General features: G+C 41.9%; 1 protein-coding gene across 4 annotated transcripts; it reads left to right on the forward strand.

Moving 5' to 3' along the window:
• Nucleotides 1–47,948: 47,948 nt before the first annotated feature.
• Nucleotides 47,949–101,667, forward strand: LOC147426812 (gibberellic acid methyltransferase 1-like). Of its 4 annotated transcripts, XR_015186187.1 has the most exons (6): nt 47,950–48,414; nt 48,599–48,708; nt 48,838–49,122; nt 49,221–49,609; nt 49,788–49,939; nt 101,449–101,667. XR_015186187.1 is itself a non-coding variant. In XM_086498431.1 (5 exons), exons 1-4 carry the CDS (start codon nt 47,991–47,993, stop codon nt 49,590–49,592), a joined length of 1,191 nt encoding a protein of 396 aa, XP_086354557.1. In that variant the 5' UTR covers nt 47,950–47,990; the 3' UTR covers nt 49,593–49,609; nt 101,453–101,667. The 4 variants fall into 4 exon arrangements, 3 of the variants coding, with proteins under 3 accessions (XP_086354558.1, XP_086354557.1, XP_086354556.1); XM_086498431.1 differs by lacking the exon at nt 49,788–49,939 and having other exon boundaries at nt 101,453–101,667; XM_086498430.1 differs by lacking the exon at nt 49,788–49,939 and having other exon boundaries at nt 47,951–48,414.
• Nucleotides 101,668–144,179: the final 42,512 nt, after the last annotated feature.

The following is a 144,179-nucleotide window of genomic DNA, read 5'->3' on the forward strand; positions in this document are numbered from 1 at the left end:
TTCCCTACGCAACAACAACCTCACCAATACCATAGACCCTTAGCCATACCTAGTGTCATCCAAGAAGAAAGTGACTTAAAGTCATGGGAAAGTGGGCGTACTCACTTCTTGATGGAAAGAATATTTACAGAGGGACTACTTGATCCTATCGAAGAAATGGAGATCCCATCTTCCCCACGTCAAGGGACTCAAGGCCAAAAGGTGCCGTTAAACATTGCCAAATTGATGGATTTCATGTCTTCAGAAGTTAGAACCACCATCATGTCCAAACTATATAAAGACCCTGAGCTAGTCTCAACTCTTCGAGCCTTTCTCAATGGAGAACTGGAGTTTGGGCTACCACAATTTGCGCAGATGGATGGAGCTGGTGAGATGCCAATAGAGGAGGAACACTTAGATGCACAACCCAACCTAGATGAGAACCTTGTTATAGAAATACCTGTTAACAAGTTGGGACAATACTTTGAGGGTGATGAATCCAATGCGACCATACAATCACTACTAAGGGATTTACTGTTTAGGGAATCCTTGATGGTGGTGTTGGGGTTATCATTGTGACTAAAAATTGATGGGAAACTATGGGAAGACCTCACCTTGCGACCACAACCATAGTAGTGAAGATGGCCAATGGGTCTATTGTTAAACCTATTGGGATGCTAGAAGATCTCAAGATCAAGGTCTTTCGACATAAAATAAGGATTACCTTCATTGTTATGGATTCCTCCAAGCACACTATGGCATCGGAGATGATCTTAGGACGTCCTTTTATGAGAGAAGCAAAAATGGTGCATGACTGGTCTAAAAACCATGTCTACTTGCAGTTCCAAGATTCTGTCATTCGAGTGGATCTTGTGACTGGTTGAGCACATCCTCTAGGAAACAAGTTTATAATTGATCATAGATTTGACACCACATTTCACTCGGCCCCATTGCAGTATTGTTACACGTGTAAAGCGGACACTGATGTTGGGGAAGATTCTCTTTATATGGATGTACTACCTGGGATGACTGAGTCGGACAATGTGGATTGGGTCCACCTAGCAGCAACCATAGACACTTGGGGGAACAGGGGGACGACATGGGTAACACCTGAGGGGGATGAAATGCCAGCACTCGTACCCTTAAATATGCTACAAGCAATGCATATAGCTTCTGACAAGACTAATCCTCATATAACAAAAAGAACATACAAGTGGGTCCCTAAAGCTTCTCCAATGGGTCTATTGTTAAACCTATTGGGATGCTAGAAGATCTCAAGATCAAGGTCTTTCGACATAAAATAAGGATTACCTTCATTGTTATGGATTCCTCCAAGCACACTATGGCATCGGAGATGATCTTAGGACGTCCTTTTATGAGAGAAGCAAAAATGGTGCATGACTGGTCTAAAAACCATGTCTACTTGCAGTTCCAAGATTCTGTCATTCGAGTGGATCTTGTGACTGGTTGAGCACATCCTCTAGGAAACAAGTTTATAATTGATCATAGATTTGACACCACATTTCACTCGGCCCCATTGCAGTATTGTTACACGTGTAAAGCGGACACTGATGTTGGGGAAGATTCTCTTTATATGGATGTACTACCTGGGATGACTGAGTCGGACAATGTGGATTGGGTCCACCTAGCAGCAACCATAGACACTTGGGGGAACAGGGGGACGACATGGGTAACACCTGAGGGGGATGAAATGCCAGCACTCGTACCCTTAAATATGCTACAAGCAATGCATATAGCTTCTGACAAGACTAATCCTCATATAACAAAAAGAACATACAAGTGGGTCCCTAAAGCTTCTCCAATGGGTCTATTGTTAAACCTATTGGGATGCTAGAAGATCTCAAGATCAAGGTCTTTCGACATAAAATAAGGATTACCTTCATTGTTATGGATTCCTCCAAGCACACTATGGCATCGGAGATGATCTTAGGACGTCCTTTTATGAGAGAAGCAAAAATGGTGCATGACTGGTCTAAAAACCATGTCTACTTGCAGTTCCAAGATTCTGTCATTCGAGTGGATCTTGTGACTGGTTGAGCACATCCTCTAGGAAACAAGTTTATAATTGATCATAGATTTGACACCACATTTCACTCGGCCCCATTGCAGTATTGTTACACGTGTAAAGCGGACACTGATGTTGGGGAAGATTCTCTTTATATGGATGTACTACCTGGGACGACTGAGTCGGACAATGTGGATTGGGTCCACCTAGCAGCAACCATAAACACTTGGGGGAATAGGGGGACGACATGGGTAACACCTGAGGGGGATGAAATGCCAGCACTCGTACCCTTAAATATGCTACAAGCAATGCATATAGCTTCTGACAAGACTAATCCTCATATAACAAAAAGAACATACAAGTGGGTCCCTAAAGCTTCTTTAGCGACCATAGCTAATGCTAAAATACAAAAGCCTTGTAAGAAACGTCCCACTCGCTCCAAAAAATGTAAGGAAACGTGGCGGTGGATTCCTTAAAAACTATTGGAATCCCAAGGCTACTATGAAGGAAATGATCAAATCTGGGTGCCAAAATGTAAATTGTGCTCTGACTTGTCATTGGGCCCATGTGAGCTCAATCCTGTGGCTCCAAAATGAATTAAAGATCGCGGAAAGGAAAAAATCACAAAATGTTACACACCCACTCTAGAGCTAGTTTGGGTACCAAAGAAAGAACGATTTGTTCCACCTAGCTCAGGAACAGGGAAATCAAATGAAGCTTCTTGCTCTTCATGTAGTTCCTATACGGAAATAGAAGCTTCGTCACAACCTCCACCTACCATTGTACATATCCATACAAGCAAGAAAGAGTTTGCACCTCCCGTTGTAAGTTCACTACCTACAACAATGTTGCAAATAAAATCATGGGAGAGTACCTTACTACCCTTGCAACTAGATGAAACGCATAGGGTGGTCGAAAACTATTGGTCAAAGCCTTCACCTATTACCAAACTGGAACAATAGGTTTCAGAGGGTGACAAGTGCATTTCAGACTGTATGATCTACCCAAGGAAGGGGGGAGTGTTTGCTAACAATCATCATTCACTTGCTTCCCTCTCAACCATCCTCCCTGACCTCTCAATCTCCAATCTTAGGAAATGTATATATAAAGTCTTATACTCACAAAAAAAAAAAAAAAAAAAGAACGAGAGCAATTAGCAAACGAGTATGCACAATAAAAGTCAAAACATTGACCAGACCTACACATTCACATGCGGTACACTGAAACAGAAACCTATGTCATAAAACACCTTTGATCCTCATCACTCAAGTGATGGAGGGTAGGTAGAATTAGTACGAGAGGAGTGTTTCTGTTTTAGAGTTGAGTGATTAGCAAAGTTCCTTTTTCCCACTGATGTGCCTCCTAGAGGTATTCTTGTGTTTCATAGTGTGTACTGGAACGTGTTGCTTTGGTTAGGATTTGGACCTTCATGAATCTTTATCTCGACTCACTCTTCAAATCAAGCGCGACCATCAACACAAACAGGTGTTTCTTGTCCATTAGCATTGCCCTTTATCTTTTTTTGCATCCATGTTTGTCTACTTTAATTGTGATTGGTAGCATAATATTCAACACATTTGCTTAGTATCAAACATTAAATTCAATGTAATTTTTTGTCATAATCACTTGTCTAGGTTTGAAAATCAAGCATTCCGACTAAGCTAGTTGACCAAGCTAGGTGTTAGAGATCTTCTCTTAATACCATGGGAAATGTCTTCCTAATAATTAATGGTTACTTAGGTTCTTAATCCGATTTAGGCAGCATTGTGTGAAATGTACTAGGGCTTTCTAATGGGCTTAGTCCCTATTGACCTTTAGCTTACATATTATAAAGGAAGTTTACTAGTGTGATGAGCCTAGGGAGGTGTAACAATGTTATATGACCCCCCAAAGTTACAAAATTAAAATGTTGAAAACAAACAAACAAAAAATCAAAGTGCCACAATGTAAAATCTGAAGGTGGAAGAGAAATCTCAGCTTGATTTGGTACTTCACTCACATGTATCGCCTATGGTACTAGATCCCTAGAGGTTCCCAGTGTGGGCGCTTTTCCTTGAAAAGCAAAAAATCCAAGGCATACGAAATAAGCACACACATAAAATTTGAATCACTGTGAAAAGACTTTGGGGGGTCAAAGAAAAAGTAATCAGTCAGGCGATGATTTCATGAGAAATTCCTTTTATCGTAGCTTAACTACAAGGTCTTCTAGGTATAGCCTCTAGTCAGCCCTCGGACATGAAATACTTGGCTCTCGCGATTAAACAACTTAACTGACCAAAGAAAATCAAGAAGCTTACCCATGGTATTAATAGTCGATCTTTAGTGCCTTTCAACCGTTGAACTAGCGACCCCGAACTTGTTTAGTTTTTTACCTTCCCAACTGTTTATGCGTTTGATTATATTGCAATTTAATGTTTATTGCTGACAAATGGTTTAGAATTATGCTACCAATCAATTTGTCTGCCTAAAACTGCATATGATTTTTAATTGCTTATGAGAATGCAATTACTGTGCCAATGTTGTTTGATTTTGCATTCATCTCAAAGGCTCTTCCACCTCGACGAACGAGCTTCAACTCAATAGCTTCCGAGGACAGAATCTACATCAAGAAGGGGGGCATGTTAACCCTCACGGCTCACGGCGGACACCCTATCACCTACGACAGACATTGTAACCTACGACGGACGTTGTATTATTTACTTGGTAGAGTCAAGTACCGGGCTTGTCGGTCTAATAGCAAAAGGGTAAGAGTGATCACCGATGAGAGGCGCACTCTAACTGGAACATTCAAGGAATTAGTTGGCTAAGCATGGGCGTCCAGGTGTGAATGGGGTGAGCTCATATAAAAGTCAACTAAACCTAAAATTCACTCATTCTCTCATTTGTGCAATTGAAGAGTGCTCTTGCTCCATCTCCATCTTCTTCTTCTTCATCTCCTTGTGTGTGTGTGTATGCGTGAGAGAGAGAGAGAGTGTGTGTGTGTGCGATCGAGCATTGCGGCAGCACGACGACAATGAGGCGGTTGAACGCGGCATAGCGGCGTCTCCCTCTTCTTCGCAACAAGGAATCCTCCACGAAGCAAGCGTAGAGCGGTGAGTGACACACCATCATCATATTTGAGCTTGCTAGTTTAGGCTTGTTGTGTGCTTGGAGCCATTTGTGGCTCGCATGCGGTGTATCGGCAAGTTCCTTGCATTGACACGTGCGACATATGCGCACACGCACCGACGTGGCATGTTTAAAGACAGCGTGCGACAAGAGTTGCATTGTCTAAATTATATGTTTTTCTGGTTTTTTTTTATCAATGGGATCGTGGCATAAACAGTCCCGCACCGATGCAGCATGTGTTAGGGCTGTGTCTGGCTTTCTTTCATAATTAACCCTAGGAAAGGTTGTTGTCCATGCCAAGAGTTGTTTGCAAGTGTTTTGAGGAGTCTCCATTGGTTGACTGCAAGGAGCTTTAAACATTTCAAAGGGTTTTCTACTATTGGGATAGGGGCACTCATCGCGTTATTCTGTGTATCCATAGGGGCCCTGAGGCCACTGCCTTGCTGATCCTTGTAGCGACCGTCAGTGAGGGGAGCTCTAACAGCAAGAGACTACTTGGTTGTTTCATATAAGAGTTGGTAGCATTGGGAGCCTTTAACACATTGTTTTGTTGATCCAGGATCGTGGCATAACTAGTACTGCACTGATGCGGCATGTTTTAGGACCGTGTCCGAGCATGTTTTAGGAATGTCTCCGTGCATTTTTGCCTGACTGTCTCCGGGCGTCTGTCTCCGGGCGTACGTTTGTATGACCTTTAGTTATCAAACATGAATTTTTTATTGAAATGTACAAATGTCTTTATTATTAGGTATGTTTAATAGAAAGTTTGTTAGTATTATTTTTGAAAGTATTGTTTTTTTTATGAATGTACTCCCTCTACTGCTAGGGGAGGTTCAAGAAGACGCGGTAGGCATGCATCAGTTTCAAAACCTGTTTGTAGTGATTAAGTTAGCTCAGTGTGGCCGAGACGGAGTTGCCAGATGAGAGCGAAAATCATGATATTGGTTTGGGTTCTTTGCATGAAGTGGACCAAGAGATAGCTACAGCTGAAGCTGCTATGCAAATAGTGCCATATGAATGAGACCTGAAATACGTCCAAGTGTTGCAGATGAGGATGATAGCACATTGCACTTGGACCAAGGAGAGGACATTCTAAGTAAAACAAGAGTTTTTAGTTGCTTTGAATGTCCTCCCATACCTCTTTGTAGACTTATACCTCATGCTAAAGTTCGTGGTTTAAGGTAAGATGTAAGTGGCTTGCGGTCTTGCGGTCTGCATTTGCTAGAGAAGGGTACATTAAAGAGAAGGGTGCATTTATAGTTTCATTGTCTACATGTCAATTGGAAGAAACTCTAGTCACAGGTATGCTCTCTAAATTTTTACCTTTGTTCACTTCTTTTAATGATCATAAGCAAAAGTATGTCTTTTTTTTTGTAAGATGTTGTTATTGATGGATGGGATCCAATATGGAAACAAGTCAATGTAGAATTTGAAGAAAGGTGGTTGCACATCCACAATTTGAATCCCTTGCTCAAAAAGTGTTCTATGTGTGGGAAGGGAATCATCGAACAATTGCTTGGTGAGAAGCCATTAATGAAATGTACTCTACTAACAAAGAGAGACATTGTAGAGTTTTATGTACAATAATTGTTACTACAAAGGTGTCAGAGATTGCATTGTTGACTAGTCTTCAAAGAATAAACTTGTAAGTAAAATGCTAAATCAAGTGCATTGTTTGATATATCTACATTATTTTGGTACTTCTTTAAAAAAAGAATTATTCATTTATGTAGCATGAACACACATGCTTTGTTTACCTCTCACTTGAGAGATGAACTTGTCAATTGCTCAAACATTTGTGCGGCCGATCATGAAGATTATCTCCATTCAATACCAAAGGCAGATCAAAAACTCGTTGACACTCTCCGAAAAAGAGGAACGAAAGGGAAAGAGCCTTGGCATCCTCTTACACGGAGATATCTTGCTCGTCTGTTATTTGATGTAAGTGCACTACATTCTTAAAGTTAAATCTGATTGCTTTGTTTTTTTATATTTTTTATTGAATACTTATTGAAAGGTTCAAATGTCAAAGGAGCTCCAAAGTAAGATAGAGAGCAAGAAAGATACTCTATCACCACAGGATTTGAAAAAAGAAGAGAAGCACATAATCCAAGAATTGTACACTAAATATGGAGAAGCACATAATCCAAGAATTGTACACTAAATATGGGGATCGTGTTGGAAAGGTATGGTTCTTTTGGCTAGGTTGTATTGTTTGTCTTTAGGTGCTTTTTTTTATGAAAGTTATGTGGCAAATTTTGAATATTGTTGATCCTCGACATGGTAAAGAGTGGTTTGATAAAGTAATGAGTTTGAAATGGGGCCAAGAGAGCTGGGCGACATTAGAGAAGCTTAATTTAATCGCTCTTCACGATGCAAAAATGAAAAATAAGATCTTATGGTTATCATTGTTGGAGTCTAGCAAGATTACAGAGCAGCTTACGGATTGACTCGAGGTGACCATAGATTCCGTAGGTAGGTAACAAGAGTTTGGATTTCTGTCTTTAGTTGCTTCTTTTATAATTTATCTTTTGTTATAATTGGTGCTTGATGGTGCTGAGATACTTTTGCTTGACTATGTGGATGTGCCGGATGGAATCACAATTCCTCTAGCAGCTACATTGGAGCTCTACTATGGAGAGATGATAGTAGATTCATGTTTCCATTAGAGGTGTCTTTGGAGGGCAGAAATAGTGATGCTGAGTTGCAGGCTCTTAAGAAGATCGACTACTATTGAATGGCTTCACAAATACTTCTATATAGGTAGTGGTTACTAAAATGTAAATTTATTTTGTATTTTGTGAGTTTCATTGTGATAATCTAAAAGTTTGCTATAATATTTTTTGTTAGATACTTCTATCATTTGTTGGGGAAACAACACATTCTAGTCACTCCTTTGCTTGCTCGATCATGGGTCCGTGTTGATAGTGAGGATATCATGTATCCTCCCACTATGCATCATCGATCACAATGGGAGCTGGATCATTGTCCTTGGTGGATAGACATGGATCAAAATTATGTGTTGGGTCGTGAGAGAGAGATCCACGATGCATAGAGGACATCAAATTCCTCTACAGTTGTTGACACATCTTATGCAGATGCAAGGAGGGAGACCATACATGATAATAGATCCGTTCATGCATGTGAGTCTCTTTAATGACTTTGTATGACTTTGTATATGTTTTGTGAGATACAACACAGTTTTTGTTAAATTTTGTGCATTGCTACTGTGCATGATTAATGTATTCTTGACAGCTTCGCTCCCTTGAGTTAAAGGGAAGAAACATGAGACAATTGTTGATAGGTGTGAGCATAAAAGAAAAGGTTCACTAATCTTATGACATGTGTGAGCATGTAGTTTTATTGATCTCTTTGCTATGGCTCACTAATCTCTTCGCTTGGTTGTGTTCCTTGATAGCTTCTCTACCAAAACATAAGGGGAAGCAACACGACATAGAGGAGGAGCTTGACATGAGAGGTGTGTCCATAAAAAATATAGTTTGCTTAACTCACAAAGGATTTCTAATCTTGCAATTTTTTTTATATTGCACTATGGTATAAAAATGCACCCATGGTTTTGTGATCTCATTGTTTATTATTGACAGATGCTATTGGTACACAGAGCTTGCATCGTTCGATGCAATTTGTTTTCCCTAGAGAGCAATATGTTCTACAGGCACCAAGAGATCATAGATGTTTAGCTATATCAGGGGATTATATTACCATTGCACGTGAGTTTCGTTCTGGTGTGCAATCACCGATATGGATGCCTCTACACGTGCATATGGTCAGAGTTCGGTCTACATATGCTGGTGGATAAAGGAGAGATGGTAGGCTCGTTCCATGGGCTGCTGATTTTGTGTTTCTTGACTTGCCTTTTGGAGGTGTCCTACATTCTACACCCTCACAACCTCCATGGGATACTTGCACCGAGGAGCATGTGAGAGCCGCCATTCATTTGACGCACAATACATGGGGAGATTTTGGATGTCTTGTTGTTTTGGGATCTATTGCACGTATCAATATCTTCTACACTAAGCAAACCTTATCGTTGCTTTATTTTCATTTGTTTAAAATTAGATTTCTATATGGTAGGCGATATTCTTCATTGGATTGAGAAGATGAGTAGAGCATCTAACATGGTTATTCATCATCGAGTGATTGTTATTCATCATTCATCTTACTGCTTTGTGGATGTGGGTGGAGATCATCAAGAGGTTGATTTTTTTTTTTTCTAGTGCCTAGTGTATGTGATGATTAAACGACAACATTCTAAGTGTTTGTCATGTTTCTTTGCAGTGTGATAGTTCAATGCTATTCTTCATTCATAGGAAAGATGCACCACCTCCGGTTTACCTTGATGAGAGTATGTCATTATTTCGTGCAATGGGCATGACTCCTACAGATACTATCATGTGACACTACTTGCTAGAGTCCGCTTAACAGTCATGGATTCTGGGCTTGCATGGCGAGGATGCATGCAACGTAGCTCTTGCTTCATTGCTAGTCTTGTTGAGCTCTTATGTAGGCCGAAGGGCCTTTGTTTGGAGTTTGGTTCTGGGGACTGCTCCTGTTCTCAAAGCATGTCTCTCTTCAAGACGTGCTTGTCCAACATTGGATAGTGATGACGCTTTGATCTCAACATATGTGTCACCTCTTCTTCATCCCCAATCCAGAGGGCAAGACAAACCAGAGGCCTCAACTTCTGCAGATGTGGTGGATGAGGAGAATAGACCTCCCGTGAGAACCCATTTGATCATTTGTGAGCATTCCATTTCTTTTGGTCACGGACATTTTATTTTTTGAGTGCCTCTCCTTACTTAGATTTTGCTATTTATGCTCATGGCAATATTTGACAATAGTTAGCTGTCTATTGATGCGGTTTTAAATGATTTTGCAAAATATTCTTTTGCACTATTCAAAGTCCATTTATTTGCTTTGATGTGTTGATTTTTGCTTAATTGAAGTGCCTTGCCAATGTAGATTGAGGCTGAGGCTAAAAGGGTGGTGCAAGATCCACGATACAATGTTCAAACCTGCAACAAGCCACATAAAAGACATACCTTAATCGATGATGAGTGTGATTCATGCTAAAGTATCATATTTTGTACTTGATGAAACCAAATGTTATAATTTGTTGTTCAAAAATGATATAAGTGTTCATTAAAGTATTGCTGATGACTTGAGAATGGTAACAAATAATTCCTTCTCTTGTGATATCATGATGAGTAATTCATGCAAAAGTATCATGTTTTGTATTAAATTTGATGAAACAAAATGTGATAATTACTTTGCTGTTCATAAATGATGTTAGTGTCGCCAAAGTTTTACTCGTTGTGCTCTCTCTCTCTCTCTCTCTCTCTCTCTCTCTCTCTCTCTCTCTCTCTCTCTCTCTCTCTCTCTCTCTCTCTCTCTCTCTCTCTCTCTCTCTCGTCTGGATATCGCTCGATTTTTTTGTTTGCTCGATAAAGTTCGCTCGGTGCTTGGTAAAACTCGTGGTTGTCAAATTTGATTGGAATGGTTGAGGAACTAGACAAACTTATAATGAAGGTTGAGTGAGAGGAAAGAGGTAGTTGAGCCTAAAAAGTCCATCGTACAATGTCGCAATGAGGTAGAAACTAGTGAACAAGTAGCAGGAGCAAAATTAATACGAGATAAATGTGAAGAAACACTAGCTAGTGTCATGCCTATTCTTGAAGAAGCCTCAACTTTGGATACCCTTCTTTCCAATGATATTATGATTGGCTCAAGCGCACTGTTTGTTACCCCCAAAAGGCAAAAACTCAATTGAGAGCCAAGCAAGAAGAATTAAAACTTATCCTTAAGAAATTGGCTAAGTTGGAAGTAAAACTTGAGGCTGTCATGCTGAAGAAAGAGAATATAAGCATGATGTGAACATGTTCACTATAGACCTGGAAAGAGTAGAGCAACTCATCAAAGGGCTTGGTCAACAGAGCAACTCATCAAAGGGCTTCGTGGTGAGAGAAACTTGTTGGGGATAACTATAGCTAAAGTGTTGGGATATCAATATGGAAACCTGATTGGTGCCATTTTGATAGTTGTTTGAAAAATAGCTTATCTCGCTGCATTCCCTACTAAAAAACATGGGGTTCGAGAGGATGTAAGCAAGCACGTTGAGCACCACTCTCTCATAGTGTTTTTAATTGTTGTCAAGGCATGTTGGCGAACGTGGAAACATTGTTATTAGGGATGAGTGTAGCTTTTGGTTAGAAGAGTCTACATTTCCCATTCAAGCATACCAACTCCACAAGCAACTCACAGAGTATCTTGATTTGAAAATCTTTGAGCTTGGGTGTCTCCACTAGAGTCTGAGCCCCGAAGCGAGGAGTGTCGACTAGAGTGACCCCCAGAGGAGTAGCAAGTGGTGTGTAGCCAGGAATGGCCGATAGTCGTGCAAAACCTGGAGTAGAGGGCGATGTCATGGCTGGTGTGAGGGTTGGCAAAGAAGGGGAAGGTAAGGAGCCTTGTCGACTACAAGGTGGTGTCGAAGCATCAGCAGCGGCATCTCCACACAGCAACCGCCACCACCACCACTAGAGCGTCGGTGCCTAGAAGAGTGTGTAGGTCGTCTAGTCGACATCGAACTCTCGGAGCATGCTGATCGCTCCGAAACAGAGGGAGATGCTAAAGGAGTGGAACGATGCGACGGTGCTCTAGAGAAATGACGCTCCTCGTACCACCTCCTCTGCTCGGGGTCCAAGAAAGAAAGAAACTGGTCATCATCCATACCTGCATTAAATACACGAACATTAAATCTTAATGATGAATGGAGAAGAAAATCTGAACAAGTTAAAATTTAATTAATCACAATTTAAATTTCACAAGTATAGCATATAGACAAGAATGGACAAAACTCCACGTGCATACAATATATATTATAAAAAGGAGCAAAATTGCTCAGATATAATGTTTATGGCTTTAAGAGAGCTCTCTCTCATTCTCGCATAGCTCAGCATAACTCCCTATGTCTATATAGAGCTTTCCGTTTAAGCAGATGTCCTCCATTTCATTTTGTAGGTCCTTGCATGCAACCCATAGAGAGTAGCAGCGTCAGGCTCGTCGAGCACCACCTCAACGGCTTTCGAATCAGCATCCTCTCTGATCTGCTCCACTAATGCAACTATGATTGGCACATGTTAGCCCTCATACATCCGTGCACTACGAGGGGCTGCCTCTATGACATACCACCAGTTTGGTGGAGACTTTGCAGGATGAAATACCACCTGCAAGAGCCACATAACTTACATGAGTGCTTCGAGACCACCAGTCCTCTAAAATTGGATGTTAAATATTTACAGACTTACTTGTTCACAATGCTCGCGTAGTATGAAAGTGTCTTGAAGGTCGGTCCATTTTTTGGTTAAATCCACGTCAAGGAAATCTGACTCTCCTCTGCGCACAGTAGCGTTGTAAGCCTCCATGTTTATCTTGGACCATTGCACGTCGAACAAATCCACAAAAAATCCTATATAATCGATCCTCAAAATCTCTTGTAGCGTGCCGAGGTAAGTGAGTTCCACCACCATAGGATCTGCATCAGAGGACTGTCGTCGACTAGATTGTTTGAATTTTGCCATGATTCCACAATCTTGTGTAAAACATTTTTTGTCGATCCGTTCCACCCTAAAATGTCAACCTTTACACCATGCTTTTGTGTATGACTTATACTACAACCAACAAAGATTATGAGTGGCCATCCAAACAGCTAGAAAGCCACAAGTCGTACATTGCAAACTTACCTTGGTTGCGCAACCCGGAGAGTACTCCCACTCCTCCTCAGTCACTTGTTCGCCGCACTGTTGTGCGCTTTTCAATTGGTTGTGCCACCATCTTAAGCTCATAAATGTTGGTAGGCTCTCAAGACCCGCCGGATAATGCATCGATGGTCGTCTTCCCCATCTCCACTTGATTCGTGCCCTTTGTTGCTCTTGCTTTGCATCGTTGTATTGTGAAATCCACTTTTGCATCACTAGATTGTGAAGCATGCAAAATTGATTGATTTTAGCGTCTAGATCTTTCGTCGTTTTTCTCTCAACATCGAGATTGCACATGACAATCCCAGATATGTGCTCATCATCTACGGTTTGCCATAGCATGTCTCGGGCACGATCAAACCGTCTAGCCACTCTCCAATGTAAACTAGGGACTCTGATACCAGCCAACCTTCTGTCATGCTACCCTCCGAACGTGCCTTCTGACGCACATATCCCTTGAGCGTTTTCATGAAACGTTCTAAAAAGAACATCCATCTGGAATGCATTGTGCCAGCTATTTCCACCTCATCAACTATGTGAACAAGAAGATACACTTGAATGGTTAGCATGCTAGTAGGAAAGTGTTTCTCAAACATGCAAACAACCTCCACAGCGTTTAGTTTGGCGGATGGTATGGAATCTATATGGATCTTCTTTTGGGAGATCCATTGCACCAACTTTGCAAGTTTGTAGATTGTGGTACGGACATCAGGAGACAAACATCCCTCAATGGCCACGGGTAAGATAAACTACAAAACACGTTTAGCAATGATATTAAAGTCCACACACGGGATATGCTATACAACTCCCACTATGATATATTCCACTTCAAACATACCTTACACGTTTTATGCTAGTCATGTGACTTCAAACCAGTAAGCTTCCTTTCTTTAGTGAAACATGTTCGGAGAGTGTGCATTATGCCAGTGGGCGTGCGCATGGATCAAATGATCACTTTTACTTTGCGTTCTTGGCCTCATGTCAAAATCCATGGTGCTTTAGGGAGTTTTATCGATCCACCAGGTGCTGTTTGCAACCAATATTGCTCCATATGATCCATATTTCTAAGGTCAATTCTAGCCCCCAAAGTATCTTTCTTGCCAATGAGATGGTCCCACAGCAAATTACCCACATTTTTGAATATTTACATTGGATCGAGCAAATGATTGATCATGAGTCTGGGCCAATATAGTAACTCGTACCATAGAGAGAATATCTTCATCCCTAGGAGCAAACCGTCATCACACATCTCCTTTTGCTCTAACCATGCTCAAGCAAACATCCTCGGTGGCTCTCTTCCCAAAAAACCATTGCGTAACTCGTGATTCTTTGGAAGATACGCTTGATGACCTTCATAGATTTCCTTCGTTAGTGAGGGCGCTCGATGTGCATTAAGTCTAGGTCCACATGTGACATGTGCTCTGTATCCGCTTGTTTGAAGCCCTGCATATATACAATAGATAAGCTTGAGAAAAACAAAGATTTATAGTGTTTGAGGTTGAGTATATATCACATGAGCATTCTAGTAGTCCGGGATAGTCATGCATGATCCACATTAGAATGCCTTTGATCAAAGCATTGCGTTGACCTGTGTGTCGGCTCATATCCACCACTTCTATGCCAGTCCACAATTGTTGTAGCTCTTCCAATAGTGGATGAAATACATATCTATATTCTTCACTTTATACCACCCCAGCACAATTAAGCTTAGAAACATGTGCCCCTTCTTGGTAGTCAACCACAGTGGAATGTTGTAGTTGATGATGACAACTGGCCATACACTGTAAGATGTTGACCTTTGACCAAATTGATTTAGTCATCCATAGCTAGGCCGAGGCGCAAATTTTGAGCTTCCTTGGCGAAATCCGGCCATGCGTCATCTATATGCTTCCAAGCCGTGCAATCTACAAGAATGCAGCACACCATCCGACGAAGATCTATTCTCCTCGTGCAATGATGCTAGGGCAGCCATGGACTTACATTTGAAGAAATGTTTGATGCGAGGCAGCACAAGAAAGTGTCGCAAAACCTTTGTGGAATTTTTTGTCCGTGGAGATCCTCGATATCTCTCGGAATTACATTTCGGACACTTCTCCATCTCGATGTATTCCCCTCTGAAAAGAATGCAGTCGTTAGGACAAGCGTGAATAGAATTGTAATTCATCCTCACGTTTTGCAAGATCTTTCTTGCTTCCTCTCTGGAATCTAGCATCACATTATCAACTGGTAATATGTGCTCTTTGAGCAATCTACAAAGCGAAAAAAATGCGGTACACTTGTGTAAGTAATCTATCGGATCATCATACATTTAGAGTTTTTTATTAAAGTAAACACATTGAAATAGATCACCTGAAAAGTGTTGTGACGCTAGTGTCACTCCATCCAAACTTTTCCTGCATGTTGAGAAGAACCAGGAGCGCCTTCAATCTAGACACAAGTGTTCCACCATACAATATAACTTCCCTAAAGTAGGCATTTCTTAAAAACAATTTTTTTTGAAACAATCCTCTCACTCTACAAGAATTTTCCATAATGTTGTATTGAGAAACCCCCCCCCCCCCCCAAAAAAACAAATCGCATGCGCGTACACACACATACACACACACATACTTGCCCAAGCGTCTACTATGGCTTTACTATCTATGACCATTAGTCATGCTTCTGAGGAGGGAGCATAACCTTGGATAATCAAGGAGTTAATATAAGAGTGTACGATAGAAGTTTCCTTGAATAATGCTAGAGGAGGACATTGAAAGATAGATTATATTTTATTTGATGTTTAATGTTTCCTTTTATGATTTAAGTTTTATATGTGTCTTATTGGGTTTTGCTCGTTTTTATGATTGCTCGGAAAGGTTTGCTCAGAATTTGAAATTCCCCCCCTGCTAAGAGTCTCTTCTTGACATAGTGACAATACACCTCAATGTGCTTTGTGAGAATCATGAAAAATTGAATTCCTCGTAACTACCAATGCGCTCTAATTGTCACTGTAGATAGTGTTGGCAGTGTCCTGTCCAACACCCAAATCATTCATAAGGTGTTTAAGCCATACACACTCAACCGGAGTTGGGAAGATTGCCCTGTACTTAGTCTCACAACTGGAAGTGACCATAGTAGGTTGCTTCTTCCTCAACCATGAGATGCATGAGCTTTTGAGCATGAAACAAAAACCACTTATGGACACTCATGTGTCAAAACAACCAGCCCAATTTGAGTCCAAAAAAGAATGTAAATCTAGTGACAATGATCCCCCCTAAAACAAGCCAAGATGTAAAGTGCCACTCAAGTAGCACAAAATCCTATTGAGAGCTTGCCAATGGGGTTAGACCTTCGACTATGTATAAAGATTTTGACCTGTGAGACTACAAACTAAACATAGAGCCTTGTATTGCATACATAAATAAGGCATCCAACATCAATTTGACAAAGAGTGACATTGGCCACAAGATCACCAGCATCATGAAGAGTACTCAATTTCAAACCTGTTTACATGGGGGTAGAAATAGGTATGCAATCCTCAAGTCCAAACTTACATTGCAATGTCTTTCTGTAACTTGTCTAACACAAGGAAATACCACCATCACACTGCTTAAACTTTATGCCCAAGTAATGATGTGATAGCCCCAAATCTTACATGTTGCAAGTAGCATTCAAATCAGCCTTAAATTTAGCAATATGTGCCTCATTTGGACTAGTAATCAACAAATCATCCACATATAGAACAACAACAACAAGAAGTACATTGCCCTCATGATTTGCATACAATGTGCTTTCTGTTGGAATGTTATGAAAGCCTTGTTTGATCAAATCAGTGTCAGATTTCTCATACCAAGCACGAGAAGATTGTTTCAACCCATACAACGTTTTCTTGCATTTTACACACTTTATCTTCCCGCCCTTTAATGACAAAACCACAAGGCTGCATTACATACACTTTCTCAAAAATGTCACCATATTTCAAGAAAGCAGTAACAATGTGTGATTGATGTACATCCCAACCAAAATGAGCTGCCAATGCACATAGAAAATGCAAAGTAGTCATACGACAAGTGGGAGAAAAAGTCTCTTCATAATCAAGCCGTATAGTGATCAATTTCACCATCTGGCTTACGCCTCAACTTGTAGACCCACTTTGTACCATTGACCTTTTTGAGAGGAGGCAAATTACATCAAGTCTATGTATCATTCTCTATGAGTGCATCATATTCTGAGTGCATGGCATCCATCCAATTTTTTCAATTCTGTGCTTCATCAAAAGACAGAGGCTCCTCAACATCACATAAACTAGAAACATCCAAAGCATAACAATATTATACATAAGATGCATGTCAAAAACCTAAATGAGTGCACCTAGACATAGATGCATCCATTCTACTATCACACAAAGTATGCACCATCCATTTTGGCATACCTCTAGCTTGCTCATTCTTAGCCCTTTCCTCATCAAGTATAACATGTACATCTTCATAAAAAATGGCTGATCTATAAAAATTTTAGAAACCCGATAGGTTGTACATTTGCCTTATTGTAACATACATGCAAACTTCTACCATTGAAAAGAGGCAATAAACTGTCATAAACGTCCTTTGAGCTCACATTAATGTCTCTAATACATGATAGCAAAGGCTAAACAAAATCTTCCACAAACACAACATCTTGTAAGTCCAAGATATTCTTCTTTTGTGGATGGTCTAATCTATAACCTTTGCTTTCAAAACTATAACCAACAAAAATGCATTTGATAGCCTTATCATCCAATTTTCTACACTACTGCATTTGAGGCACCAATGCATAAGCCAATTAACAACCAAAAATGCACATGTGCTCAATAGAAGGCTTTCTATCATGCCATGCTTCATATGGAGTCATAGACTGCAAAGCTTTGTAGGAGACCTGTACATAGGTGGCACACATGATAGCCTCAAGCCAAAACAAATGTGGCAAAGATTTACTTTTGACCATACATTGTGCCATTTCCATAAGTGACCTGTTTCTCCTCTCAACAACACCATTTTTTTCAGGTGTATACAAAATTGTACATTGGTGTTTTATCCCACGACTAGCCAAAAATGCATTGAATTAATGAGACACATACTTCCTCCCTCGATCTGAATGGAGGGTGTCCATAATACATTTCAAGAAATTTTCAGCCATAGACAAAAAAACTTTGAAGCATGTAAACACTTTGGACTTTTCTTTAAGCGGATACAACCGTGCATGCCTAGAGTAATCCATCAATGAAAGTCACGAAGTAAAGGTAATTGCCCAAGAAGGGAGTTTGCAAGAGTCCACGAACATCACTATGCATAAGATACAAACTACTTTCAGCCCTAACTAAACCATCCTTTGGAAACTTCAAATGATGTATCTTACCCAAAATATAGCCTCCACACACAGGCTTAACAAGTGCTTCAAGAGGCAGCAAAGAAGCAACCATATCAAATTTCTACAAACGCAGCAGGCAAAATTCATATGCCCAAAATGTGCATCCCAAAGTTTTGCATTTGAAATAGCCTTAGAATCCACAACTGCATTTGAAAAATTCTATCCACACTTGTCATACAAAGTGATCTTATAGAGCCCATGGCATAAAATTTCAAATGCATCAATTTTATCAAACAAAAAAATGAGATCATGTATTGTACATCTATCACCCACAAATTTGACTACAAGACCATGTCTAGGAAGTGCAAATATAGACAAAAGATTCATTTCGATCACAGGTACATACATTGCATCAGAAATTATAAAAGAGCTACCATTTGCAATAGTCAACACAATCTTTGCAACTCCCTTGATTGGAAAAGAGGCATTGCTGGCACAAGTGATTGAATTCCCATGAGGGACATCCTCAAGAGAGGTTAAAATGTCATGATGAGAGGGAATGTGATTTGTAGCACCACTATCAAAGTACCACACATGAGCATCTACAACAACTGACATACATGTACCATCAAAAGGATCATAAGTGCACTCTACTACTTCACCTTGACAATTTAATGTGTACAAGATCAACTATTTAAAAAAGTTACAAATAAAATGAAAATAGTTGTATATCCATTGTGCCACATTGGGACTTTATGAAAGTTTGGACAAATATTTTTCTATCTAATCCTCTTCCTCCTCCTCCTCGTCCACAGGCACGTATGTTTGATCACCTTGACTCTACAAAAATCCAAACCATATTAAACAAATATCGACAGCTCAAAACAATTGATATAAAATTATTTGTTTGAACTTACCGCTTGTAGTAGTCTAGCCGATGCGTTGAATTGCTCACAAGAGATGTGGTTGTTCTTGAACAACCATCACCATGTATCAAATTCTGCATGGCACTCCAAAACTTGACCATCTCTCTCGTTGGTCAACCAAGAGTGATATTTTCCTAAGTTAGCAATAACAATAACAAATCATCAACTATCAACTATAATCTTTATAATCATTGATTTTTAGGTTGTAATTCTATCAATCTTACATATTTGTCCTTCCATGCTGCTTTGCCTCCCGAGCTACAGTGCGTGGGAGTTTGTCTGGTGCGAGCTTCGTGTTGTTGTCTCTAGAATGAGCTCGTTGTAGCCTGATCACTCTTTTCTTGCATTGCTCACTCCCACTCCGCATCTGCCATGTTGCCACCATGATAGCTCATGTCTGGATCTCTAACTTGGCGGGACGCTACGCCATACAGTGGTGGATGATCGAGCAGTTGGTCTTTAAACTCTACAAAAAAATTCTTATACGTCGAATGAATAATAGTCTGAAGATGGCGTTGAAACGCCGTGCCCTGTGCTATATCGAAGTCCAACTCCCCGCAATATTTTACCCTATAGTAGTGCCCATGCATGTCTAGTATAGGTGCATCAATATTTTACCCTATAGTAGCACCCATGCGTGTCTAGAATAGGTGCATCAATATCCTTGTCCTTTGCGTCAAGGGCGGCATGCTCTGAAATAGGGGATTCTTTTTTCCCAAGTGAAACCACAAAGTCCCCCGCCGCTTTGTCTCTCTCGGTGCTCTTTGCCTTGAGACGAGCATCGATGAGCACCGCTAGAAGAAGTGCCTTGACAATGTATTGATGAAGCAGGAGTGGCATTGTGGGATGGGTTTCTAACCTCACTCCTATCTTATTGCAGACATCGCAAGAACCACAAACATAATTGTCAATCCATGGGACTAAGATGACTCGACTAGTGCATAGAGGCTACAAGAGGGTGTCAATCTCTTGGAAAACAATAAACAACTCGCATCTAACACAAGCTACACTCAAATGACCTAAGTCATCAAAAGCTAGTCGCTAATCAACAAAAAATCATAACCATTACAACATCAAACGACATTCAAATGTTATGAAACTTCTAGGAAAAGTATATAAGACCTAAGCACACATGCTTATGGTCTCAAATCTCACTTTTGATGAAGTGCAAAAATCACAATTATTAACAGCAATGAGTTTTTGACCTAGTCGTTTTTTACCCCGAATGCATCTAAATGCTTAGCAATGATACCCAATACCTCACCTATGCTTACTTTGTGAGTTCCTAGATTAAAGTCCTACTTATGATGAACTTAGGCTGCAGATTGGTGACACCATAAGCTACAATTTACCATGACATATTTATGTCAATGCGTAGAGCTCTTACATGCAGTTGCAACACAACAGACGTCGCTACAATGTGACAACTGACACGGGAGTAGGAAGCGTGAGAAGGAGATAAGTGAGCGTCGTTAGTTCACACTGTGTTTCTATTATCCAAAACTTGAAAATAACTTACAAAAATTGGCTTTTATACCTTAGCCAAGGTTTCTTTGATCAAAAACTAATAATTTGGGGGCTCTAACTAAGTATAAGTTGATACAATTTGGAAGATTATAGCCTCGGCTCATTGATTACAATATCCACCTGGAAAATAGGAGTTACAATATTCTCGATTTATCAAAAGAATAAGTGTTTTTACAATAAAACTCCCAAAAAATGTTACATGGGTTAGCTTGCTGCTAACATTTCCCCCCTCCTGAACTGTGTCGTCCCTTGACATAGTTTCATGGGTTGAAATAGTCTTTGGGTTGATGACTGGCGAGGCGAACTTTAAGTGCGTGTAGAGCTTTCTCATATCTGGCGCATCTTTCTTTGTCAGGGACTTGCAAAAATTGAATAGTGACTTTGTTTTTAAGTTCAATGGCAGAATAGCCAACAAACCTTGATGTCAAATTGTTGATCACTGGCCCAAAAATCTTTGTCTACCATGTGAAGAATCCAATATAAAAAGCCTCTTTGACTGCCAACATATTGCTTGATGACAGGAACATCATCTTGCGTAGAAGCCGTGGAGGACTTCTTCTGAAGGCTCTCCGCTCAAATCATAGCACAAGCCTTTGTTACCTTCTAAGAAAGACATCCATGGGGATCCTGTTTGATAGGCTCATGAAAAACTTGAATGCATGTAAGCAGCATTCCACAAATTTTATAGCATTGCCCATGAGAGGTCAGGGAGGATCTTAGAGAAGTTCATGGCCCCCGTTAGGGTTTTCACCATGTATTCCTTTGTTGCTGGTCCCTACTCTAGAGCTGGCTGTCTTGGGTAGTTGAGCCAAGTTGGACTCTTCTTCCTCAATGCTTCATGCACTGGCCATGCCCTTATCCTTGGTACATGACAAAGTGTAGGGTCTCTCTATATTGCTACAGATGCTCTTGTAAACAGAATGAGATATCTTGAGTTCTTGTTGAGCCAGTTCTTTCTCCATTTGGGGAAAGAACTTGAGTTCTTGTTGAGCCAGTTCTTTCTCCATTTGGGGAAAGAACTTGAGTTCTTGTTGAGCCAGTTCTTTCTCCATTTGGGGTGGAGAGCATCTGAACCTTCTTCTTGCATATCCTTGTCAAGTCTTTCTTTGATTGGCAGTAGCTCCACCTTTATCAAAGGGTAAGGTAGTGATTGTTGATGCCATAGAGCATTGATTTGGTTGGGAGTGAGCTGGGTTACATTGACTGAGTGGAGAACTCTCAACTCTCAATCCATTGTTGCTTTCCATTCAACATCTACCTCGTGGACAATCTGTTCTTTTAGTGCATCTTCTTTAGCTTTACAAAGTTGGACCATTGGCACTTGATCTTCTTCAATGATTGGCACCTGGAATTCTCCAGTCTGCCCATTTTGTCGGTTGTGCTTCCATATCCTCAAGGAGAGTGATGGTATGCCTATAATTAGTTGTTTAGAGGTTCCTGGCTCCTCTTGAGCTTCCATATGTCCCTCTATCAACAACTGGTTGGCTCTCTTTAAATCCTCTATTTCCTTGAGCAAATGCTCTTCTCTTTATACCTGCATTAAGGTGAGGTCTCGTCTTTGTGTCTGTTCACGCTTCACGCTTCAACTCAAGTTCCAGGTCCTTGTTTCTCTTCTCCAAAGTCTTGTAGACTTCATTTGTCCCCTTGAGTGAAGCTACAGCTGGGTTTTCCCTGATTTGCCTTAGGAATGGTGCTTAGTCATTGATTCTTTGCTCGGAGTATTGCAATGAGGCATTGGATGCATCTAATTGTACTTGGAGCTTTTGGAATGACTAAATAATGATTAAAAGTTCGTTGGTCACTTTTGTTAGCTGTTGGTCCTTGCTTTTGCATGCATCTACCAGTTTTGTGAGGAGCTCCTTTAAATTCTCCATCTCTTTTTGCTGCCTTTCCTTGATAGCTTGGTATTGTTTTGTTTCATTTTTTAGTTCTTTGATCTGTCCTTGAAAATCTTTCAATAATATTCATCCTGTCCTTGAGCTCACCTTGTAGAGCATCTATTACGTGTTCTAACTCTTTAGCTTTAGCACTACGGCTAAGCGCTGATGTTTGCATCTTTTTTGTCATTAGCTGCATCTACTTTGCATACTCATTAACTTGGATGATCACTTCATTTGACATTTTCCATTCTTCAGGTTCTACCTAAGGGTGCTTAGAAGTTTGAGCAGATTTGGCTTGCGGCTCTTTCGATGCTGCAACAGATTCTGCTTGTGGCTTCATAGATGCTTCAACCGATTCTTCTTAAGGTCTTGTAGCTGCTTCATTTGATTCTGGTTCTGGATCTTTTGGGACTTTCTTTGTAGGGTTCTTGTTTCTTGGACCCTTGATCTCCCTCAGACTCCATGATTCTAGGTTTTCCCCTTTTGTAACTCTACCTAGTGTCCATCTTCACTCTTGAACCTAATGGTGAAGACTGTAGTGTTGTTTTCTTCAAGCTATTCTTTGGATAGGTAGATTTCCTTTGCCATTTTTACAAAGCTTGGCTCCAACTCATACGGTGGAAATTCTTGCAGCTTCTTCTTCTGAGTCATCCTCTCTTATTTCCTTTTTCAATCGCTTGCATTGCACCTAATAAGAGAATAGAGTGTCAAAAAGTTAGAAAATTCCACGGATTCTGCTTTGAAATGCCCCGAGTCTCAATTGCTAGCAAATGATGTCCATTTTGCTTTTTAAATCAAATTTGGACCATGCATAGATGCATAAAAACATGTGAGGATCAAAGCCATGCAATCCAGGCAAAATTTACAACCACAGTTTACAGCTGGAATTTTTTTCCAATTTTTTGCACTTTTGACATAATAGGCTTGAAACATATGTGATTTAGATACTTTGAGTGCACACAATGAAAATTGTGCTAGATTTAGGCTTTAGATTTTGAAACAGTAGATATAAAGGGATTCTGGGTTTTTGTGATCCAAATGTGATCAAACTTGGTTGGTAGGCTTGGAACATCATGTACTTTGGTCCCATAAGGTCAAAATCAAAATTTGAACTCATTGTGGTGAAAAACTAAATAATCATGATTATTAACTTTTTCAACAATTTAGACATTTTTTGTTGCAAGCTGGTTCTAGAGAGGATACAGAGCCTCTGTGTGTGATATGGGGTGATTTGGATTAGAAAATGTGACAGTTAACTCAAAATTTGAACAGAAGAGCCTTTAGCGTGTGTTTGACAAAATCTAAGATTTTCTTGATCTTTTGGGCTTATACTTGACATATGGCATGTGATAGACGTGTACAAGTGATAGGTGAAGTGACAAGATAATTTTCAAGCCAAATGTGCACAAAAGTAAATAATCACGATTATTTATAGCAGTCACTTTTTTTGCATGAAAAGATAAGTTGATGACCTAAACATCTTTAATACATCTAAAAAAAGTCCTCAAATATATTTGGTAAGGTTTGGTCATGTTGGCATCACTTTATGCTTTTGTCGACTTTGAAATCATCGATTTTTGTTACTACGTGGTGTATAGAGTTGTTTGGTCACTTTTGAACCCATGGACTTGTCCGCTACATAGTCCTGATGTTGCTCCTCCAGTTCGGGCTCATTCCGAATCAGTTTGACTTCATATGTCAAATTTGACACTTTGTAGTCTTCAAGATGTTTCCTTCTGTTTGAGAGCTTACCTTGACTGTTTTCTTGAGACCATCTAGATACATTGTGTATAGACCTTGTCTATAAGCTGCCCGTGGAGTCAGAATCCAATTTTGGCATGTGGCAAAAACCTAGATTATCTACTTGTGACCCCCTCGACCCCTTCCAAATGGTCATGTAATGATATGGAGGTGTTCCAATCTAGGGGCATGCTACATTTCAAGTCTCATCCAATTTGGTTGAGCTAACAAGCCGCTATGGTCATTTTTGTGTCGTAGGAGTTCATGCACAACTAGGATTCTAGGGTTTTTTCCTGGGCCTAGACTTGTTATCCGATCGTATAGAAATGTTATTTGATAAGTTTAGAACTTGCCCTTCATGTGTCATGTGAGACGGCACTGAAAATGGGTGACTGGACTCCAAAAATCACGTGCGAAGAAGGTAGAGAGCTCTTTTCTCCAATAGTGACTAGTGGAAGTGAGGTGATTTTAGGCTACCTTGGATATCTATACTCGGACTTCCCAAAATATTTTTTCCCAAATTCCCTTGTTAGTCCTACTACGCCGTGAAATCTACGTTGCTCTTTATATATGACCATCACTTGACCTAGAATGGACATGTGGCCAATCTAGGCAGCACATATGCACACGTAACAACATATGACCATCACCTGACCTAGAATGGACAAGTGGCTAATCTAGCAACACATATGCACATGTAATATTTATGAGCATTACCTAACCTAGAATGGACAGATGGCCAATCTAGGCAACACATGTGACTATTAAAGAACATACATTCACATATAACCATCAATTGAACTAGAATAGACAGGTGGCCAATCTCAAGTGCACATATGCAGAACAAAGTAAGTAGACATTCATGACATAATTTGTCTCAGGATCCTCTACCTTGCTCACAATTGTATTGGAAGTATAACTCCTCTTGTTTCTTGCACACAACCATCCCACTAACCATGGAGCTATTGTGCCTTCTAATTAGAAGCATTGAAGTTGTTCAGGTGTTTGTCTCCAAAATTTTGGAAACATGAGATAAGTTCCTGGCATATTCCACATCACTGTCATAAAAAACTAATGTGTTGCTAGCATGTAGATCCTCAAACATCTGCCAAACCGAAGTCAAATTCTTATGATAAACTCTTTTATATCCAATCATGATATTTGGATTTTGACAACTCTTATTGCTCATAAACATCTTGAACTTTGAACAATGCATAGGAAAGCACATCTCAAGTATATGTTGAGCTTTGGTTAGGCTATAGCAACTCCATATCCAAGGTTCAAAATAATCAAAACAAAGTCCAACAAAGCTTCAGCATCACGGCCCACCACATGATAAACTTCATCTTTGTCAGGGTTATAATCTCGTTTTTATTTGTCAATGCCTATATTTGTGGGTACGAGAAATCTACACACCCACGTCTACATGATGACAATGCATGTAGTGGACAAAACCCCCTTTGCCTCTTATTCAGTTGTAGCAATTCACAGCAGCTTAACATCTCTTCACATCAGCTCCTTGTTCGAGGGATTATTGTGCACATTACATGTCTGACTCCATTCTAAGTATCATGTCGTTGAAAGATTTCCAACTTAATGCCCCATCCGTGGAGAGGAAGAGAGGGATCACCATAAACCTATCTCTTTATTAAAATTGTAATCCTGAAGGTAAACTTTAATATAAAAACTAAATCCAAAATCTAACTAACCTAATCTCTCTCTCTCTCTCTCTCTCTCTCTCTCTCTCTCTCTCTCTCTCTCTCTCTCTCTCAAACATGCATGCACATATACAGAACAAAAAAATGCAGAATTTGCAAATGAAAACTGATCTTGCTATGGCATCCGCTTCAGCAACTCTAATTTCTACCCAGCACCACGAGTGCTCCAGCTCTCTCTCTCTCTCTCTCTCTCTCTCTCTCTCTCTCTCTCTCTCTCTCTCTCTCTCTCTCTCACACACACACACACACACACACACACACAAGCCAACTTGATATGTTGTAAAAGTCCTAAGTTATCCACTTTCATTTTCCATCACTCAAGCTCAACAGATGGAGAACGCTTTCAGCAACTAGTGTTATTGCCTACCCTTTGAACATTCCAAAGCTAACTAGCTTCAAACACCTTTAAGCTCTACAAAAAAGAGAGAGATGGTTGGGCCTCTTCTTCAGCTCTAAACCTTAAATCTTGAGTTAAATCTTAAACCTAACCAAAAAGCTCTAATATTAAATTTAAACATAAACTAACTCTTAAACCTATGTCGACTCTCTCTCTCTCTCTCTCTCTCTCTCTCTCTCTCTCTCTCTATATATATATATATATATATATATATATATATATATATATATATATATATATATATATGTCATTGTACGTCTATTTACAAAGATAGACATTGACGAAGCTCTTCACCGACCAATGCACTATTCTCTTGGACAACGCAGACAATATATTCGATCCACAAGAAGTTTATCAAATTGGTCTCATAAATCATTTTGAAATTTTGAAGACGTTTAATATAACATTTCATTTCATATTTTCTCTCCTTTTCTCTATTTTTTTATGTATCTCTCTCTCTCTCTCTCTCTCTCTCTCTCTCTCTCATACACAATGTGTGTGTGTATGTGTGTGGGAGAGAGGGAGAGAGAGAGGGGAAGGGAACATGAGAGGAAGGAGAGAGAGAGAGCAATAGAGCGGGGAGAACTACTAGCCGATGGAGAGCATGAGCCTCTACCTACCAGAAACATGGATAGGTACGGCCCACTATTATTAGCCTCTCTTTCCCTATAAAAACTACCCACATTGTTTTTGCCATGCATCGGCGGAGAACCACCCACTGCCTTCCTCACGCAGCCATTCAACAATCATGTTGCCTACCCTCCTCAACCAACCACTACCTCTCCCGGTGCACGAAAGGGGCTCTCACTTTTTTTTTCTCACGCACTTGCACTATTACAACCACAGTAATAGTCCCTTAAGTTTTTTGACAACTGCCTTCTGCAACAACTCGAAGGACTGCATGCAGCCATTATGCAAAGGAAGCAAAAACGGGTGGAACCTTTTTTGCATAACCAACTATGGTGTAGGCACAGGGCACCCTCATATTCACACAAAGTGAGAGCAACTACTTACCTTTTTGCTCTTGCCCACCACCCATGCTCGCATGTAGCCGCACCCACCCAACCAACTCTCTCTCTCTCTCTCTCTCTCTCTCTCTCTCTCTCTCTCTCTCTCTCTCTCTCTCTCTCTCTCTCTCTCTCTCTCTCTCTCTCTCTCTCCTCCCCCCCCCCCCCCCCCCCCCTTTTTTTGTTCCATCTTGATATATTTGGACCTACCCCATGTTGGCGTTTGTGTTTGCCCAAGCTTTACACAGAATGCTAACATCCACGGTCTCTTTTTGCTCAGCTTTACCTCTTGAATGTGATGTTGAGTGATGATTCCACTATCCCTTCTTTGTAGCACACGATCACCTCGGAGCCATGCCAACCATCTTCAGGCTTACCCCTTGTTTATCTAAGACAAAAACCATCAGCCTTGCTTCTAATAGCCAAAAGTTGTACATTAGGGATTAAATAGCTTCGTTCAAGCTCCAAAAATAGAATATGAGAAGCTTTACTACGCAAGGATGGACTATGTTGTCTTGTCGACCGCTTCGTTTTCTTTTTCTCTCCAACAACCCATTGCGCTACTGGTCCTCATCCTTCTTCCAGCGTCGCTACTCTTTCCGCATCCCTCCTTCTTATCAACACGTTGGATTTTTTTAAAGATGCTTATCGTTTTTGTCTTCTAAAATAACTTAAATTGATTTTTTCTTTTTAGCCTCACAAATTAAGGTGCCGTTCACATTGATTTGTATTCAAAGTTACGCTCACTGTGTAAACCTATCTTGGCGTCTTGTGGCATATTGACTTGAAGACCTATGTGTTTCAAATTGCTTGGTGGTTCAAGGCTTATCATTCTTTTTGCATTCTGGAGATAACAATGGTTACAAATCTCTCAATGTGTGTGTGCTACTTGTTGCAATGATCCCTACACATGACATCAATATTTGTTGCAAACTTTATCATCAACGGTGTTGAGTTTAAGAAGTACTTCGTCAATATTTTTAGGGCTTTTAGCGGAGAATGAAAAGTTAAGGAACCAAAAAACATCCGTAGTGTTGATGGTAGATAGCAATAGTCTACATAATTGTAGCCACATAGGCAGAATTCGAATAAGCGATAACAACAGAATCTAGTTAACCATAATCGACGTGAGAGAAGGTATGAAAAGATCCCAAGGCCATAGCTAAGTTGATCCTCACTCTCGGGATAAAGACCATGAGCATCCTCAAAGTGATTGCAATAATTAACATAACAATACACTCTCTCTCTCTTACTAATTGAATTATCAACTATCACGGTGCAAGAGATCCTCTACGTCGCACACTTGATCACATGCCTATGTGGTCCCATCTTCCCGTGAACTTGGATATCCCTAGGCCTCAAGGTCTCCAAGGATCTATTATATATCTTAAGGATTGATCTCAACCTGCAACACGGTACTGACCCATATCACATAGCTATATTTCTTTGCAAGCTATCATTATTGTAATATTTGATTAGCATGTAAGTCCAACTAGCATTATGGCCTTTGTTTTAAAATCTCCAATCTCGCATGAGCTCTTGATCATAACATGGTCAATACTAACCCCACTTACGCTTGAGATTTAGATGTTTTGCACAAATAACCTTGATTATCCAAATCTATAAAATTTAAAGGCATTGGTACAAAATTGTCTGATAAAGAGGATGAAGATGGTGACCATGTTACATTACTTCTCATGGGTCCTACTGGCTCAGGAAAAACATTGTTGGCAACAAAAGAAAATCAAAAAAGCAAAACTTTGACCAAGTTTATGAATGTTCCCTTTATTGTTGTGGATGCATCAACCCTTGCTTAAGTATCTAATGTTGATGTAATCATGTACACACACATACCACACATGAATGAACGAGCCAACACCTATGGATTTTGCAGGACTTATGGGTGCTGTAAATACATTTGTAGGGCTTAAAAATTATGGCGTTTACATATGTGTGAAGATTAAATTGCATGATTTTTCTTCTATTTGAATAACTTGTCCTTACTTTTTTTTTAGTTACTGATTATATTAAAAGTGGTTTGACATCTGTACTTTGGTTTGGTATACAATATTTATTTATTTTAGATAATCCAATCGTCTATCTTGATCGACATTAACCAATGGTAATTTTGTTGTTGATCTTTCTATAGAAGAAACTTGTTTAGCATTTTACAGTTTATTGGCTATTTCTTCAAACTCCCTCCAGGTATGTAATTTCTGAATGTTTTCTAATGCATTTTAATTTTTGCTTATGAGTCAATTCTTAAATGTATCTATTGCTATGATTTGTTTTAAGTTCTCCTCATTATGATCCATCACTCATCTAATTGTACTGTGACACACTCGCTTAATAAACTACTATGGTAATACTTACCCTCTCCACTTCCTTGTAAGTTTTGTAAGTTGTTTTCTTGGTACATATATTTAAGGTCACAAAGTCAAGCAGTTTGCAGCAAGGATAATACATAAGTATGTGAAACTAACCATCCTAAAGTTGTGGCTTGTGCTTACACTGAATGTATTTATTGTTGAAAAGATTTGTCATCAGATGTTATACAGTCACACACAAGAGCTAAGATGCTTTTGTATAGTGAAAAACAAATTGTAAGTATTTTAACACCAAAGAATACTTCAATTTTGTATCAACAAGTAGTAAATATTTTATCTTTTATGCCTTGTCTAGTCCATCGGTCACTTGCACACGGATTCACCGATTTATGCAGTGTCTAAATGCTCATCCTGCTGTAGATTCGTCGATTTAGGCAACACCAGTTATCCGTGCAGATCTATCAATTTAGGCAGCATTAGTGCAGATCCGCCAGTTTAGGCAGCACACCGACAAATTGCAGATTCACAATGGTAAATGCAAATCTGCCGATTTAGACAGCATTAGTGCCGATTTGCCGATTTACGCAACACTTAATATTGGTGTAGACTCGCCAGTTGAGGTAACACCGATCATAAAATCATGTTGCAGTGGCTGGCCACCACTGTCCTTAACATGCTTTTGTTACCTGGGTACATAATGAAAGTGATTTGGATTTGGACTTATAATGTGGAACTAGAATTGGATTGAGATTTGGTATGATGAACTTTTGTCATGACAGTGTTTATGTGATTAAACTTGACATTTATGAGATTGATGATGAGTGTGACCAATGATATTCTGATTCATCAGGGTATGACATATACTACTTCTTCTAGTGGAATGGGACACTAAAATAGGTAGTATGTGGATGACGATAGGCATAAGCAATGTTGTTTAGTTTCAAAAAAAATTATTTTCCTACGTGATATTTTGACACAAAATATTAATGTTTTTGACAAGTATGGTTTGCAGATTCTTATCTTTGCTACTGAGGACAATTGCTTTCAAATGGAGAGGTATGTAATGGAATTGATATTTTATTTTTTAGTCCAGATGACAGATGGAAAAGGCTAAGGGTTATGCGAAAGGATGTTATATGTATATTTGATTATGCAAGTGCTCTTTGGCCATTTATGTCCAGCCGGCTAGTTTGTACTCACTTTGAGCATTCAAAAAATCTATAAATAAATACGTGCAAGAAGAAAATGCTCACTCTTGTACGGGGGGAGATTGCACCCACTGTCTGTGCTACTCTTCTCTCCTCCTCCTCTCCTGTCTTATCGTGCCGACATAGCACTCCGCTCTACGAGGTGCGCTTGCACGTGCTCTCTCGCTCTTTCTGGCTCTATGTCTTTCTCTCTGTTCGTGTATATCATAGATTATGTGCTCGTGGATGTGTCAGGTATGCAACTTTATCGGTTTTATGGCTTGCAACGTGTTCCTTTTGGTATTTTGCAAGGCCACCATGTTCTCCGTTTGTAGCAAAGGTAACCTCGTAGTTTGATCTGCCAGGCATGGTAACCATCACCATTAAATTTTTCAATTCTATTTTCTCTCATAGTGTTGATAGAAAGGTCTTAACACGTGACAATGTGTGTTAACATTTAATGGTCTAGTAACTTGTGTGTAGCGGAAATTAACATAGACATAGTGAACATTTCATTAAGAATAGATTCCTAATGAGCATAGCAAGAGTGCTTGGATGGAGAGAGCAACAAAAGCATAACACCTAATGAGATAGGGATGAAAAATACTTCAAAAAGAGAGAGGTTTACATGGAGCCGGTCCCCCCTCCAAAAGGCTTTGTATTATAGGTTTCCCCCATCAAGGGAGACATTTTACAATACAATGCTTTGTGTCCCTTCTATAACTTGCTAGTGCAATGAAGATGGAAGCTTCAAGCACCAAGCTTACACTTGAAAACACAACATCAATTCCCTTACGGTCTCAGACCCAAGACCTCACACACCTTCGAAGATGGTGAGAGCTAGCAGGGTATGAGAGTAGATCGAGAGGAAGAAGGAGTATTCTTACGAGAAAGAAGTATGCCTCCTCACATAATCACTCTTAATAGCTTAGCATAGCTTAGTAATTAGCATGGTAGAGGAGATGAGCATGCATTGGAGCTTGGATCTTGGTTGGATTTGCATCACAAAGCCAAGAGTTGTTGGTGTAGGCCTCCCTTATCACAAGCTTGGAGTAGATGATGAGCTTTCCATTAAAGCTTGAGAAGGAGATAGTCCTTTACTTCACACATGAGCTTGTGTGAGTGTGTGTGTGTGTGTGATAATGCCTTGCAAAAATCAGCCCCCTCTCTCTTTTGCGACCCCTCTTGCTATTTGCTCATGTTGGCATCCTATTGGCCCCTACAAAGCTTAGCCAATGACAATTCATAAGCATAAGTGATAGCCTTGTGACATGTGTCCCCCTTTCCTGTTTTGTGAGAGATTTAGGTATTTAAATAATACAATTAAACTCTCATTGGACCTCTTAGTTTTCTGGCCAATAGCAATCAACTAAGCCATTGGGCTGCTGAATGCTCATTGGACCCCTTGGGAGACTGTCCAATAGTCTTCGATTCTTTTATCAAGTGTTTTTAAATGAATTAAACTAAATTTACTCTAGCCTAATCCTCATTGGTCCACCTCAATGGCCATCCAGTAAGATTTGAATGCACCTTGGGGGCATTTGGGGTAGGAAGCTGACATGTGTCCATTGTGCCCTTTGTGTAAAGGGAGCTTGGAAGAGTGTGTGTGTGTGTGTGTGTTTCTCTCTCATCCCCTATAAATTGGGCTTGCCCCCTCCTTCCTAGGGATGTGGGAAGACTTTTTAGTCTTCCCCATGACCATCCAAATCCCCCACACTTTGGCCATTAGACATTACCTTTGAATTTTGGAACCTTAGCATTTTGGAAGTCTTAATGGGCTGAACCTTAGCATTTTGGAAGTCTTAATGGGCTGAACCTTAGGGTCTTTGAAGCCCATTGATGCATGTTAACCCTCACGGCTCACGGACATCCTATCACCTACGACGGACTTGTAACCTACGGCGGACATTGTATTATTTATTTGGTAGAGTCAGGTACCAGGCTTGTCGGTCCAATAGGAAAAGGGTAAGAGTGATCGCCGATGAGAGGCGCACTCTAACTGGAACATTCAAGGGACTAGTTGGCTAAGCATGGGCGCCCAAGTGTGAATGGGGTAAGCTCATATAAAAGTCAACTAAACCTAAAATTCACTCATTCTCTCATTTGTGCAATAGAAGAGTGCTCTTGCTCCATCTCCATCTTCTTCTTCTTCATCTCCTTGTGTGTGTGTGTGTGTATGCGTGAGAGAGAGAGGGAGGGAGAGAGAGAGAGAGTCTGTGCGATCGAGCATTGCGACGGCGGCACGACGGCAGCGTCTCCTTCTTCTTCGCAGCGAGGAATCCTCCACGAAGCAAGTGTAGAGCGGTGAGTGACACACCATCGCCTTCTTTGAGCTACTAGTTTAGGCTTGTTGTGTGATTGGAGCCATTTGTGGCTCGCACACAGTGTATCGGCAAGTTCCTTGCATTGACATGTGCGACATAAGCGCACAATGCACATTGCTCTTTTGCAGATGGCCCCCCCTTTGGATCCCTATCTTCCCTCATTTGGATCCCTATTGTGACCGGTCTGCTAGCCTAAACAATATTCTAGCTTTTTCTCCCCTGGTACTTCCCATATCAAATGATTAGTTTAACATGAGAAAATCATTTAGGAGAATTAGATATTAGTTATTGTGACATTACCTCTCTCTTGAAATCATAGTCGTCCTCGACTATGAGGTAGAGAAGATAAAACCTATTCATTACTCCGTTTGCTAGCGGGTAGAGGATCCCTATTTTTACCTACTGGGAGCGTTAGCTGCCGCAAGCATGTATGCACATTAGTCCGTATTAATCTTCCATAGTAGAGTGACAAGCTCTACTTGGTGTTCGGGAGACGTCATCTCCACAAACATGATCCTAAGTGTGCATACTTATTAATATGTGCACACTATAAAGAAAAAGAGAGTCTTATAAGACAAAAACTTTGTTCATTTAAACATTTGTACATTTGCTTACTCTAGGGAAGCATTGTAAGCATTGACAAGGTTTAGGTTATCCTTTAATTGTATGCCTTGCATCCATCTAGCATCTTCAAAATGATAGTTCTTAAACTTAATAAGATACCGTCAGATAATCTTACCGCCTCTCAATACCTTGTCTTCATGTCGGAGAATGGACTCGGGCTGCAGCACCTCTTCTTGGTCCTTGATCTCCAGTGGGTCTTCAATAGTTGGTTCTTGAGGTGGCTCTCCTTTCTAAGGCTAAACTTAAACTTAATAAGATACCGTCAGATAATCTTACCGCCTCTCAATACCTTGTCTTCATGTCGGAGAATGGACTCGGGCTGCAGCACCTCTTCTTGGTCCTTGATCTCCAGTGGGTCTTCAATAGTTGGTTCTTGAGGTGGCTCTCCTTTCTAAGGCTTTAGTAGGCTCACATGGAAAGCATTGTGTATGAGCCAATGACTGGGCAACTTGAGTTCATAGGCCATCTCATTGATTGGTCTAAGAATCTGGAAGGGACCATAGTACCTTTTTGCTGATTTAGCATAGTACTTTTGGTGTCTTGCCCATTGTGTGCCTTAATCGAGCCTTGGGAAATTTAAGTAAGACCCAATCATTTTGTTTAAAGGCTTGAGCTCCTCTGTGCTTATCAGCATTAACCTTTTGCCTTTGCTGTGAAATAGAGATAGCATCCTTAATCTTTTGGAAAGATTCTTTTAGGTCTCGATAATACTCATCTGCAGAAGCAAAGATCTTCCCGTGTACCTTAAGTAGCAGGGGACTTTTAGATCTTCTCTCAATTACCTCAAAAGGTGCTTTTCCGATGGAGGTATGTATAGTGTTATTGTAGACATACTCCACTAACAATAAGTACTTCTCCCATTGGGACCTTTGATCTACTTCTGTTACATAGGCTTTTAGTAGATCAATAATTTTTAGGTTAGCTATTTCACTTTGGCCATCCGTTTGCGGGTGATAGGCCGAAGAGAAGTTTACCCTTGTCCCTAAATTCTCAAAGAGACCCTTCCAAAAATTACTGGTCATTCTAGGATCTCTATCCGACACTATGGACATTGGCAAGCCATGGTACTTGAAGATTTGTGATATGAAGAGGGTTGCCATTTGGTGGGCTTTGAAAGTCTTTTTGACAGGTATAAAATGAGCTTGTGTGCTGAACCTGCCTACTATCGTCCATATTCCCGTATTCACATGGATAGACTTAGGCAATCCAACAATAGAATCCATGGACATGCTCTCCCATGGTGAATCGGGTATTGGCAAAGGTTGAAGCAATCCAGGTTGCTTCCCTCTATCAAACTTCGTTTTTTGGTATATCACACATTTAGAAACATACTCTTGTATGTTTGCTTTCATGGCAGGCCAATAGAAATATGTTTCTATCGCTTTTAGGGTAGACTGAATCCAGCATGAGATTCATACATTACTTTCTCACGTAGTGAGTTAGTAACGCATAGTCTATTTCCATAGGGAAGATAACCATCTTGTAAGGTAAATTATTCTTCTTTCTTCCCTAGTGCAAGGGCTGAAATCACATCTCTAAAATTGGGATCAATAGCATACTCATCTATCATAGAAGATAGATCATTGTGAGTTGCTATGGAAACCACATTCACTCTCAGTTGTCTTGAGAGTGCATCGGCTACTTGATTATGCTTGCCAGCAATGTGAGAAATATGAAAATAAAATTGCGAAAGAAAAATTTCCCACCTCATTTGTTCGTCGGAGAGCTTGGTCTGCGTCATGAAGTACTTAAGACTTTGGTAATCTGTCCGCAGAATGAAAGGAGTCCCCAATAAATAGTGCTTCCATGAGTCTTAAGGCATGTATAGTTGAGAGGAGTTCCTTTTCATATATGCCTAGAGCTTGCCCAAGAGGGTCAAGCCTTCGACTTTCATAGGCTATGGCATGCCCTTCTTGGAGTAAAACAGCTCCAAGGCAATCACCACAAGCATCACATTGGACCTCAAATGGTTTTGAGAGATCCGACAATGTAAGTAAAGGTTGAGAGATAAGCTTTTCGACAGCATTGTTCTCCTTGGTAGACCATGTATACCTAACATTTTTCTTTGTTAGGTCATGTAATGGTCCCACGATTTGTGAGAACTTTTCTATAAAGCGTCTATAGTATGCACGTATACCTATAAAGCTTCTTACTTCATGTAGATTCCTTGGATTAGGCCATCCTTTTATTACCTCTAGCTTTGATGGATCCATTTGGATGCCATCTTGAGAGATAATGTGACCTAGATACTGGATTCTCTTACAAGAAAAACTCACTTTTCTTTTGATTAATATAAAGTTTATTCTCTCTAAGACTTGAAATATTACCTGGAGGTGTTGCTTGTGTTTGTCTAGTGAGTTAGAGTAGATGATTAAATCATTAAAGAACACTCATGTAAAGGTTCAGTGAGGCCTGAATAGCTTCTCCATCAAGCAATTAAATGTGTCTAGTGCATTGGTCAAGCCAAAAGGCATGACAATGTATTTGTAAAGACCAAACATAGTGCAAAATGCGGTCTTTACAATGTCTTGATCAACTATCCTTATTTGATGGTAGCCACTTTCTAGGTCAATCCTACTGAAGTAGGTTGACCCTTGTAGCTTATCAAATAGGTCTTTTACTCGTGGAGCGAGAAACCTATTCTTGATAGGTGATCCTATTTAGTGCTCTATAGTCGACACGCATACGATATGTGTCGTCTTTCTTTTGCACTAGTAACACGGGTGAACAAAATGGAGATGAGCTAGGCCTAACCATGCCCTTCTCAACTAACTCATGCACTTGCCGCATAATCTCCTCTTGTTGAGGTTGGGAAACTCTATAAGGAGGTTTATTAGGCGATGAACTTCCTGGAAGAAGTTCAATTGCATGGTCATCATTGCCTTGTTTAGGAGGTAGTTCACAAGGGATGTTGTCATTAAAAACATCTTGAAATCCCTTGAGAAAATTGGATAACTCTAATTCCTTGTGATTGTTTGTATTTTCTTCTGCTAAAGTATTAGGTTCATTTTGAGAATTTTTAACAAAAATCATGTTTAGGAAATAGAGATCTTTAATGACTTATTGAAAGCTTGCGTATGTACAATGGCTATGGTGTTGCCCAACTCCTTAGCATCTATGTACATATCTTTTTCCCTGAACCTAAATTAGATTTGCCTTTCACGGAATTTAACATTGGCAGCCATGTGATCAAACCATGGTGCCCCTAGGATTACATCCTCGTGCTTGAGAGGAGAGATAAAGAAGTCCTCCTTGTCCACATGGATTTGGATATGGAGCCTCAATTTCCCAATTAAGGGAGTGACTAAAGGCTTCTTGCCCCTTGGAAGCACCATCAGCGGGTAGGACATCTCCCATCTCATAGGCTTGGATGCCTAGCTTGGTGGCCAACTCTGTGGATATAAAATTGTGAGTAGAACCGGGGTCAAACCGGGGTCAAAGAGAATGAAAGCATCATGTTCTCTTACCTTTCCCCAAGCATGGCATAGAGGAGATCCTTTGTGGTGAGTATCCTCTTCTTGGATTTCAACCAAGGTAGCTGTAGGAGGCTCATTTCGTGTATTCTTGTGGGGACAAGCATGATAGGCATGCCCTTGCTCCCCGCACTTGAAAGATCGGTTATCTTTACGATAACGCTCTAGCTCTTCATGAGAGAGTTTATTTTTGCCTTTATAAACTCCCTTCTCCTTAGCTTTGTTATTGTTGGCATTGCCTTTAGGAAACTTTTGGACATTTTCCTTCCCCTTGGGCTCGTTATTACGATCCTTGTTCTCCATGGGCTTAAGATTTCTCTTAGCCCCTTGTTGGAAATTGATTCGTGAAGCCACCATGGTATGGTGTATGACCACATATATGGTGCATGGCCTTTGGGAGTTGACATACTCCGTCATATCTTCAGTTAAACCCACACAAATTGTTGTTTTTGCTCTCCAAAATCCATCTCTTTGAAGACAGTGGCTTTGAGATGTAAGTCCCAAACCTTGTCTACGTATTTGTGAATAGTTTCGTAGGGAGAGAGCTTCAAGCTTCACCATTTGATGAGTACTTTGTCTTTGGCATCAGTAGCCAAAAACTGCTTCATGGTGAAAGCTCTTAAAGCTTTCCATGTTCGTGGAGCTTCATTTTTTTCCCGTAGGCTAGACCACCATTGCCTGGCGGACTTTTGAAAACGCATAGCTACATGGTGTAGCTTAGAGGACTCCGTGAAGCCCTCATCTCCAAACGTCGCATCGAATTGTTGGATGAAGGCCAAGACTTTGTCCATAGCACCAAAGGTGCCATCGTAGGTAAGGAAAGAGACGTTCTTTGCTCCCTCTTTGAACTTTTTGGCTTCAGAAGAGGAAGAGTATGAGGAGGCTGGAGAAGAGGGTGACCTCTTTCTCCCCTTTTTCTTCCCTTGTTCCTCCTTGTCTGCACCATCACTTTTTTCATAAGAGGAAGAGGATGAGGAAGATGGAGAAGAGGGTGACCTCTTTCTTGCCTTTTTCTTCTCATGTTTGCCGTTGTCCCTCTTTGAATTATGGTGTAGAGAAGTGTGCGATGGTCTTCTCCGTTTAGGGGGTGTTGGAGAGCGCTTTTCCCGCCATCTTCATGGCCGAGGTGGTAGGAGACTCACTTCTTTCTCGTTCTTTTGGTGGGGGCTCTACAATTGAAACTTGAGTTCTCCTTTGAAAAGAACATGCATTGTCAAGTAGTAGATTTTTGAGCCCTTTGTAGTACGGATCCTCTTCTTCTTCCCTTATCGGAGAGAGGCCTCTTTTGGAAGTCTCTCTTCTTGGTGGGGAGTTTGAAGAATCCCATGAGCACGTAGATGCTGTTGCACTTCATTTTGGAGGGATGGATTGCCCATGGCTTGTTGAAGCCTAGTACCAAGGTAATTAACAAGCATAGGGGCATCATTAGTAGCACGTTCATTAGCAAAATCAAAGCTATCAACATTAATTTCACTCTCTTTACTCTTGTCACAACTTTTAGGTGTAAAATTTTTAAGTGTACTTTGGCACTTCAAGCCCTAGTTGCTACTCCTCTTAACCCCTTTAGAAAAGCACTCAAGCTCCTGTACCCATGGATCGAATATCATTAATTGCAAGGAATAGAGGAGATGGTCTTTCACCACCAAAATAACACCGGCTCCTATCAAGCTTCTAATAGCTCAATAGTGGTTAAGCCATAGGCACGCCCCATAGGACTCCACTATTAAGACCATAGTTCTCGACGGTGGTGACCCGTTATCTGCACGAAGCAGGCACACTACAAGGCTGAAAAATCCCTATTTTAATTACTCAATTGCAATTAATAATACCAACCTTCTTGAGCAAGAAAAGAGAAACCTTGTGCTCTAATACCAATGTAACATTTAATGGTCTAGTAACTTGTGTGTAGCGGAAAATAACATAGACATAGTGAGCATTTCATTAAGAATAGATTCCTAATGAGCATAGCAAGAGTGCTTGGATGGAGAGAGCAACAAAAGCATAGTTAGATAGGCATGAACAATACTTCAAAAAGAGAGAGAAATTAAGCTATTGGCAACAGTTGAGGACCGGATTTACATGGAGCCGGTCCCTCCTCCAAAAGGCTTTGTATTATAGGTTTTCCACATGGGAGACATTTTACAATACGATCCTTTGTGTTCCTTCAATAGCTTGCCGGTGCAATGAAGATGGAAGCTTCAAGCATCAAGCTTACACTTAAAAACACAACATCAATTCCCTCACGGTCTCAGACCCAAGACCTCACACACCTTCGAAGATGGTGAGAGCTAGCGGGGTATGAGAGTAGATCGAGAGGAAGAAGGAGTATTCTTACGAGAAAGAAGTATGTCTCCTCACATAATCACTCTTAATATCTTAGCATAGCTTAGTAATTAGCATGGTAGAGGAGATGAGCATGCATTGGAGCTTGGCTCTTGGTTGGATAGGCATCACAAAGCCAAGAGTTGTTGGTGTAAGCCTCCCTTCTCACAAGCTTGGGATGTCGAAATCTTGAGGCGGGGTAGGTAAAGGGGGTCACCAAGTTGATGAGGTAATGGGGGTGATGGGGCACCGTGTTATGCATTGGTAGGGCACTTGCAGGGTAGCACCAACACGTGAGATCACGACTTATGTCTTAGACGAGGTTTGATGGTAGGCAAGCTACGGGGTGATATTACAAGAAGCGTGTTGAAGCAAGTAACGTGCCGAAGTAAGGTAGCAAGGAGCATGTTGAATCAGGGCTTAGATAGCTAATACTCACCTTACTAAAGGATAAATTATTAAAAAAAATGTTATTTGCAATAAGAAAAAAGGGGGATTTCAGAGATATGCCAAAAAATGAGAAATGGAAAAACGAGAAAAGGAAGCAGTACCCATCCAATTACTTGAATTTTGATCTTGAGTTATAGTGGAAAGTGAGTGTAGGAGAGGGGTCGTCCTAACATTATAGCAACATCCATGAAGCTTGTTGAAGTGATCAAAAGTCGATAGGTTGATTTTCCTCAATTAAGGGAGAAAATGAGCGCTCTTAATTAACTCCTAATGCCGCTTCTAGTGCTCTATGTAATCACCAAAACTTGTGCAAAAGGGGGTTCTTTGTAATGCTTTTGAGGTTAATAAACTAGAGGTGTTGCCCATTGGCTATGATACCAATTGTTGGAAATTGTGTGTGTGTGTGTGTGTTTAAGGAGGCTTAAAGGTGATGGTGGCCATAACATTCCAAGTTAGAGAGAGAGAGAAAGGGATACACAGCTTTTTCAATAAAGTGAACTTAATTTTCAAAGTAGACTAAGGATATGTACATCATAGCCCTTATTTGTAAGGCTGGAATAGATATCCGGCTAGGATCTTTGGCTTACACATAGCCATATAAAAGTTAAAGGCTTACGTATAGGATAATATCTAGGATAGTATGACACACGTGCACTTATCTTCCACATATGATTCTACAACTAGGAGATATTGTACATCAATAATCTAGGCATAGGACATGCCCACCCAACATCTTGATTTGAAAAGCTTTGAGCATATGCAGATTGGCATTGGCCTTTATGCATTGGGGTGTGCGATTACTTACACAAGGTTGCGTCTATTGAGAAAGATGTAGTGCTGGGTGGTGATTTGGTCGATATGTATGTGAGTGCAGCTTACTCAAGAGAGCAATTAATGAGTTTTCTATTTGGGTGTCGTCTCGTGGAACACATAATTACAAGAGGCTTTTGATTAAAAGTGTGGGTTTCTCATCAGACCACGTCTCTTGGATTGCATTGCTATGAGGACATTCCCAACAAGGGCTTGGCGAGGAAGCTCTTATTTGCGAGATGTAGGTGAGAAACACCATAATCCATGTGGCAAAATCATTTGATCAATGCCATAGATATGGAATGTCCGGATCCACGAGGAGATGCTTGCATGCATAGCAAAGAGTCTCATTAGTTTTGATGATGATAGAAAGGAAAGCTAGAGAGGTAGCAAGAGGGCTGATAAAAACAAATTGGATAGATTAGCAAGATAAACAACAATATAGCTAGGCTTTTGATAATTTTGAAATGGCAACATGGAGTGCGTACAAGAAGGAGTCTATAGTGGGGCATTTGTAGCCATAGGTGGCCTCACAACTAGTGTCTCTATTGGTGTTGAGACCACATATGAGTTGGAGATGAGTGTGCAGGTTGACATGAGAGCTGAGTGGAGCACCAATGAAGGGTGGAAGAGGAAGGTAGACAATGGTGTATGGTGGATCCAGGTTGAATAGGGGTACTGGTGGGCAACAAATGGAATTCGTGAGAGCTACAGACAAGCAAAAAATGCAAGCATGTAAATGCTGATGGTGGGTCCCACAAAGGCAAGATTGGAAAAGGGATGCTGAGAGCTTGAGGCAGAGGTCAGAGGGAGTGGTGATTAGGAGCAAAAAATGCAAGAGGATGCAACCAATTTGCATTAAAAGCATCATGAAACAACTATTTTTGAATACCACTAGAATTTAAAGCCTTGAAAGCTCTTTCTAGACTCTTTAACTGCCACTGGAATCTGAAGCCTTGCAAGCTCTTTGCTATTTATAACGGACCGTGTAAAGGAATCCTTCTAGATGAAGCGACCTATGTGTGCATGTTGTGGTGATGGTATCTCACCTTCTCTAGTAAGAATGGAATTATTGTTCATGGATGTTGCGGTCTATATGTATGCCGATTCTGGATCTCAACAGGTTGAGTACGAATGCAAGTGCATAAGAAGTGTGCTATCTTGTAGAGATGGGGCATGTAAAGCTTGAGCTTATGGATGAGTATGCAAGATAATTGTACAATCTACCATCTAACAAACCCAAATGATTTTCTCATATTAAACTGATCATTTAATGTGGGAGAATAAATGGGAACAAGGATTAGAATATAAACATGTGCTTATGGATCTATCTCAACACGGGGCCCAGGTTAAAGGGTCCAAATGAGAGATGGTATGTCAAAGAGCAAGGCTAGCTAATGTAGTTTAAAGACCTTAGGGTTAGCTTCATTAAAGACCTGAAAAGGTTAGTGCTAAAAATCCTTTGACCTTAGGCAAGCTAGGACTGTGCTTGAGGTGGGAACCCGGCCCAAGCTTGAGGTGCTTGTCGTGCTTGTTGACTAAGGTGCTTGAGGTGCTAATGACTAAGGTGCTAAGGTGCTCCATGACTAAGGTGCTTGAGGGGCTTGAGGAGTTCTAAAAGTCCAAAATGATCCCTACTCAAGGGGGGGCGAGCCCTCATTATAGGATCATGAGAGAGAACACACACCCTCACACAAGGCAAGCTTGGTCTAAAGAAGTAACAAGGACATTTGTCGAGTTCCTATTCATGTTTCCCTCATCGTGTACCTAAAGCCTATTGGTTGGCCTCTCAAGGGGTCCAATGATAAATTAGCTAATTTATTTAATTGATGATGCATTTATCAAGTCCTCTCTCTCAAAGGGGAAAGGGGATACTTGTCCCAAGGCTAGCATGGTTGCTTGATATGCACCCTGTATATGATTGGCTAGGCTTGTAGGGGTCCAATCATATTCCAGCATGACAAGGGGGACCAAGGAAGCTAGGGGCTAGCTTGGGGGGTATACTCCCCCCCCCCCTCCACACTCTCTCTCTCTCTCTCTCTCTCTCTCTCTCTCTCTCTCTAATTGTGTGAGGTGCAAAGTGCAAGAGCTCCATCTCCTTCTCCAAGCTTGTTGAGAAGTTGAGAGCATACACCAACACTCTTGGCTATGGAATGCAAATCCAACCAAGAGACATGCTTCAATGCTTAAGCTTGCCATCTTCTTCATCTTCATTACTATAAGCAAGAAGTGATGATAAGTGAAGAACTATTTCTTTCTCCTATGAATGTTTCTTCTTCCTCTTCCCTACCCTCATTGCCCTGCTAGCTCTCTCCACCTTTGAAGGTGTTTGAGGCCTTGGGACTGAGGCTGGGGATGGTTAATGCTTTTACAAAGTTTATGTTATGCTCGTGATGCATGAAACTTTCCATCTTCATTGCATCACCTAGGTCACAAGGAACACAGAGATTATATGTACTTAGTCTCTCTTGATGGGAGAATCTATAATAAAAAAGCCCATTGGAGGAGGGACCGGCTTCACATAAATCTGGTCCTCAACTCTTATCATGTTCTCTAATTCTCTCTCTTACAAAAGTATTGTTCATGCCAAGTTAATTAAGTATAATGGTTTTGTTGCTAACGCTAAATAAGTTCACCCTCTATGTTCTCAAAGTAGTCTCATGAAAATGCTCACTCTAATTCTCTTAATTCCACTATCCTCGAAGTTCATAGGCCATTTCCATTACATAATGGTGATGTGGGTTGGTTGCATGTACAACTTGAGCTAATGCACAAGTACATAAGATATTGGTCACGTGCGTGTACACGTTGCAAGCATGGTTATGTATGTCCTCATGAGGATGCCATTCTCGTTAGTATAGACAAAAAGCTAGTTTCTGGCTTGTGATAAGATGATTCCCAAAAGGATGCTTGTTCATGGTTGACATGGGTGAGAAAGACATTGAGATGGGTGAGAGAATTCATGACATATTGCTAGTGAGGAGTTATCGCAGAAACATACCTTGCTTAATGGCTCTTTGGTCGATCCTTATACTGAATGTCATGTCCTTAGGAAAGCACAAAAAGTTCTTGATCAGCATCCTCTCTGGGATGTTGTCACTTGGGGCGCGCTAATGGTAGAATATGTCCACTATGGTTGTGGCAACGAATCTCTAGGATATTTTGAGTACAAGGTGAAGACCTTTCTCAAATGAAATCACTATGCATGCAACTAGGAGGCTTATGGCATTACGTCAGCTATTGTACATGGGCGGTTGCCTTCCATCTCAACTGGTTAATGATGAAATCTAGGAATGCTATTGTAGAGGGCTTGCAGAATGACCATGATGGAAGGATGGGAGTGCTGCATAGTATAAAGAAGGGGACTGATTAACAATCTTAGAAGTGGCTACACAAATCGTAGGGAATGGCCAGCATCGATGGCTCCTGCACATAAGCACATGTACAAAGCAACAAAATACAACCTTAGAGAGTATGTCGTACCCATTTCGGAAAAAGACTTAATAACCCGAATCTTTCAAAATCCTATTTTGGAGAGGCAAGATAGCCTGGAAATGGGCAACGAGCTCGGCGATGCGCTGACTGAGTCCTGTTTTGCAGAGGCAATGCAACCTGGAAATGGGCGACGAGCTCGGTGATGTGTTGGTTGAACGAGCAAGGCAGTCACAGACGCCAGGGGACTGTTTCATAAGTTTGTTTTTAAATTTAATTTAGCGTACTCTGTATCATGCAAGCCATTCGCCCGCATGGCTTAGAGCAACGATTGTTGCAGATGCTGGCCGCCTGCGTTTGAGCCCTACAATCATACTCCTTTTACAAGGGGACTTCAGACGAGATGAAGAGGTAAATACCTCGTGTGGAGATGGGAATATTCCTGATCATTGAATAAGTTAAAGAACCTACCATATAGAATGGGTCATACCAACAACGAAAAAAGAAAAAATGAAATACAGATGGACGATTGCTTTGTTGCTTGGTATAGCAAAGAAGGTAGCACAACTAACGGGCTGAGAATGACATGACACTGAGACAAGCTATGCTGGTAGCAACTCACAACAACAAGGAGCTCAAAAAGGTCGGATATGAGAATCGATGGGGACAAAGGGAAGGCATGAAGCAAGTGCAATCACAATACAATACGTGGATGTAGATGGAGGACTATTCATTGTGCATGATAAAGATGTCAAGACAAGCTACCCAAGACACAATATGACTTGAAGGTAATGAATCTTATTTCATGCATTGTAGATCCAAAAGAAAAGTCACCCTTCTCTATTGGGGGAGGAATTAATGTGACCCTTCAACACTCGAAGAGACGAAGAGACGCATATCATAACCCATGACAATAGAAGAGAAAACAAATAGACAAGGGAAGAACATGTTCCTTACGATTTATAATATTTGGGTGACGATGGTGCCACCTCCCCGCCATACTTACGTATGGTTTTTTTCTTTTTTGGAGGCACAAGCATGCCGGCACGTACTGCATTGATCATGATCTTCTTAAACCATGCCTATAATTTTTTTTGTTTCTACCAAGATATGTTGACTTCTACTAAGTGTTCGAAAAAAATCAATTTCACAAACATACAAAATTCCCTTTAGGGTATATTCAAAGAGGAAATTTTGCAAAATAATTGTCAATTTTTTTGCAATTTAACTCAATTTTCTTAAATTTTCCGAGCGAATTTTCTCCTTCTCCCCCTCCCTTCAATCGACTAATTTGGTTTTCCAATCGGCATTAGGCTAAGCTGAGGCACAATTTTGCATGCCTCAATTTTCCTGAACATTGCTTCTACTTTTCCATCCTTAAGAGGTTTGGACGATTCAAAACTTCTACATGCGTTTTGGGATCAATTTTGGACACAATAATAAAGGTACAATTCTACCCTTTCATTGGAGCATATTCGGTGGTGACTTACTTCATGAGCATAAGTTGAATCCAAGTGTTTCCTATGAGGTAATCGTGACACACTACTTCATGGCTAGTACAACATTAGATCAATAAAATGTCCATGAATCGAACTCACACCCTCCTCATCACTCCCACTATTGTACACCAATATGGCCAAGGGTACTTGATGCCATGCGTCTATTAATTATAAAATTTGCTCAGCTTGCAGTCACACGCATGATTTCGACGTGCTCTTCCCTCATCCTCGCATGCAAGTGAAGCTTGCTTTCATCTCACCCTACCTCACCTTCCTTAACCATTGACCTTGCGTACTCACCTGGGAATCCCCAAAGAGCATTTTTGACATACTGCTTGATATCTGAATTTACTGGATAGAATCTCAACATGTCCCAGCCCAACATTTGTGCGTTGTGGTGTCCAGAGGCCAAAATAGACACACCTACAAGAATCAAACCGGGTGCATAACCTGTGGCCAATAGCCACTGCGCTAAACCACCATGCTCTCACTGCTTCCTTGCAGCCTCGGGTGCCCCTTTGCTATAGAAAGAGCTAATCCTTGCCCTGTCCGCACAATTTTTTGGCCTGCTAAAGGCCTTAGTGCACTATGGGCAAAGGTCGTTCAATTTTGTTTGCATAACAAGTGTCCCAAGAGGCTCGATGAAAAGGAATCATGGCCTTTTAAATGCTATTTTCTAAAATATTCATAGGAGTTTGATCCCATGATGCAAAGTCTTGATAAAGAGCTCTTTGATGTAAGGATTTCATAAAGACTTATTTCACTAATTCGTTTTATTATCTTTTATGTTTATTTACAAAATAAAATTCATTACCCTTTAAGATTCCCTTTCTATTCGAGCTCCTTCCCTCATCACCTCGCCTCCCTGCGTGCATGCCCCTATCCCTACACCCGTCCTCTCTCCCATTAAGACCTCCTGCAACAGTCGTGACAAGCAATCTCTATGTGAATTTCGTGGCCCTCATAGGTTCCCTTGCATGTGACAGAGTTTGGGTGAAACCTTGGCTCGCACAGGTTTTTGAATCACCTGCGTCTCGTATTGCCTCCCTCCCCAATCACTTGCGCCTAGCCATCAGCTGCTGCTAACTATGCCCCAATCGCGAGCTTGCACTCAACAGTTCGCAGATGCAGAGATTGCAGGGGCATGCACACACTTCGAGGCATGACATGATGTGTGTGTGTGTGTGTGTGTGTGTGTGTGAGAGAGAGAGAGAGAGAGAGAGAGAGAGAGAGAGAGAGAGAGAGAGAGAGGGGGGGGGGGGGGGGGGGGGGGGGGGGGGAAACAGCGAAACAACGAAACAATGCAGACTGGGGCGGCGAAAAAGAAAGAGAAGAGAGATGGAGACACGTGCTGTCTGCAGGCTGGTGCATACTCTCTCCATACGAGAGAGAGAGAGAGAGAGAGAGAGAGAGAGAGAGAGAGAGAGAGAGAGAGAGAGAGAGAGAGATAATTGTAGTCATCGTCGGCAACCCTAACAGTAAAAAAGTCTTTAACTAAAAAATCTTGTAAGATAATTAAAGAAAATTCTCATTTTTAAACAACTAGTATCCCCTAATAGATAATATAATTTTGTACTAAAACATAATAAAAATTCCATGTGATTGTAGGCACATATTTAAACTCACTATCCCTCATCTCCCCTTACCTTAGCAGGCCTTCGTGCCTCCTCACCTTGTTTAGAATCGTGCGGACATAGGGTAAAAGCACCAAGTTAAGGACAACGAAATTGTGCACGACCGTTGGAGAGCTACGCGAGAGATTTCAAGCTTGGAGTGGTGCAGAAGGTGCGCACATGAGTCCTTTATTTAACAAAATAGGCACTGCGCAAGCTCCCAAGCAAGAAGTGTGCTTCAAACATTAAGGCCACACAAAACGAGACAACCAAAAACGGGGTTTGGACTCTATATTCCTCCAATGGAGATGCTCCACGGCAGACGACGTACATCAACTACCCGAGTCAGCTTGTCCGACTACTGGGGGGGGGGGGGTTTTTGTTTTTAGTGGTCAATTTGGAAAAAATCCGAATTCAGGGGGGTTGGGTATTGGGGCTTTTACCCTACTTGTATTTGGAAGAAAATATGAAATTCCTAAGGAATGTGTTGAGAGAGCTAGGCTCTTCAGCTAGGATTTGAAATGGAGAAGAAAGGGGCGAGCAATATGCTGCATATGAGAGGGGGCACAGGGTCAGGAAGCTACAATGAATTCTCCAAGTCGCTACAGAGCACCGTGAATGGGTTCTTTTGGCCAAAGCTCGCCCTTGCCATTGCCAACACGTGCAAGAAGTTTCAGCCATTTGCAGATGACGGAACCGCTTGCTTCGCCATAGCAGACTTTGGCTGCTCGTGTGCTTTGAACACCATCAATTCCATGAACTTCATTGCCCAGTCTGTAGCAAAGCAAGCCTCGATGCTTGCACTAGGCCAGGCGCCGAAGCTCGATTCGCCTGCCAAGCAGCGTCAATTCCATGTCCAGGCCTTTTTCAATGACCTTCCTTCAAATGACTTCAACACCCTCTTTGCCCTTCTTTCTTATTCTCATGGATCTGCAACAAAAGCTGGTATTTGTTATGTATGTGTGTGCGCTTCTTCCCCCCTCTCATGAATCTGGAACAAAAGCTGGTATTTGTTATGAATGTGTGCGTGCGCGTGTGGAGAGAGAGAGAGAGAGAGAGAGAGAGAGAGAGAGAGAGAGAGAGAGAGATCTTTTGCAGTGTTATTTATCATGTATGTTCTTGCCTGCAGAATTTCATTTCATGCCCTGTGGCCTTCCTGGGTCGTTCTATTCATCCCTCTTCCCTGGTCGCTACCTTCACATTGGTTTATGCACCCTTGCCTTGCACAATCTATCCCAGGCAGGACTTCTAATCATTCGTTGTCTTTGCACGAAGCGCATATTGTGTACATAGCCTCCATGATTAGGAGATCAAGATCGGGAACATCATCTGACCATATCAAAGTTGGTGTTGATTTTGTTGCTGAAGGTGCCAGATGCTGTCCAAGACCCACGCTCCTCAGCTTGGAATGAGAATGGAACATGGATTCTTGAAGGCTGCAAACCGGAGACGGCTGCGGCATACAAGAGGCAATTTGCAAAGGACTTCACTTGCTTTCTGCGACATCGAAGCCAAGAGCTCGTACCAGGAGGTCTTCTCTTCTGTGTCATGATAGCTTCAAGCATAGATGGCACATCGACGTCTTTGCCTAAGAGGGATCACCACCAATTGCAGACAAATCTGCAGATTGCATGGAGGCAGCTTGTGTCGGAGGTACAATCTTAATGGTATTTGATTCATGGATCTTGAGATCACAAATCACTGATGCTTATATATGGATTCCTTAAATATAGATGTGTGTGTAATTGCAGGGCTTGCTAGAGCAGGAATCTTTAGACACGTTTAATATGCCACTCTTCACACCCACAATGGATGAAGTGAAGGAGGTGGTATGTGGCAATGCATTGCAAGCGGAGTTTGAAGTGGTGGAACTGGAATTTGTGGAGATTGAGAGAGCGCCGGCGCATTTGTGGGTGCAGACGGCGGCAGCAGATGCGCAAACATGGGGCAGGACATGCGAAATGATGGTGAGAAACTTTGTGGGCAGCCTCATCCAGCCACACCTTGGGCTTGCAAAGTTTGAGCTGCTGATGGAACGCTTCAGACATTTGGCAGCTGCTGATGACGAAGTGTATCGCAGTAGTCTAATGCGCCTCATTGTGCTGGCTCTGTCAAGGCGATAATCTTACCTGTTACTGTGGTAAGTGCTGATTAGTGCATAGTAAACTTGTTCTGAGTGGAGCTAAGTAGCAATTAGCAGGGCTCAAATGAATATGTGATTATGAGGGTATTTTATGATCTAAATTTCTACTATTCTGTATCAAATATCTCCACCCTATCTATGCATTTGACATTCATATTGTCAAGATTATTTTCAGGTTGGTTGTAGAATGTATATTGATCTAAATGATCAACCTGTAAAGCAGCTCCATTCCTGCACGGTTGTTTGGGACGCCGAATAGATGCATCCCTTGAAACAAGGCGGTTGGAGACAAACGTAGACAATGCCTTTTACTCTGGGTATATATATGTATGTATGTATCTGTGTGTATGTGTGTGTGTGTGTGAGAGAGAGAGAGAGAGAGAGAGAGAGAGAGAGAGAGAGAGAGAGAGAGAGAGAGCCTCACAAACTCTATAGATCAGAAGGGAACAAAATTAAACAAGGTGAAGGTTCACTCACCTTGTCCATGAAAGGTGAGGGTTTACTCACCAAAAGACTGAAAGGATTTATCTTTGACAGCCTTGTCGACATAGAGAGGTCAAAACTGAGGGGAAGCTGCCGGATCCCTAACTCCACGGACACGGACGAGTTTCACATCTATAGGTAGGCATTGTTGTGTTGTTGTCTCAAAGTCGCGGCTTGCTGAGGTGTTTCTGTTTATGCAGCTTGCTTTGTCAATGACAAGAAGCAGATATGGGAAGATCTCTGGTGTATTAACAAGGATTCTATCATTTTGGGTCTTCAACATGGTTGAGTCTCTAGACATGGTCCAACTTAAAATCTCAACCCCACTTGTGGGACATTGGAACTGAAGGGCAATTTGCTGGGCATAACTACTCTAGAGGTAGCCTAGCTTGTAAAGCTAGTCTAGACAGGTGTTATGTTTCCATTCTCTTCGCTAACTCCCACAGGGTGAAGGCTAAACCTAGGTATAACTCTTGCATATCCTGTAATGTGCAGCGGAAGTGAATGATGGTGTATGGCTCAGGATGAGTGATCCGTGAGTGCTCAAGGTTCCTTTTACTTTAGAGGAAGGGAGAGCCTTTCTTGCTTAGGGAGAGAATGCGCAATGACCAAATAAAGAGGGTTGAATGCAAACTGAGAGAGAGAGAGAGAGAGAGAGAGAGAGAGAGAGAGAGAGAGAGAGAGAGAGAGAGAGAGACGACACACCAGATGGGGTCCCAAACCCCCCCGCCAAGGGCCCCCCTCTATATTGCAAGAGAGGTATTTGCTTTAGATTGCACAAAGGTCTGGTACAATGCTTCTAGATGCTATGGTACTGGACGTCGATGACGAGACGACGACGACGACGATGTCAACGACGGCGGTGAAGACAGAGGGCTGAAAATGAAAAACGCTAGGGCTGAGGCTAGCTGAAAACTGATTGCTGTCCTAGAGCTGAATTCTGCTACTGTGCCGGCGACGACGAGGCTATGCAAAAATGTTGGTGGCTGAAATCTGAAAACGCTGGCTGAAACTGATGGCATTAGTGGATTCTGGCGAGGATCTGGTGTGGGAAAATGGGGGCACTGTGAGGCTAAGGCTGATCTGGAAACGCTGATCTTCAGGGCTGAACAACGCTGATCTTGCTGGCGTTTTTCCCAAGGTTGAAAACGCTGATGTTTGCTGGCAAAAACGCCAGGCTTCTACTTCTGGAGAAAACACTGGAGAGCCTGAGGGTGCTCCGCTGCCGGTCTGCTGGGTGCTTGCCCTCCTTGTGTCTCTGCTTCTTCTACTTCTACTGGGCGCCCCCTTCCTTGCTTACATAGCTCCCAAAACCTGGGTCGAGCAGTCATCGTGATGCCCCCATGATTTGGTAGACAAAAAGCCATTCATCAATAAATGACTTATAAGAGGTGGTTTATATGCAATATGGGAAAACTGGGTTTCTATGGTGGAAAATGCTCATGGTGGGTACTGGGTACTGATGCTAATGATAATTGTTTGTGCAATTAGAGAGTATGCAGCTACTCTAAGTGCCTGGACATGCACGGCCTGCGTACAGGCTCACAAGGTTGCCTGAACACTTCCTAGGCTACTTAAACCCTAGAAGTAGGAATAGTTTGTCCACATGCACATAGGGTTAGATGTGCACGTGACATCCCCCCCTTTTTAAGGTGAGGTACCGATACATAGCTGTATAGCGTCCATAGAGTCCGTCAACAACTCTTGGGATCTCGTGAAGTACTCTTTGCCGGACCACTCTGCTGTGTGGGTCGTGCGATACTTGAACTTCAAGAAAGTCTGCAATGCTTGCTTCTTTGGGCTGCACCAAAAGCGACAGAAGAATTTGTTGCAGCTCCATGTCTTCAACTTTGTCTATGATCTCGGGTTCACCTTCTTCAAGAATCAATATCCCTGAAACCACTTCAAACACAAAACCCTAAACATATCCATTTCTTGTCGAGTGACTGGAAAAAGACTATTCTTTCTACTTGATTGTGCATGAAATGCAGATGAACAATGTGACGGAGTGCATAACAACTCACCAAACACATGCCAAAAGTGTTATCGAAACTTGACTTTTCGACCTAAAAAGCTATCGACTGTGGCAAACCACAACGGAAATGCCAATTCTTGATGGACAATCTTGCTCGTGCTTTTGCTGTGACTGTATCATGCTAAGGAATGAATATGCAAACGCGACTGACAAAACGGGCAATCGTGAAACTATCACGATTGTGACTTGTTATTACATCATACACTCTTCTTGATGCATTATGGATGCAGATGTGAAGTGTGACCAGCCTAGGAAGACCCCTGTTCTCGATTGGTCACAACCCTTTGCTCTAAAGTCATGCCTCTTCACCAACAACCACACTCCTTCGACGACTAGTCATGCCCCTTCAACCAATGGTTGCGGCTCTTCATCGAACGGATGTGTCTATTCGTTTAAAGACATGTCTATTCGCCTGAAGGATGTGTCTCTTCTATTCGCCTGAAGGATGTGTCTCTTCGTGAAGGGTTATACCTTTCCATATGAACCTGTTCATCTCCTCTATAAGAAGCCTTTGTATCACAGTTTCAATCAATCAATTAAACACAAAGTCTTCTAAGTCTTATCATCGAGTCAAGTTCAAGTTTCTTAAGTCTTAATCATGAGTTTAAGTACTTAATTAAGGATTAGTTCCTAGAATTTGTATCAGAGCAAATTTTTATCCGAGACCTGAAGGTTGTGAGCCTCTCACCCTCGTCGCTACCATTGGACCAACGTTTTTTAACCTTCACTTCAGCATTTCCTTCTCCCGATCTTGGACAGTCGGAGCCCCGTTCCTTGCCCCTTGGTCTTCTCGCTTGGAAGTGAATAGTTGTGACCTTTGCCGGCGATTTCCCGATCACTTACTTGCAAATTTTCAGCTTGTTTTGGTGCATTTACAGCCCTCACCTACCAACCTCGGCATCCGGTATTCATCACGTGGTGTTTTTGCTCAAACCCCTGCAATCTCGCGGTGTTTCGAGCTCCCTTTTGCTGCAATTTCAGGTTTGGACAGCACCTTGACTTTGCTTCATCGGCATCCCTTCGGGTTTGCCTTGCCTCTATCGTCACGTACCCCCTACTTCGCGGTCTTTTGGCGTTCTATCCGACGTGGTTTTCCGATCCTATCCTCACCTTTGCTTCTAATTTTACACACGACTGCTGATTTGTTGTTTGTATCTATGGAAACACTCCCAGCCATGCCCATCTTTCCTCTTGGCGAAAAGCTTGACGGCTCCAACTTTGTCATTCGGTAGATGAAGATCATGGTGATGCTTATGCAATTTGACCTTTGGGACTAGCTGACCGATCTTGCCAATGCCGTGTGTCCCGCCCTTACTCCTGCTTCTGGTGCTCCTACATCGACATCATCAGCACCACTTTTTCTGTAGTTACATGTGCTGGCTCCTCATCTATTTCTTCTTGTGGTATTGCTTCTGGCCAAGGTGGTAAGGTACGTAAGGTACGGTACGTATTCGGTACGACCTGTACGTAGTACCGAATGGATAGAGTTAGGTACGTAAAATTCGTAGGTTTTTTTTAAAAATGCCAAAAGCCTACAATACAGTATGTACTTGATAAAAAATTCATAAGTATCACTCCAAGGATGTTAGTTCACTATTCTGTAAACCAAGGCAAAGCTTTCATACGAGTTCCTGATCGTGCTTGCCCTCCTATATTCACCACGGCAATGACGTTCGTGTGTGCTCTACAAATGCAAGTTGTGTCGAAATGTCTACAAAACTAGGTGTTGGGATAAGGCTAAAGAAGGGCAAACCAAAAATTCCTGCCACAATAGGGTTTAATTCCACACATACCCACAACACTCCGCCCCCCCCCCCCCCCAAAAAAAAAAAAAAAAAAAGAATCCGTATGGTACGTACCGTACCGTACCGTACAGATCTGTACGTACGTACGGATCCTACCTTACTTCTGGCAGATCAGGCACTGTGGTTACATAGGCTATGGTGAATCACTGGAATCTGAACCATCGCAGAGTTTACTCTTTCTTACTCGTCAACTGTGCGGATAGCGTGTTGACGTCTTTACGTTCTCCGACCACTGCACATGAGATATGGGGTTTCCTTCGCAACATGTACGAGGCGAAGACACCCGGTAGGATCCTCGCTCTAGAAAAGACTTTGATGGACTTACAGGTCTCATCATTTTCGACTATCCAGGACTTCATATCCCGCATGCTTTTGGTCCGTGATGAGCTAGCAGCTGGTGGACACCAGATCTCTTCCGAGGGCATGGCAACTCGGTTCTTGCTCAAGCTTCCCGACACTTATGATTCCTCGTTCTAGTCACTTACTACCTCCACGCGCCCTACACTTATCACTTGGGAGGAGCTCTTACCCGCTGTGCAGTAGATAGCTTCGCGCATTCAGGACAGAGCCACCTTAGACGCCTCTGCGAGTGCTACCGCATTGGTTTCTACATCTAGTAGGGGTGGTAGTGCTCTCGGACAGTCTTGACTTGGTTGTACACCTTCTCACCTCGAGATTACTTGTACCTATCGTGGAAACAAAGGTCATTTTGTAGCAAAATGTTATAAACGACGGCGGGACCGCATGAAGGATTCAAATCCCGAGGATGGGACGACTTCTTGACTGTTAGGTGCAGCGGAATGATTGTTTGCGCTTTGCTCAAGATGAGTGCTCCGAACTGTGCTCAAGGGTCCCTTTGTTCTTGTGGAAGGTAGAGCCTTCCGTTCTTAATGAGAGAATGCTATGATCACAAACAAAGTGAATGGACACTGTGCGTGCAAGTGTATGAGATTGAGAGATAGAGAGAGAAGAGAGATACGACACAGACGTAAAACCCTCCTTCGAAGGCCCCACTCTCGTCGGCGAGAGTGGTCTACTTATGATTGCACAATCTGGTACAAATGGTATGCATGAGACTGATGCAAGTCTAGGCTATGTTGACGACTACAACGGGGATGACGAGGTCGACACTAGGGATGAAATCTGCAATCTTTCTATTGCTGTCCAAAAACGCTATGGGCTGAAATCTACGACTCAGTCAAAAACGCTGATTCGGGGGCTCTTTTTTGTGGGTCTTTGACGCTGAAAATTTGCAGGTTTAAGGCTGAAAACTGAGGTTTTTACCGGGCTGAATCTACTACACTTTAGGTGAATATTGCCGGTCTTAATTTGCTGCTGAAATCCACTAAGTGATTCGGCATGCACGGTCTACGAATAGACTCACAAAAGTGCCATATCACTTCTAATCTAGACTGACTGGACTGACTGAACCCTAATCATGCTGTAGCTTGTCCACAGACACATAGGGTTGGATGTGTCACGTGACGTCCCCTCCTTTTCAAAGTGAGGTTCTGGTACCGAACTGTATGATGTCGAGGGAGATCGCCAATAGCATCCGGAATCCTGGAAGGGACTCTTCGCCAGCCCTCTCTGATGTGTGGGTCGTGCGGTACTTGAACTTCATAAAGGTCTGCAACGCTTGCTTCTTTGGGCCGCGCCGAAAGCGACACAAAGTCTCTTGTGGCTCCTTCGATGCTTCAACTTCGTCTAGAGTCATGCTTCTGTTTCTTCAAGAATCTCCATGGCTGAAAATTCATGAAACCATTTCCAACACAAAACCATGAACATACCCATTCCATGTAAAATGAGTAGAAAAAATATTGTCTTCTCTAAAGACTGTGCATGCAATGTAAATGAACCAAGAGACGGAATGCCAAACCGTTCACCACATACACGCAAACAATGAGATCGAATCTCTCTCTTAAGATCTAGAGCAATCAATTGTGGCAATTCACAACGGAAATGCCCATGCTTGGTGCTCATACTTTCATGTGCTCTTTCTACAAATGTGTCATGCCAAGGAAGAGACAGGGAATGTGACTTCCTTGAATGCATACTTTTCAGCTTTTCATGAACAATCCGCATACATTCGTGCTCATTCATGAGTGAAACGTGCTCAACGTACAATATGTCATGCCTAGGAAAAGGGATCACATAAAGACGCTGACTAAAATACAGGAAATGATCACGAATGAAACACTCGAACAATGCGTGCATATCAATCATGCGAACACATAATACTTCTTGTGAGGGTTCTTTGGACCTAGGCTCGAGAGCCAAGATCGGTTCGTCGGGATCTATCGAATCTTCTTGTGGGGGATCGGTGGACCTCGACTCGAAAGCCAAGATCGATTCTTCGTGATTGATCGAATCTGCAACGAGGTTAGCTTTGCTAGAAAAAGCATCCACTAACACATCATCTTTGTGAACAATCACATCATCTTCATGCAACTCATCATGCTTGTGAGAAATCACATCTTGATCATGCTTGTGAAAAATCACATCTTGATCATGCAAATCATCATGCTCATTATTATCATGCAAATCATCATGCAAATCATTGGCATTCAATTCATCATGCAAATCTTGTGTGTCATGCTTTGGAGAAGAAGAGACTGAGAGAGTCTCCTTTTCCTGATTCTCTTGCATCTGTGCCTGAACTTGAGAAAAGAGTCGCAAGAACTCTTCCATGTGTCGGTCGCTCTGTTCTGGTCTTGCTTTGGCTTCGCGATGTATTGCTGCCACTCTTTCTTCGTGTTCACGCTCTATTTCTGCGTTTCTTTCTACGTGTCTTGCTTCGCGTTCTAACTTCCTTTCCATAAACATGTGCTCCAACTCCTCCATAGGAGTTAGTGCAATCCTTGGCGTAGATGGGGAAGGGGAAGGGTCGGAAAAACCTCTTGGTGGGGAAAATTCTTCTTCGCCTCTCTTATGCTCATCACCTCCAAGCGAAGTATCCAGTCCGCTTCGAGTGATGACCATCCACTGAAGTCTTGGGTTCTTGTGGTCTTGGGTTCTTAAGTTCACAAGGAACTTGGGTTCCTGTGAGTCTTGGGTTCTTAAGTTCACGAGGAACTTGGGTTCTCGTGGGTCTTGGGTTCTTGAGGTTCTTGAGGGTCTTCTTTCGCTTGCAATCTGTGTTCGAGAAGGATCTTCTCTTACTCGAGTTCTACTCCTTTCCGCGGGCGCACCCCTTGGCGGCCTTGTGCTCACACCAAGGTTGCGTTTTCCTACCTCACATCGATTGGCCGGCCGCTAAGTGCATGATCCGCTCTCAATGAGTGAAAAGAGACACAAGGGGAGGCTGGACAAGCCCTTCTTTCTTGGGATTCCTGTCACTCTTCAAAAAACACGATTAGGAATCGACACGCCCAAGCGAACTTGGGTTCGTGCGACCTCAACAAGCAAAAAAATCCTTGTGATTCTTGTGGTTCTTTCCTTGAGTGATACAGAATACTGTCAATGCTCTGATACCAATGTTAGGTGGAGCGGAATGATTGTTTGCGCTTTGCTCAAGATGAGTGCTCCGAACTGTGCTCAAGGTTCCTTTTGTTCTTGTGGAAGGTAGAGCCTTCCGTTCTTAATGAGAGAATGCTATGATCACAAACAAAGTGAATGGACACTGTGCGTGCAACTGTATGAGACTGAGAGATAGAGAGAGAAGAGAGATACGACACCAGAGACGTTGTAAAACTGAAACTAATTTGACTATTTTGTTTCTAATTTCTATTTTCTAGAATTAGGACTTTAATAAGAAATGTGCACAAGTTAACTAATAAGTTAAGGAATCACAGATCTGTAAGAAAAACCATCAGGAAACAGACAACTGTAGTGTGTCATATGATGGGTGACAAGAAGCACCGTGAAGGAGTTGGCCTGTTAGTTCGGTGGGAGAAGACTAGGTAATGGTGGTCCCTGATGAGTCACAAGATGGGTGACAGGTTCATCGGTAAGGGGACACACTAAGGGTCTAAGGAGGAAATCCGAACTGAGTAAGAAAATACGCGTAAGAACGCAAGCACAAGAATAAAGATGGGTTCAATGAAGCTTTTTACGAAAAGCAGGAACAAATCGCGGGAAGGCAGACGCTTTCCCGCGAGGAATCTATGTTTGCATTGCATTCGTGCATGTGGTTGCATCCAGGGACGCCTGGGAAGTGTTGTTAAATGCATTGGTTTTAACTTATAAGGTTTTATTGAGTTTTTGGGCAGGTTCAGACCAATTTTAAAATATGCCGGCCGCCCACTTAATAAGTGGGCAGCCACTTAGAGGATAAAGCAACAAAACGAGCCAGCGAATTCTCTCTCCCTATTTCGGGTAGAACAGCGCAAAGAAAAAAAAAAAAAAAAAAAAAGAAGAAAAAAGAAAAAAAAAAACAGCCGCGATCTCTACGTGAGCAGTTATTCGTGCCGTGGCCAGGGAGCTATAAAAGCACCACATGCCCTCACTCACGGGAGGTACCAACATCAGTAAGAGAAGACTCTGCCGCAAGAGATCGCGAGACTACGAAGCACAGAAGTCGCTTTTCCCGCGCAAGAGCGACAGGTATCTATTGTGGATTCGTCATACGAATTGTTGTCGCGTGTTTGTGTGGTTTGTTTTGCAGGAATCTCCCGTCTTAAGGGAAGGCCCTTCACGGGAAGTACGGCTTCACGCCTAAGTCCCTTACGGGAAAGTACGGCTTCGCGCCTAAGTCCCTTACGGGAAGGAACGGCCTTGTGCCCAAGCCCTTTACGGGAAAGCACGACCTTCGGGTCTAAGATTACAGAACGGAGGGGTTTCCTCGGGTTCTCGTGCTTGTATAAGAATTCTCCCTGAATAAAAGAATACTCTTATCGGGGGGGGGGGGGACCAACCCATCTTCTGGTCCCCAATACTGTGTCGATCTTCTCACTTCTCTGATGTTTTCAAAGAATTATAATTGTCAGATTTTCAAGTGCTCGTGTTCCCTCCCGTTTTGTGACAGTGGTATCAGAGCATGGTCTCCTCTCTTTCTCTGTAAAGGAGGACGACTCTGGGAAGATACGGGAAGAAGCCATGACAAGCCAAGAGAGAAGTAAGCAGGCGGAAACCTAAGTCCTCCAGGAAAAGCTCGCAGAGTTGGAATTTTTTTTTTTCTCTTCAAGAAGGCGATACAAGACTTGGGATTCTTTGAGAAGGCGACAAGAGCATGATGCTCAAGAAACTAGAGAAGCGGAATGCTCAAGATACTTCAGAACCGAGAAGACATCCATGAACATCAATCGAGAACCATAGCCAAGAAATCCCGTCATTTCGGGAAGGATATGAAGAAGGTCTCTAGACCTAGGAACACTCCAGTCAAGCTTGATACTTTTGACGGAAGGGAAGATGTCCTGAAAGCTACTGCTTTTATTCGACAGTTTGGAGTTGCCTTTGCAAACGACAATTTCTGAGAAGTGTCGAAGGTGAAGCATGTGACCAAACACCTCCAGGGGATTGCAAGTACTTGGTGGTATACCAAAGCTTTGCAAGGAACTTACAACAACAATTCAAGGCTGAATTCCGACAAATTTTTTTTCCTCTACGCTTTGAGGAGGGCATTCAAGAAGATTGGGATTGGTTTGCCCAATAGGAACACGAGCGAGTCAAAGCAAGTAGTGGTTCACTTTTGCCAAGGTAGGTCCATTCTTGATCCTCTCTGAGGAAGGAAAGATGAACAAATTTAACGAAGGACTTTTGCCCGAATTTTGTAAACCCATTTGCAAGATACTTTGCAGCAGATGGTGGAGTCAGCAATAAAAGCTGAAAGTGTACACCTTGATGTACATAAAATACAATCCCCGCAGTGGGACGAGAACCATTGAACACAGAAACAACGAATTTTTGTTACCTCTCCTCGAAGGATACATTGCTATCCGGAGAAAGTTCGGAGTACCAGAACTCAATCTAGCTCCTGAATTTTTGACACTCAAACTTTAAGTGAGAGGGCAGATCTTTGATCAAAGTTAAATCTTTGAGGAACTCATAAAATGCGTATTGCTTTTATGCACGACATATGCACGTGTCTAACCAGGACAATCACTCTCGAGTGTTGAGTCAGAACATTGTTTTATACGATGAACTGCTTTGCTTAACCATCCGGAAGGCCCATGATTGATCTGGTATCCGGTAGTTCTCCAACAAATTGCCTGCTAGTGCGGGTAGGAAATTATGAAGGAACCATGCTGAGCTTTCAAGCAAAGAACAACTTTTATCAAGCTTAAGTACCTTACAAACCAACACTCCCTACCCGGTAAGGGAAGACCAATCTTTGCAAGGAAGAGATGCTGCTGCAGATTTCACCCGTAAAGAAGACGTTGCCGGTGATGCCCATGGTTGCCCCCAGTGTACCAGATGTCGTCAAGACCCAGTGCGCGAGTTCCCTCGCGAAGAAGTGCCTACGGAGCGTGTTTTCATCGCAACAAGCTGCTGTTTTTCTCTGTTTTCAGCCCATAAACGTCGTAGACGGGGCTGATTTACGAGAAGGAACCCGAGAACACACCTCTTTTGTGTGTAGGATTGGAAGAGAGGATTTTCTATGCAGAGATCTCTTCCGGGGAATTGCTTTTTCGAGAACCGAGTTGCGTTACGAGCGTCGTGACTTTGAAGGTACGATTTTTATGTTATGATCTCTAAGTATTTGATTGCAGGTGTACTTCCTCTTCGTGAGGGAGTAGGAGCAAAGGAAGGCATGAGCCTCTGCATGATAAAAGTGCTCTGAGGAACTAGAGCCAGATCAGCCCAAGGGTTTCGTACCCAAGTTCGGGAAGCAGATCCACGGATTGAAGAGAGGTAGACTCTCAAGATGTGATCCGGAAGTTGAAATTCCTAAGGAAAGGACTTTGTGTCCAAGAAAGCGGAGTTACTCTGTAGGAACAGGACTCTGGAAACAGAGTCGGAAAAGCGTTGCAGGGATGCCATGCCCTGAGTAGGACGGCAGAAAGGAAGGAACCATTCCGAGATTCCAAGCAAAGAAAAGCTTTCATTAAGCTTGAATACTCTTTAAGCCCACACCCCCTACCCGGTCAGGGAGGACATGGTAGTGCTTTTCGCACAAATGAATGAACACTTTCTTTATGAGAGAAGGAACAAGCGACGACTACGGCCTGTGCTCGAGGAATCCAAAGATTGAAATTCTAGTTATTTAATGAGCGGGTTTTGCTCTAAGATCGAGCCAAGGGATCGTCAAGTTGAGCGTCTTCGCTCTACGGATCTTACGAAGGGAAGGTAATTTCCCAGGTTCACCAAAGCTCTAACACAGCTTAAGAATTATGTACACCTTTGGGTACATGGATAACACACGAAGATGCAGACCTATGCCAAGGAACTGGACGAGAGTTTGTTATACTCTCTTGAGCGCCTTTTTATGCGCAAGGATATTCCGACACGAGAATTAGATGTGTTCGGTAGAAGGATTCTCTAAAGAGAAGAGGTTTTCTGATGGTCGTTGATTATTGAGTACGCCATGTGCTTTTATTATTACAGTAGCAACTTTTGGTTGCGGTATATGTTTCTCCATGAGCAGGTCAAGTAGCATTTACACGCTGCTGGAATAAATTCGAACTATTATGTTCGTAAGAGTAAAATTTGCCAACCATTTTAAAAAATGGTAAGAATTACCTTAACCACATATGGGAGAACATCCTTGAGATCCAAAGCGGGTTCACCCTTAAGTGGGCCAAGTTTGAACTTATGTTCACAGAATGGTATGGCTAGAATTTTATATGCTTAAGATTTTGCGAGGAATCCTAGATGCTTGCAAGGATGGCCTCTGCAAGGAAGAGACGCTAGTAGGTGTCACGAGAACACTGCTTGTGGTAATAACTTACAGGAGGAAAAGATTGGAAGGAAGTGCCGCCGTGCACAAGGAATCTTCGGATTGGAACCGCTCGCCTACATTGAGCGACGGCCCGAAACAAGAACCTTCTTTAAGGTGGTCGAAGACCTTGTTTGTGAAGGAAGATATCGAAATTAATACTCTTATGATTTGGGCATTCCCTATGTGGGAGGACACAAGAGGTTTAATACCCTCTGGACTAACAGCGCAGGATTATGCGCAAGGACAGATGCCTAGATTGATTTCTAGGAGGATTATTCTTCTCGGGATTGAGAAGGTGGAATTGAGTTAACAGATTCTCGGATAAGGAAACTTCCAATCTGTTGGAAAGACGCGAATGACGAGTTCTTACATGGCTCGTAAGTTTGATGAATGGTGAAGGATACACTCGAGGTACTAGAGGAAGGACATGAACCAGTAAGGTAAGTATTGAATTCTTGAATATTATTTAAATTAATTTTTAAGCTCTCTTTTGAGAAAGGACTAGCTCAACTCACCATTGAGTAAGATTTGGAATCTTTTCGGTTTCTCCCCGGCAGTTCAGTTGGACCTCTACAGTTGAGGACAACTGTTTATAAGTGAGAGGGATGAAACTAATTTGACTATTTTGTTTCTAATTTCTATTTTCTAGAATTAGGACTTTAATAAGAAATATGCACAAGTTAACTAATAAGTTAAGGAATCACAGATCTGTAAGAAAAACCATCAGGAAACAGACAACTCTGGTGTGTCATATGATGGGTGACAAGAAGCACCGTGAAGGAGTTGGCCTGTTAGTTCGGTGGGAGAAGACCAGGTAATGGTGGTCCCTGATGAGTCACAAGATGGGTGACATGTTCATCGGTAAGGGGACACACTAAGGGTCTAAGGAGGAAATCCGAACTGAGTAAGAAAATACGCGTAACAACGCAAGCACAAGAATAAAGATGGGTTCAATGAAGCTTTTTACGAAAAGCAGGAACAATCGCGGGAAGGCAGACGCTTTCCCGCGAGGAATCTATGTTTTCATTGCATTCGTGCATGTGGTTGCATCCAGGGACGCCTGGGAAGTGTTGTTAAATGCATTGGTTTTAACTTATAAGGTTTTATTGAGTTTTTGGGCAGGTTCAGACCAATTTTAAAATATGCTGGCCGTCCACTTAATAAGTGGGCAGCCACTTAGAGGATAAAGCAACAAAACGAGCCAGCGAATTCTCTCTCCCTATTTCGGGTAGAATAGCGCAAAGAAAAAAAAGAAAAAAGAAAAAAGAAAAAAAAAACGGCTGCGATCTCTACGCGAGCAGTTATTCGTGTCGTGGCCAGGGAGCTATAAAAGCACCACATGCCCTCACTCACGGGAGGTACCAACATCAGCAAGAGAAGACTCTGCCGCAAGAGATCGCGAGACTACGAAGCACGGAAGTCGCTTTTCCCGCGCAAGAGCGACAGGTATCTATTGTGGATTCGCCATACAAATTGTTGTCGCATGTTTGTGTGGTTTGTTTTGCAGGAATCTCCCGTCTTACGGGAAGGCCCTTCACGGGAAGTACGGCTTCACGCCTAAGTCCCTTACGGGAAAGTACGGCTTCGCGCCTAAGTCCCTTACGGGAAGGAACGGCCTTGTGCCCAGGCCCTTTACGGGAAAGCACGACCTTCGGGTCTAAGATTACAGAACGGAGGGGTTTCCTCGGGTTCTCGTGCTTGTATAAGAATTCTCCCTGAATAAAAGAATACTCTTAACGGGGGGGGACCAGCCCATCTTCTGGTCCCCAATACTGTGTCGATCTTCTCCCTTCTCTCATGTTTCAAAGAATTATAATTTTCAGATTTTCAAGTGCTCGTGTACGCTCCCGTTTTTTGACAAAAACCCTCCTTTGAAGGCCCCACTCTCGTCGGCGAGAGTGGTATGCATGAAACTGATGCAAGTCTAGGCTATGTTGACGACTATGACGGGGATGACGATGTCGACACTTGGGCTGAAATCTGCAATCTTTCTACTGCTGTCCAAAAATGCTATGGGCTGAAATCTGCGACTGAGTCAAAAACGTTGGTTGATTCGGGGGCTCTTTTCCTGTGAGTCTTTGACGCTGAAAATCTGCAGGTTTAAGTTTGAAAACTGAGGTTCTTCATGGCTGAAAACTGAGGTCTTTACCGGGCTGAATCTGCTACACTTTAGGTGAATATTGCTGGTCTTAATCCGCTGCTGAAATCCAAAAACGCCAATGTGTAGGGGGATGCTGTGCAAAAATGCTAGGTGATGCTGGATCTGCAAAACGCTAGATCTCCTTGGGGGGGGGGGGTCTGCTGAGAAGTTGCCTGTTGAGCGCGGAGCTCCTGCTGCCTCTTCTGCCATTGAGTGCTAACTTGGGTTTGCTTATATATTAACTTACCCAATTTGCCCTACTTACTTTTGTTGGAAAGTTACTTAAATTAATAAGTGGAAAATGTCAAAATAGGGAAAATATGCTAAATGCACTGGAAAAATCCCCTAATTGATTCTAATGAATTCTGATGGAAATACTGATGATCATGTTGTGTGCAACCAGAGGATATGCATCTATACTAAGTGACTGGGCATGCACGGTCTACGAATAGACTCACAAAAGTGCCATATCACTTCTAATGTAGACTGACTGGACTGACTGAACCCTGATTATGCTGTAGCTTGTCCACGGATACATAGGGTTGGATGTGTCACGTGACATCGATAGACCTCTGCCACTGCCATCTCTAGCCCTTCACAGGCTAATGGCTTCACCCTCTAGTTTCATCCACCTCCTTCCCTCTTATGATCGAGATCACTTTTTGGCTTGGAGTTTACGGGATTTAACACCTTGGCCTTCTATCTGTTTGTGTCTGAGTGCTGCTTAAGGGGGGGTTCTCTCTCTTCTGTCTCTCTCTCTTCTGCGGACCTCCACCGATGAGCTCCTTGCTCGTCTTTCATCTTTCCCTCATATATATCCTCTTCAGCGACTTGTTCTGTTGTTAGCCTCTCTCCATCAGCTTCCTTGTGCGACTTGATCAGCCTGACCTAGCTTCGGTCATCATCACATTGGTACTGGACGGTTCATCGTTTTTTGTTTGGCTGGCGCTTCTTCTTTTCACACTCCAGATTTGCCAGGCGTGTTACATCTTCTTCCTCAGCGACTCCGCTCCTGTCGTTGAGGGAGGGTGTTAGATTCTTCATCTCCAGATGCTTCACATTTTGCCTACAAGCTTCACACACATCACGTGCACTGGCACTTGTTTGTGGGTTGGCCACCCGTACACCTGTTGGACAGGGATCTTCAGGCACATTTGGGGTTTTGCTCAACACTTTGCCGAGTTGGACCTATGCTGGTCCTTTTTCATTTTTTCCTCATTTATGGGGTTTTTGTGCATTGTCGGTGGGGCTTTTGGTCTGCCCTACCTACTCCCTATTCTCCTATATATAGGAGAGGGGGGAGCACTCTCCCATTCATCTTGCCATCTTGTCTTGTACACATCAGTTTTGCCATCTGGAGTTATTGGGGCTTGCCAACCTTTTCCATCTGTCTCTTGTGTGTCCATCGCCATTGTCTCTCTCTCTCTCTCTCTCTCTCCACCTTCCACTGCTCACTCTGACAATACTGGCTTTACGATTCTGACGTCAAGACCACCACAATTAGCCATTGTCGGGGGAATTTTATGTTCACAAGTTGAGCCGGGTCAGTATCGGGCTGTTCGTTGTGGGAAACGGTGAAAGAAAGTGTAAGGTGCAGTGGAAGTGAATGTTGAACTTTGCTCAAGAGTGCTCCGAATTGTGCTCAAGGGTTCCTTTTACTTACGGAAGGGAGAGCCTTCCGTTCCTTTAGTGGAGAGAGCAATGAACACAAACAAAGTGGATGAACACTGTGAATGAAGGTGCTGAGACTGAGAGATAGAGAGAGAAGAATACGACACTAGAATGTTGTCAAAACCCTCCTCCGAAGGCCCCACTCTCTATGGCGAGAGTCGTCTACTTATGATTGCACAAATCCTTATAATGCTTGGACTTGCCGACGATGTCGACGACGATGAGACCGTGTCACGTGACACATCCAACCCTATGTGTCCGTGGACAAGCTACAACATGATCAGGGTTTAGTCAGTCCAGTCAGTCTAGATTAGAAGTGATCTGGCACTTTTGTGAGTCTGTTCACAGACCGTGCATGCCCAGTCACTTAGTATAGATGCATATCCTGTGGTTGCACACAGCATGATCATAAACATTCCCATTAGAATCCATCAGAATCCTTCAGGGGAATTTTCCAATGCATTTAGCCTATTTTACCTATTTTTGACATTTTTCACTTATTATTTTTAAGTGACTTTTGTTGGAAAGTAGGTAGGGCAATTTTGCAAAGTTTGTATATTAGCAAACCAAGGCTAGCACTAAATGGCAGAAGAGGCAACAAGAGCCAAGCTCAACAAGCAACTTCTCAAGCAAGAACTTGGTGGTCTCCCCTCCAAGTAAGAAGGTGTTGCTAAATTGGCTTTATCTTACAGAAAAATAATTCTAAATGAATTATTGGATTTATAAGTGAGAGGGTTTTCTCACTTGGAACACCAAGGAAAATTCTAAATGAATTATTGGAATTTTAAGTGAGAGGGCTTTTCTCACTGGAGACATCCGCGTCATTCAAAGTAATGACGGGAGTATTTGTAAGGCCACCAAGAACGGGTACTTCTGATGCGTCACATCGGATGGGTGACGGGGAGCATCGGGAAGAAGTAGTCGACCATCCGGGAACGGAAATCTCTGATGCGTCATAGGATGGGTGACATAGAGCATCGCGAAGGAGATTGTACCGTAAGTTCGGTAGGAAAGGACTAGGTGATGGGTATTCTTGATGCGTCACAAGGTTGGTGACGGGTGCATCGGAAAGGGAATATCCATAGTCGGGAGGAAATTCCGAGCTGTGTTAGAATTGTGCGTAAGGAAAAAGCAGGCACTTGAATGAAGATGGGTTCAGAGGAAACTTTGAGGAAAAACAGATGCTTTCTGAGAAAGCGGGATTGCTTTTCGGGAAAGTAAATGCTTTCTCGCGAGGAAGTCTATGTCTGCATTGCAATTGTGCATGTGATTGCATCTAGGGACGCCTGGGAAGTGTTGTGAAAGCATTGTTTTTCACTTATAAGGTTTTATTGAGTTTTTGGGTAGGTTCAGACTATTTTTAAAATACGCCGGCCGCCCACTTAATAAGTGGGCAGCCATCTGATAAATAAGGCAACAGATCAGCCAGCGTTTTCTCTCTCTCTTTTTCTGGCAGAACAACGAAAAAAAAAAAATTTGAAAAAAAAAAAAGGCTGCGATTTGTACGCGAGCAGCGATTCGTGCCCGTGGCTAGGAGCTATAAAAGCATCACATGTCCTCACTCAGAGGGGAGGACCAATCTTTGCAAGGAGGAGATGCTGCTGCAAATTTCAGCCGTAAAGAAGACGTTGCAGGTGATGCCCATGGCTGCCCCAAGTGTACCAGGTGTTGCCAAGACCCAGTGCGCGAGTTCCCTCGCGAAGAAGTGCCTACGGAGCGTGTTTCCATCGCGACAAGCTGCTGTTTTTCTCTGTTTTCAGCCCCTAAACGTCGTAGACGGGGCTGATTTATGAGAAGGAACCGAAGAACACACCTCTTTTGTGTGTAGGATTGGAAGAGAGGATTTTCTATGGAGAGATCTCTTCCGGGGAATTGCTTTTCGAGAACGGAGTTGCGTTTCGAGCGTCGAGACTTTGAAGGTAACAATTTTCATGTTATGCACTCTGAGTATTTGTTTGCAGGTGTACTTCCTCTTCATGAGGGAGTAGGAGCAGAGGAAGGCATGAGCCTCTGCAGGAGAAAGCGCTCTTAAGAACTAGAGCCAGATCAGCCCAAGGGTTTCGTACCCAAGTTTGGGAAGTAGATCCACGGATCGGAGAAAGGTAGTCTCTGGAGTTGTGATCCGGAAGTTGAGATTCCCAAGTAAGGACTTTGCGTTCGGGAAAGCAGAGTTGTTTTGCGGGAAGAGGACTCTGGAAATAGAGTTGGGAAAGAGAGTTGCAGGGATGTCATGCCCTGAGTCTGGAAGGTGAGATCCAGAGGCAAGAACCTTGGTTCTCCAGGATTTGGAATAAGGAACGGGAAGTTCCTTGGAATAGGGTTTTGCCCTAGGAATCGGAAGCTGACGCTTCCGGGAACCATCAAGTCTTATTCTAGAACGAATGTGGTAATACGTTCGGTTCAATTGCTTGTATAGACTTCTCCTCAGTAATAAAGATACTATTACGGGGGGGGGACCAGCCCATCTTCTGGTCCCAGTACTGTGTCGATCTTCTCACTTTATCTTCTCTCTCTCTATCTATTTCTCTCTGTATCCTTTGGGTTCAGTAATATGTGATAAATTCTATTTATCCAAATGTATTTTATATTGTTATGCGCTCCCGTTTGTGGCAGAAGGACTCAGCAAGCCTAGCGTTTTTACCTCCAAGTAACATCGCCAGCAAGTCCCAATCCATAGCGTTTTTTGCAACAAGGCATCATCGCCAAGCAAGTCCAGGCCTAGCGTTTTTGCAAAGTCCCATTGCCAGCAGATTTTCCATGCTAGCGTTTTTGGTCCAAGACAGAGAAGCTTCAGTTTTCAGCTTTTGTGCCATAAGCAGCAGGTGGCTTTCAGCCATAAAAGAATTTCAGTTTTCAGCCTACAGTAGATGCAAGCCATAAAGACCAGCAAAATTAGCATTTTCCTTAGCGTTGTCGGCAACAGCAGATTTCAGCCCATAGCGTTTTTGGACAGCAGATAAAAGAATTCAGATTTCAGCCCTTAGGTCGGTCTTGCCATCCCCGTCGTCATGGCCGACATAGCCTCGAATTGCATCAGTCACATGCATCATCATTGTACCAGTTTGTGCAATCAATAGTAGACCACTCTCGTCGACGAGAGTGGGGCCTTCGGAGGAGGGTTTACCGTCTCTAGTGTCGTATTTCTCTTCTCTCTCTATCTCTCAGTCTCATACACTTTCACGCACAGTGTCCATTCACTTTGTTTGTGTCCATTGCACTTCTCACTAAAGGAACGGAAGGCTCTCCCTTCCGTAAGTAAAAGGAACCTTGAGCACAGTTCGGAGCACTCATCTTGAGCAAAGTTCAAACATCATTCCGTTGCATCTCACAGACGGGCTGAAATCTGAAAAATGCTAAGGGGCTGAAATTTGCAACTTTTTATCTGCTGAATTCTGTCTCTATGTCGATGACAATGTCGATGGCAATGATGCTACGACGATGCGCTGAAAATGCAGATGCTGGAGTCTGCGTTTTTCGGGCTGAAACTGCAAACTGCGTTGGATCTGACCGTGCGGTGAGGATCTGCAGCGGGAAGGTGAGAGCTGCGAGGTTTGGGACTTCTTCTGCGGTGTCTAGGTGCTGAAAACTGAAAATGCTGGCGCTTACTGAGGTTTTGTCGCGATGGATCTACAAAACGCTGATTTGTCTTGCTGATCCAAAAACGCTAGGGCTGAATCTCGTCCTACTGGAGAAATCTGCGAACGCTAGGGTTGATATGCTGTGTTGTTGGGGAATCTGCTAACGTTAGGGCTGATCTGCCATCTTGTTGTTGCCGGGGCTGATCTGCAATGCAAACGCCAGGGCTGATCCGTCATGCAAAAACGTTGGCTTTCAGATGGGCTGAAAAGGCTAGGTCTGTTGCGGGAAGGTGGTCTTGCTGAGAAGGTGCTGTTGAACGCTGTGTTCCTGTTGCCTCTTCTGCTAGATTTGCTAGCGCTAGGTTTTCTTATATACTTCACTTGCTAATTTGCCCTACCTAGTTCCCAACAAAAGTCGTTAAAAAACAATAAGTGAAAAAAATAGGGAAAATAGGTCTATGCAATGTAAAAATGCTCCTGATGGGTTCTGATGGAAACCTGATGATCATGCTGTGTGCAACCAGAGGATATGCATCTAATCTAAGTGTCTGGACATGTACGGTCTGCGAACAGACTCACGAAAGTGCTAGATCACTTTCACGTTGGAACTGCTGACGTGGCCTTCCATACGGACGCCTGAAATTTGCGACGGGAATTGCGGCAGCAGAAAAGCAGATTTTTGCGTGGAGCTTTTGCTTTTAGTAGGCTACGCAATTGGAGAGAGAGAGAGAGAGCTCTTTTGCTTTATTTCCGAAAGAGAGAGAGAGAGAGAGAGAGAGAGAGAGAGAGAGAGAGAGAGAGAGAGAGAGAGAGAGAGAGAGAGAGAGAGAGAGAGAGATTTGACTTGATATTTACGTCCTCGGGGGACCAAAATGACCCATGGGACCCTCGAAAACTCTAAGCAAACTCCCCTTGCGGGTGTGTGTGGTGTGTAGCACCCTTTGCCTTCTCCATGAGTCGTGTGTGATGTTCTAGAATATTGGCTAGGTATATGCCTAGAGCTGTAGGAGATGGGTCGGTTTTAGAGAGCAATTCCTCAAGAGTAGTGCATCCCCTTGTAAGCTGCTGAAAATCAGCGCGTATGTCGGTGTATGCGGGGCATTCTAGAGTCACATGTGTCTCATCCTCAATCTTTTGTAAACTGCATTGGGTGCATTCTCTTCGGCTTGCATTAATTTTCAGCCATCCTCCTGTCTCTACTTTCAGCCTGTGAGCTCTCATACGCATCATAGTGATGGCTCTTCTTGCTCGGTGACACATAGGAGTTCTTATGTGAACTTGTGTTTTTGACATTTTGTATGCCTCCCAATACGTTGTGTGTACATGTTTGCAGTAGTATTCAAATTTAGATCTGTGTGTAGCCGTCTTCCATTTGTTGTGGAGACTGTCTAGCGCTGTCAGCTCAAAATTCAGCATATAATCTCCTTCTTTTCCTTCTTCGATAGGCATGTCTACATATGCTTCCACATTCCATCTTGCAAACCATCTCTTGATGTCTTGTACCAGACTTGAGGAGAGGATTTTGCTCTTGTTGGTTTTTTGTGGTGCACAACCGACTCCCCATGCCACTTGTGGTATTCTATTGGGAGACATCTTCTTCACTTTCATAATGTATTTGTACATTCTCTGCAATGCTTTCATTTCTAATGGCCTGTTGCCTGTTTCCAACATCATCACGGAGTATGGTGTCGTCGTTTTGACCCCAAGATGTCTACATAAGAACTTCTTTTGTATCTTTTCTATTTCGTTCCATGTACTGGCCAATATGCTAGCACCCCAAACTTCCACCCCGTATAGTATGGTCTGTACTACGCATGTTTCAAATACCATTGCTTTGATCTCCCATCTTCGGATATTGCTTTGTGTACACATATTCTCAAATTGGTAGTATTTGGCCTTGCCCGCATCAAGTCTGCTTCTTACACAACTTCCCCATGCATGATTGGAAGGAATATCCACTCCCAAATATTTAAAACTATCCACCGCGTCGATTGCTTGGTCTAGGTACATCACCTTGGGCTGATTTTCTATTTTGTGTGTTCTTATAGACATAATCTTCGTCTTTTTCACATTGATAGTTAAGCCCGTAGCTTCACAGAAAGCATGCACGGCATCCATTGATCTTTGTAACGACCTGAGGTTATATGCAAAAAGGACTACATCATCCGCATATATGAGAAGCCAAAGTATGGAAGCTCCAATACTTGGTCTATCTTCTTCTTGTGCGAGGGCTTGTTGTATGAAGTCCTCAAGTTGATCTATGCGTAATCCAAAAAGTGTTGGGGACAGAGGGCAGCCTTGTTTCACTCCCATGTTACTTTCGAACTCTTGGGAGAAACCCGTTTGCATTTTCAACATGCATCTCACCTTTTTGTAGAGACGAGCCACCGCCGCTCTAAGGTGTATCGGCACTCCAATGTTTTCCATTCTTTTCCACAAACCATCTCTGCAAATTGTGTCGAACGCTTTTTTGAAGTCCACAAAACAACAATACAAAGTTTTGCCCTTCAATCAGCTGTCTTCCATCAATACTCTGAGCGACATGAGGTGATCTATAGTGCTGTATTGACATCTAAAGCCTGCTTGACCAATTGCATGTTTGTCATTACATTCAGCCCATACACTGATCTCTTTTTCCAAAATGCTACCCAAGAGTTTTGCCATGCATGAACCAACCATAATAGTGCGATAGTTTTCTGGCTGATTTCTGTCCCCACTTTTGAATAAGGCCTTAATCTAGTTTTCTTGCCGATCTGCGGGTAGATCTTGCGTGGCTGCTTGATTTAGGAGTCTATGGATCCATTCCTTGGCCACCTTGCCTGACCATTTCAGCATTTCCGAGCTCATGTTATTGGTGTCTAGTGCTTTCCCATTCTCAAGCTTTTGTATACCTTTTAGAGTTGCCTTCATAGTCAAGGGTTCTTTCGTTTGCAACTCGGGTTGATTTCCAATCATTTCCTTAGCATCTTTGTGTACATAAAGTTGTCCAAATAAGCATACATGTCTTCTTGGCTGATGTCTGCCATGATATCCTGTCGTTTCCCTTCCATTTTCTGCCATGCCCCTTTCGGGTTCTCTTTGAAATGCTTGATCTCTTTTTGTTCTTTTTCCAGCTCATATCTTCTTCTTTTCTTTCGTAGGAGTGCATTATATTCTTTGACTAAAGGTGTCCATTCCTCCTCTGACTTGAGTGTCATTCTCAACCTGTGTTTGGCTGCCTTACATTCTTCATCAAACCATGAATTATGTGGCATGCCTTTTGCATCTTTCTTCTGTTTGCGAGCTCTACCCATTACAACTTCAAGGGTTGTGATCATTGCTTGTTTGAAAATTAGCCACGTGTCTTCAACATTGCAGGGCATGTCATGTACCATGAGTATGCTATCAAGAAAAGTCGCATATTCCTTTTTCTTTTCTATTTGCATTTTGTATGACCAAGTCGGCTTTGCTGCTATCTTTTCCTTCCTTTGTGTGGGCACTCGTAACCATACGTGAATGGGTGTGTGGTCCGAGTTTGGGGATCGTTCTCCCACCGCAAAATCATGTATTATGTGTGATCCATTGTAACTAACCAACATGTAGTCAATGGTGCTCATCCCTTCATTGGCCGTGTAGCATGTGTATTTACCCGAGTTTGCAAATTTCCGCGATCCATTTATGACTAACATTTGCATGGAGTTCATCATGCTAATCAAGGCTGATCCTTGTGGATTTGTTATTTGGTCATGAGAGCACCTCTCCCACATAGGATCGGGGGTGTCATATCCCTCCTTATTGGCAGGATGTAGTGTGAAATCCACAACTTGCATTTGAGTGTGTGCTATACGAGCATTCAAGTCTCCCATTAGCATGACTATGCCCTCTTGTGTGTAGGTTTCAATATCTGCATACAATTCTCCAAAAGGATCTCCTTTGTCTATTTTGAAGGCATTATAGAATGACGACTCTCTATGCGGTATGTAGCATCCAGCAAGGAATATTGGCTTATCCTTTGTCTCAATTTTGATCCAAATATATCTTTTATATTCATCAACCTTGCTTATTTTGATCACCTTGTGCAATTCCTCCTTGTACATCACTGCAACCCCGCCTTGACCCCTCATTTTCATACTTGGCATCCATATGGATTGTGTCATATATCCCTCAATGCAAGGGATACGGCATGCATCATGTTCCCATGTTTCAAGCAAAAAAAGTACATCTGCTTTAGGCAAAACTTCTTGCAGACCATCTCCTTTGTGCCAGGGGAAACCCCGACAATTCCAACTTGTTACGTGTATATCTGTGATCCCATGGGTCCCTACCTGTCATGCCTCCTGTGATGTCCCCATATTAGGGGATGCGTTCTTCTTTATGCGTTCTTCATATGCTTGTCTCCGTTCTTTTTGTTGCATGGGCGTCCTGTCCTCACTAATGTAGATTGTACTATCTTTCAAGAAAATCCGTGCATTCTCAAGGATGATGGCTTGTTTGCGCGCATCTAACAATGTGCATACATCGCACGATTGCTCTCGGCTCTTTTTTTGCCCACACGGTGTGCCCCGTATACGACCACGTCTTGCATTCCAAACTTGTCTGTGATGATATCTGTTACATCCGTGTTCAATGTGAGCACTTTTTCATTGTCAGATTCGGGTACGCCACGAATCACAATGTTCACATTGCGTTTCTCGCGTTCATGGTATTCTGTCTCATCCACATTTACATACCTATCTGTCGCATGTGATATAGCATGTGAATTCGCATGGCCATTCCTTACTACATTTGCCCATGAGTTTGCATGCCCAAGTACATTTTGTTGTGTGTCGCATACATTTGCAAGCTTCTCCTCTTGGGTAGTTACCTGCTTGTTTAAAGTGTCTTGTAATGCTTGAAATTTCTCTTCTTGTTGCGTGATTTTCAGGTCCTACATCTTGATTGTGTGCTCTAACTCCTGGTTTTTGAGAGCAAGTTTCTTAATGTCCTCACTCTGCCTCATCATCATTTCTTGCATACATGTAATGAGACCCCATATGTCTTGCATAGAGCATACAATCGGACCGTCCATTCTTGTGATTGTACTTGTGTTTTTCCTTGTACTTGTACTTGTCCCTGTACCTGTAGTTGTACCTGTACCTGTTTCTGTGTTGGGTGGAGTAGCTAGTTTTTCTTTCGTGTTCGCCATTGGGCGTATTGGTGATGATCGTACTGATAGGCCACTTCTTGAGACTCGCAGATTGACGGCCTCACTCATACATGAAGAGAGGGATGCTCTACTATTGAGAGAGAGAGAGAGAGAGAGAGAGAGAGAGAGAGAGAGAGAGAGAGAGAGAGAGAGAGAGAGAGAGAGAGAGAGAGAGAGATGGCTTTTGCTTTATTTTAAAAGCTTTTGATTTTCAGCTCTTGAGGCTCTGCTTTTGGCATCCCTTGTAAACTCTTTAAATAAGTGGGCAGGCCTCCCACTCTGCAGAGCTTCTGGACTAGAGTCTGAGAGTGAGCGCCTGCCGACTCTTTTGTACTTTGAACACAGATTAATACAAAAAGAAATACCGAAAGGTGGCGTCTTTGGGGCCAATATCTCTAGGCATGGAACTCCGCTGGGCCAGTGTCGAATCAATTGTGAACTGTGAATTGTTTGAAGTGATTTCTTGTGGTGTTGCGGTAGATTCTTGACTTAGAGTGTCCAAGTCTGTTACAGTGGTATCAGAGCGCGGCCGATTTCTCTTCTACCGGGAAATCCGATCCTTTTTACACGACACTTATGGCTTCAGACAAAGATCAGTCGACTCCCTTTGCATCCAGAGATGCAGGAGGAGAGCACGAAGAAGATTCACGCGAGGAGTATGGCGTGCCTCGGCCTACTCCAGTGGAGCTTGAAGAGATGGAGCGTTGACGACTGATCGACGACGCAGGAAAGATGATGCTAAATTTTGCGAAGGACTCGAAATTTGCAAAATTTATGACTCTAACCTCCTTCGACCATGTGTATTCACAGTGGTAGCCGACCACTGAACCACCCCCCAAACCGATACTCAAGAAACCTCCTACCCCAAGGATGTTTACTGAGCAGGAATTAGGAGAGGTGGTTGATGCACGGATTTCTTAGCTTTTTTACGCGCAAAACAAAGCAGAAACGCACGGCAAAAAGCAGAAGAAAGGAACTCACTTCTCGGGTTATTTGAGTCGTCAGTCTACTTTTGCCTCGGCTAAAAAGGAGAAGCGTGTGCGGTCTGAAGGATTACCTAGTTCTTCTTCTTCTTCTTCTTCTTCTTCTCCTTCGAGTTCTTCTAGCTCTTCCGATTCGAGCGAAGAAGACAGAAAAGGCAAAAAGCGAAGTAAAAAGCATAAGGGCAAGAAAAAGGCAAAGAAGTCTAAATCTCGCCCAGTTTCAGACAATTCTTCAGAGGACTCGTCTTCAGATAGTTCGGACTCCGACGACCGCAGATTCTATTCAAAGAAGAATTTTTTTTACAAAGCCAACCAATGACTGTCTAGAAGATAAAAGCAAGAAAGTCCGAGAGTTCAAAGAAGGTGGACAGTGAGTTAAATTTAATTTTTTTTTGGTTTTTGAGATGCTTCAAAGGCCTTGGCCTTCATACAGCAGTTTGATATAGCCTTCTCTGGAGGATGTTACTCAGAGCACTCCAAGATTCGGAGGGCTAAGTCCTATTTCATAGGGAATGCTCAACCGTGGTGGTCCACGCTTCTATTGAACAAGAAAGCGCCAGTTAAATGGGTGAAATTTAAAAGGCTTTTTATTTCTTCTTGGCCGACTCGAGAGTACGAACGCGACATACGAAGTGCTTGGAACCATCTTCGGATGACCAAGAAGGATACTTTGGACGCTTATTGCGAGAGATTCTGGAGCTCTTTTCTACCTGCCTCTTCATTTAAGAAGATCTCGTTCAAAGAGCAGATTGAGCGGTTTACCTTGGGTCTTCCTACAGAGATCCGAGATCACTGCTTAGAACAAAAGTCAGATTCCATTCAGGAATAGATGAGTCATGCCAAGGTGGAATCCGTACGTACGTACCTTACGATTCTGTACGGTACAACCGTACGGTACGAGACAGTACGGCAAGTGTTTTTTTTTGGGTGTTTTTTTGTTTTTGTTTTTGTTTTTTTTTGGGGGCCATTTTCTCCACGGACCACTCGCGCTAGAGGCGCTTTCAGATTGGGATAATAGGGTGAAAGGGAGAGAGGCGCTTTCAGATTGGGATAATAGGGTGAAAGGGAGAGAGCCTTAGGCTTTTTTAATCGACCAGGATTACAAAAGACTCTCTTTTGAAAGGTCTGTGAACTTAATTTAGTGTAATTTTCTTTTTGTACAAATGGTACGTACCTATCACGTACCTAAAGGTTGGTTCAGTACGGAAGTACGTTTCGTACGTACCTAAACCATACCGTACACTACGTACCTTTCCACCTTGAGTCATGCGAAACGGGGTTTTGCCATTCACTGTGGCAGTTTGACCTACCCCACATATGAAAACATGACACAGAGGAATGAACAGACTTTGAACAATGAAAGTAGAAAGAAGAAGAGTAACCCAGAAAAGAAAGAAAAGGAAGCACGACCCAAGCTTACTCTTTCACAGAGAGCTCTTTACATCAAGAGGGGAAGTGCTTTGGATGCGGGGAAACTGGGCATATCTCCGCGAAGTGCCCTAAAAAGACATCGAAAGAACAAAACGACAAGGATGAAGATAGACCAGAGAGTTCGAGAGCAGCTGAGGACCGTGGACGAAAAGGCAAGATGATGCAGGATTGGTTCTAGATTGCATGGGTACTGACCCTAGCACAATTGATGAGAGTACAGAACTTTGTCGAGCTTGGGGCAAAGTGAAAGACCAAGAAGCCTTGATTTTCTTTGATGGAGGAGCCAAGGCCAACTTCATTTCACCTGAATTGGCGGCGCGGCTCGAGATCACACCCGATCGGATGGGACCACGTGCAGAGGCAGTTCTAGCGGCACTCGGCAGGGACGTAGCCATTACACCTGACATTGGTAAACTTCGGATGCATTGTTAGGGGTATTTGGGGCATGAGGACTTCTATATAATGCCTTTGGAAGGTTGTGATGCCCTCTTGGGAATTCCCTGGTACCACAAGACAACGCTGTGGTCGACTATCATGCGAGGAAAGCGACTTTGACAACAGAGAAGGGCATAACCATTGTACTTGATGCGAAACTTAAGGGCGAGTCTGTCCCAATTGTATCGGCTTCTGCCATTTCAAAATTAATGAAATCCAATTTGTTTGTTTACTCATCTTCTTGAGAGAGATGAATGATGAGAATAGGACAAATATGTTTGAACTTGATAAAGAACGCCAATATTTTCTCCATACTCATGCCGATTGCTTCTCAGAGGGCCTGCCATGCGAGTTACCACCCGCTCGTCTTGAGGATCAGACTATTGATATGATACCTAGAAGCACACCACCGAACCGGCCATCTTACTGTGTGAGCCGAGCCTAGAACGAAGAAATTATGAACCAAGTGAAAGACCTCTTGGAAAAGGGTCTTGTTCAGCCTAGTACTTCAGCGACCAGTGTTGTTGGTTTTGAAGAAAGACGGATCTTGGAGAATGTGCATCGATTATAGGGCTCTCAAAAAAATCACCATCAAGAACAGATTTTTGATTCCTAGAATCGATGATATACTTGACAGATCACAGGGATCCTTGTGCTTTAGCAAGATCGATTTGAAGAGCGGATATCATCAGATCCGAATCGCGTCTGGAGACGTCTACAAGACAGCCTTTCGGACGACTTTTGGGTTATTTGAGTTTTTGGTGATGTCTTTTGGCTTAACCAATGTTCCTGTGACATTTAACCGGATGATGGATAGGATTTTTCGAGAGTACAAACTATTTATTGGCACTTTCTTTGGCGATATCATTGTTTTCTCCAAGGTGAGGCAGAACATAGAAAACATCTGCTTCAAGTCTTTCAGGCATTACGAGATCACAAGTTGGTGATTAATGCGAAGAAAAGTGAATTTTTGCTACCAGAGATACACTTTTTGGGACACATTATCTCAACAGTAGGAGTGTAGATGGACCCGGCCAAGATCGAGACTATCCGTGATTGGCCCGATTTGAAGAATGTCCATGAAGTTAGAAGCTTCTTGGGCTTGTGTTCGTACTACAGGCGGTTCATTAGAAAGTTTGCAGAGGTTGCTTCCTCTTTGCATATCTTGACACAGAAAAGAGTCCCTTTCTTGTGGGGACCCACAGGGGTGATTGCCTTTCAGACATTGAAAGAGAAATTGACTACAGGACCAGTTTTGACTTTGCCGGACTTGCAAAAGTCATTTGAAGTATATTGTGATGCTTGTGGTCGTAGTTTGGGTGCGGTCTTAATGCAAGAAGGCCATGTCATTGCTTATGAGAGCCGATTGTTCTCGTTCTCAAGGCCGAAATTGACAGCACAGATTTATGAGAGAGCTTTTGGCGGTTATCCATGCTCTTACTCAGTGGCGGCACTACCTACTCGAAGCGGATTTTACTGTTTTTACAGACCGTTACAGTTTACGCTACTTCTTGTCACAGAAGCAGCTATCGAGAAAAGCAGATGCGGTGGGCGAACATCTTGTCACAGTTTCACTTCCAGATTGTCCATGTTCAGGGACAAAAGAATTTGGTGGCAGATGCTTTGTCTCGGAAGCGGTTGGTTCTGGCTATTTCCGCGATACATCATAGAAGCTTCGTGGATATGGTCGAACAGTATGCCACAGATACAGATTTTGCAGATATTTTTACACGGATACAAGATGGGGAGGTAGTAGTAGGATATTCCATTCGGGATGGCTACTTGATGAGGAAAACCATGCTGTGCGTTACTTAGCCGTTGAGGGAAAAGGTTATGACCGAATGCCACTGTCCACCTTTTACGGGTCACCATGGCATAGCTACCACCTTGAAAGGGGTAGAGAGATACTTCTTTTGGCCGACACTCAAGAAGGATGTGGATGAGTTTGTGCGCAGGTTCTTCGTATGCCAGAAGGTCAAAGTTTGACAGGCATAAAGCAGAGGGATTGTTACAGCCTTTGCCCATACCCACCCACCCCAGGCAATGGAGTTCATTTTTGATCTCCTGAGAACACATAGTGGTCACGATGGTATCTGGACTGTTATTGACAGGTTTAGCAAGCAAGCTCATTTCATTCCAGTGAAGAAAACAGTCAAGCAGGATCATTTAGCGAGATTGTTTGTGGCCCAGATCCTGAGATTACATGGCATGCCCGAGATGATTGTCTCCGATAGGGACCCCAGATTTACGAGTTTGTTTTGGAAGGCAATTTGGGAGAACATGGGTACGTGGTTGCAATTCTTGTCATCTTTCCACCCGCAGACTGATGGGCAATCCGAGATTGCCAATTCAGTGGTTCGTCATTTGAGATTATTGAATGTGCTACGAAGGTTCCATCCTTCCTAAGCACGAAAGATAAGATTTTTGAAGCGGATGAGTACACGTGCGACTTGGACACGGCTTTTGCCAAGGTCCGCGAGGCTTTGCAAAAATCTCAAGAAAGACAGAAAAAGGCAGCAGATCGCCATCGTCGTGATCTGAAATTGAAGGAGAACGATTGGGTGCTCTTACGTTTTGAGAAGGCATGCTTGAGAAAGAAAAAGGGAAAGGAGAGGCTTTTTCCAAAGCTTAGTATGCTATACTACGGACTTTTCCAGATTTCCGAAAAGATAAATGATGTCTCCTTCCGACTGAAGCTGCCCGAAACTTGGAGGATTCACAATGCTTTTCATGTGAGTCTCTGGCAGCCTTTTAGAGGCGATGTGCCCGAAGACGGGGAGCCTGATCAACAACCCGAAGTAGAAGAAAACGAGGAGATCCTTGTTTCAGAACAGATATTGTGTTGGGTTAAAGGCCCAAATGACCCCCTTTTGTGTATAGTTTTAAAGGTTATTAACCTTTGGCCAAGTTCACATTGAACTTGGCCACTAACTTTAAATCGGTCCTATACTTTTTAATAAAGGGAATGTGAGTCAATTTTACTCACTAACTCATTCCCCCAACTATCGTGTAGCGCTCTCTCGCTCTCTCTGCTATCTTCATTCCCTAGCGCCCTCTGCTCTGCAGTTCTTCGCCCCTCTTTAAGGTACACACCCTACACATCTTCGCATGCTCTATCACTTGCACACACCGCCGCTCGCTCATCAACTGGTATCAGAGCCAAATTAGGGTTTGCTCCCAAACCTGCAAACGTTGATTTTCAGCCAAGGAGGTCAACTTTCACGCGAGATTTTGCAATTTCATCGCCAAAGGACTTGTCCCCGGGAAGGCTATTCCTAACAAATGGGTGTATAAAATCAAGACTGTTGATGCAAAACCCAAGTATAAGGCAAGGCTAGTTGCAAAGGGATATGTTCAAACCAAGGGCATAGACTTTGAGGAAGTGTTCTCTCCTGTTGTGAAGATGACCACTTTGTGTATTGTTTGCCATAGTGGCTGCTCTTGATTTGGAAATGGACCAAATGGATGTACATACTACTTTCTTGCATGGTGATGTGGAGGAAGAGCTTTACATGAAGCAACCCGAGGGTTTTGTTATTCCTGGGAAGGAACATTTGGTATGTATGCTCAATAGAAGCTTGTATGGGCTGAAACAATCATGTAGACAATGGTACAAGAAGTTTGATCGCTTCATGCTTAAACATGGTTACAAAAGAAGCCATGCAGACCATTGTTTGTATACCAAACGTGATGAGGATGGCAGCCCTATCATTCTTGTGCTCTATGTGGATGATATGTTGATGGCTGCAAAGAAAAGAAGCACTGTTGATGCTCTTAAAGGGCAGCTGAAATCTGCATTTTCAATGAAAAACCTTGGGCAGCTGAACGTATACTTGGAGTGCGTGTTACAAGGCAAAGGGACCATCGCATATTGTATTTGTCGCAAGAAAAGTACATTGAAAAGGTGCTGGACAGATCTAACATGGCTGAAGCAAAGCCTCTTGGTGTGCCATTACAGCCATATGTCAAAATCTCAAAGGATGATTGCCCCAAGTCAAAGGAAGAAGCCAATGACATGCAAAGTGTGCCTTACGCTTCAGCTTGTGGTTCACTTATGTATGCTATGGTTGCTACTAGGCCTGACATAGCCCATGTAGTGGGAGTTGTGAGCTGGTTTATGGCTAATCTAGGTAGGTTGCATTGGGATGCGGTGAAGTCCATTATGAGGTACTTGAAAGGGACTAAAAACAAATGCCTCTGCTATGGTAAAGGACCATTGGAGTTGAAGGGATTTGGTGATTCTGACATGGCTGGTGATGTGAACACACGGAAATCCACAAGTGGCTATGTGTGTACTCTTGCAGGAGGTGCGGTTTCATGGTGTTCTAGATTGCAAAAGATTGTTGCATTGTCTACCACTGAGGCTGAATATATTTCAGCCACTGAGGCTTCCAAAGAAGCCATTTGATTAGCACGTTTATGCAATGAGTTTGGTTTGCCTGACAAGGCACCTATGCTTGGTTGTGATAGCCAGAGTGCCATATGTCTGGCAAAGAATGCCATGTTTCATGCACGCACAAAGCATATTGATGTGCGGTATCACTTCATTCGAGAAGTGCTTGAGGATGGCCTTATTACATTGGTTAAGGTCCATACATCACAAAATCCAGCAGATGCTCTCACCAAGTGCTTATCCAAAGCACATCATCATCTATGCATACAGATGGTGGGAGTCACATAGCTTAAAGGCACCATTTATGCCTTTAAGTGGGAGGTTGTTGGGTTAAAGGCCAAAGGCCCCCTTTTGTGTATAGTTTTAAAGGTTATTATGGCCAAGTTCACATTGAACTTGGCCGCTAACTTTAAATTGGTCCTATGTTTTTTAATAAAGGGAATGTGAGTCAATTTTACTCACTAACTCATTCCCTCAACTATCGTGTAGCGCTCTCTCTCTCTGCTATCTTCGTTCCCTAGCGCCCTTTGCTTTGTAGGCCTTCGCTCCTCTTCAAGATACACACCTTGGACATCTTCGCATGCTCTATCACTTGCACACACCGCCGCTCGCTCATCATATTGGCACATAAAGACAGAAAGATTAAGGGTAAAGTGATACAGCGGTTTTTGGTTTAATTCAAGAACTATCCTGCATTGGATGCGAAGTGGATGGAGGAGGAGGACCTAGTAGATACTCCTCAGATTGTGAAACTTTACCTTGAAGCTTTTGGTTTAGCATAGTCTATTCCAATTGGAACCTCGAATTCAACTTGGTCGGAAATCTTGTGCAGTGGGTATGCACAAGAGGGGAGTTACTCCGCTCCTTTGTCAAGAGATGCCACGAATTTTTGATACTAGAGTCACTGATGTCTCTATGAGCTTTTGGGATACTGAGAGCTGACAATATTCTGCTGTAATGACTTCATGAAATGGAATTCTCGAATATGAAACTGATTTGTTCTTGACTTGTTTTTAAGTGCAAGAAGTGATAGACGAAATGATTGCGGCATTTTGGTCTGAATGATTTCGATAGACATGGTTGCAATAGGGATTAGTCAATCGGGCATCTATGAGGTCCGGAGTGGATCTAGATGCGGTTGCTAATTGCACTGCAGATAAATCATGGTCTAAGATCCGAATAAATATTGAATGTGATTTTTCATGTGTCTTGATCTGAATGAATGTTACGAATGTGATTTTTCATGTGATGTCAAGTGATGTGATGTGATGTCGTGTGATGTGACTGTCGGTTTGGTACATGTGCTAGATGTGTGTTCCTAGTGTGTCGGTACTAACAGTTAGTGTTTGCTAAGACAGTTTATGACTTCTGTCTGTTTTGCAAGCGTAATCGAGGGCGATTACAATGCTTTCAAGAGGGTGGTATGTCACAAATTGGTGATGTTGCTGCCCAGTGTACACACACACACACACACACACACACACACACACACACACACACACACACACACACACACACACCCTGTTTTGCAGGTGCAAGAACCCCCGCATTTCACGCTGGAACTTCTGACGTGGCCTGCCGTACGGATGCCGGGAATTTGTGGCGGGACTTGAGGCAGTAGAAAAGCAGATTTTTGCGTGGAGCGTTTGCTTTTAGTAGGCTGCGCAATTGAGAGAGAGAGAGAGAGAGAGAGAGAGAGAGAGAGAGAGAGAGAGAGAGAGAGAGAGAGAGAGAGAGAGTGCATTTGTTACATTCAGTGCATTATGTAACATTCATTTGTCTAATAATTGAAATATTGAAATGCAAACAGTGTCAATTGCTAGATATTTTATTTGAAGGTGAGGAAGCACTTAAGGAAACTAAATCCCCCCTAGCAGACAAGAATCTCTTTATATGGATTCGATGCCATACATATTGGTGGCAACTGCAAGAGTTCACTCTTGAATTCATCATGAAGCTTGAGAGCTCCTCTCTTGATGTGGAAAAAGCACATAGATGGGCTACAAAGATATCAAGGGTTACTATAACATCCACCTTGCAAGCCTATCACACATGCCATTTTGAGAAGGCATTCAACGAGTGAAAAGTCAAATGCATGCAATGAGAGCTCTGAGCAAAGAGGCCTTCCCAGCCACAATGGGGAGGCATCTGAACCGTGCCTCATGAATGCATCCCACTGTGAAGGAACGGCGGAATCAATCTCAAGCAGTCTGTCTGTCACCCCGCGACCAATGTCATAATGTTCTGCCACAAAATCAACATCTAGTATCCGTGTCTCATGAAACAACCGCATAGAGGTAGCAGGGAAGCATCCCAAGCAGCCCAATCAATGTTAGTCCTCTCTCCAAGCTGACGGGGTGGATCAACCGAAGAATCAAGAACTGCAGCATTCCAAATGAGAGGCTGGCGCTCAATCTCCTCACGACATGAGGGAGGTGAGCGTATGATAGCCCGTCGCATGGAAACCCAAATCTGAAGGAGTGATCGGATGAAGGGGGAGAGGGAGGTGGTGGACAAGGGGGCATCAGTAAAGAGAAAACGATACCCTTTTTGCCAAGTATGACTATCTCTAGTGCCGAGTCGTGGAGTCACTGCGCAAAGAGCGGCCTGAAGAAGCATCTTCCAAGGTTCTTGTCCGGGAAAAAGACCCTGAACAGTAAGCTTGGTAAGAAGGGCGCGGCTCTGTAACTCTGGATCAATAATGCAAAGACCTCCCTCTGACCTAGGACGAATAATCGTGGACCAGCGAACTCGAGCACGGGTATCAGTAGTCCCATCTGTGCCACTCCATAAAAAGTTCCGCACTAGGCGACGGAGCGGAGCTATCACACCAGAATGTAACATCCAACAAGAAGCTGTATACCATACTGTAGCCAGAATGACCTGGTTGGCGACCAATGCATGGCCAGCCAAGGACAGATGACGTGAAGACCAATGGCATAGCTTCCTGCGAATAGACTCTAGTACGGGTGCAAACTGCTGCTGTGAGGTAACATCTAATCCAACCTGAAAGCCCAGATATTTGCATGTTTGACGCGGTCGCAACCATGTGAAACCATCAGCTACCCCCCAAGTAGGTATGTCATCACTACCAACCAGTAACCCATAGGATTTATGCGAGTTAATGCGTGCACCACTGGCAATGCAAAAAAGCTCTAGGGCCTCCCGCATGGCATCAAGAGCAGCTAGCAAATAGCGTAACATGAGCATAGTATCATCAACAAACTCCTGATCGATAAGGTCTGGAGTTGTAGGTACTGGCATGGTCAAGCCACAAAATGCATGACTCTGAGCACGAAGAAAGTCGGACATAGTCTCTCCTACAAACAGATACAGATATGGTGCTAGAGGACATCCTTGACGGACATATGGAGAAAGCTCAAAACTGCGACTAACACGACCATCAATAGTAATAGCACTGTTGGCAGTCCTGAAGAGAGCAAAAATGCTTGAGATCCATCTTGAAGGGAAACCCATCCTGGCTAAAGTTCCTTCGAGAAAGTCCCACTCAACACGATCGTATGCTTTCTCGAAGTCCGGGATGAAAAAAGCGAGAGGCTCAGAAGATGATCTGGCCCACTCCACTGCCTCATAACAAGTGAAGATATTATCCAAGATGCATCGATCCATGACAAAGCCTGTTTGAGAAGTATGAATAATATCTGGTAAGAATGGCCGCAAGCGATGGCTGATCATTAACGCTAATATCTTATAGACCAAAGGGAGTAGGGTAATAGGTCTCCAATGACGGAGCTGAGTGGTGTCACCCCCCTTCGGAATAAGAGATATGAGACCTGAACAAAGATCCGGATGCATATATCCTGAAGCAAAGATGTCCTGACAACCGCGAAGCAGTGGTATATACTAGATTGACATATGATGCCACCTCTCCGCACCTTGTCCTTCCCGGAGCTCGATGGGAGACCATCAGAGTAGTTGGCTGCCGCGGGAAGCGTCGTTGTGTTGACCCCCGTTTCGCTTCTGCTGATGCTGCACTTTGGAGGCTTTGGGTGTGGGAGGGTCGTGCCCTATCTCAGCTTTATTGGGACCCAGGAGAGTGGCATTGGCCCCACTCTGACCCCACTTGTGAACCTGTATCCTTCTTTGAGTACATTGTCAAGATTGGACGGTTAGCATTGATGAGACAGCAGCCAGAGCAGCCCACTCGTATGCGTTTTCGGTTACATTCATGCCTCTCTCATGCCTATCTGCAGCAGTTTTGGTCCGCCATCTGGGATTTACATGCGGCTCATCGTATTTCTTTTTTCATGTGGATGATTGCACATGCGGGACTTCCAGTTGGGACTTGGCTAGCTACTATGGGTCATGATCCGTTAGGTACTCGCTGTCCTTTGCGACTCCTTTAGTCACCTGCACACTAGCTTTGGTCATGCTCAGCTTCCCATGTTGTGTGGCTTGTAGTTTGCTTTCTACTTAGCAGAGCAGGTGTTCAACATGGATTTCTTACTTGGGGATCTGTCTCATGGTTGATACCGATGCCCAGCCCCCATCTTTTTTACAAGGGCTCAGACACAGATCCAGCCTTTATGCTTACCTCGGCTGGTTATCGGCGAGGGACTTTGGCTATGCTACCACAGATTGCTTGGCAAGGGGATTCTCAGACACGTGATGAGGTTTTTTCAATCATCACTAGTATTACCCTATGGAATGTTTGGAGAGCTCATTGTCTCTACATTCTAAGTGCGGCTCCACAACTCCTTCAGGATACCCTCACTGCCATTTGGCTGGACATCATTCACACCCTGATTTGGCAGTGGGATTCTTCCTTAGGTGCATCTCGAGCAGCCGAGGCTCGCCGATTTGCCTTCCTTCGGCGTTGGGCACGATCCCCACTCTTCTTCACACGTACAGGTGGCCAGATTACGTGGCATTATGCCCCTCCTCGGTGGTTTCTCCTCCACTCGTCACACCGACCACCATGAGATTGTTTTAGTCGAGTTGTCACTATAGTGGCTCTCCTCCTTACATTCAGCTTGTACACCCCACGTGATAGGCTATTTTGGCATCCGCTGGGGATTATATTGTACTCAGTAATCTACAGCCCTGACTTTTTCCAAAAAAAAGAGAGAGAGAGAGAGAGAGAGAGAGAGAGAGAGAGAGAGAGAGAGAGAGAGAGAGAGAGAGAGAGAGAGAGAGAGGGCTTTTGCTTTATTTTAAAAGCTTTTGATTTTCAGCTTTTGGGGCTCTGCTTTTGGCATCCCTTGTAAAGTCTTTAAATTAAGTGGGTAGGCCTCCCACTCTGCAGAGCATCTGGACGGAGAGTCTGAGAGTGAGCGCCTGCTGACTCTCTTGTACTTCGAATACAGATTAATACAAAAGGAAATACCAAAAGGGGCGCCAGTCTTTGGGGCCAATATCTCTAGGCACAGAACTCCACCGGGCCAATGTCGAATCAATTGTGAACTGTGAATTGTTTGAAGTGGTGTTGTGGTAGATTTTTAACTTGGAGTGTCCAAGTCTGTTCCTCTGACTTCATAGTTATCACGAACCTTTGAAAATCTTGCATCAGTGTTAGAGGCATCATTACTTGGAACTCCAGCTTGACCATGAAAAAGAGCTATAACTTGTGAATTTGCATCCACTTTTGAATCGGTAGAGCAGTGAATACTCTCATCATCTGTCAAACAATTGTGGGTTTCTTTCTCGTGAAGCTCATGAGAAATAACAGAAGAAGAAACTTCGTGTCCAGTATCCTGTACTTTAGTCATGTCAGAAATGTTAGGCACACAAAGAACATCATCCAAGCAATCTTCATATATCTCATCATCTTGTTCCGCTTCACACACTTCTATGGTAGCCAAAGATCCATCGATACTCTATGAAGACTCTTCATGCACCTCCCTGAATAGGTACTAGTAGTAGAGAAATCATCCATAATATGTTGCTCATACATACCACAATCAGATAAGAAGACATCAATAATGGCATTCTGTTCTCTCAACCCTGACAAGGAAGCATCACTATTCGCATCTTCATCTTGCTCTGTGGATATCAACACCTGTAAACATATCGTTAGCAGCAATTGTAGATTCATATATACCCTCATGCACATCCTCTATTGACTCCATAATTTCTTGCACTTATGCAATCGTCTTCAAGAAACTTGCTATTCTGCTTGGCCTCGCATGCTTCCATTGTGCTAAGAGGACCATCAACACCTTGTAAAGGATCATCTTGAACGTCTTGAGAACAATCCATGTTGCAAAGATTACTAGTATGTGGAACACTGACAACAGAACTTTCACCTTCGTCTAATTCTTCACAAGATCCAATGATAGAGGCAGCTACCATGTGAGCAAGCTTTGAAAATTTTTCATCAATGACTTTAGTATGAAATTCATTATTTACCTGTGTTAGATTGCTTGCAACATGATCCTCTGCGATGAAAGCTTGTACTTGCAAAGCTGCATCTGCTTTAGCTTTACTTCTTGCATGAATTTGCTCCCAAAATTCATCATAACTAATTGTCTGCAATTGATCTCCATCACCTTTACTGAAAGTAACCTGCTTTTGTTGATTCATCTGCTCTATTTCCAAGGCTATGACTTGTACAACTGCTTCTTCAAATTTAGCCCAGTTATCTGCATACTTATCAATAAGCTCCTGTATCTGATCATGTAATTCTGGAGCTACTAACCGGTTAAACTCCTTGATCATATGCTTAGTTAGAATACCTATAAGCTCCATTTCTGACCTGTAGCATGCAAGATATCCATCACTATCGTAGCCATCAAAAATACCTCTTTCAGAACAAACTTTATCCAATGCTCCTTCCATTCCTTCATCCGGTTGAGCAAATCCTCGTAAAAACTCTTCTCGGTTCAAACCAAATTGCTCATAAGTAACCTGCTGCTGCTATTGCTGTTGCTGCAAGAAAGCATCAAATAGCTGCATCATCTTTGCATCATTTCTACTTGAGACGTCGTCGTCATCCTCTTTGCCAAAATTTCCCACCCCTGCTCGGGCTTCACCAAAGATGTCGGGGGAATTTTATGTTCACAAGTTGAGCCGGTTCAGCATCGGGGGGCTGCTCGTTGTGGGAAACGGTGAGAGAAAGATGCACATCTCAAGAGAATATAGCACAACAGAACACCTTGTACATCTTGATTGAATTACTTAGATGAACTAAAATTTGAATACAAAAAAATAACTTGATCGCAATAGGCAACAAGTGCTCTTGAACCCGCCAAGACTATGAGCGAAAGTGCAAATGCCAAATCTGTATGGCCTCAATGCCCTTCCCTTGCTCTTCCTGACCACCTTCACATGCACTCACTTTGCTGTCACTTGCTTTGGTCTTCTTTGAACTCAAGCAAACCTCTGAAAATTGCTAAAAAAGTGCGTATGCATCGTCATAACTTCGCCAAGAGACCTCCTACGATTCTTATCCGTTGGCTTCTGCCAGGGTCGCCCCGTCGGCCTCTGCAGTTATACTCTTTCTTGAACCCTTTACTCCGACTATAGTCAGGTCTTCGTGACGTCTTAATGCAGTCACTTTCTTGTACAAAAAACAAAACCTTCTAACATGACATGAAAACAACATTTGATAAACCTCGTGGTCGTAAAATATACTGTTGGCTTGCCATAAACTATCAAGTAGTCAGCCAAAGCCTCTGCTCGTCTCGCTCGACGACGTCTCTCCTCCTGCCTCCTCCCTACCTGCTTGTCTTATAGCGCTCCCCCTCGACTCCTTCAACAGTTACAAATCCTCGGACTTGAGCTAGCTCTAAAATCAGATTGTGGTCTTTATTTAGTTCTCTTGGAATAGACCGCACCATCTTCCTTTTGCCAACCAGAATACTTTAAATCCACTGCCCATGACCTCTGATGCACGGCGGCAATCATCTTCAAGTGAGTCAATAGCACGACCGTGGGGCCATGATAGCGCTCTTTCCTCCCTCTCCTGCTCGGCAGCTCTCTGATGGCGCTGTCTGCCCTCGACTCCCACTTATTCTCGTCCACGGCTCTTAAACCACCAGCGTTGCCTTCCAACTGCTCGTCGGCCGCCACCTGCAATTGCTCGCCCACGCCTCTGCGGCAATTGACGCCACTGCTTGCTTTTCCTTCTCGCTCTCGTCCTCCTGCTACCTCGTCCGCTCACACGCATGTTGCTCGATGGCTATATCTCTTCCCCTCAGGCTCGCCTCTGCTCGTTAGCTTGCTTGCGTCCCTGCTGTTGTTGACGCCCCTCGTCTCTGCTTTCCGCCGACCTCCCTGCTCGACGACGTCAACTCACGCCAACTCTTTCCTGTGGAGTGCCCCGGCCCCCGATGGAGGTTTTTTGACGGCAGTATCTCCTCTGCAATTGACGGCGCTCTCTGCTTGCTAAACTTGCCAACTCCTCGTGCTGCTGCTTGTATTGCTCTTCCCCGCTTGCTTTTCTCTCCCAAAAGCTTGGTCGACCTCTTGCTTATCGTCCCTCGCTACTGCAGTTGACGCCATGCTTTTCCCTCCTCCTGCTCGTAGCACCCTGTCGCAGTTGACGCTCCACCTCGTTATATTCAGCCCTTGCTCACGACGGCGTCCAACCCCTCGTTTGATAGGCCCTTGGCTCCTTTATTTAGCTGCTCCTCGATATTTATAAAGCCTTACTTTATTAAAAGCTTCATAGTGTAAGCGGCCATTCACACTAAGCCCCTACTCGACCTCGTTAGTCCTCCCTTTTGCAATCGACCCCCGTACTGCAGCTCTCGGCCCTCTCTCTCTACTCGTCAACCTCTTTAGTTGCAATCGACGACGATTTTTACTGCTCTCGTACTGCAGCTCTCGGCCCTCGCTCTCTGCTTCGATGTGCTCCAAGTTACACCGTTCATGGACTTCGGAGGCACTTTCAACTTATATATCGGCTAAAGATTGCTAAGCTCAAACTTGAAGCACAAGCTTAGTTACTGCATTATAAATACTTGCCATCCGACGAGATTGCCCTTCAAAAACTTCTACGCTTTGACTATGTTGTACATATACTGCAATCAATGTTCTCCAAGTGACAACATCGTATACATTAGCTCCTCAAGCAAGCAATGTGATCTATGACGTGAACAACACTTGGTATACATATTGACCCGTGCACGATCAAGCACAACAATTAGCATTTATATCTACCAAAGTATCCCTAAGCACTTATTGTGCCCTATGAAGTGCACCGCAATAGACATACTTATCAACCCTGGCTTTGTCAATCACATTCCTTTTTTGCTCCCCCATGCTGATCATATCCCAACAATCTTAAAATCCTCTTGAGGTATAATAATATCCAAATCCAATCCATGTGTCCTTTTTGAGCTTCACATTGTGGACACAGAGCGTCACGACATCGTGTTGTGACTCTCATGGAGCTCTTCAACACACCTGCAGAGGGTGCAACATCCAAGCCTATACCTTCCCTACCTCCTTCTCGTCCACCTCCTACACCTGATCCTATTCCTGTTCTTGTTTCCTCTACATCGCAGCCAATTACTTCACCCGATCATGCCATGTCAGATTTCGATTCTGATGTGGATGATGGTTCTCCTTGGGTGGAGGCGGTCCCACATCGCAAGGAGAAGTTAGTTCCGGGTTGGCTCTACTCTACGGTTTCTTCCTCTGGAGTCACGAAGTTATTAGACCCGCCAGACCTTGAACAACCTTGACGTTCTGTACGCCTCAAGTAAAGGCAAGTTTATGATGGCGCAGAGTTCGTGAACTTTGCACTCATGTCTCAAATTCAGGCTTCACCAGTTGAGCCTTCCTCGGTGGAGGAAGCATTCCAACATGATTGTTGGAAGCGTGCCATGCAGACAGAGATGGACGCTATCGAGCGGAATAAAACCTGGACTTTGGTTCCCAGGCCCAACAAGCGGAAGGTAGTTTCTACGAAATGGATTTTCAAGACAAAGTACAAGGCGAATGGTTCCCTCGACAAACACAAGGCGAGACTTGTTGCTCGGGGTTTCACACAGCGACTAGGCGTGGACTTTGACGAGACCTTTGCTCCCACCGCTCGCATGACTACCATACGCATAGTGTTTGCTCTCGCAGCCAACTTTGGTTGGTCTATCTTCCAGATGGATGTCAAAAGTGCGTTTCTGAATGTAGATTTGGATAAAGAAGTTCATGTGGAGCAACCTCTTGGGTTTCGTATACTAGGCAAGGAGGATTAGGTCTTTCAGTTGTGGAAAGCATTGTATGGACTGAAGCAGGCTGGACAACAGTGGTACCTCACACTTGACCAGTTTCTCGTGAAGCTGGGGTTATGGCGTACCTCATTAGATTCCAGCTTTTATGTTGTCTCTGATGGCTCTTTGGTTGCGATCGTGATTGTCTATGTGGATGATCTCATTTTCACAGGCTCTTGGACCAATATGATCAAGTTGATCATGAAAGCTATTGAGACGCATTTCGAGATGATTGATTTTGGGCTTCTTCACTATTTTCTTGGATGCCAGATTTTTCAAACACTAGACGATATCTTCTTTTCTCACCGGAAGTATACGAATGCTATCTTGGAGAGATTCTACATGACAAGCTGCAGACTGATGGACACTCCTCTTGAGCCCGGAAAACGTATCGCTTCACGATCCTTCCCCACGGATTGACTTGGAGCAGTACAGGAATGTTGTTGGCTGCCTCGTATGGCTGACTTATTCCCGACCAGACATCTGTTACACAGTTTCTGTCCTCGGTTCCTTCAACACCCGACCTCGTCAGCGACATTGGCAGTTCACCTAGCGTACTTTGCAGTACATCAGCGGCACCTTGGACCATGGTGTGTTCTATGGTCGCTCCAAGGGTTGCACCTTACTTAGTTGGTGTAATTCAGATTGGGTAGGAAATCGAGATACTTGGTGCTCTACTATAGGAGTAGTTTTCACACTCGGCTCGAGACCCATTTCATGGAGCAATAAGCGGCAACCCACCGTTGCGCTATCTTCTACAGAGACGGAGTATAGAGCAACTTGCTATGCTGCTTGTGAGGTCATATGGCTACGGAGATTATTGGGAGAGTTGTGTTTTCCCGAGACTTCTACGACTTGTCTTTTGTGCGACAATGGACAATGAGAGTTGCATTGCTATTGCCAAGAACCCTATCTTTCACGCTCGGACAAAGCACATTGAGGTGCAGTACCACTATGTTCGGGAGCGGGTTTTGGCTGGAGATCCTCATTTGGAGTATGTTCCTACAGCGGACAATGCAGCAGACATCTTCACGAAGGCTCTACCTCAGCGGACTTTGGCTTCTCACCTTCGACTCCTCTGTGTTGTCTCAGCATCCGGTGCTGCGAGGGGGTGTTAGAGTTACACCACTGTTGCTTCGCCATTTTGTACGGCTAGTGATTGTCCCGGGTTGGCCACCCATCGCACATCATGTAGATTGCATGGGCGGACACTTTTAGCACGTGTTCGGCCGGTCATTTTTTGAGCCTGGCTGGGTTCACACATTTTTAGCCATTTTTGGGCTTTTATGTATTTTGCACCAGTTACACATTTTTTTCCCTACCTCAACCTAAGATTCTATAAATAGAAAGCTTAGGGTCTTGTAGTCATTCAGATTGTGTATTGAGAGCATCATTTGCAGAGCACTTGTGCTCTCTCTCTCTCTCTCTCTCTCTCTCTCTCTCTCTCTCTCTCTCTCTCTCTCTCTCTCTCTGTGTCACAAGACGGGCACCACGTGCCAATAGAAAAGAACAGACTGAACAGACTTTCAAGACTTCAATAACAACTGAACTGAGAGAGAAGAGACGACACGTGACACGAAGTGGCGGAATTCCACCCCAGAGAGTATTGGCCCCAAACCTTGGCGCCCCTTTCGGTATTTCTTTATATTGCATCAACACAGTACAAGCCGGTACTCCAAACTTTGCACCTTCTCCAGGAAGCATGCCAGAGAAGGAGCCCTAATCTCATATTTAAAGGCCCTTGGCGTGAAAAGCAGTTACAGTGAAAAGCCTTTAAAACTCAAAAGCATCTGGTCCAAAAGCAAAGCCAAAAAGCTATCAGTATAAATCACGGAAATCCGTACAGCTGCCTCGTCATTAGCCAGCACAAAACGCAGAAATCCGTACAGCATGCCACGTCATCATGCCAACGCAATTTTTTGGAAATCTGCCACGTCATTAGTTTGTGTGTGTGTGTGCGGGTCTTGCTTTATTTTAATCCTTTGTCACTTAGGGCCCCATCGGACGGGGTTCCCATAAGTTGGTAGGACTTCTTCTTCTGTTACTTGTTCTTCTTAGGGTTTAACCCCTCGGCCAACATCTGTAAGTTGGCTCCATTCTTTAGGCTTTGACACGTCAGTAGTTTGTTATACTCTCCCTCCAGCGCGTGGCTCACACTCTTTCGGTTGCTCACTCTCACAAAATCTACGACGAAAACAGACATTTTGAACTAACACTTTGACATCAGGACATTCATGCGTGTAAGAAGAGTGCATGCCAGGAGCAAATTAAGAGATCACAATAGGATCTATTGCAAGAGCTTCTAAATGTTTGCTCTTCACGAGAGAGTCACTAATCACATCATGCATACTACCCGAATCAGACAAGATCACAATGCATTGACTATTCACATGACCATATCATTGTATGAGAGACTCATCTACATGATCATGTGTAAGGTGCAGTTGAAGTGAATGTTGAACTTTGCTCAAGATGAGTGCTCCGAACTGTGCTCAAGGGTTCCTTTTACTGACGGAAGGGAGAGCCTTTCGTTCCTCTAATGAGAGAGTGCAAATGATCACAAACAAAGTGGTAAACACTGTGAATGAAGGTGCTGAGACTGAGAGATAGAGAGAGAAGAATACGACACCTGAATGTTGTCAAACCCTCCTCCAAGGGCCCCGCTCTCTATGGCGAGAGCCGTCTACTATTGATTGCGCAAATCTCTACAATGGTCTGAATGTAATGGTCTTGCTGACGATGTCGACGACGATGACAAGACGAGCTGAAATCTGAAAACGCTAAGGGCTGAAATCTGCAAATCTTGTATCTGCTGAATTCTGACTCTATGTCGGTGACGACGGCGATGATGATGACGCGACGACAATGCGCTGAAAACGCAGATGCTGAAATCTGCGAATAGCGGGCTGAATCTGCAAACGTTGGCTGATATGACCGTGCGGTGAGGATCTTCTGCGGGAAGGTGAAATCTGCGAGGTTTGGGGGTTGCGGTACGAAATCTAACTGCTAAAAATGCAAAACGCTGATGCAAATGGCTGTTCTGTTGCCAAGGAACTGCAAACGCTAGGGCCGTTCTGCTGTTCCCAAAACGCTAGGAATGGTGATATCTGCCGCAAAAATGCTAGAGAATCTGCTAACGCCAGTCTGATCTGCAACTTGCAAAACGCTGGGGCTAACCTGCAAATGTTGAAAACGCTAGGCTGTTCTTAAGGGTTGAAAATGCTAGGTTGTTCTGCAGGGGATCTTGCTGAGAAGGTGCACCGCCAGACACTTGGTCCTTGCTGCCTCTTCTGCCAGAAAATGCTAGCGCTAACTTTTCTTATATATATTTCCTTAGTCAATTTGCCCTACCCAGATTCCCAACAAAGTCACTTATTAATATTAAGTGAAAAATGGCTAAAATAGGGAAAATAGGTTTTGTGCAATGTAAAATGCTTCTGATGGAATCTGATGGTAATGCTGATGATCATGCTGTGTGCAACCAGAGGATATGCATCTACTCTAAGAGCTTGGACATGCACGGCCTACGAACAGACTCACAAAGGTGCCAGAACACTTCCTAAGCTAACTGAACCCTTGTCATGAAGTAGCTTGTCCACATGCACATAGGGTTAGATGTGCACGTGACATCCCCTCCTTTTTAAAGTGATGTACTGGTATCGATCTGCATGGCTTCCTTGTAGGCTACCAACAGTTCGGGATAATCTTTGAAAAACTCTTCATCGACCCGTTGCTTCAGGGGTTCCTCGATCCTTGAATTTCAAAAATTACCGTGTGACTTGTTTCTTTGAACCATGGCGAAACCGATGCAACAACACTTACTCCGGCTCCGTGACTTCTGCTTCATTGATGATCTCCGGCTCTTGTTCCTCGGAAATGTCCTTTGGAGGTGTTCCCTGAAACGCTTTCAACCAAGAAACATGGAAAACATTGTGCATTGACCATGAGTTAGGCAATTGCAATCTCATCAAAACTTCATTTATCTTTTTAATGACCAGAAATGGACCATACATTTGAAAAGACAACGTAGGACATTTCTTTTCAACTTGCTTAAGACGTTGCTTCATGATTCTTAAATACACCTAATCCCCTTCCTTGATCGAAACATCTTGACGATGCTTATTAGCCTGCTGTGAGTAAGACTCATGAGCATTGCTTAGCTGAAGCTTCACTCTCTTTAGCATTGGAAGCATTCAAGGAACACTCTATGTTTGACAATTGTTGATCGTTTTAGCAAGTTTTGCATGTTGATTCCTTGTAAGGCCGTAGCAGAGTCGTTTATTAAGCATTGGTACCCCCTCCGTGGTTTGCCAAAATTTATTGTTTCAAATAGGGATGTTAAGTTTATGTCCAATTTTTGGCGCGCACTCTTTGAAAATTTTGACACTAAGTTGATTTTTTCATCGGCTTTTTATCCACAGTCAGATGGTCTGATAGAGATTTACAATCAGTTGGCTTTTGATGTTTTAAAGTCATACGTGCATGATCAGCAGTCTCATTGGGAGCTCTATCTCCCATTGGTTCAGGCTATTTTGAATGACTCTTTTTCCTCTGCCATTGATCGAACTCTGTATGAGGCAGCTTTTGGCCGTCCGTTCCAGTCACTTTTGACTCGCTCTGATACCAATGTAAGGTGCAGCGGAAGTGAATGTTGAACTTTGCTCAAGAGGAGTGCTCCGAATTGTGCTGAAGGGTCCCTTTTACGTACTGAAGGGAGAGCCTTCCGTTCCTTTAATAAGAGAGTGCAAATGATCACAAACAAAGTGGTAAACACTGTGAATGAAGGTGCTGAGACTGAGAGATAGAGAGAGAAGAATACGACACCAGAATGTTGTCAAACCCTCCTCCAAGGGCCCCACTCTCTATGGCGAGAGCGGTCTACTATTGATTGCACAAATATCTACAATGGTTGAATGCAATGGTCTTGCCGACGATGTCGATGACGATGAGGACGACAACGGGGCTGAAATCTGAAAACGCTAAGGGCTGAAATCTGCAAATCTTGTATCTGTTGAGTTCTGACTCTATGTCGATGATGATGGCGATGATGACGATGCGACGACGATGCGCTGAAAACGCAGATGCTGAAATCTGCAAATAGCGGGCTGAATCTGCAAACGCTGGCTGATCTGACCGTGCGACGAGGATCTGCTGCGGGAAGGTGAGGTCTACGAGGTTTGGGGGCTGCGGTACGGAATCAAACTGTTGAAAATGCAAAACGCTGATGCAAATGGATGTTCTGTCGCCAAGGAACTGCAAACGCTAGGGTTGGTGATGGTATCTGTTGCAAAAACGCTAGAGAATCTGCTAACGCCAGGCTGATCTGCAACTTGCATAACGTTGGGCTGATCTGCAAATGCTGAAAACGCTAGGCTGTTCTTGAGGGCTGAAAACGCTAGGTTGTTCTGCTGGGGATCTTGCTTAGAAGGTGCATTGCTAGACACTTGGTCCCTGCTGCCTCTTCTGTCAGGAAGTGCTTGCGCTAGCTTTTCTTATATATGTTGCCCTACCCAGGTTTCCAACAAAGTCACTTATAATGTTAAGTGAAAAATGGCTAAAATAAGGAAAATAATTTCTTTGCATTGTAAATGCTCCTGATGGAATCTGATGGTAATGCTAATGATCATGTTGTGTGCAACCAGAGGATATGCATCTACTGTAAGTGCCTGGACATGCACGGCTTGCGAACAGACTCACAAAGGGGCCTGAACACTTTCTAAGCTAACTGAACCCTTGTCATGAAGTAGCTTGTCCACATGCACATAGGGTTAGATGTGCACTTGACATCATGAGAAACTTAGGACACATTAGTGTTCTCATTGAGTGCATTAACAGATGATGTAGATTTTGTGGGTTCTTTAGGTGATTTCTTAGGACAAACTCGTTTTACCTTTAGTGTGACATTCAAAATATCTTCCTTCTCGTGCGTATACGACTCGTTCTTCAAGAGTTAACCTACCTCCTAAATTTCCTTGAGCAGATTTTTCATCAAGTGTCAACTTAGGGGTTTCTTGAGTTTTAGCCTTTCCTTTATCATCATTGTGAGAGTTCTGTGCTCTAAGTGTGGAAGAAGATTGAGAAGAAGAATTACTGTCATGCTTACCAGTGGTCTTACCACTCGGATGATTTTGAGAAGTACTCAATTTGTTCTCTTTGGCTTGCCTTTGTTGTGCTTCATTCCTTGTGCTAGAGCAATTCTGACGGCATCATTGTAGTCCGTAGGGTGGAAAACTTGTACATCAAACTTGATGTACTCGTTTAACTCGAAAAGGAAAGCCTCCTTTCGTTCGGCATCCGATTTGCGCAATTGGATGCCAATGCAAAATACTGTTAGAAAAAGACATAACAGGAGTCCCATCTTTCTTTAGACCACGCCAATCTTCTATTAACCAATCAAGGTACTGTGGTGGCATAAAGCGAGCCTTGAGCTTATCTTGGAAGTCGACCCAACTGAAAGAGAGGCGTACGCTTTCCTTGGCATGCTCAAGATGCTTAGCCAACTCTGACTCCTGCCAAGCTTGATACCAATTAATAGCTTCAACTGCTAGATACATGGCAGTAGTCAACACTTTATTGTTGCTTGTTTTCTTGTTAGTCGCAAAGTAAGCATTAAATTGATGCAACTGAGAATGAGTCACAGAAGCATTCTTTCTTCACGGTCGCGGTCCATGGTGGCGTGTTGTGCCTTTTCTTGTAGCATCATATCCATCATCGACTTGACCAAAGCCTCCATAGGGTTTGGTGCAATCCGTGGCATAGATGGGGATGGGGGAGGATCGGGGAACAATCCTCTTGGTGTAGAAACATTGTCTTCTCCAACTCCACTCTTGTCACCTTCATGCAAAGTATCCATTCCGGTTCGGGTCATTGGGTGATTACCATGCACTGAGTTCTTGAGTACTTGGGATTCTTGGGTTCTTGAGTTTTTGAGGTTCTTGAGTACTTGGAATTCTTGGGGTTCTTGAGTACTCGGGGTTCTTGGCGTGCCACATGTGTTTAAGAAGGCTTTTCTCTTACCCAAGCTCAACTCCTTGGCGGCATTGCGCTCACACCAAGATTGCTTTTTTCCACTTCACGTCGATTGGCCTGCTGTTAAGTGCAAGGTCCGCTCTCATTGAGTGGAAAAGAGGAACGAGGGGAGGCTTGACAAGCCCTTCTTTCTTGGGTTACTTGTCACTCTTCAAAAACACAGATTAGGGATCAACATGCCCAAGTGGTCTAGGGTTACGTGCAACCACAACAAGCCAAAAAAAATTCTTGTGCTTCTTTCCTTGAGTGATGGTAACGAACACTGCAAAGAGCTCTTATACCAATGTAATGTGCAATGGAAGTGAATGATGGTGTATGGCTTAGGATGAATGATCAATGAGTGCTCAAGGTTCCTTTTACTTTAGAGGAAGGGAGAGCCTTCCTTGCTTAGGGAGAAAATGTGCAATGACCAAACAAAGAGAGTGGAATGCAAACTGAGTGAGAGTGAGAGTGAGAGTGAGAGAGAGAGAGAGAGAGAGAGAGAGAGAGAGAGAGAGAGAGAGAGAGAAGAGATGACACTAGATGGAGTCCCAAAACCTCCTCCAAGGGCCTCCCTCTCTATTGCTAGAGAGGTATTTGCTTTAGATTGCACAAAGGTTTGGTACAATGCTTCTAGATGCTGTGGTACTTGACGACGGCGATGTCAACGGCAACGGCGAAGATAGAGGGCTTAAAATGAAAAACACTAGGGTTGAGGCTGGCTGAAAACTGAGCGTTGTCCTAGGGCTGAATTCTGCAATTGTGCAGGCGACGACGATAGTGACGATGAGACTATGCAAAAACGCTGGTGGCTGAAATCTGAAAACGCTGATGGCGTTGGTGGAGTCCGACGAGGATCTGATGTGGGAAAATGGCGGTACGGCGAGGCAAGGGCTGATCTAGAAACACTGATCTTCGGGGCTGAAAAACACTGATCTTGTTGGCGTTTTTCCCAAGATTGAAAAGGCTGATGTCTGTTGGCAAAAACGCTAGGCTTCTGCTTATGGAGAAAAGAGCCTGAGGGTGCTGCCAGTCTGCTAGGTGCTTACCCTCCTTGTGTCTCTGCTTTTTGGCTTCTACTGGGCGCCCCCTGCCTTGCTTATATAGCTCCCAAAACCTGGATCGAGCAGTCTTCTTGATGCCTCCACGATTTGGTAGACAAAAAGTTATTCATTAATAAATGACTTATAAGAGGTGGTTCATATGCAATATGGAAAAACTGGGTTTCTGTGGTGGAAAATGCTCATAGTGGGTACTGGGTACTGATGCTAGTGATCATGGTTTGTGCAATCAAAGGGTATGCAGCAACTCGTAAGTGCCTGGACATGCACGGCCCGCGTACAGGCTCACAAGGTTGCCATAACGCTTTCTAGGCTACCTAAACCCTAGAAGTAGGAATAGCTTGTCCACATGCACATAGGGTTAGATGTGCACGTGACATGACCACTACCCCAACAAATCATTTAGAAGGCACTAACTAAACAAATGTGTAGAGTAAAAACATGCACAAGACACTATCTCTCTTCTCACCACCAGTGATGGTATTGTCACTAGTGATAAGAACTAGATTGCATTATGAGGAACTCTTTAGTCGCTCTCTTAGTCGCTCATTTGGATTGCATTCTGAGGAACTCTTTAGTCGCTCTCTTAGTCGCTCATCTGGATTCTAGACAGCTTGAAGGCCAACCGTTGTCTCTCGTCGACAAGGTACTCTAGTATTTTTGTGGTCTAGGCATCCAATTATCCTTGAGACCTCATGGGCTAAGTAGAAGACATTCATATACATTAAGAGATCTATTAATTAAAAGATCTTTAATATTTGTTGAATAACAACCCATTCAGTTAAGTATTTGTGATGCACTCGTTTTTATTTTTGTATTTGAAAGGATAATTTGAAAATATGACCTTCCGTAAGGAAAGGTGTATTTTCCTAATATCCATCTTTTGAAAGAATAGGGTTCCCTTCAAATACTAATGCGGTTAGGGTGTTGGTCTGCCATATTCATATAATCAGTAGATGATACTGAGCTAACATATCTTGTCTTCTATAAAGCAAATAGTTTAACACGCTCATCTTCAAGCTATCGGAAGATGGCATCTTTCACAAAGTGGCATCTTTCTTGTTTCTACTATCAAACCAACTAGGTAACAGTCATTATAAGTAAACCGGTATAAAATTAGAGTGATCAAGTTGAATCTAGCATAGCTTTCTACACAAATATAAGTGTTTGAAAGTTCCTTCCTACCACCCCATTGTATCTAATAAAATTGTTAGTGCTCTTGTAATCTGAGTGTGTCAAGAAGGTGCGAATTTGACATATTATGCCTTGTTTAGTGTGTGTGTGTGTGTCTAATGTCATATATATAGTGTTTACTATATGCAACCATTTTACCAAAACGATTCCATGCGCTAGACATCTAAAAGTTATTCCTGGCATTTTAGCTCTATTCTTTCTTCTTTTTATGGAATGGCATCGCACTACTTGGATCATCCATCATGTACCATAAGGTTCTTTGTATGTTACATTTATGGTTCTATGTATGTTGCATGTATAGTGAGACTCATTGTATACTCTTTTTGCGGCAAGTCTATGGTGTTCTTTGCCCATTGTCAATGGTTCAAGTACGTGTAGACCATTTTCCAATTGATATTAAAGCTATTGTTTATTGAGATTAGAAAGGGACATATGCTAATTACCCTCTCTATGCGATGCAGCTAGGTGCCTATACATTTCTCATGGGCCAACTTTTCCTTTCTTTGGGCCATTACTCTCCACTGTGTTCCACCAACATTTCTAAATGCTCAAACATTGTGCGTATTCTTGTGCTACACTTGGATACACTACCCTACCTCGCGATGGTCTGAGTTGCTTTGTGCATCTACATATGGGCTCGGTAATATGATAAGTTTGTTAATGTTAAAGTACTTACTCAATTAGCATCCTTGCAAATCAAAGTAACTCTTGGTGTGTAGTACAAGATTCTTCCAATTAGTGTAGGTATTAATGTTCGGAAAAGGTTTGCCTCAACTTAACCTCTAGCCAAGTCCAATTTCAGATTGAGTAGTTTGAAATCAGGAGAAAGGAAAGAAAAGCCGTTAAAAATTACAAGGAAATAGTTCAAAAATCTTTCAAATGTGGAAGATTTTATTAGTAGTACGGGTTTGCATCTTCAGGAGGAGTAAACAAAAGCGCCTAAGGTAAAAGACTTTCCCGAACATTGGTAAATATGTATGACAGTTCATAGTATGCGTTTATCTTCCAAACCATGGAAGGTGCATTGCGAAAACCAAGCATGGAAGGGAAAAGGATTAGCTATCCTACTATGTGGTCGCAAGTGTACACGAAAATTAGCTATATCGTCATCTATCCTCTTATCACCCACATGCTCTCTTATGCATTGTGGTATCAATGTGGAGGGTTATTGAGGACCTACATATGGTGAGAGTCCATCTCTTATCTACCATAATTTACAAAAAACGCAAAGTTGGAAGTTTAATATATTTTAAGCAGAAGACTAGTGTCCACACCGGACTCTAGTTATTTGTGTCCCACTACCATAGAATTTGGTACATAACCTATCCTTAGAGCTTAATGTTTATGTAAAACCACTATATATATGTGAAAACAATGCATCTTGTATGGTTTTCAAATAATTGTTAGAAAATTCCATTTTTTGCGATCTCAATAGAGACCCTCACATGAGGACTAAGGAAAAAATTACTAAGCAATACTTTGTAATTGTCCACTCACCCATATTTATCCATATTATTCCATGTGTTAGCCATAAAACATTAAACAACCATGATTGTAAGATCTATTACTACGCTCAAGTTTAGGAGTATGCCTGTCATAAAATTTAATATCTAATATCTAACCAACCCAAATGATTTTCACGTATTAAATTGATCACTTAATGTGGGAGAATAAACGGGAAGAGTGTTAAGATATAGACATGTACTTATAGATCTATCTCAACACGGGGCCAATGGTAAAGGGGCCCAAATGAGAGATGGTCTATCAAAGAGCAAGGCTAACAAATGGAGCATAAAATCTTAGGGTTCGCTTCATTGAAGACCTCCAATAATGTGTGTAAAAGGCCTTTGACCTTAGGTAAGCTAGGACTGAGCTTGAGGCGAAGGAACCCGACCCAGCTCGAGGTGCTTGTCTTGCTTGTCATGCTTGATGACTAAGGTGCTTAATTATTGAGATGCTTGAGGTGCTTGACATGCTTGAGATGCTAAGGTTGCACTTGAGGTGAGAACCCAGCCCAAGTTTAAAGTGCTTATAAGCCAAGCTTGTGGTGGGATCTGGGCCTATGCATGAGGGGCTTGAGGTGTCAAAAAGTCAAAGATTCAATCCCTACAAGGAGGGGGCGAGCCCTACATGAGGGGGGATGAGAGAGAACACCCACACACTCACACAAGGCATGCATGGTACAAATAAAGCAAAAGAGACACTTGTCAAGTTCTCCTCGTGTTGCCCTCATGGTGTGCTTGAAGCTTATTGGTTGGCCACCCAAGGAATCCAATAATAATTTAGGAGAATTAATTAAATGAGTTAGCATTTATCTAGCCCTCTCTCTCAAAGAGGAAAGGGGGACACTTGTCTCAAGGCTACCCTTGCTGCTTGTAATGCCTCCTGCTTGTGATTGGCTAGGCTTGGAGGGGTCCAATGAGCTTCAAGCATGAGCTACAAGGGGGGGTCGACCCAAGCAAGCTATGAGGTTGCTTAGGGGGTATACTCACACACACACACACACACACTCACAAACACTCTCATTGTGTGCTATGGAAAGTGCAAGAGCTCCCTCTCCTTCTCCAAGCAAGTAGAGGTTGAGAGCATACACCAACACTCTTGGATATGGCGTGCAAATCGAACCAAGAGCCATTCTTCAATGCTTAAGCTTGCCATCTCCTTCTTCTTCATTACTATGCTATTATGTATGCAAGCAACAAGAGTTATGATAAGTGAGGAACTAATTCTTTCTCCTACGAAATGTTTCTTCCTCCTCTTCCCTACTCTCATTCCTTGCTAGCTCTCTCCACCTTCGAAGGTGTTTGAGGTCTTGGGATAGTTAAAGCTTTCTTCAAGTTTATGTTATGTTTGTGATGCATGAAGCTTTCCATCTTCATTGCATCACCTAGGTCACAAGGAACACAAAGATTGTATTGTAACAAGTCTCTCTCTTAATGGGAGAAATCATAATACAAATGCCTATTGGAGGGGAGACTAGCTCCATATAAATCCGGTCCTCAACTGTTGTCATGTTCTTTAAATTCTCTCTTGCAAAAGTATTGTTCATGCCAAGTTAACTAATTGATATGATTATGTTGCTATCTTCAATTATGTTCACCTGCTATACTTACAAAGTCATCTCTTATTAATTTCTGCTACTCTCAAATTAAATAGGCCAATTTTATTACATTGGTATCAGAGCATTTGGTTTCTCTTTTCTTGCTTAAGAAGAGAGTTCTTTAAGTAGCTTAAAAATGGTTGATGTTGTTAATTATATTAAGGTAAGTGGAACAAGGATCTATTATCGGTTTTGTTGAGTCCACTATGTGGGGGATGGTGCACACCTCGGGAGCTTTGGACTTGATAATGGAGTCTTTTTAGACTTGCCTACGGCTTTACCATTATTGAGCCATAAGAAGTCCGAAAGGAGCTAGTCCTTGGCAACTCTGCTATGTTACACCGACTCCTCTACTCTCTATAATTAACCACTTCGAGCCGTGGGTGTAGATTCTTAAGAGAGCCGATTTTCAAAGGCTAAGAGGAGTGGCAACTAAGGTTTTGAATTGCCAAAGCATACACTAAGTACATACATAAATTTTGTTAACATGGCTGACAATAATCAAGAGAGTAGAATGAACATTGATAGCTTTGATTTTGCACATAAAGGTGCTAATGATGATGCTCCCATGATTGTGATTTATCTCGTCACTAGGTTGCAGCAAGCTATGGGCAACCTTGCTTTGCAAGCCGAAGTTACTCAACAACTTCGTGCTTATGGAATTTCCCTTCCTCTCCAAGAGGAGAGAGAGCTTAGGAGGCCTCTTGAAGAGACCCCCAAAAGAAGACTCTCTCCCATTCGAGAGGTGGAATCCAAAGAGCAAGAAAGCAATGAAAGTTTAAGTTCCTCTGAAGATGTGGCTGCATGAAGACGGCGGTCTAGACGATTGCCCACTCCTCCCAAGAGGAAAAGATCAACACATACTCCCTCTCCTCATCACTGAGAAAGGCAAGAGAGGAAACAAAGGAAGAAAAGGGCTAGGAAGAGGTCACGCTCTTCTCCTTCTTCTTCACCTTCCTCCTCTTCCGATGAAAGTTATGGCTATTCTCCTAGAGAATACAAGAGGGGAGGACATTGCAAATCATTTCCTGCATGGCAAAGGTCACAAAAGCTAAAGAAGTTCAAGGAGGGAGGAAAGAGTATCTCTTTTCTCACCTATGATAGTACCTTCGGTGCTACCGACAAAGTGTTGGCCTTCATCCAGCAATTTGATGCGGCCTTTGGAGATGAGGGCTTCACAGAGTCCTCTAAGCTACGCCATGTAGCTATGCACTTCCAAAAATCAGCTCGTCAATGGTGGGTTAGCCTTCGTGGAAATGGTGAAGCCCCAAAGACATGGAAAACTCTATGAGTTTCCATCATGAAGCAATTCCTTGCAAGCGATGCAAAGGACAAAGTGCTTACCGAATGGCGCAGCTTGAAGCTCCTCTCCCATGAGTCTATCCACAAATATGCAGACAAGTTTTGGGATTTACATCTCAAGGCTATTGTCTTTCAAAAGATAGACTTTGCCGAGCAAGGGCAGCAATTCTGTGCGGGATTACTTGAAGAGATGGCTGAATACATCAACTCTCAACGGCCTAGTACTATTAGCGAAGTAATCCATCACACCATGGTTGCTTCACGCATCAATTTCCATCAAGGGGCTAGACGTAATGTCAAGCCCATGGAAAACAAAGACAAAAATGATGCAAAGGGGAAAACCAATGTTCAAAATACTTCCCAAGTCAATTCCAACAACAACAACAATCGGTCCAAGGAGAAGGGACTTTACAAAGGTAAAAACAAACTCTCTCCTGAAGAGCTTGAAGCTTTTCGCAAGGACCATAAGTGTTTCAAGTGTGGGGAGTAAGGACATGGCTATCGTTGTTGCCTCAAGAAGAATAGTCGCAATGAGACTCCTAGGGCTTCCACCATCGAAGCTCCAAAAGAGGATGCTCATTGCAAAGGATCATCACTTTCCTATGCTTCGGGAAAGGTAAGAGAGCATGATGCCTTCATCTTGTTTGACCCCGGCTCTACTCTCAACTTCATATCAACGGAGTTGGCCACCAAGTTGGGCATTCAAGCTTTTGAGATGGGGGATATAGTAGTGGCTGATGCAGCTTTCAAGGGACAACAAGCCTCTGTTACTCCCTTGATTGGGAAGTTGAGGCTTCATGTCGAAAGCTATGTCGACAAAGAAGACTTCTTTATCTCTCCTCTCCAACATGAGGATGTTATCCTAGGGGCACCATGGTTTGATCGCATGGTTGTCAACATGAAGTTCCCTGAAAGGAGAATCTACTCTACAGGGGAAGGAACATGTATATAGATGCTAGTGAGCGTGGTCGCACTATTCCACTTGTAAATCCTCTTGCTTTTGATAAGTCAATGAAGAGCTCAGTTTCTGCGTACATGATTTTTGTCAAAGAGTCTCTAAAAGATACTAATGTTTCATCAAATGTAAATGGTAGGAATCAAGAAGAGTTAGACTTGTCTAATTTTCTAAAAGGATTCCAAGATGTGTTCATTGATGATATCCCTATGGACTTACCTCCAAAACGAGGGGATGATGATCATTGCGTTGAGCTCCTTCCTGGAAGTTCACCACCTAACAAGCCTCCTTATCAAGTCTCACAAGCTCAACAAGAGGAGATCATGAGGCAAGTATAAGAGCTGGTAGACAAAGGGATGGTGAGGCTTAGTTCCTCTCCCTTTTGTTCTCCAGTCCTTTTAGTGCAAAAGAAAGATGGTACATACCGTATGTGTGTGGACTATCGAGCACTAAACCATATCACTATCAAAAACAAATTTCCCGTACCTCAGGTAGAAGATGTGTTTGAGAAGCTACAAGGCTCTACCTACTTCAGTAGGATTCACCTTAAGAGTGGCTATCATCAAATAAGGATAGTGGATGAAGATATCTTAAAGACCGCGTTTCGCACAACGTTTGGTCTTTATGAATATCTAGTCATGCCTTTTGGCTTGAGTAATGCACCAGCTACGTTCAATCGTTTGATGGAGAAAATTTTTAGACCATACTGGAAATTCACTGGAGTGTTCTTTGATGATATCATCATCTACTCCAAGTCTTTGGAGGAACATAAGCAACATCTCCAAGTGATTTTTCAAGCATTGAGGGAGAACAAGCTTTTTCTCAACCAAAAGAAAAGCGAATTCTTCCTTCAAGAGATTCAATACCTAGGTCATATTATCTCTAAAGATGGTATCCGAATGGATACATCAAAGTTAGAGGTAATAAAATCATGGCCTAACCCAAGAAATCTACATGAACTAAGAAGCTTTGTTGGTATGTGCGCATACTATAGACGCTTCATAGCAAAATTCTCTCAAGTAGCAGGACCATTACACGACTTAACTAAGAAGAATGTTAAGTTTGTATGGATTGCTAAGGAGCAAAATGCTTTTGAAAATCTCAAAGAGAAGCTTACTTCCCAACCCGTCCTCGTGCTTCCAGATCTCTCAAAGCCATTTGAGGTCCAATGTGATGCTTGTGGTGATTGCCTTGGAGCAGTTTTGCTTCAAGAAGGGCATGCCATAGCATATGAGAGCCAAAGGCTCAATATTGATGAACGAGTCTTGGGGATTTATGAGAAAGATCTTTTAGCTGTTCTACATGCCCTAGACACATGGAAGCACTACCTATTGGGGACTCCATTTATCCTACGAACCGACCACCAAAGTCTCAAGTATTTCATGACGCAAACCAAGCTTTCCAACAAACAAATGAGGTGGGCAAATTTTCTTTCGCAATTTAATTTCCATATTGCTCACATAGCTGGTAAGCACAATCAAGTGGCCGATGCACTTTCACGACGACCCAAAATAAATGCGGTGTCTATAGCTACTCACAATGATCTATCCTCTATGATAGATGAGTATGCTACTGACCCTAACTTTAGAGACATAATGTCAGCCCTTACTTTGGGGAAAAAAGAGGAACCATTCACCTTGCAGGATGGTTATCTTCTCCACGGCAATAGGCTATGTGTTACCCATTCCCTTCGTGAGAAAGTTATGTATGAATCCCATGCTCCTCCCTATGCGGGGCATAGAGGTATTCAACCTACTCTCCGAGGAGTAAAGACGTACTTCTATTGGCCTACCATGAAAGTGGACATACAAGAGTATGTTTCAAAATGTGTAGTATGCCAAAAGACCAAGTATGATAGAGGGAAGCAACCTGGATTACTCCAGCCATTGCCTATTCCAAATTCACCATGGGAGAGTGTATCCATGGATTTCATCTTTGGATTACCCAAGTCTATCCATGGGAATACAGGAATATGGACAATAGTTGACAGGTTTAGCAAGCAAGCACATTTTATTCCTGTCAAAAAGACTATTAAGGCCCATCAAATGGCAATTTTCTTCATATCTCAGATTTTCAAGCACCATGGATTACCCACATCCATCATGTCAGATAGAGATCCTAGAATGACCAGTAATTTCTGGAAAGGTCTCTTTGAACAAGATTGAATTTCTCTTGGGCCTATCACTTACAAACGGATGGCCAAAGTAAGATAGCCAATCTTACGATACTCGATCTGCTCAAGACTTATGTTACCGAAGTAGATCAACGCTCACAATGGGAAAAGTACTTACCTCTTGTAGAGTATGCCTACAAAAATACTGTACATACTTCTATGGGAAAAGCACCTTTTGAGATCATTGAGGGAAGACCTAAAAGTCCCTTGCTACTCAAAGTACATGGGAAGATCTTCGCCGCCGATGAGTATAGCCGTGACCTACAAGAATCTTTTCAAAAGATTAAGAAGGCTATATCCATCTCTCAACAAAGGCAAAAAGCTGCTGCTGATAAGCACAAAAGAGCCTTACTGTTCAAAGAAAATGATTGGGTCTTACTCAAGTTTCCTAAGGCTTGATTAAGGCAAACGACGGGCAAAAATCCTACGGGCTATCAAAAGTATTATGCTAAACTAGCAAAAAGATACTATGGTCCTTTCCAAATCTTGAAGCCCATCAATGAGACGGCTTATCAACTCTAGTTGTCTAACCATTGGCTCATACAAAATGCCTTTCATGTAAGCCTACTTAAGCCCTACAAAGGAGAGCCACCAACTGAACCAATTATTGAAGACCCTCCCGAAGTTGAAGACCAAGAAGAGGTGCTACAACCCGAAGCTGTCCTTCGGCATGAAGACAAGGTACTACGACATGGTAAGATTATCCGACTGTATCTTATTAAGTTCAAAAATTATCCTTTTGAAGATGCTAGATGGATGCAAGGAATACAGCTCTAGGATAGTATGAACCTTGTCAATGCTTACAATGCTACATTAGAGTAAGCAAATGTACAAATTTCTTTTAAATGACTCATGTTTTTGTCTTATAAGACTAGTCCTCTTTTTAATTGTGCACAAATTTAACTAGTATGCATGCTTAGAATCATGTTTGTGATGACGACGTCTCTCAAACACCAAGTAGAATTTGTCACTCTACTTTGAGAGAATGAAATGGACTAAAGAGCAGACATGCTTGCGGCAGCTATGTCTCCCAAGCACCAAATGGATTAGTCATCCATCTTGGAAAGATGTCGTAGGGTAAAAAGGGATCCTCTACCCGCTAAGTAAAATTGACTAATGACTAAGGCTTCATCTCTTCTACCTCATAGTCGAGGCCGACTATGATTGCAAGAGAGAGGTAATGTCATAAAATCTAATATCTAATATCTAACCAACCCAAATGATTTTCTCATATTAAATTGATCACTTAATGTGGGAGAATAAACGGGAACAATGTTAAGATATAGACATGTGCTTATAGATCTATCTCAACACAGGGCCAATGGTAAAGGGGCCCAAATGAGAGATGGTCTATCAAAGAGCAAGGCTAACAAATGGAGCATAAGACCTTAGGGTTAACTTTGCTGAAGATCTCCAATACTGTGTGTAAAAGGCCTTTGACCTTAGGTAAGCTAGGACTGAGCTTGAGGCGCAGGAACCCGACCCAGCTCGAGGTGCTTGTCCTGCTTGTCATGCTTGATGACTAAGGTGCTTGAGGTGCTTGAGATGCTTGAGGTGCTTAATTATTGAGATGCTTGAGGTGCTTGACATGCTTGAGATGCTAAGGTTACACTTGAGGTGAGAAACTAGCCCAAGCTTAAAGTGCTTATGAGCCAAGCTTGTGGTGGGAACTGGGCCTATGCATGAGGGGCTTGAGGTGTCAAAAAGTCAAAGATTCAATCCCTACAAGGAGGGGGTGAGCCCTACATGATGGGGGGTGAAAGAGAACACCCACACACTCACACAAGGCATGCATGGTACAAATAAAGCAAAAGGGACACTTGTCAAGTTCCTCATGTTGCCCTCATGGTGTGCATGAAGCCTATTGGTTGGCCACCCAAGGGGTCCAATAATAATTTAGGAGATTTAATTAAATGATTTATCATTTATCTAGCCCTCTCTCTCAAAGGGGAAAGGGGGACACTTGTCTCAAGGCTACCCTTGCTTCTTGTAATGCCTCCTGCTTGTGATTGGCTAGGCCTCGAGGGGTGCAATGAGCTTCAGGCATGAGCTACAAGGGGGGGTCGACCCAAACAAGCTAGGGGGTTGCTTAGGGGGTATACTCACCCACACACACTCACAAACACTCTCATTGTGTGCTATGCAAAGTGCAAGAGCTCCCTCTCCTTCTCCAAGCAAGTAGAGGTTGAGAGCATACACCAACACTCTTGGATATGGAGTGCAAATCCAACCAAGAGCCATGCTTCAGAGCCATGCTTCAATGCTTAAGCTTGCCATCTCCTTCTTCTTCATTACTATGCTATTATGTATGCTAGCAACAAGAGTTATGATAAGTGAGGAACTAATTCTTTCTCCTACGAAATGTTTCTTCTTCCTCTTCCCTACCCTCATTCCCTGCTAGCTCTCTCCACCTTCGAAGGTGTTTGAGGTCTTGGGATTGAGGCTTGGGATAGTTAAAGCTTTCTTCAAGTTTATGTTATGTTTGTGATGCATGAAGCTTTCCATTTTCATTGCATCACCTAAATCACAAGGAACACAAAGATTGTATTGTAGCAAGTCTCTCTCTTAATGGGAGAAATCATAATACAAATGCCTATTGGAGGGGGGACCGGCTCCACATAAATCCGGTCCTCAACTGTTGTCATGTTCTCTAAATTCTCTCTCTTGCAAAAGTATTGTTCATGCCAAGTTAACTAATTGCTATGATTATGTTGCTATCTTCAATTATGTTCACCCGCTATGGTCACAAAGTCATTTCTCAAAAGTACACTCATTAATTTCCGCTACTCTCAAATTAAATAGGCTAATTTCATTACAATGCCATAGGCTAAATTTTGTGTATTGTCCAAGGTGGATATTTATACTATATATTTATTCGAAAAAATCAAAAGGAGGTAGTCCTCCTTGTAAACATGTCAAATTAATTTCATACATGCCAAATGAAGATATTTTAATGTTAGGAGTAAAAAATTGGGTAGCATCTCTTCAAAAATTTTGTAGGTAGCCATCTTAGATGAGATCCTCACAAGAGGATTAAGGCAAAAGAGTCATGTAGACATCAATTCCAAGCAATCAATACTCATGGATGAGGGAAAAACCATTGTTAACATAAGATGGCATCCTTCACCAAAGAACGAGAATCTAGTAGAGTAGATCCGATATTGTAAGGTAAGCTTATATCTATAAGTACACACAAGATAATATGCTTTTCTAAGTTTCTTGTGTATCAATTGATCACCAAAGAAATTAGGCCTAGTTTAGAAGTAGCTGCAAAAATCATGTACTAGCTTCATCCTTGTGTATGTACATATTACTGACTGCAAGCTAGGAATAGCTTTACAATGTCCGGCTAGGAAGTGCTATGTTAGAACCATGTCTAGTTAGATACTAACAAAAATCCTTATCAACCAAAAATGTTGAGTCTAATTCTAATTAAAACATTAGTATAGCAAGTTGATTGTCTATTATCTCATTGATTTTGAGGTTAGTGTCAATATCTGGTAAGAAATAGGTGTTGTGTATTTTTATGACAAGGTTATCTATTCAAACCTCTCAAACAATATCAATACTTCTATATAGATGGCCCACTGTGATTGAAACTATGCCACTGTGATAAAATCTAAATAAAACTTAAGAGCTTTCTGTAATGGTATTATGAGCTCAAAAGGTATCCAGAAACATTATGGAACTCGAAAAATTTAAGGCATTCAAAAGACAACTTTAATATCTTAGCATTATGAAATAAAGGTGATTTGTGACCTATAAAACTTGATGGAGATTGCATCAAGGCAGCTTGCCATCATGCAATTTGTTGCATTTTATTTTCCAGAAAAGACCTTTAATGGTTTGGCAAAGGGAAAGTAAAAGTTAATCCATTTTGGTTGTGCTGTTTTGAAGTGATGTGTGACATGTGTGATTAATCCAGACTAGTAGAAAACCATACTGAGAGGGGGTTTGCATTAGCAAATTCTTGCAAGTATATATTTATAAAAAGGAAGGAGAGAAAAATATAACTATGAAGGGAGCATAGGGGCATGTACAAGAGCATGAAGGAGAGACAGAGAGGTGCGGCTGTTGGGTTCTTTAAAATCATTTGCTGCGGTATTATAGCTTTATGCTTATTTTAGGAGCATACTTGATGTGATATACAATTTTGGATGATGTCCATCAAACCTCCTCCCCACCTTTTGTCATAGCTTGCGAGTTGCATTGTATTAACACCAAAGGTAACCCCCAAGTGGTAGAGCTATTCAAGAATGATAGTGTGCCTAGTGTTCTCCTACTTGTATCCTAAACCGTGGGTGCGAGCTAGCTACATCCAAGATAAATGTTTCCCAATTGTGGAAATTATTATCAATCCAAAGATCACCATGTGAGGATATTTTCATTCCATTCATACAACATGTTAAACAGATGCTACATTTCTCCTTAAGGTGTTATTAGCTTCATTGGATTTTTTTTTCTCTTTGTTGACAAAAATGTATGTGTGTGTGTGTGTGTGTGTGTGTGTGTGTGCACAGTTGAGCCATAAATAGTAAAGCAAAACCAACACAATGGAGAGGACGTGAGAATTATCATTACTTTTATACATAAAGACTCAACCTCCATTTGTTTTAGGTAGGTTTTGTCATAGAAAGTGAGGGTGGGAGATTGTAACATTTAAAAAAATCCATTAAGCACGCCAAAGGTATAAGTAGATAAATGTATCAAGGGTTTTCAAAAATGCTTTTGAAGTGTTTCCAAAAAGGTCCTCATCATGACATCAACATTAGGTACCATCATGTAAATCAATACGCAAAAAATGATGACCTCTCTCCAATCATTAGGGTATTGTAACCCATACCTCATAGGAATCCTTTAACTAAGTGAGGTTAGAGTAAAGTAAGCATACTAATAATTAGAGTATTATTTAAGAACAATCCACTTATATGGTATTAATTCGATCAAGGACTAGTAGGGAAACAAAATGCGCATGTTCATGTTTGAAAATTATTCTCAAATTTGAATCATAGAAGTAGAATTGTAACAAATAATACATTATATATTGAGAAATTCAAGTGACATTGGAATAAAAGCGCTTACTTATTACATAACCATATTGTACAACCTTGGATTGACGAGTTCAAGAAAAAATACAATCAATTAGTATACATTACAACCAATTAGTCTATCATATCCATGTCCATAGTTGTCAATATAGAGGGTTGTTGCAGACCCTACAGATAGCGAAACCTCCAACTCTTACCATCCACAAAAGAAACACCAAGTTAGAAATTAACATGTTTTAGGTTGGAAAACAGATCCAATTAGTTTCATACATGCCACATGAAGATATTTTAAATGTTAGGAGTTAAAAATTGGGTAGCGTCTCCTCTATTTTAAGGACAAATAACTTTGCAGGTAGTCATCTTAGATGAGATCCTCACACGAGGATTAACACTATGTTTGTGTTTGAGCCATTTAAGTGGCTTGAGCCACAATAGTGGCTTGGAACCTCATTCTATAAAATTTTCTTTAAGACTACCTATTTTTCATGAAACCATAAAGCTAAGATATCAATGAGTTCCTATCATATAGAGGAACATTCTAGTAAATCATTTATCCCAAAAAAGTGCAAAATGAAAAATAATGATATTCTAGAACTAGTAAAAAGCCATTAATTTGGCTTTTGAATTTGACAATATACATTTCTTTGAGGCGTAAAAAAAGTTCACAGTCTTTTTCCTAAAAATAGTATATGCATAAACTCTTATTGTATGCATGTTCGAATATTTTTCAAAATAGTTCACACATGGGATATCAAAACTTTTGAGCAAGTTTTGCTCGATTGCACCTAAAAGATGACTGTTGAAAACTACTAATTTTATATGGAATTATCTATCTATAATTTTTTTCCAGCCCCCTACATACCTTGAGCACAAATCCTTGAAAGCTTTTGGTGAGTTTTTCTATGGTTGGTGAGAATAAGAATTTACACAAGACTTACTTACAGCCACTAAAGTGGTTTATGTTCACACAACTGGGGTGTTAAGGTTAAAGAGGTCATTAGGGAGGGAATGTGATCTAAGAGATTCTCTTTATTTGTTATGGGATTACAAATGGGATTATGGAATGGGCAATTGGGTAGATGCCACGTGGACTAAAATGGTGGGTATGACAGGGCCTAAAAGTGAATGGTCAAACTTGTAGGTGGTGGGAAATAAATATTTAATAATAAAATTTAAAAACCTCTTATAAAATAAAAATTTGAGTTTTAAAAAAAAACAATTGGAATAAAAAACAATCTTTTCTCCCTCTAGTGGTTGCTAGTTTCTCCTCCCTCTCTCTTAAAAGGGTGTCCCTTCAAAAGTGTGTTGGTCATCCTCTCTTCGTCTCTACTCTGTACAATCGCTATACTCTCTCCACTCGACCTTGGAAGTTGCATTTCCTTTTTCAATGTCACTTTTCCCTCCAAAAAGACTCTTGCAGTAGAGGTTTGAAACTTCCTTTCCTTCCTCAAGCTTGCTGCATTCTCCTCCATGGTAGCCACCACCTATTGAAGCTCTCCATTGTTGTGTGAATCTCACTTCACACCTCTCTCTAAAGCTAAAGATCTAAACCATATCCTGCTCATCAAGCTTCTATATTGAGTGGATTTAATTTCCTCAATAGCTTCCCTACTCTTTCTTTCCATTTAGCTCTCAAATGGTATTCCCTCACATTATAACTTCTTTTCAAATATTTAATCTCTTCTTATCCCGAAGCATTGTTTGGTAAGACCATTAAGCTTCCTTGGGTGCTTTGTTAGGTAAAAAGTGCCCTATTTTCTATTTGCTCATAGCTATGCTTACCATATTACTAATGAGTCAACTTGCAGTGGAGGTTCATAGCAGTGACATTGACCGTCTTTGTATACCTCTAACCTTATTTATATGCAAGTGAGAACGTGAGTGTGCATTGACTAATCATATATTTATTTCTGAAAGTGGTGCTACTTTCTTCCACGGTATCCTCAAGTGCTTGAAGAACTAGGAGTGTTATCAACTCAATTTCTTGTAGCAATGTACACGACAACGATGGTTGTTGGGTTAATATTGACTACAAATAATTTATGTGGATGACAATGCAACCAAGTTCAAGAGGTGCACACAAGGTCTCAAGGAGACATATAGCTTCTTGAGCACACCACTAGCACGAAAGAACCATGGAGTTTAAGCAAATTGAAGATGGTAAGCGGCTAGAAAAGGTGCAACATGTGTATATGGCTTCTCAATTGAAGCTAGAGACAACATTACCTCAATTGAGGTTTCTTGCAAACTATGCGCACCCTTCTATAAAAATACTTAGGGTTGTCGTTTTTTAACTTTCACCTCATAGGTTTCTTCTAATGTGTGCACGATATATGCTGCTTGTTCATTCTTGTATATATTTTTCCATCTGATTTTGTAGAGTGGGAGCTGATAGAATCCTTTATAGGGACTTTTGAAGCCACCCGTGTGGAACCTGGAAAATTCCTATATGCTGGTTGTCTATCCTATGAGATTGCCTCATAGAACATCTTTTATTATAGCCATACTTATGTCATGGTTAGGTGAAATGGGTATGGTAGTCTATCTCCCATTCACCTAGAGACTTTGGAATGGACTACACCAAACAACACATTGATTGCAACAACCAAAAGGAGAATGGAGGTGCCAGACCTATGGTCACATAAAGCAACAATAACATGATTTATTCCCCTTCATGTGTTTGTGTATATATTTTGACTTTGCAAAGTGTCCATATGCTATCGACAATGTGGATTGGCAAAGGAGACGTTATGATGAATGGCTTCCTTGCAGTTGGATGGGAAACCAAGGGGTCAACCACCAGGGATATAGCATTAAGTGCTATGTAATTGGCAAAAAATTGGTGCTCAAATACCATATTTTAAAGCAAATCTTGTCAATGGTCTTTTCCTATAGAAGGTGGAAGCAAACGATGGGAGTATGGGAGACACTCCACTTTGATGTTGCTGCTCAAGAAACCAATGAGCGTCAAATATGTCTCCACAACGATGCAGTGAAGGGCATCTTTGTGAATAAAAAATGGCACCTCGTCCATCTCCATGAGTATCTCAATTTGAGAGATATATTGCCCAAGCTGTACCTCTCTATTGTGAATGACAAAGTTGTTTGGTGTAGAAAAGAAAAGGCTTTTTTGTGAGGACAATGAAAATTTGAGATGTATTACTATAAAAACTTGTAAGTGATGCAAATTTTGATCTTATCAATAAATACGATGTTTTGTATCTCATCTTTGCATATATTTGTTTATTTATCAAGTTTTTCTAGAACAAGTTTTTGAGCAAAAATGTTCAACTTGATTGATTGCAAATATCAACCAGTTCAAATGGTGTCGTGTTGTTTAATCACGTGATTTTTTTAAAATTTATAATTTTAGTCATGTTTAAGGGTTTAAAAAATGCTTAAAGTAACTAGGTATACTTTTTAAGTTTTTGAAGTTCATTTCTCACTTTCACAAACCTCTAGCTCTAAGCTCTCTTGGCATCTTTCTTATGTATGAACCCATGATAATGTCGTGTGATGTACTTATCACACAACTCAAAAAGGTTTGCCTTGCAGATTGAGCACATGGCTTAGTGAGTGTATGCATGCCACAACCAACTTGCATGAAGAGCCTTCCAAATATTTCTTGACTACATGGAGGATCACATGGCCGAATATACGATTGTGTTTGAAGGATCCGACATAGTGTGGTTACGATGGATTTCCTCAAAGACTTGTACGGAGTTGACAAGAACTTTTGATTTCACCTTTTGAGGTTCGTTAAAGGGCTCACCAAATGAGACCATATAGTAGAGGATGATCTCATAGACTTGGGAACGGGGTGCATAGGCACCCAATTCATAGCTTGGGACATGCTTCTAGCTTTGCTTGTGCTCAATGGACAAGGGAAAATAAGAAGAAAAGGTTAACAAAAGGGCACTGTAACCATTGTGGCGGAAGAAAATGAAGATGTCAAAGAGGTTAATGAGCAAATGGAAGCATCCATGGCATCCGAGCTCTTTCGAGGAGGAAGGTCAGATGATAGAGAGAGAGAGATGAAGTGTTGGAAGAAGTCTCTGACTTCCAATTACTCACTTTGCATGCAATGGTGGTGGAGGGTCATCAATCTCTTTTCCTCGACGACATTGCAAAAGCACTTGGACTGAAAGAAGATGAGTCACTCTCAGTGCTCCTTACCCATTGCAAAACGCGGAGTCCAACTTGGGATGTTAGCACTGTAGAGTATTTACAAGTTTCTATTTTGTAAACACGACAATAGATATCAATGGGTGGAATAGTTAGGTGCGTGTTTGAAAAAGTCACTATGTAGGGTATACATGTTTTGTGGCACATTGCAATATGAGAACTGATGAATACAAAAGTTATTGATGTGTCTTTGTCTTGTTTGTCTTGTGTATTTCTATTTTGTATGATATTGCCAAATATCAAGAAGTATTTGTGAAGAGGGTATTCATTCCTGTACCGCACCGTGTTGAGCATGGTATACTTTTGGCGACCATGATGTGAGAAGGAGAGTAATGCATGCGCATATGTTCACTACGGATGTACTATTTACCAGCCATGGACATGGACTGGTGAATTTTGATGATTCCCTTTCTTTGAAAGAGCATGTTTCACCTCAAGGGCCACAGAATTCACCATGGACGGTGGATAAGAGTCAGTAGCGTAGTAGGTCATGTCCATCATTGAGACGTGGAGACCAGTTTGATTTGTAGCATTCCCATGTTCTATCACTTACCAGCTCTATTGGTCGTAATTAGCTTTTAGCTAGATTTCCTTTTCCACCACCACCACCATTTACACTTTGAAGAAATACCAGATGTATGGCTCAACCAACATTGAGATATTCACGGTTCATTGGGAAGTCTCATGAAAATCTAGATGTGCATGTGCATTAATTTGATAAAACATATAAAGTCAATCAACTTTGGACAATGGACCCTACTATAAATGAAATAGTATTTGAAGCCACGTTGGGTGATACAGATTTGAAATGGCTAGTGGAGTACGCTACAAATGCCTTCATGGATTATGATGCAATGGAAATTGCATTTTTGAATCATTTTTGAGTGGCAAAAATAGTTCTCCAAGTGGTCGAGAAACTAAGGAGGCTTTAACAAAAGACGGGTACAATGGAGGAGTATACGGCCCATTTTTGTGCTCTATTGCAAATATTGGCACGAGTTTTGATCTACAAGAACTCCATACAATTGGATGATGTGATTTGTCAAGCTATTCGAACCGGTAAACCTTCGGATGCGGATGGTGATTCTTTGTCTAGGGAGGATTGAAAGTCCAAAGTGAATAAATCAAAGAAGATGAATCACAATCATACAAGCTCCAACAGTTTAGATACAAATAGTCCTTCCGATGAGTTTGAAAAGGAAAATGCAAAATCCAAAGTTCAGGAACAACCCGGAAAAACTCAAATGTCCCGAGACACTAAAGTGTCCTGTTTTTCTAGCAACTTGTCCTAATTATTTGGTGAATCTAGAAAAAACATTCATAGGTCACGTTCATATCTTAGGTCAGCTATGAGGTGAAGAACATAGCCAAATTTTACTTTTGCCAAAATTAATACTAAATTAAGATTATAATGATAAGTAAGATGAAAAAATAATAGAAATTTAGTGCAATTTTAACAAAATTTTCATAAATTGAATATAACTTCTCATCAGAATAAGATTTTGCATAGATTTCAAGGTGTATGGATAGGAAAAACTTATTATAGCAAGAAATTGAGCTTCATAACTTAGTTATGGGACTAGAGTTCTGTTATAATCAAAAGACCAAAATCTTGAAAATGCTGATAAAGAGGAAAATTTTGGTCTTTCAAGGCCTCTTTCATTAACAAGATGAGGTTATGGGACAAAACCTAAGGTGTATAATGTATCTATAGGTCAATACACATCAAGTAAGCATTTTTCAAGGGTTCAAACTCATAAACATCTTGTAATTTAATCTCATTTAAAAAAAATTGTAGTGCATAATTTCTTGCAAAAAAAAAAAACACTGCTATGAAAAACTAATGAAAGTGTGTATATAAATCTCCCAATTGTGTCCATATGAGGTATTTGAATACAAATAAGTGAGATAAATGGAAAAATCCAAAAGTGGACTTTATTTCAAGGCTTATCTTTGATAAATAAAAAATCATAATTACAACATGCGCAGTTTTTTTGATACGCCATAAATCACCAAATGTGGCTTGCATAACCGTTAAAAATTATCACCTTATGTAATGGAGTCATAGGTCTAGTTTATATGTATCATAAGACATTGTAAATTTAGATGAATTAAATGTTTGTTGTGATCGTTAATTGAATTTGTGAACGTTGCATGTTCGAACTCTCTCCCACTAGTATACATCATGGTAGAATGTAGGATCCATCCTAGCTTAGCTTGATCCTTGTCTTTGAACAATTTTGTTAATCTACACGGTATTTTAAATTATTGAAATATTAGATTATATATTTTTATGTTTATATTAGATTATATGTTATTTAAATGTGTTATATTTTTTTATTGTATGTTTATTGTATTTATGTTATTATAATATATCATAGTATTATTATTATATTAGAGTATTATTAAATAAAATATCATTATAATTATATTCTAAGATTACATTATACAATGTGTGAGCAAAGGGATTGGAAATTTTAGAATAGGCCACATCACTCACTACGGCTTTATTAGGTGATATCCTTTACGGCCACTTTGTACAATACACATAAATTCCCTGAGCAATGCAATAGAAGAGGTCACATGACTCTCCTTCTTCTCCTTTGTTGTTTTCTTGATACGCATAAATTGGTTGGACAATGCAACAAAAGACTGAATTGTGTTTTTGGTAAGGGAGTATTCTCACATGTAAAGCCTCAAAACGACACATTGGTGTGGCAATAGCCTATTTTTAAAATTTGGACTTTGAAAAATTTAAGACTTTGTACGGACTCAAAATTTTAAAGGGATTACACTTTGCAAACCAAAAGGATTTGTTTTTTTTTGTTTTGATGGTCCCTATTCTCTTTTGTGGCCTAAAGAAAGCTGGATATTGGAGGGAGGTAAATAAGTAAGCGTGAGAGACAAGAGCATCTTTGTTCTGATTATTTTATATCTAATGGACACTTTCGTTTCAACAAGTGGACGTGAGCTCAACATTTGGATAGGTGACGCTCTGGACTCCACCTATACTTTACATATGTATTTGGTACAATCACACGGGCCTTTTATATAAGAGTAGGTAGCTAAACAAAAATGTACATAATATAGATATACAAATTTTGAAGCACACAATAAAAAAGGATTAAAGTTATAGAAATACAAAGATTAGAGAGAGAAAGATATATATATATATATATATGTGTGTGTGTGTGTGTGTGTGTGTGTGTGTGTGTGTGTGTGTGTGTGTGTACCTCATTGCTCCAATGTGTCATTACTCATGTGAATGCAAAGGGGGCATAATGACACTTATCACTCACCACAGTGAGCCACCATGGTGAGTCATGTGTGAGGTATCAGAAGGTCATGACTGCTCATGCCAGAGTGAACCCTATTCCATATGTCGAAATCGACCCCATGTTGTAGTCTAAAAGAGGCCCAGTCTATAGGACATATACAAAATCCAATCTAAATGCTTTGAAACAGAAGCCCGCGAGAATATGATTTCACAGCAAATCCAAGTCCTTTCATCACAAAAAGTGAGACCCAAGGTTAAGATACACTAGATTCCCAGGTTAAGGATGTCATGTGGAATCCCCAATTGAACAAGCAAAGGAAATCAATTTGGATAAGGATATGGTTTCCTCATCAAAAGATGACAAGAAATTTTAGGGAGTCCACATGGAATAGACCTTAATTTTAGGTGGGTGGACCAACTCTATCTCTAGTGTCAAAGCCATGAACCATATCTAGGTTGTGTGCGGGGTGGTAGTGTAAAATGTAAGTAATTCCTGCAGTGAGAGTGAAATGCGTGAGAAAATAAGTAAATAAAAAAATCGATCCAACGTGATTGTAAGAAAAAAAACCAAAAAAGGTATTAAGAAAAAAATGCATGAATAAAAAAAACAATAAACAATGGGAATTCAAAAAAAAGGGATTTATATTGAGGCAATGACTTCCACTTAGTTGACAACGCTAGTATACTTTATATCATATATTAGGGGTTAATTGGTTCTACCTCTATAGAGCTCCATTGCCATGGAAGGGGGGTTTGTTCTTGTTATTAAACAGTACTAAATTTATCGTCTACACTAGGGTGGTTTACAATTATTGAATTAACTAATCACCATAATTATTAACTTCTTAGTTGCTCTTGTTGAGGTTTGAGTTTTTGATTGGTAATTATCTATAAATGCTTGTTAGTGAGGATATATACACTTAATAGTGTTAGCTTGTTTATATCACTATGTTTAGTTCTTATTAACTTATCACTGATTGACTCCTCACTGCCGTTGATTGATTGATTACCTGATTAACTGACTCAATGAATAACACGACGTCTATTATGTTTAAAAGAAAGTTGGAATCAAAGACTAGTGTGTTTTGTGTGACATGTTTTTTAGGACTAGTTGCTCATGAGGACATTCACATTTGAAGAGAGGAGGAAGTTATTTTTCAAAAGTTGCAATCAAATGTAGTTGCACAGCTAGGACGTTTACAAAAACTTACATTGAAAGACCATGCAAGTTTGTGAAGCATATATATTTACTTTGCTGAGGGAGACTTTAGTTTTAAGTGGGGCAACAACACCAATCCCTTAACAATTTTCACATTTGTACCAAATTGTGTTATTGTGGGGCACAAGAAGTTTAGAATAATATGCATCTAGTTAGTTGCATTAGTACTATGTTTATACTTGTTTCTATTAGTTTAATTTTGTTATGCTAATATTAGTCAATTCCATTTGGAAACATGCTCGCCATGGCCGTTAGCCTATATGTGTGGCCGTAGTACCAAATTGGGTGTCTTAATTCCGTCTGTAGCACGTCTTAGTAAGAGGTGTAGATTTCAAGACTATGATGGTAGATCTTTGTCGAGTCCAAAATCTATGTGTGCACCCCAATGAGAGGTGAGTTGTTGACCCCATTTCATAGGCACAACGGGGAGAGAATCAAGAATCCAAGAAGTAGAGAGTTGCTTTGGAAACTTGAGAATGTTTGAGTTCAAGATTAATGAGTATATTGTAACTTCTTTTGGGCGATTACAAAGATGGAATTGTTTTTATGAGTGACAATGGAAGGGCATTAGCAGTGGATTTGAGTAAGGTTAAAGTTGTATTAAAGGGGGGAAAGTGGCTTTAGAGAGCTTCAAAGAGGCTTGAGTTCAAGACTTGCTGAAATAGATCTTTGAGGTCTCAAGGGATTGTCGCTATGACGTTGACATCTCTCTTTTCATAGTGAGTATGTGAATATGCTCTTCTCAAGATCATAATTGAGTTTTTTTAAAAAAAACCAAAAAACAAGAAATTGTTTGGCCATTTTTTGTACGTTAGCAACAAAATGACGTGTGTGGTAAGAGAGAGAGGTCTCAAGGCCATTGCAAAGTGTAGCCGGGGGGGAAGTCTCCAAGAGGGTAGGAGAGAGAAAAAGTAGAGAGAGAGAGTATGGGAGTGCAAGAGAGAGAGAGAGAGAGAGAGAGAGAGAGGAGAATTCTATATTAGCAAAAATAGAGAGAGAAGGAGAGTTGCTAGGCAATTTGACTAGCAGGAAGAGGGGAGAGAGGAGATCAACAGTAGAGTGGGCAAGGTTCTATGTGTGTGTATGTGTGTTTGTTTCTATTTTTAGACTTATACTTATACACAAAAGAACATAACTGTTCAAAAGATAGCTGGCTTTAGACAAAGGACAATGATTAGCACAAAAAGAACCCAGACTTTGATTCATTTTTGTACATCATAGTGAGATTGAGATATCATTCTAGTGTTTTTTATATAAGATAGTCAAGATCAACTTATCTTGAAGTGAAAGAGGCCAGGTTTGATAGTGATGGACAACAACAAAGCCAAGAAGATCCTAAGTACAGATAAAGTCCTCACTTGCATCCATATAAACACGACAACAGATTTGTTACTCTTGAGTATGTATTACAGGTGTCATCAAACCTATTAATTGTTATTCATGTCCTACTTAAAATCTTTTTAACTTATACCTACCATCCATGTAGTGTTAACTATCAGCAAGTATCCATTCTCAGAACAGTAAGCCACACATGAAAGTGACATGTGTGTTTGTGTGTGTGCAACCCCTCTATCCCAGGCACCATACTCAATGAGTCGGGAAAAGGACCATTGATTATGGCCCTATTGTCTCATCAAGTTGATTTGAATAGAATAGTCACGTCTGAAGACAAATAGCTGTATCACAATAGAAAATCCATGAGTCTCATCAAAGCTATAACGGACCATGTCAACAGAGAGGATTATATTCCAGTCAGATTTTTTAGGCTTTGTTGGCCAATAGAGAATAGTATGGATGTCGTTCATTGTCAGTCGTCGTAGAAGTTTTCCATGCTTTAGCCAGTTTTTATGGATAGTCCTCAAATGATCCGTCCATCCAAGAGTAGTTTTCTCATAGGTTAAATGTTCTTGAAATCATAAGAATCAAAATAATTACACAAGGGTAAGTAATCTTGGATTAACTTACAACCTAAAACCAGCAGAGTACAAAACTACAATAGTGGTGAGCAAGAATCCAATCTATAGACAAGGAAAGAGAACCTAACACATGTCAACCTAACAAGGAATTATAGACAGTGGGTCCATCAAAGCCTATATACAAAAATCTCCAAAGCCAGTGCCCTGGTTTCTCAACTTTCTAGGAGAACCTTGTGTTTAGGACGTGTGTGTTGCTATTTTTAGACGTATACTTATACACAAAAAAACATAAAGGTTCAAAAGACAGTTGGCTTTAGACAAAGGACAATAACTAGCACAAAAACAACTCACTCTTTGAATCATTTTTGTACATCACAGTGAGAATGGGGTATCATTCGTGTGTTTTGTATATAAGATAGTCAAGAACAACTTATTTTGAAGTGAAAGAGGCTAGGTTTGACAATGTTCGACAAAGACAAAGCCAAAAAGATTCTAAGTAAAGATAGAGTCCTCACCTGCATCCATATAAACAAGACATCAGATTTGTTATCCTTGAATACAAATTACAGGTGTCAATGAACCTATCAATTGTTATCCATGTCCTACTTTTTTAGCTTATACCTACCATTCATGTAGTGTTGAATATTAGCAAGTATCCATTTTCTGAACAATAAGGCACACATGAAAGTGACATGTGTGTGTGTGTGTGTGTGTGTGTGTGAGAGAGAGAGAGAGAGAGAGAGAGAGAGAGAGAGAGAGAGAGAGAGAGAGAGAGAGAGAGAGAGTCTATGTGTGTGATGCATGTGTTTATGTGTGTGTATGAGAGTTAGAGAAAGAGAGAATCAGAATTAGAGTAGCAAGTTGATTACATGCATACTAAGTGTGTGTGTGTGTGTGTGTGTGTGTGTGTGTGTGGTGAGAGAGAGAGAGAGAGTCTATGTGTGTGATGCATGTGTTTATGTGTGTGTATGAGAGTTAGAGAAAGAGAGAATCAGAAGTAGAGTAGCAAGTTGATTACATGCATACTAAGTGTGTGTGTGTGTGTGTGTGTGTGTGTGTGGTGAGAGAGAGAGAGAGAGAGTCTATGTGTGTGATGCATGTGTTTATGTGTGTGTATGAGAGTTAGAGAAAGAGAGAATCAGAAGTAGAGTAGCAAGTTGATTACATGCATACTAAGTGTGTGTGTGTGTGTGTGTGTGTGTGTGATATTTTATGTGTTTTTGTTATGTTCGAGTGTGTGTGTATATGTGATTCATAAAGAGAGAAAATTTCATGTGTGTGAGAGAGAGAGAGAGAGAGAGTAGAAATTGATAGCAAAGGAGAAAATAGTAGTCAATTCATTGAGACTGAGTGAGTAATTTATTGTGTGACTGTGGTAAAGAGAGAAAGAAAAAACTTTCAACAATTAATGTGAACACACACATAGAGAGAGAGAGAGAGAGAGAGAGAGAGAGAGAGAGATAGATATATAGATTTTATTATCGTCCTTGGAGGTCAAATATGACCTATGGGACCAAAGTTACATGTGATGTAGTATGTGTATGGCTAATGAGTGACTCTCGATGCTCCAAAATTGTGTGGATGAGAGTCGCAATGGAGAGCCCACACTTTGGCTAGGAGAGGAAAGTGTGTAGGTCTAAGTTATGGCTGAAAATGTGAGAGAAGCAAGTTCGAATGTGACCAAAAGCTGAGCACTCTAGTAGTGTGTGGTTCTCAAACTCTTGAACTTGCAGTGAGCATAATGTGCACAATCGATTCGACTCTTCTCCATTGCCCCAACGCCCTATCTTGCATCAAAGGAAATGGGAGCTAAGCCCAATGGCTGCCATAGTGCGTATCGCCGACAAGGGGATAGGCTCTTTTAGCGAAAAACATGGTTTTGTAGTTGGGGCCAATATGGGTGGTGTAATGTATGAAGCGTGACCCACCGAATTTCTCCCAAGCCGTAATACATTGGCGTTGTAGAAAAGCTTCATTCACTTGGGAGTCAATTGAAGCATCATGTAGCAAGTGTAATGCATCCCATCTCCCAAACCACTTCTTTATGCCTTGTATCCATCCCGTGCTCAAGATCTTGCTTTCATGCATCTTTTGAACTTTTTTGCTTGCTTCCCCATGCAATTGTAGGAAGTCGATGTGAGGGGTTTTGACGCATCTTTATCATGTACTCCACAACCCTTTCCATGCCCATAACCTCAATTGGAAGATAAGTAGAAGCATATATGGTGTTTGAAAGCACCAGATTGGAATAAGATATTCCACATACATGTAGATGCTTCTAATTTTGTTATCGGTTGTATACTAGCTCAACCAGGAGACTGGAAATTTGATTTTCCTATTTTTTATGTTAGCTGACAATTGAACATGGTAGAAAAGAACTACACCACCATCAAAATAGGAAATTTGATTTTCCTATTTTTTATGTTAGCCGACAATTGAACATGGTAGAAAAGAACTACACCACCATCAAAAGGGAAGGATTAGGAATGATCTATGCCATAAAAATGTATAGACATTACCTACTAGCAAACAAATTTGTGTTCTTTGTGGACCACCAAGCTTTATTGTACTTGGTCAACAAGCCATGCAGAACAGGAAGAATATTGATATGGTTCATCATTCTTTTGGAATTTGATTTCACTGTGGTTGTAAAAAAGGGCACTACTCATCAAAGAGCAGATCATTTGTCAAGGATTGTTTCAGGAGAATCACCTAAAGGGGTAAACGATGATCTACCAGATGCCTATTTATTCTCCGTAGAAATGATACCTCAATGGTCGGAAAATATAGTATCATTAATGATAATTGCCCAAGTTGATTCACAAATAACACTTCCTATTACAATCGAATTAATTGAGCAATTGGCTATGTATCAACTACTAGCTGGTAGGCTATACAAAAGAAACCGAGATGGAATATTTCTCTTATGCATTAACCCTTAAGAGAAAAACCAATACCTAAGTCAAGAACATGTTACCATAGTAGGACTCAACTTTGCAGAAGACCAAACTATGCGACAAATTTTGAGACTTGGAGTATTTTGGCCTACTATGAGGAGTGATGTTCGCTCTTTTGTAAAGGAGTGTCTTCAATGTCAAAAATAGACACCCATGCCTTATGTAACATTGTTTCAAATGTCACTTGTTCCAAAGTGGAGTACCTATCTAGTTACTTGCTTATCAAGCCAAATATTTCCTGAGGATATGAGTAAACGCCATCAAAGAGCAATCAAAACTAAAGCAAGAGACTATGCTCTTATTGGAAATCAATTGTATCGGAGAGGTAAGGATAAACATCTATGTCTTTGTTCAAATGAAGATGGATATATTCCAATTATAGAACAAGCACATGCCAGATTAGCTGGAGGTCACTTTTCTAGTGGGACCACCGCAAGACTAATTTTGATGGCAGGCATATGGTGGCCAACACTTTTTGCAAATGTCAAAGAATATGTTCAAAGATGTGATGCTTGTCAACGAGCAAAAATGCCAACACAAGTAGATAGCATGCTCTTAAAACCAATGATGGGAGCTAGAGCTTTTGCAAAATGGGGTATAGACTTTGTTGGACCAATATAGCACCTGCTCATAGAACCCAATCTCAATATTTATTGTAGCTATGGATTATTTGACTAAGTGGGCTGAGGCTAAAACAACTCAAAAGAATGATGCCAGAACCACTGCCGCATTCTTATATGAGTACGTATTCACAAGATATGGACAGCCAATAGAAATTGTCAGTGATCAGGGAACTCATTTCCTCAATGAGGTAATCGAGTATTTGCTTAATGAGTTTATGGTCATCCATAATAAACCAGCTCCCTATCACCCACAAGCAAACAAAAAAGATGAGCATATGAATAAAATTCTTAGCTCGGTATTGACTAAAGTGGTTAGTTCAGGAAGGACAGACTGGGAAATGAATCTCCATGCAGCTCTATGGGCTTATCGAGTTTCATTCAAAACAGCTTTAAATGCTACACCCTTTAACCTTGTTTATGGTCTTGATGCCATACTGCCAATAGAATTTCTATAAAAATCTTGAGTGGACTGGACATGAATTGTCAAAAAGACTTGAAGATTTAGAAAAGCTAGATAAGCAAAGGCTAACTGCTGTAGCTCACATCTATGCACAAAAGCGGACACAAAAACAGTTTTTTGATTCCCATCTCATTACAAAAATCTTCAAGAAAGGGGACTTAGTTTTAGTCTATTCCTTAAGCAACACATTCCCAAGTTTAAGAAAAAGGGAAACAAACCGTTTATCATTGAAGATGTATCTCCAAGTGGAGCAATAAAGTTGTCCACGCGCCCTAGATGGTGAACCAATGGCTAATTGGATTAGTGTATGCCTTTTAAAGAGATACAATTTGACGCTAACCAATAAATTGTTAGAAAGAATGCATGCAACCAAGAAAAGGAGGATTAAACGATAGCAAATTATTGATGAAGCCCAAGAGGAAGCTCGAATTTGGGTACTTAAACATAAAGCTGCTCTCAAGAATCAATAGATATCGATTTCCCATCAACACTCTGGAAATAGATGACAGACAATGGAAATTTCCTAAAGATGCAGTGTCAACAGATGATGAATGGTTAGACGGAATGGACTTGCGCATCAAAGTACAACTCAACAATCATAGTAAAAATGCTTTGGTCGACACAAGAGCTAGAGTAAATGCAGCCAGTTGTTCCACGTACAAGAAAGCAACAAGTCAAGCACCCAACACCAACATTGGGAGTAGTCAACTTGAACGTGATAGTAGATGGATGTTCATGTCCTCATCAATTTTTATGCTTACCAGATGAACACATGAATGAGACGATGATTCCTGGAATTCCGTGGATGCGGACATACAAAGCAATACCAGATTGGGATACAAATCAACTCAAAGTATCACCTAAAGGAAGACAACTCATTGTTCCAATTGCACCAAGCAAGGAGGAATGGAAAGGGAAAAATCGAAAGAGCAAACCATCAAGCAATCAATCTTCTCCATCCTCTCGACAACCAAATGCTACAAGTAGCATGCAAGGAGTCACACAAATTTGGGTACCAAAAGCACAGCTTAAGGACAAGCGGATTCAAATCTGGGTGCCCAAAACATCACGGACAAAACCAAAGAAGGTTCCAAAGGTCAAAACACAGAGACGAGCTTCTCCAAGCAAGGAACCTAACTTGAATGGATTTGGCAGAAAAAGGAGCACTTATCTTCTCCACAAACCGTAAAATCAATCAAGCAATGGAGAGTTAAGTCTTAGAAGACTCCACCACACCATTCCACACCAAGCACACCAACCTACCAATGGCGAGAAAAAGCTTGACAACAGTGAAAAGTGCTACCAACAACTCAGGCAATCAAAGTACTGGAGCGTCCTGATGGCACAATCAAGCAAAGAGCACACAAGCTACAGGACTTGCTCTTTGGCAGATAGCAACAGCAAGTCTCAACATCAGAAATCCTTGAGTTTATTACTCAAGACCTAGCTCTTCAACAACATATTACTTTGAACTGCATTGATCTTCAAAGCATGGTAGAGCCAACCATGGCTATGCATAAGACATGATTGTTCAACCCATGCACGCAGTCGTCTGGGAGTACGCCATCTAGGAGGGGTGGAAGGGTACTAAGTAATTAAGGGCAATGTTTGAAGAGTGAGAAAAAAAGTTCGATGTTAACGTGTGATTTTTTGCAAAATTACCTAATAATGCCCTTATAATTCATCATCAAGGGAAAATTCACTGACAATATCTTCCCGATGAGTGTAAATAGTGCATATACATCAGAAAAGCATTAAAAAAGTCCTTTTTGGTTATTTTTCATCATTTTTCTTGATATTGAGACTTAAAAATGGAGAAATACAACAAAAAACAATAAAGCTATGTTTTTTAATGGATTTTCCTAATTATTGGATTTTCACTTTGCTTTTTTAGCGCATTTTGTTATTTTCTTTGATTTTTTCACAATAAACGGGTCAAAAATTAATAATAAATAGCAAGGAAAATCAGATGGAAAAATTGAAGACACGATGGTGATCAGAAAGACAAGGTGGACAAGCACAAAAATTTCCAATGAAATCGGAAGATGGAAGCGGGAAGCCTAAATTGGGCGGCTAGACCTACTTTTGCAGAATTCTTGCAGAATGATCTACAGGAATCCAATCGGGGATATTTTTGAGTCTACCATGGATTTCACGGCCTAGTAGGACTAACGGGGGAATCTGGGAATGTTTTTTTTCGGGAACTACGGGTATAAATATCCCAGGTAGGCTAAACCAACCTCATTTCCACTTGTTACCTTTGCAGCGAGAGCTTTTCGACCTCTCTCGTGCGTCTTTTTCGGAGTCTGCAATCACCCGTTTTCAGCACCGTCTCACACGAGACATGAGGGGTAAGTTCTTTACTCATCAATGATCCATTTTGTACGGCTGGAAGCTAGTTTAAACCCCTAGAAAAAACCCTAGAATCCAGGCAGTGCACGGAGACCTACGACCAAAAACTGACCATGGCGGCCTGTCAGCTCCACCGAATCAAATGGGATTTGAAATGTCTTATGCCCTAACATAATAGAACCTTTCTATATCATCAATTGACCATTTGGAAGGGGTCGAGGGGTCCCCAGTAGAAAAGCTAGGTTTTTGGCAGATGTCAGAATCTGGTTCTGACTCCATAGACAGCTTGCCTACGAGGTTTATATACAATGTATATGATTGGTTCCGTGAAATCAATCAAGCAAAGCCCTCAAAAAGCAAAAAACAGCTTGAAGGCTACAAAGAGTCAAATTCGACATACGAGGTCAAAAGCTGACTCCAAATGAGCCAAAAGTGGATGAGTTGTTTCACGGCTATGTTGCAGACAAGTCCAAAGCCTCAAAAGTGACTGGCCAACTCAATAGGCAGTGTAGTCACAGAAATCAGAGAGTTCAGAGTCGAAAAAGCACAAAGTGATGCCGGCAAGACCAAACTTTACCAAATTCAATTCAAGACTTGTTTTAGGTGTATAGAATGTGTTTAGATCAAAATTTTTAAGTTTAGCAAGAAAATTGTGACTGTTGTAAATAATTTCAATTATTTGTTTTTGCATCAATTTGGCTTGAAAGTTGCATTATCACCTCACTTATCATTTGTACACACCTAATACATGCCAAAAATCAAGTATGAGCCAAAATGAGCACATATAAATTGGAAAATTGCCAAAAAACGCAAAGAAGTCTTTGCAAATTAATTTCTAAGTTATGGACCACATTTCTTGATCCAAATCACCTCATATCACATGACAAGGTCTATATAATGCATAGAACCAAATTGTGCCAAAAAATGTTGATTTTGGTAGAAAAGTTAATAATCGCGATTATTTACTTTCATGCCAAAATGGAAGAATTTTGCTATTTTGCCATCATACATCCAAAGTACATGAGGTGCTAAGCCCACTAGCCAAGTTTAAACCAATTTGGAGCTCAAAATTCCAAATTTTCTTTACATCTACCGATTCAAAGACCTAAAGCCAAAATCTGATACCATCTTCATCCTATGCATCCAAATGAGCCCATAATTCACTCAGAGTATCTATTGGGTATACACTTCAAGACTTTCATGTCAAAATTGCAATAAACTCGCGGTTATTTACTTTTGTTGCAAATTTTTGTTTGGACTTTATAATTTTATTCCTTACATGTTTTTATGCATCTATGCTTGTTCAAAAATTGACTTGAAGCAAATTGGACCAAAATTGTCAGCATTTCAGACTGAGTGACACTTCAGAGAAAAATATGTCAAAACTGCTAATTTTGACACTCTATTCACTGAACATGAGCCATGCAAGTAGCAAAGAGGGCCAAGAAGAAGCTCAACCGGAAAGAAAAGTTGCAAGAGCTACCAGCATACCAACAACTGGACCCCGATCAGTCAAAACCGCCAAGGAAACTTATCTTTCAAAAGAACATCTTGAAGAACATCACACCACAGTCTTGACTGGAAGATTCAAGAGCGAAGAGGGACATCAGGTAGAGCTGCAGCTCCTACCAAAATAAGTGTATGATGTCGCTACAAAGTCCGAGACCAAAGAAGCCCTCCGAAGGCTAGGACTCAGTGATTTCTATGAACAACATCTGTGTGGAGCGGACTTCCAAAAAGCTTACGAGCTTTTGTCCACGATCAAAGAAGATGGAACTAGGCAGATTTCTGACCCACAAGGTAACAAAGTTGAAGTTGTGATCACCAAGGAGATAGTGGCAGATGCACTCAGACCACCCATAGAAGGAATGACAATGAGGGCAAGAGACATAAAAACGGCTGGAACTTTCACTAAAGAAACCGCCGTAGCCACCTTTGCAGACCTTATTCACAAACAAATGGAGGAGCCCGCAAGGTTATACCATCAGTATTTCCATTTCCTTGCTAAGAGGCCGCCAAGGTATAAAACACCCAATCATGCGGTTTCCACCACCTTTACGCAAGTCCTCAAGTCAACAACCAGGCAACCGATTGACCACACACAATATGTTTTGTCCACATTGAAAGGGACAAAGAAGGAAGGAAAGATGATCACATACCTGGGCGCACCAGAGGTGTGAACAAGAATTGCCTACCATGCCATCGGCATGGCTGACAACCTACCACTTGCCCCAGATCAAAACACTTGGATAGTGTCAAATCAACCATCTCCTTGAGCTACCAGATTTGCCAAAAGATCATACAAGTCAGATAAAAAGTCTACTTGAAAGCTCGCTGGAATGGCATAGAAGTGAAAGCTCGGATAACAAAGAAATGAGAGAGCGCATTGAATAAATGAAGAGAAAAGATGTGGTAACACACCAGGAGGAACCTGTGCAAAAAGCAATCCAAGTTTGAAAGAGAGAAACACTCATACCAACGCAGCCGCCAAGAACAAGGAAAGGACCCGGAAAAGTGGGTGCCTATTGAGCTTAAAGGGCCTAGAAGATCCCACGGAATCCTTGGAAAGGATGTACCAAGAAGCAGAAGCTGTAAAGCTAAAAGAATCACAAGAAGCGGCCAGGAAAGCGACAGGGGTAACAGAACATCAAGAGCAAGCAGAGGAAGCCATTGCACAAGGAAAAGCACCACATGCTCAAGGTGATGTGTCTCCCCGCATCTCTTCTCTTGTCTCTTAACACCAAGATCACCCAATGCCGATCCCACCACCGTCATCGGCAGTTAGAACCACAAAAACTGAGCCAACAAAAGAAGCAGAACCTGAACAAGAAAAAACAGCTGAATCTACACAAGAACCTAAACAGCAAGAAACAATGGAATCAGCACAACAAGCAGCTGTATCTACTCAAGAGCAGCAAATAGAGAAAGAGTAAGAGGCAGAAAAGGTAGCAAGTCCTGCACCAAAAAAGGGGACCGCAAAGTTTGAGCACACAAGAGAACAAGAGGCCGAGGAAACACTCTCTCCCTCCACACAGCTAGAGAAGGCCGAGACACCACCCTCTACCTCAATGGCAAAAGATCAGCAGCCACAAGGGCAACAACAACAACCAGACGTCATGACGCAGCTAAAGGACACCCAAGAATCTGCAGAAACATCAACACAGTTAGCACAAAATGAAGACTGGTAGTCAAATGAAAATGTCATCTTGCAAGTTAATGGAATATGCTAAGCAAATGCAGGAGATGATAGAACGACTTCGCTCAGCAGCACTTGGCCGTAGCACAAGGGCCAAAGAGTTAGAGATGGTGATTGACACACTCCAAGGGGAGCTTGACGACAGACTCAATGTTATCACCGATCTACAGAGGCAAGTGCAGGAGTTGAGAGCAGAAGCTGAACAACATCAAGCAACAGAAAGAAATGGAGGAACTAGGTGAGTTGCTCACAAAACTGTCAGATGCATGCAAAGCAAAGGATGATCAACTGACGGAAGTTACAAATCAACTTCTAACTACAACCCTATCAACTCAAAAAATCGGGGTATAGTTAGATGTAGCCAATGCTTCCCTACAGTATTCAGAAAAAAGAATTAATGATCAGGCCATTTTCTTGTGGTGGCAAATACGAGAAAATCCAGCCATCACCTCAATCAAGGGAACAGACAAGGTCTACAAGGCGTTAGAAAAGAAAAATAAAGACCTCAAGTTGGAGTTGAAATTGGAGCAGTCTCAACGCAGAGACCTGGCCTTGATGTGGGTCTAAAGAGAAGATGAGTTGCTGAAGGAGATAGCTGAACTCAAAAGAGTCAAGCAGCTACTGAGAGAAGGATGCTCGAGAACACAAGAAGAGGCAGGCACTTTCGAGCAACCTCATATAGAAATCCCCTCAATTTCATTCGTTGAGATGGAAACACAGTCAACAGTAGAGTTGAGTGGCGAGGAGGATTTTCAAATACCCATCACCGAAGCAGACACAGTGTTCATGGTCCAGCTCTCAAAGGCTAAAGAAGATGCACTGAAAGAAAAAATTACACAAGAGGTAGATGAGCAGTGGAAGGGAGCAATGGATTGGGAGTTGAGTTCCGTCAATGTCACACAACACACTCCCAAAGGCTAAAGAAGATGCACTGAAAGAAAAAATTACACAAGAGGTAGATGAGCAGTGGAAGGGAGCAATGGATTGGGAGTTGAGAGTACTTCATTCCGTCAATGTCACACAACTCACTCCCAATCAAATAAATGTGCAATGGCACCAACAATCCCTGCCCTATCCTCTGATTAAAGTGCAGTTTTGTTGCAAGTAAAAGAAAGACTTTACACCGACATGAAAGTCGAGGGCGCAGATCAAGACCACCCAAAGCGGAGGTTGAGCTGGTTGAACAAGAATCCAAGGTACTTGATTCTGTTCACAAGAGCACCTGCAGCCCTACAAAAGGATTCAACCTTCTGTCCTGTACCAAGAGTAAGGACCTAGATAGCACATGAGGCACTACTAAAGAACCTGCCAACTTGGTTGAATTACCTCAGATTGCTCGCTTCAGAAAAGGGAAAATCGACTGAAGAGTACGTGGTGAAAACCCTAAAGGGTGCCATGTCATTCTTTAAAAGTCTATCAGATTTGTCATATGCTATGCTATACAAAATCTTCCGAATGCTGCTCACTTGCATCAAAGTGTTGAATGAGCCAGAGCAAGCAAGCGCCCCTTGGATGTCATTCCTCGAGGGTAACAAAGGGTTGTGCTTTGATCTCAGTGGCCAACCTTCCAAAGAAGCCCTCTATGGATTCTACGCCAAATGAATGTTTTTACCTTCTCACAATATGCTGGCGTTTGAGGAAGCGTTCCACACAGAGTTCTTCACTTGGCGAACGAAAATATTTGGGCCAGTGATCAGCAACCTAACATCAAGGTTTGTAGGCTACTCAGTAGTGGATCTAAAGAACAAAGTCACCATGCAATTCTTGCAAGTGCCAGATAAAGAGAGGAAGATCATATACCAAAAGGCACTGAATGTGCTTAAAGATCGCCTCGCCAACCGTCAACCTGAAGACTACTTCAGCCCATAAAGCTGTGTCAAGGGACGACACATGCGAGAAGGGGGGGAAATGTTAGCAGGCAAGCTAGCACATGTACCATTTTTTGGAGTTCTCAGTGTAAAAACACTTATTATTTTGATAAATTGGGAATATTGTAACTCCTAATTTTTGGGTAAACCTTATAATTGATGAGCCGGTGCTACAACCTTCCAGATTGTATCAACCTGTCATTACCCATCTTTGGCATAACTCCCAGATTATTAGTTTTGACCACCAAAAACCTTGGCTAAGGTATAAAAGCCAAATTTTGTAAGTTATTATTAAGTTTTTGGATAATGAAATACAGCGTGAGCTAACAACACTCACCTCTCTCCTTCTCACGTTTCCTACTCCCTCCTCGGTTGTCACATTGTAGTTGCATTTGATGCATTGCAACTGCAGGTAAGATCTCTACGCATTGACGTAAACACATCACAGTATTTTGTAGCTTTTTGCATCACCGACCCGCAACCTACTTTCATCATAAGTAGAAATTTACACTTCACAATAAAAAACTATGCATAGGTGGGGCATTGGGGCATCAATGCTAAGCATTTAGGTGCATTCTAGGTTGAAAACAACTAGGTCAAAAATCCACTGCTGTTAATAATTGCGATTTTGGCACTTGAGCTAAAGTAGGATTTGACATCATAAGCATGTGTGCTTAGGTTTTATAAACTTGTCCTAGAAGTTTTGTTACGTTTTGGATGTCATTTGATGCTGTAACGAATGTGATTTGTTTGCCGATGAGAGATTGGCTTTTGGTGATTTCAGTCACTTGAGTGTAGCTTGAGTTAGATGCGAGTTGTTAGTTTTTTTCTGAGAGATTGACAACCTCTTGTAGCTTCTATGCACTAATCGAGTCAGCTTCATCCCATGGATTAACAATTTAATCGTGGTTCTCGCTAAAACTGCAATAAGATAGGATAGTGAGGTTAGACACACGTCCCACATAAGAGAACATGATGCTTTTATTCTCTTTGACCGTGGTTCTACTCATTAGTTTTCCATCAAGCTAGGCACCCAAGCCTATGAGATGGGAGATGTCCTACCCGCAGATGGTGCTTTCAAGGGGCAAGAAGCTTCAGTCACTCCCTTAATTGGGAAATTGAGGCTCCATGTCCAAAGCTATGTGGACAAAGAGGACTTCTTTATCTCTCCTCTCAAGCATGAGGATGTAATCGTAGGGACACCATGGTTTGATTGCATGGCTGCCAATGTTAAATTCCCTAAAAGAAAAATCTACTATTGGTTCAGGGAAAAAGATATGTACATAGATTCTACTGAAATGGGTAACACCATACCCATTGTACATACACAAGCTTTCAACAAGTCAATAAAGAGCTCTATTTCTGTGTACATGATTTTTGTTAAAGATTCTCAAAATGAACCTAATGCTTTAACAAAAGAAAATATAAACAATCACAAAGAATTAGAGTTATCTAATTTTCTCAAGGGGTTTCAAGATGTTTTTATTGACGACATCCCTTGTGAACTACCTCCTAAACGAGGCAATGATGACCATGCAATTGAAATTCTTCCAAGAAGTTCACCGCCTAACAAACCTCCTTATAGAGTTTCTCAAGCTCAACAAGAGAAGATTATGTGGCAAGTGCATGAGTTAGTTGAGAAGGGCATGGCTAGGCCTAGCTCATCTCCATTTTGCTCACCCGTGTTACTAGTGCAAAAGAAAGACGGCACATATTGTATGTGTGTCGACTATAGAGCACTAAATAGGATCACTATCAAGAATAGGTTTCCCATTCCACAGGTAGAACACCTATTTGATAAGCTACAAGGGTCCACCTACTTTAGTAGGATTGACCTAAAAAGTGGCTACCATCAAATAAGGATAGTAGATCAAGACATTGTAAAGACCGCATTTTGTACTACGTTTGGTCTTTACGAATATATTGATGCCTTTTGGCTTGACCAATGCACCAGCCACATTCAGCCGCTTGATGGAGAAGCTATTTAGGCCTCACCAAACCTTTACTGGAGTGTTCTTTGATGATATCATCATCTACTCTAATTCATTAGACAAACACAAGCAACATCTCCAGGTAATATTTCAAGTTCTAAGAGAGAATAAACTTTATGTTAAGCGAAAGAAAAGTGAGTTTTTCTTACGATAAATTCAATATTTAGGTCCCATTATCTCTCAAGATGGCATCCAAATGGATCCATCAAAGCTAGAGGTAATAAAAGGATGGCTTAAACCAAGGAATCTTCATGAACTAAGAAGCTTTAGAGGTATGTGTGCATACTATAGATGCTTCATAGAAAAGTTCTCACTAATAGCAGGACCATTACATGACCTAATAAAGAAAAATGTAAGTTATACAAAGTTTGCCAAGGAGAACAATGCTTTTGAAAAGCTAAAAGAAAAGCTTATCTCTCAACCTGTGCTTACACTACCTGATCTCTCAAAGCCATTTGAGGTCCAATGTGACGCTTGTGGGTGATTGCCTTGGAGCTGCTTTGCAAGAAGGGCACACCATAGCCTATGAGAGTCGAAGGCTCGAACCTGTTGAGCAAGCTCTAGGCATATATGAAAAGGAACTCCTTGTAGTTCTACATGCCTTAGACTCATGGAAGCACTATTTATTGGGGACTCCTTTCATTCTGTGAACGGATCACCAAAGCCTTAAGTACTTCATGACGCAGACCAAGCTCTCCAACAAACAAATGAGGTGGGAAAATTTTCTTTTGCAATTTCATTTTCATATTTCTCACATTGCTGTGGCAAGCATAATCAAGTAGCCGATGCACTCTCAAGACGGCCGAGAGTAAATGCAGTTTCCATAGCAACTCACAATGATCTATCTTCTATGATAGATGAGTATGCTATTGATCCCAATTTTTAAAGATGTGATTTCAGCCCTTGCACTAGGGAAGAAAGAGGAACCATTTACTTTACAAGATGATTATCTTCTCTATGGCAATAGACTATGAGTTACTAACTCACTACATGAGAAAGTAATGTATGAATCTCATGCTCCTCCTTATGCGGGGCATAGAGGGGTTCAGTCTACCCTAAAGGGGATTGGAACATATTTCTATTGGCCTACCATGAAAGCAAACATACAAGAGTATGTTTCTAAATGTGTGGTATGCCAAAAGACAAAGTTTGATAGAGGGAAGCAACCTGGATTGCTTCAACCTTTTCCAATCCCGAATTCACCATGGGAGAGCATATCCATGGATTTTATCTTTGGATTTCCTAAGTCTATCCATGGGAATATGGACGATAGTAGACAGGTTCAGTAAACAAGCTCATTTTATACCTGTCAAAAAGACTATTAAAACCCATCAAATGGCAACCCTCTTGATTTCACAAATATTCAAGTACCCTGGCTTGCCAATGTCCATAGTGTCGAATAGAGATCCTAGAATGACCAGTAATTTCTGGAAGGGTATCTTTGAGAATTTAGGGACAAGGCTAAATTTCTCTTCGGCCTATCACCCGGAAACTGATGGCCAAAGTGAAATAGCTAACCTAGAAATTCTTGATCTACTAAAATCCTATGTAATGGAAGTAGATCAAAGGTCCCATTGGGAGAAGTACTTACCATTAGTGGAGTATGCCTACAATAACATTGTACATACTTCCACGGAAAAAGCACCTTTCGAGGTAATTGAGGGAAGATCAAAAAGTTCCCTGCTACTTAAGGTACATGGAAAGATCTTCGCTGCAGATGAGTATAGCCGAGACGTACAAGAATCTTTCCAAAAGATTAAGGATGCTATCTCTATCTCACAACAAAGTCAAAAGGCTGTTGTTGATAAGTACAGAAGAGCCCAAGCCTTTAAAGAAAATGATTGGGTCTTACTTAAATTTCCCAAGGCTCAATTAAGGCACACGACGGGCAAGAATCCTACGGGACATCAAAAGTACTATGCTAAGCTAGCAAAAAGGTACTATGGTCCCTTTCAGATTCTTACGCCAATCAATGAGATGGCCTATCAACTCAAGTTTCCCAACCATTGGCTCATACACAATGCTTTTCATGTGAGCCTACTAAAGCCTTACAAAGGAGAGCCACCTTAAGAACCAACATTGAAGACCCACCGGAGATCGAGGACCAAGAAGAGGTGTTGCAGCTCGATTCCATTCTCCGACATGAAGACAAAGTACTAAGGGGCGGTAAGACTATTCGATGATATCTTATTAAGTTTAAGAATTATCCTTTTGAAGATTCTAGATAGATGCAAGGCATACATTTAAAGGATAACCTAAACCTTGTCAATGCTTACAATGCTTCCCTAGAGTAAGCAAATGTACAAATGTTTAAAATGAACAAAGTTTTTGTCTTAAAAGACTCTCTTTTTCTTTATTGTGCACAAAAGTAGTATGCATGCTTAGATGAAGTTTGCGGAGACGACGTCTCCCAAACACCAAGTAGAGCTTGTCACTCTACTATGGAAGTTTGATAGGACTAATATGCAGACATGCTCGCAGTAGCTTAGGCTCTCAAGCACCAAATGGACTAGCCATCCATTCTGGAACGATGTCATAGGGTAACATAGGGATCTTCTACCCACTAGAAAAAGGACTAATGAATAGGCTTTATCTTTTCTACCCCATAGTCAAGGATGGCTATGATTTCAAGAGAGAGGTAATGTCATAATAATTAATATCTAATTCTCCTAAATTGTTATCTCATGTTATATTGATCATTTAATATGGGGAAGTGCCAGGGGAGAAAAAGCTAGAATATTGGTTAAGCTGGCAGACCGGCCACAGTAGGGATCCAAAGGAGGGAAAATAGGGATCCAAAGGGGGGGCATCTGCAAAAGAGCTATGTGCAACAATGGGCTTTAAAGACCCTAAGGTTCAGCCTATTAAGACTTCAAAAATGCTAAGGTTCCAAAATTCAAAGGCTGTGTCCAATGGTCAAAGCTTAGTTAAATTGGATGCTTAGTGTGTGTACCAAAAAAGTATTCAAAACTCCTACAAAGGAGGGGGCGAGCCTTGCAAGTAGGGGATGAGATAAACATACACTCACAAGCCTCCTTTACACAAAAGGAATGAGGGACACATGTCAACTCCCTAGCCCAGATGCCCACAAGGTGTACTCTGATCCTATTGGGATGGCCATGGAGGTGGACCAATGAGAATCAGGCTAGAGTAAATCTAGTTTAATTAATTTAAAAACCCTAAATAAAAGAACCAATAATAATTAAGCTCTCTAGAAGACTATCGGACAGTCTCCCAAGGGGTCCAATGAGCATTCAACAACCCAATGGCTTGCCTGATTCCTATTGGTCAGGAGACAAAAGTGTCCAATGAGAGTTTAGTTGCATTAATTAATTACCTAAAGCTCTCACAAAAGGGGAAAGGGGGACACATGTCAGAAGTCTATCACCTATGCTCTTGAAATCCTATTGGCTACGCCTGGAGAGGTACAATGGGGTGTCAGCAAGAGGAAATAGCATGAGGGTTCAACCAAGAGAGAGAGAGAGAGGGGGCTGATTTTCTCAAGTCATTATTATCTCACACACTCACACACAAGCTCATGTGTGAAGCAAGAAGACTCTCTCTCCTTCTCAAGCTTTAATGGAAAGCTTATCACCTACTCCAAGCTTGTGAGAAGGGAGGCCTAAACCAATAACTCTTGGCTTTGTGATGCAAATCCAACCAAGATCCAAGCTTCAATGCATGCTCATCTCCTCTGCCATGCTAATTACTAAGCTATGCTATGCTAATATGCAGGGATTTCAAAATGACGTGATCACACTATAATTTCAGGTTAATAACAATAGAAATGCAAAATAACAAATATTTTGTTAATTGACATTCATCTTTTTTGACCTCCAGGGAGACCTGGAGACCGCCTCGTAGCCCACCAGGCTAATTAGTTGGCCTGTCGGGCCTGTCAGGCTAGTGAATCTTCCCAACGGTCACGTCGGGTAAAGCTATTTGCCCATCGGGCCCGCCGTGGCTATATAAAGGTGACGCCGGTGCTTGTCTTTTCACAAAAGAGGTACATTGAAAAGTCTTCACCAAACTTTTTGGCAGCTTTCCACATTCTCAAAGCAGTGTAGTAGTAATTTTTTAAACCCTTCCTTATTTTATTGATGTTTTTTTGAGTTTTTTGCGTTAAAACTTAAAGGTTTAAAATTTCTTTTATCAAATCATCGTACGTGGATGCACTGGCACATGGTTGCAATTGCGGCTAGGTGTGTCATTGCAAAAGCGTACGATGATTATGTTTTATATTGCTCCCAGTCATTCATGCTTCGGCACATGGTTGCAATTGCGACTACGTGTGTTGCTGCTAGAATGATAGGAGCATTTGTTTGAAAGAAGTAACCGTGCGTGAATGCACTGGCACATGGTTGCAATTGCGGCTAGGTGTGTCATTGCAAAAGCGTAGGGTGATTATGTTTTATGTTGCTCCCAGTCATTCATGCTTCGGCACGTGGTTGCAATTGCGACTAGGTGTGTTGCTGCTAGAATGACAGGAGCATCTGTTTGAAAGAAGTCACCGTGCATGGATGCACTGGCACATGGTTGCAATTGCGGCTAGGTGTGTCATTGCAAAAACGCAAGATGACTATGTTTTATGTTGCTTCCCGTCATTCATGCTTCGGCACATGGTTGCAATTGCGACTAGGTGTGTTGCTGCTAGATTGACGATAGCATCTAATGCATGAATGTGTGCTCAAATAATTTCATAATGCTTCATATGCTTGAATCTTGAAAGAAGACATCGTGCGTGGATGCACTGGCACATGGTTGCAATTGCGACTAGGTGTGTCATTGCAAAAGCGTAGGATGACTATGTTTTATGTTGCTCCCAGTCATTCATGCTTCGGCACATGGTTGCAATTGCGACTAGGTGTGTTGCTGCTAGAATGAAAGGAGCATCTATTTGAAATAATTCACCATGCGTGGATGCACTGGCACATGGTTGCAATTGCGGCTAGGTGTGTCATTGCAAAAGCGTAGGGTGATTATGTTTTATGTTGCTCCCAGTCATTCATGCTTCGGCACATGGTTGCAATTGCGACTAGGTGTGTTGCTGCTAGAATGATAGGAGCATCTGTTTGAAAGAAGTCACCGTGCGTGGATGCACTGGCACATGGTTGCAATTGCGGCTAGGTGTGTCATTGCAAAAACGCAAGATGACTATGTTTTATGTTGCTTCCCGTCATTCATGCTTCAGCACATGGTTGCAATTGCGACTAGGTGTGTTGCTGCTAGAATGACAGGAGCATCTGTTTGTAAGTTGTCGTACAGTGAGGCATTGGCACATGGTTGCAATTGCGATTAGGTGTGTCACTGCAAAATCGTACGAGATCTATGGTCTATATTGCACTTTTCTTTCACATAGAAAATATCCAAATGCAGTGGCACATAGTTATATTTCACAATGTGTTGTTTGCAATAATACCATTGCAGGCAAAATGGATCCTTCTGCTACTTCACATAGTTATATTTCACAATGTGTTGTTTGCAATAATACCATTGCAGGCAAAATGGATCCTTCTGCTACCTCACATAGTTATATTTCACAATGTGTTGTTTGCAATAATACCATTGCAGGCAAAATGGATCCTTCTGCTACTTCAATAATAGAGTTCAAAAAGAAAATTAGACAATTGTTGATTACGGTCGTCGGTGCACTAGATCCCGACGATATAGCGCAGATTGTTGCAGATGAGTCTAGATTGCAATCATTATACAGTGAGATTGCCTGCAAAATGTTGTTGTTATATCGAGACAAAACAACCAAATCAATAAACTCATTACTGAGCAGTTGGGTGGGCAATTTTCCCAAGGTGGCCTCTGATTTGAAAGAGGAATGCCCTCAAGAAGTACACAAGGGTAAGCTAGAGCATTGGAACACTAGATGGAGAGCTGAAAAGGAGAGGTTAGGCGAGCATCCCACATAGACACACAGTTTGGCCTAAGCAAGAAAATGCGAATGGCTGTCACCAGAGTTGTGGCTAGCAGCCAAGTTGGAGAACCGTTTATTGAGGAGGCTGCCATTGAGGGAACATCGGGTTCTACTTCTTCTGCCAGTCACCTGGAGAGCAGTATATACAATTCTCAATGTAGTATGACTCTGGGCATATGACTCTGGGCATTCCAAATAAGTCCATTAAGAAGATCAAGAAACTTGGGTCAGGGGCTTATGGCACAGGGTGGAAAGTTCAAATCAAAGGGATCAGTTTCCTTCCTGCAACGAATACTTGTTGTGTCAAGGAGTTTTCAGGACAGGCCAAGCATCAGTGGAAAAGCTTTTCATGAGAAAGTGGGGTAGATCTCAACCATAGAGGGATTGTGAGGAGTATTGCCCACTCTGTAACGTTGCCATGGTTTCTGATATTCCCCTACTTCAATGGGGGAACTTTAGGTGATCTTATGGAGACAGTGCCCCATCCACATGGCTCTTTCACGACGCTTGTAGCGCATCAAGAGGGGAAAGGAAAGATCCCTGCAGACTTTAAATGGGAGCAGCCCTCTGAAGACCAGAAAACACGTATCAAGAGCCTGTGCAATCATGCTCCCTCATTGATCCATGCCTTGCTCCCTCGTTGA

Source organism: Adiantum capillus-veneris, chromosome 24, assembly GCF_014529385.1.
Source record: "Adiantum capillus-veneris isolate H3 chromosome 24, ASM1452938v2, whole genome shotgun sequence".
Lineage (NCBI taxonomy): Eukaryota > Viridiplantae > Streptophyta > Polypodiopsida > Polypodiales > Pteridaceae > Adiantum > Adiantum capillus-veneris.

Bases quoted from the DNA above. Each gene is read 5' to 3' on its own strand.
- LOC147426812 (XM_086498431.1), top strand. From the start codon at position 47,991: ATGGAGAAGAAAGGGGCGAGCAATATGCTGCATATGAGAGGGGGCACA. The intron at 48,415-48,598 runs GTATTTGTTATG...TCTTGCCTGCAG, and splicing joins TGGATCTGCAACAAAAGCTG to AATTTCATTTCATGCCCTGT. The intron at 48,709-48,837 runs GCAGGACTTCTA...TTGTTGCTGAAG, and splicing joins CCTTGCACAATCTATCCCAG to GTGCCAGATGCTGTCCAAGA.